This window comes from Adiantum capillus-veneris, chromosome 15 (genome assembly GCF_014529385.1).
Source record: "Adiantum capillus-veneris isolate H3 chromosome 15, ASM1452938v2, whole genome shotgun sequence".
Lineage (NCBI taxonomy): Eukaryota > Viridiplantae > Streptophyta > Polypodiopsida > Polypodiales > Pteridaceae > Adiantum > Adiantum capillus-veneris.
Genome location: NC_140945.1, coordinates 60904649 through 61048827, shown reverse-complemented (window position 1 = coordinate 61048827; position 144179 = coordinate 60904649). Strand labels below are relative to the sequence as shown.

Here is a 144179-nt window from a genome sequence, read left to right as displayed (position 1 = left end):
TCAACCTTCTGGACATGCATTGTTTTTTGTTTTATTTCCTCATCTCAGGGACTATGGCTTGAGTGACAAGGCTAAGAGGTTGTTTCTGCGTTGTGACACTCCATGTCCCCCAATCAATAGTGCATTTGGTCGCTATCATCCACGTACATCCTAGGTTTAGATGACCTTCCGTAGTTCCAACAAGCATGAACAAAAAATTTTGACCCACAACCCCGTTGTCATAACTGACAGAAGTGTGCCAGATACCAAAAATTACAGTTTTTTTCTTGTTGACACCCTTGACTTGGATAGTACTCTCAGATAGGGATGGCTTTCCCAACTGACACCACACTCCGTATGACAATGGATTATATTTAGCACCCGTGTCTAACAAGGCATTATATAGCACTTTCCCATAGGTTCTATTTAGTTCAATAGGGTATATTAGAGGTGTGTCAAAGTCCAACCAATCATCCTCTGTTTCAACGTGGAATGCATGTGTAACTCCAAGGTTGGCCTCTCATTGGCGTCTTATGCATTGTTGTTGCTCCTTAGCCTCAGCTTGAGCTTGTATCTTTTTCAATGTTGTTTGTGACTTGGCTACCTTTTTTTATGGATGGCACGTAGCCCCTCTTGGCTTAAAGGATCATAGTATCTTTTAAATTTTCTCCCATTAAGGAATCTAATGGTTTCAACTCCATCACAACTCTCCACACGAATGGTACCCTATGGGGTGATTTCACATACTCTATAAGGTCCTTTTCCCACATATTTTAACTTTTTCTTCTTGTTTTGCACTCCATACATAAGGACTTTATCACCAACATTGATATCTTTGTTCTTTAGTTGACGGTCAAACCATTTCTTGCTCCTATCTTTCTCCACAAGTGCGTTTTTCACAGCCAATTGTCTTTCTTCATCTAATCTCTCAAGGATATATAAGCGTTCAACTAAAGGGTTACCATCCCAACCTTCTTGTGAAGCTACACGCAAACTAAGAATTACAAACTCCCATGGCATAACTGCTTCTTGGCCATATACCATTTTGAATGGTGTACGATTAATAACAACTTTGTAAGAAGTACAGTAAGCCCATAGAGCTAATGTCAGCTTCAAATCCCAATCTGTGCAATGAGCTTCAACTGTTTTGGTCAAGATAGAAATTAAGGTCTTGTTAGTGCTCTAAGCTTGGCCATTTTCTTGTGGATAATAAGGTGTGGACTTATGGTGGGCTATCATGAAGTTTGTCGTGAGTTCCTTTATCACTCCATTTATAAAATGAGTACCATTGTCACATCGCAAAGGGACAATAATATTCTCAAAGAGAAACTTGGCAGTTGACCTTGCATCAGTGTTACGTGTCGCCCTGGCTTCCGCCCACTTTGTCACATAGTCAGTGGCAATGATAATATATCAAGATTGAGTGCTACGAGATGCCGGACCAATTGGGCCTACAAAGTCTAAACCCCATTATTCAAATGGTTGAGTCACTTTAACAGGATGTAAGGGCATCTTATCCTTTCGTTATGTGATCTTGTAACATTGGCATTCATCACATCCTTTTGCAAAAAATGATGCATCCTTGAATAAGGTAGGCCACCAATAGCTTGATTGCAACACCTTTCTAGTAGTTAGTTCCCTTGAGAAATGTCCGCCGGGTATTCCCATGTGGGCTTCTTACAATATGTATAAATACTCATCCTCATGGGCCACAACATTTAAGAATATCGTCCTTCCCTAGCTTGTAGAGAGTTCCTGCAATGAGAGATTAAGGTTCATATTCTTTTAACAGTTTTGAAGCTATATCCTTTACGAAGCTCCTTGGGTGGAAAACCATTAACTAGAAAGTTCACAATCTTCTCACTCCATTCAGGCATAGTCTCGACGACTAGAAATAAGGAAATATCGGCCAATTCATCATCAACTCCAGTAAGGGCTTCAAATGATCCACCATTGGGTATGCAAGACAAATGATCCACCATGACATGTCTTTTACCAGGTCTCACCACATTGGTGAAATCAAACTCGAGAAGAATTAACTTACTATCCTATAATTCTTCCCGTGGAACAAGGTTTATTTACTAGATACAACAAGGCTTGATGATCAACGTTCTCTTACTCTTCTTGTCTAATTTTTTATTATGGCCGATCTCTAGTGAAGAGTCACTAGATGAATTGCTACTTGTGCCTTCTACTCTTGTGGATAGATTGTCATCTAGGGTACCACTAGGCCTTGAATGGTTTGTCCCCAAATTGGCATTAAGATTTAACTCAGATTCTTCGTCCTCAGGGTCAATTTCAATTGATGATTCTGACTCCGAATCATGTGGGCTATAGTCTTGTGAGACGCTACTGGTTCCAATGTCAGTCAAGCCTTCATCTTATAGGTCCTCAGAAGCTATATGCATTGCTTCTATCATATTTAAGGGTACGAGTTGTGTAATTTTATCCCCGTCAAGTGTTACCTAGGTCGTTCCCCTTTTTTCCCAAGTGTCTATGGTTGCTACTAGGTGGACCCAATCCACATTGTCAGACTCAGTCATCCCAGGTAGAACATCCATATAAGAAGAATCTTCCCCAACATCAGTGTCCACTTTATATGTGTAACAATATTACAATGGGGCCGAGTGAACTGTGGTGTCAGATCTATGATCAATTATAAACCCGTTTCCCAGTGGATGTGCTCGACCAGTTATAAGATCTAGCTGAATGACAGAATCTTGGAACTGCAAGTAGACATGGGTTTTAGACCAGTCATGCACCATTTTTTCTTCCCTCATGAAAGGACGTCCTAAGATCATCTCAGATGACATAGTGTGCTTGGAGAAATCCATAACAATGAAGGTATTCCTTTTTTTTGTGTCCAAAGACCTTGATCTTGAGATCTTCTAGCATCCCCATAGGTTAAACAATAGTCCCATTGGCCATCTTTACTACTATGTTTGTGGTCCCAAGGTGAGGTCTTCCCATAATTTCCTAGAAATTTTAGTCAAAATGCTAACCCCGGCGCCACCATCAAGGATTCCCTTCACAGTTAATCCCTTAGTAGTGATTGATATGGTCTCATTGGATTCATTGCCTTCAAAGTATTGTCCCAACTTGTTAACAGGTATTTCTACATCAAAGTTCTCATCTAGGTTGGGTTGTGGATCTAAGTGTTCCTCCTCTATTGGCATCTCCCTAGCCTCATCCATCTGTGAAAATTGTGGTAGCCCTACTTTCAGTTCTCCATTGAGGAAAGCTCGAAGAGCTAAGAATAGCTAGGGGTCTCCATATAGTTTGGACATGATGGTGGTTCTAACTTCTGAAGCCATGAAATCCATCAATTTGGTAATATTTAATGGCACCTTTGGGCTTCAGTCACTTGACGTGGGGAAGATGGGATCTCCATTTCTTTGATATGGTCAGGTAGTCCCTCTGTAAACATTCTTTCCAACAAGAAGTGAGTACACCCACTTTCACATGACTTTAAGTCGCTTTCTTCTTGGATGACACTAGGTATGGCTAGGGGTCTATGGACTTTGTGAGGTTGTTGTTGCGTAGGGAACATTGTGTCTGTAATCTGGATCTGTCTAGGTGCTGGCTCTAGATCCCTTTGGGTCTCTTCTACCAAACTCCTTATTCACTTGACTCGCTCGATCTCCTTTGTAGGGTTTGGGTAAATTATTATCTTCTTCTTGGGTCCTGGCCATTGTGGCTCATGAAGATCTTCCTTGTTGGTTTCTTTCCTAGTGGTCCTTTTGCTCTCCATGGTCTCACCTGAATCAGAATCCTCTTCAACGTCGTTCATATATACGGGGTCTTCACCAGTTCCTATGTTGTTCTTTGAACTGGGATCTGACTTCGCTGCTTTTTGCGATCTCTTCCTTCGTGTTTTCTTCTTCTTCTAAGATTGGGCAATTGATACTGTGCTTCTTTCTTCAAGAATATAATTTTGTTTTTGGAGCATCGATCGTGTGAGTACATTTATTGGACCACAAGTGTACTTTGTGTTGGCTCCTTGGTAACCTCAATCAAGTTTAATGGTGTGATCTTTGGTGCATTTGGATTATTCAAACATTGGGAAATCAATGATCTATGCCACATCAATTACACGAGTATCGGCATTGTAGATGTGCTCGCTTGATTGGTTTGCATTAGTGTAGCATTCTTTTGTAGCCTAATAGGACACCCGGCTACACGATGTGGACCTCCACACTCATAACATTAAAGAGATGGTCTCTTGGCAGTGTAATTGATATTTTGACCTCTTGCAGCAAGAGCAGCTACTTGATAAACATGTTTGACTTGTCCCCAATAGTCCTCCATGTAGTATTGTGGGCTTTCTTCAAGTGCATCAATCCCATAGGCAATATTAGGGTCTATATCTTCCTCACAACCTTCCAAACAAGCAATAGATGACTCAACCCACTTGATTCACAAAAGTGATTCTCGGATGTGGTGGTTGCGGTCCTAGCACTGGAGGTGGTAATGGTGTTGTTTGAACAACATTTTGGGCCCTAGGGACCATGTGTTGTGACGTTTGTTAAGAGGTGGGGTCGACATCAATGCAGGCACTCGAGGTGTGTCCATCCATGCTGAGGTTGGTCTATTGGCCATCACGCGCTTAAATACTATGCAATCCTTAGCTTGATGACCATACCGGGCCACAGGCATTGCAACTCTCATTAACTTTTACTCTAAAAGTAGGGAAATCACTAGTACTATGAGGACCATAGCAAACTGAGCACCATTGTTGCTCCCTTCTCGGATACATATGATTTTTTTGCGAAGCACGATTGTCTCTAAGACTCTCTTGAATGGCCTTGGTGAGATATGATAAAGTCATCTCAGATACCTTTGGCTCCTTAGCAATAGGCTTTAGGGTCATTAGTTGATGCCCCGATGCTTGCGAGCTAGTAGATTAAGGCTCAACAGACAGTCTTTCTCCTTGAATCATTAAATTATCCTCCAATTGGATCGCATTGGTGCTGACTGCTTCCTAAGTGGTGATACCTCTAATGACTAGGCCATTGTAGATATCCTAATGAATCTATCAAGCAATTGGTTATTATTGAAGAACTCATTTGGATTACAACGAGAATTTGAATGCTTCAAGCGACTAATAAAGTCTCTCACCGACTCTCCTTCCTCTCGTTGGGCTTTGTGGAGCTGAGATGCTACACCCCAAAGCACTCCCTCTTGTATGTATTCTTTTAAGAACAATCTCCTAAGCATAGGGTAAATCGTTTTTTCTTCCACCCTTAGGGTTCTATACCAATCCCCAGCCTTCCCACTTAAGGTTAGGCTTAAAGAATTACTCTTATGCAGGTCATTGTGTTCTCCTAGAGAATCGCATATTTGTTCAAACACTTCGATATGCTTTCTCACATCCCCATCTCCACTAAATTTTTGTGTGAGCTTGGCTATTTGTACTGCCTTACTTCTAGGCTCCCTGTCAGGCGTGTTATGCATATTCTCAACAATAGATTGACCAATAGCTTGAGAAAATGTTGCCAAGTCACCTAAGTAGGCACTGTGAGTGAAGGCGCTCCAGAGACTACATGTGGAGTAGGTATTGGCATTGGGGTTGGCGCATAGGAAGTCCTTGGGTTTCAAGTTTGGTACGGTGTTGTGCCATGTGGCGGTCCAAAGTTCATATGTGTGGCCCTAGGCATAGCAGATGTCGGATGTGACATGCTAATGCTAGCGGTATGGTCCCATTGAAATAAGAGCTTGGATGTTGTGGTTGTGGAGCATAGGTTGTTGAAACAATGGGAGGGGTAGGAGATACATGAGTATGAGGATCCATAGGTATATATGATTGGTACACACGTGTAGGTATTGTTGCAGGCATTGAGCTCCCATGTAGCGGTGCTTTACTAACAAAAGAGGTCCATGGCGTGTTTCTTGGCATGCCCATCACTGGGGTAGGCATGGTAGTCGTGGTGTCATCAAGGGAAAGATGAGCTAGACTTGGAAAGGTAAAGCTAGCACGTGTGGGCTCAGATTGCACTGACACCCCTAGCAAAACAACATATGGAGGATCCATCGGACTTATCGAGGGAGTCTCCATTTACGATAAGGTTGGTTGTTTAGCCTTCCCTGTATCCAAGAATCTCATGAGACTCGTTGAAGGCATGTGGATCCCCTTGTTTTGTCTCTCTAGCTCAATAACCATATGAATGACCTCACAAACTCTTTGTTGTTGATCCTCTACACTAGTAGCACCCATTGTGGATTGTACGACATCTAACCAACCCACGTGATAGGTGTGACCTGTGTATAGGTCAATTAGAGTTTTTGTTTGTAATTCGTACTCCCACTTATCATTTAGGAACGCTCCATCTAGGATTGAGGTGCTAGGGGTGTCCTTTGAACTAGATGCAATGTGGCTCTCTATGGATTGACCTTTAGTGGTCGCTAATTCATGAGCACTCGATTGCTTGCCTGGCATGGATGTTGACATAGGGGCTTTTACTTTGATCTTTCTCCTTTGCTCTGCCTTGCATAAGCTCTTGATTTCCTTTTCCCTAGGTGCAATGATATACCGCTCAACCTCTTGCACTTTGACAAGGCTTCTACCATCGGGTAATATAACCTCGGAGAGGAATAGCTCTGAAGAGTCAGGGGGTGTAGTGAATGGAGTATTCACATACACACTCTCCAGGAGCATGGGGTCTACGTTGGTCATGAATGGCGAATTTACTTCCCCATCCCCCCTCATTTACATCATTAGCCCCATGTTCGGAGCGAGTGCCTCTACTAAAGGTTTCATTCAAATTGCTAAGCACGCTCGGCCCAGAACGTGGGCCCATGGCATACATGTCTTGGCTTGAGCTATCAAGATTAGGCATCGAGTAACCTTCCATGACGTCGTAGTGAGAGGAAGAGTCACTAGACGCAATATGTAGGTCCTGAGTGGTACTTACTACCTTGGGTTCCCGCTTAGGGCCTAGAGCCTAAGGTAGAGGAATAATGAGTGCCCGTGTAAACAGAAACACTCTCGATGTACTCGTCCTCTAGCACCACGACCAGAGCGTAGGTGCATGTGACCTCAACACTCTAGAGGTGTTGGTGAGTGCCAGTGAACGCCGCTCACCTAGTTTTTTAGGTGTTTACAACCCAATTTTTTTGTTTTCTTGGTCCCTTTTGTTAACCGAGCCATGGAATATGGCATGTGACAGCTCAAAACGAGCATCTTGGCTAGGGGGACGTGTCGTGATTTATAGCCCCCGATTCGGTTACATACAACCCTCGGAATCCTAAAACTAGTCTTTTCCTAGGTGAGGAGAGGGGTAGAATTAGTAAGTCCAAAGGGTGAGTGTGAAGGGGATGGTGGAGGACTTGAGAAACTTGTCCCACATGCCCTCCCTTCAATTGAGGTCGTAGTCTTTATGTATGAAGTGGTGTGTATAGTATATCATAGGACTGAGGCATGAGGCCTGGGATCGATCCCGATCCCTTCCTTTTAAGATAAGGTTTTTTTAATTTTTGTTTTGAGTTTTCTTTTTAGTCCCAAATATACCGAGCATTTTTTTTATTTTTAATTTTTGATTTGAGTTTTCTTTTTAGTCCCAAATATCCCGAGTGTTTTTTATTATTATTTTTTAAACATTTTTTCTTTTTTCTTTTTTTCTTTTTCCAAGGATAACGTGACCGCGTGGACGTCAAGCTCCCACACGCACACATCAGCTCATGCGAGCTGTGTCTAACCTCTTTTCAACTAACAGAGCTAATTACAACTAATTATCGTTAACTACCTATGCTAACACACTGTCAAACACAGTACTCTACACACTCATAGACAATCAACTTTACTTCTCACCGTCTACATTCACTAACATATCTACTATAACCTGCTCATTACAGATCTTGCAAAACTAATAAAAACAGTACAATGCAACACTAATAGAGCTTATAGTCACTTAACAATAGCTAACAAAAACCTGCTAATGTGCCCATCGCAGCCACTTAACAGTTCTCACAAACACAACAAAAAACAAAAAACAAAAGGAAGGAAAGCTTCCAGAGGTAGCACTAAATGCTCCTCAAGCTTAATGCAAGTCTTTCCCCGACAACGGTGCCAAAAATGTACGCTTTGCCGTACGTGTCGAAGCTGGGAACTTGCCTGTGCATTGTGTGAGAGCCTCGAAAGGCTGCAAACACACAACTAGAAGAGCCTAGCAAGCAAAAGGGGCAAGGGTGTGTCACTCAATTCTCAATGCTTCTGTCGTGAAGGATCATGTGCTGCAAAGAAGAAGGAGCCATCGTCAATGCTACGCTCAACCGCCTCACCGCTGTCGATGTCGTCGCAATGCTCTCTCTCTCTCTCTCTCTCTCTCTCTCTCTCTCTCTCTCTCTCTCTCTCTCAAGCATACATACACACACACACCTACCTGTGAGCACACGAAGGAGAAGGAGGCAGAGATGGAGCAAGAGCACTTCTTAGCTTACACCTTAGAGAATGAGGATTTTTAGCTCAAATGGACCTTTTATAAGAGTTCGACCCATTCACACATGGGCGTCCACAGTGGTCGATCGTTGCAAAACTACTTTAAAAAAAAGATAAATGGTGCGTCTCTCATTGGGCAATCACCTACACACCTATTGGACCGATAAGCCCGGTCCATGACTCAATCAAATAAATAATACGCATCCGTCGAAGGTGATAGGGTGTCTGTGAGGGTTAACATTGTAGAGCAAGATTTCTTGAAACATCTACTATGGGATTATCATTGGTAGAGTTGAGAACTCCCACTGAATCAACGGCCTTCTAAATCTACTAACTTCGATTTGGGCAGTCACTCTGGGGATGTCCTAATTACGTACGTTTGGAGGTGGGGAGGGGTCTGCAGCTAGAGGAGCTTACATAGGCAAGGAGTTTCCACAGTAGCGCAAGTAGCTTCTCTGGTTGCAGGCCGCGATGGATTGTAACACCACTTGCCGCCTAGGAGTCATGACCCTACCACTCCTAGCTTAGTGTTAAAGCATGCAGGTTGCCTAGCCACCACAAAAATCACTTTGATGGCAAAGGTCGGGATTCAATGGCAAAGGTCAGAAGGAGAATTTGTGGGAGTCAGCTTGCATAGGTCGAATGATGATTGGGTGGTGAACAAGAGGGTGGATGAACAGAGCAGACATTGCGTACTTACTATTGATGGCAAAGGGAGTCTATGCTAGAGCTTCTTAGGGAGCACGGATATAGAAGATCCATGTGCGTTGAAAGTCGACGCCCACAGAAAAAGAGATAGAGCAAGAGAGGATGCACGGTCATGCACCTGTGCGCAGTGCATTCAAACTACTGGGAGAGCATCATGTTGTGGAAGAGTAGGTGGCACCCCCCCCCCCCCCCCCCCCCCCCCCCCTCTCTCTCTCTCTCTCACACACACACACACACACACACACACACACACCCGTTGTATCTAATATCACATGTCCTTGTGTCGCTGGACTGCAGAGATCATTGGTCGGATCCAGGAAATAACGCTATGTGGGGGGAGGGGGCTGTCGGAATCCCTTCCCCCTTTATATATAGTATAGACTCTACACTCTGCATGTGATTAGTGACCGGATTAGCTATGTACTCAAGCTCCGACGTGTAGGAAGTCATAGCAATCTCTTCTCCCTTTAACTCATAGTCCAAAGTCGGGCTAGACCTTGCACTAAGATTAAGTGGGAAACCACTATTGTAGAAGTCAATCACTAGCTTAGAAAACTGAGCCAACATGAGCTTGCCGATTGTTGTAAGAGCAAAGCGGATGTTTTCCATGGCCATGCCAATGGGGGTCCCTTGAAAGTCACCTCCGTGTAGAGCAAGATTTCTTGAAACATCGACTATGGAATTATCATTGACAGAGTTAAGATCTCCCACTGAATTAACGGCCTTCTAAATCAATTGACTTCTGTCTGAGCAGCCACTCTAGGGATGTCCTAATTGCATATGGTTGGAGGTGGGGAGGGGTCTACGGCTAGAGGAGCTTACAGGGGTGAGGAGTTTGCACACTAGTGGCGAGTAGCTTCTTTGGCAGGCCACGTCGGGTTGTAACACCACTTGCCGCCTAGAATTCATGACCGTGCCACTCCTATCTTGGTGTTAAAGCATGCAGGTTGCCTAGCCACCACAAAACTCACTTCGATGGCAAAGGTCAAGATTCGATGGCAAAGGTCAGAAGGGGAAATTGTGGGAGTAGAGCCGGGTGCTGCAGCTTGCACAGGTTGAATGATGATTGGGTGGTGAGAGAGAGGGTGGGTGAACAGAGAAGATGTCCGGTCCTTACTACTAATGGCGAAGGGAGTCTATGCTAGAGCTTCTTAGGGAGCACCGATATAGAAGAGCCATGTGCATTGAAAGTCGACGCCCACAAAAAAAGAGACAGAGCTAGAGAGGATGCACGGTGCATTCAAACTGTTGCGAGAGCATCAGGTTGTGGAAGATAGATCGTTTTAGGCCTGTGAGACGGGCCAGGCGACACCTCTCTCTCTATCTATCTATCTATCTACTATCGGGTGTCATTGTGTCGTTGGACTGCAGAGGTCACGGGCCGGATCCAGGAAATAACGCCACGTAGGGGGAGTGGGGGGGTCGGAATCCCTCCCCCTTTCATTATTACTAGTACAGTCGACGGGCGAACCCACCTCTGTGTGTGTGTGTGTGTGTGTGTGTGTCACCTTGCACCCGGAGGTGCAAGGCACACCTGCCGCTTGAAGGACATTCTGACGCGTGGCAGGGAGAGGGAACCAAAATTCCCTCCCCCTTTATCCTTAGTATAGAAATATACATATAGATATAGATAGATATAGGCTAAATTTCTCTTTATCTTCAAAAGATGCTTGCACTTCAAAATAAAGGAGGTTTCAATTAGTGTGCTCAAGTACTCTGATGAAGGCACAAAGAAGCACTAATGTGAAGACAGTGAAGGGCTCAACGGTTATCTGAGCCTGGGAAGAAGCCTTAATTTTGGTGTGACTCGTGAGGGGATGTGAAAGCAATTACCTTTGAGAAAGAGAAGAGGGTCATGCAAAGCACACAGAGCTTCCTCCGCCCACACACGCACACACACATACAAGCAAGCTTCTTTGAAAATACAAGCCTCCCCTATTACTGTGTAGGCATACACACATCAAAAGAAAATGGGTGCTTTCTCTATCAAATGACACACACAAGCTTCCTCTTTTCCATGATCTAGGGTGCTCTCTCTCTCTCTCTCTCTCTCTCTCTCTCACTCACACACACACACACACACGCACGCACACAAGCTTCCTCTTTTCTATCAATGCTCTCTCTCTCTCTCTCTCTCTCTCTCTCTCTCTCTCACACACACACACACACACACACACGCACACAAGCTTCCTCTTTTCTATCAATGGAGACATACATCCATCAGGTGCTCTCTACATTAAGTGATACCATGACTCAAAGAGCAGGACACAGAGTTGGGTGTGCATTTTCTCATGATTGTTTGCATGGATTATCATTCCCTTTTCCTTCCTTGAAGCCATGAGTTTATGGCTTGCCTCTGGACAAGCTCTATACAAGAGTACTCCATTCAAGCTTCAATGGTACACCATCATCGTAGCTCTGGCTTTTGTTTAGCTCATCTGTATCATGCGTCTTAACGGTAGCTAGCAGATGGATGGCTCTCTTGGATCGACTAGGCAGCCCCTGGCAGATTGTATATGCACCTGCTGCTGCTAGCTATGGAGAGCTCAAAATTTCGATGTTACCGCCATGCTTCCCACAACTCTGTCGGCATTTGTCCCGTTTGCCTGACGAAAAGATTGCTTCAACTCATGCTTGAGAAGGATGAGTACATCGAGTCTGCACTACTATGTCACTCTGCCTGCTTCGATCATGTCAAATCCGTGCCCTCGACGACGAAATTACAAGGGAGGGTCAACTCCAATGCTATTGCTCACCATGAACAAACCTTCAAGTCTACAGCTCAGCATGATCAAAACAGACAATTTTCAAGGAAAGAGTTTAAGGTGAAGGGTGATATTGATGACCTCTGCAGGCATTGTGGTTTGTTTGCACCCTCTCGTAATTCGGCGCAATGCGAGCAACATAACTTCTCGCTCCCGCCTTCCCCTTTGCATGATTCTTGTCATAGAAGAGAATCCTGCTGCTATCTCCGGGCCATCGATGACAATCTTAACACAGGGGGATGTCCACCGTTGCATAATGGTTTCTGCAAGCACCCCCTTTCAAATGGTAATGTTGCTGCCCAAGGTTACAAGATCAACTACACCTTTGACAGTGATCAGATCAAGAGAAATAAATCATCTCTATGGACTTTTTTGACAAACAGAAGAGCTCAGCTGCATGTCAAGGGAAATGGAAGCAAGAAAAAAGATAAGGATGCTTTTCTTTCCAGCAGAATAGAGCAAGACTATGGAAATGCACAACACCAAGGTCAAAATCCGGCCAGACCGCCAACCACAACAGGTTTCTGGCTTTCTTCATTTCTCCCAAGGAAAGGGAAAAACAAGATGCCAGTGCAGAGATTGGGCCGACGAGCAGACTATTATACATCAGTCAAATGTGAGCATGCATACGAAGATGAGGAATGGCTATACGGGAGACATTCGCTGGATCAATATGCTCCGCATTGTCCGCTGGGTGCAGCACCTTGTATTGCTAAGGGCGACATTAGAGCCATGGCTGGCCATGTGGAAAGGCAGAGATGCAGACGGCTGGACACAGACCAGCATACCCTAAAGTACATGCAACATGAAGATATCAACCCTGACATCAAGCTGCTGATGAATGCTCGGCACTCTATCGATCACTGTGATAGTTCTAATGCGGTTATACGATGCGAACCGCGGCTTTCTTTGGATGGATGCTCAGGCAGTCAATGTGCAAAGAATCCCAACAAATTAGCTGAGAGGTTCAGCAGTAAGGGATTGAAGGTAAAGGGAGCAGCTATGAGCCCTGCAAGAATGCAGACAAGTCCAATGAATCAATGTTGAAGCAACCAATGGCCATGATTGGATTGGGAGCACATTGAGGCAGCAGAATGGGACATGCATATTTGATCTTAGATATGTGTTTTTATGGTTAAGCATGCATGGGTCTTGTTGTAGATTCTATGCCTCCCTTATTGTAGCCCAAGCCTCAACTGGCCATTGGCCGGAACCTCGTAAAGATGAGAGACCGGTCGGCAATCCCCGCGCAGGGCCGATGGTAAACTTTCTAGCTTCCATGGATGCTCGAAACCCTTGAACTTAGAATAATCTTTGCTCTGCATGGCCCATTGATATTGAAACTTATCATTTTGTTTTGTGTAATGCAAGTGCATGTGTTATAACAATTGGTTCTCTCAATATTCTTTAAGGGGAGTTTCACTAATCAACAAAATCAGTTTAATGGTACCTTAAGGCTTTGTTAGTCATATATACTTGAAGGTTGTGAGCTCAAGTCCCCTTCACAATAAAATGGACACCTAAATTCACTTGCAACACCAGGGCTCGCCCTTCAATACTTGAGTAATTTATCCTCCTTGGGTAGAGATGAGCTCCAAGGTGAGCCTCTTAACCGCAAGCAGTGCGCTCAGCTTTTGTCCTCCATGGTGGGTAAGAAACACTCTTTTCAGAGTGTCTTGATGTGCTAAGAGAAACTTCCCATTGAAGCTTTCACATCTGCGGCATGACGGTTTGGCAAGGTGGTTGTTGGTGCGCTTCATTTAGAACAACGCACAACGCCAAACAACAATCGGATTGCAATGTACTTCATACATCATGTTTTTGTACAAGATATCTTTGGACGACTAAGCAGACAAACCACACAATGCAGGTGTGGGCTTGGGAAGGTCGAAGGAAAGGGGTCCCAACAGCAAAGAGAAGAGGCGACCCCTCCACGAAGAAAGAGGCATATTGTTCTCTTGCTAGAGGAACATGACCAAATGTTGGAGATGGCCACCCAAGGGACCACATTGGAAAGTCAAGGGGAGAATGCAGCTTCTCTAGAGGCCAAGCTTACAGAGAAAGGGCCACAGATAGTAGAGCTTGAGTCTACCATGGCACGATACGAAGCCAAATACGACATCAAAGAGCAATGTCTTTGGCATCAATGAGGTACTGGCTAATGAGTATGAGGCCAAATATGAGCCTCTTTCCCCAACAACTACATCCGAGAACAATGTCTTTGGCATTGATGAGCAACTACCTAATGAGTATGAGCGCCAAGACATATAAACCACCGTATGTTGTAATGTAAATGAATCATGACTACCATTGAGTCCTTGTTTTTAATTGTAAGTGTTTATATAAATAGACAAATCAATTTGACAGGTCTCGGTTCTTTCTATCAATTTGTACATGTGTGCACTAATTGATTTGAAGATTTAACAAGTCAAAGAGTTCTCAACATTTCTATTTAAAAACCAGGAGCATGCCATTACAAAGTTTTCTCGACACCCATCTATCACAAGCACTAGATCATTGATCTCATCTTAGTAGGAATTCTTTGTTGTCCCTTCCCAATCCATTTCATCGTGTTGCCTAACGCATATTGTAAAAAACAAACACGATATCTTTGGCTCGCTCAAGATGAGGAAAATTTCTACGCTTGGAGTAAATGAAATCATAGGCATACCAATTACATTCGCAATTGTCACTAGAGGCAGCAACCAATAACACTTGAGTGGCACATGCTAGAGTTTCGCATTGTCTTGCCCATATTCTTCCCACTTTGTCTCCCCCCATATTCTTTCCATTACACTAGAGTTGAATGCTTCTTGACTACTTCAATGTACTATGGATCTCCAAAGCGACCTTCTTTATTAGCATAATCAACACATACATCAAAAGCCTATCAACCCTCGTCACCTGGGAGCAACTCTTCACATGCCTTTTGGAAGTCTCCCATGACTTCTCTATTAGAGCTATGACCATGTAGTTGAAATTTGGGGTCAAAAAATGTCGTCCCATGCAAACGTGTATGCATTCGAGGCCAACATCTTTCTGCAGCCCCTAGTACTTGTGCCTTTTCTCCTACGTGGTACCCTTAACTTTATCAACATATTCTGTACGCATTTTGTTATAGTCGGGTAAGATAAACCCTTTTTTGTAGTGGACATCAAAGCATCCTTAAAAAGTGAATTTCTAATGACCTTGAATGAAATTTCACATGCCATGAAAGCCTTCGCCCCCTTTAGGTGCAATGTGTGCAGGTCTTGCTTTTGGAAAGTTACTTGCATAGTTTGCAGGGTTGTGTGTTCACTCCCTGCACTTGGGATCACTTGTGTTGATGCATACTTATGTTGTCGTCTTCAGCATCCTCACATACTTTCCTCGTTGCTTGGTTAGAGGGTCCAATAGTTTCTGACCCAACCTTGCATTTCTTAGAAAGACATTCTTTCTCTCTTCACTGCTTCACGTAGACTGCAAAGTGAACCCAAGTATCGGTTGGCGGTGCTCCATAATCTGACGCATTTGTGTCAACATCAAACAAGTTCTCTTTGATGCGAGTTGCATTACCGTTGAAGACATGGTCATAGGTGTTGCATTGAAGCCTAGAGACAAATTTACCACAATGAAGCTTTTGCACATATCCACACTCCTTTTCTCGCACCATATTCTTGAAACTTTACTACTACTTTAAGCTTTGCTACTGCTTCCTACAATGTTCATGGACCGTAGGTTTAGTTTTTCCATCCATAAAAGTGTTATAACTAAGTGCATGTAAATCTTGCAAAAGTATAATGTAATTTAGGGATACTGGAGTTTCAAGTATTGAAAACATTCACCAATGGATATTGATATATGAGGCTATTGGAGATAGAACAACCAACAAGCACCCGTTGGCAATCCACTATCTATGTCTCTTGGAAGTATGAGTGTAAGTTTATAACACCAAGAGACCCTAAAAGCATAACTCTATGTGAACACGGAAAAGTTCAAACACAACCAAGCTACGATTAATTTCTCAAATCATGACCTTTTCTTCCCTAAGAGGTAAGAGAAATTGGTTCAAATACATTATTGAATTCTGAGTAAGATACCATTTATGCTCACTTACCAGTAAGAGCGTTTCTCAAAAACAACTAAGCAAACCCTATTGTATGTCCTAACTAAAAATAGAGCTTACTTGGAGGTAAAAGTACCATGCATAACAACCAAGAGGTTTTTTTGTTGCATTGCTCTTGCCCACTTGGAAATAAGAACGAAGGTTCAAAACAACCAAGAGAACTCCTTGAACAAACCAACCTTAGAAGTAAGAGTAAGCATTCAAACAACCAAAAGGACAATTAGTACATCATTGTTATTCAAAAATCATTCTCAAGGGGCTAACTAACTTACTATCATAATCCACAAAAATAACTGAATTACTATCTTAATCCCTATCACCCTAAACCTACATAATGTGTTAACTTTAAAACCTAGCACATGACCTTAATGCTTTAATTACTAGCAAACAAAGATTTTCCATGCCACATTAAAGAGAGCAATTGAAAAGAGATGGAGCTAAGATTTTCAAAAGCTCATCTATTTTCAAAACTAGAGTATCCTATATTCAGGCCACATTTAAGCAACCAATTTAGGGATTCCTTTCTAAAGATCGATTTAATGAATTTTTTTTAGTAATTCTCTATACCTTTCATTGCTTGGGTTAACCTTGCAGCTTACAAAAGGTGAGAGACGCTAAAGCGGTTAGATTTTAAAGCTTTTATACTCACATATACTTGATTGATATAGTATCGATCGATCGATATGTACAAAAATATTTGAAATTTTGAAAAACAATGATGTGTCATCATATATTACCTTTGAATGTGGGATATTTCCAGGCGAGCAATTTTTGGTGAGCGCTTTTTAGGAATCAGGTGAGCAGATTTCTAAAAAGATTCTCTCTTCCTCCTTGTTGACTCTTTCGCCTTTTTCATATCTCTATCTCTGAGAGAGAGAGAGAGAGAGAGAGAGAGAGAGAGAGAGAGAGGGAGTTATTAGGGAGGTTGAGACATAGACAAAGATATGCGAGCTAAGGGTACTTAAAACAATAACATCCATTAATAATAGAAAGTTACATTTTATTGCACTTGCATTACATAGGCCACAAGCATTCATCTTCTAGAAGGCCCGGTTTTAGGAGTAGATATACTACCTTCGAGTGGCAAAAGAAGATTCACCGCGTTCCCTAGCTGCTGCGTCATTTCCTCCTCATCGTCCTCTGTGATGAGCCCAATCTTCTTCCAGCAAGAGAAAGCGAATTGTCCCTTCTCGACCAAGCTAAGTAAGGTCCGCATATTGAGTTCCGTGCGACAATGATAGAGGCAATACACATTGACTGTTGCCTTTAGAGCCTCCCTAAACCAATCGACTCCATGCAACGCCTCTCTGTTGGGAATGGCTTCCATGGCATCCCACGCATACTTAATTTTATTCTCAAGATCGTCGATCATCGTGAAAAGTAATAGAGGTGTGCAACGGAAGCTACTGGACGCTTTTCCATAAATAGATTCAAACAATGGTAATTTATAGCCATTGTGCAAATATTATATTACTTTATTCACGATTTGTTAAATAAACAACCATTTCCCAAATTTTAAAAAATCTGCAAATCAATGTACCAAAATGTGGCCATCATAAGATAAAATTAGAAATTGGTACGTTGTCCATTTTGTGAAGCATATAAACAAAAAGTGAGAAACGACAAATACTATGCATCCATGCCTGGATAGGTCCAGCTTCGGCTCAGTGCCGTGAAGATATCAACATCTGCCAGAATTGGTTGATGAATAAACATGTTCTCATTTTGACTTAACCCTAGCACACGTAGATAAATAAAATACACATGTAAGATATGGTTTTTGCTTTGACACCCGTTCCATGAAGTCTGGACATGTGCACGATGGCTGGTTGCAAATACAAACTTTGTATATCCCGACATGACCATCTTCAAATTTGGTCTCTACTTTGAAGACCTCATTAACACCATCTGCTGCACATATCTCTTCTATGACCTTTGCTCTCAGGACTAGTGCTAAACTGATCTTGTGAGCAACATCCTCAGAAATGGAAGACCAATACCGTACACGCACACCATCTCGCACTGTGGCTCTTGCACTGCCTTCAGGAGTGGATGTATCTTTTGACTTGAAAGGAGAGTTCGTCATATTTTGTGCAGGAACAACCGGCGTTTCATTAGATATTCCTTCTTTGCTAAGCTCCACTTGATACCCCCCTTCATGCAATATTTACACCTCATCCTCCGATAGGTTGGTGCCCACATGCACAGGCCAAGTGTGTGGTGGATGCTGAGGCTGCGGGTCAATGTTCTGGTCTACTATATGGCAATGCAAGACATGATCTAGACAAAACCAAAACCATTGATGCACCACACCATTTGGATGCTTTCGATATCCTTCAAAAGATGGGGCCGATATACCAAGGCTAGAACCTGCAATACTGCATCCACACCTTCGTCCTCCTCTTGGTGTGCCGCTACATGTGACCCTACTACCTTGTGGATTTCGGTGTATGACCCACATTGCCTCATTGACCTTGCGCTCAACTACATACTGCCCACCAGAACCTATACTTCGTTTTGAGGTTTATGATATCCCTTCTTCTGCAAAGTTGATCTTACGTGGTCTTCCACACTTCTTGCGATCTTTGGTGACCGAGTTGTACTCAGGCCTATGTGATGCATCATCTTCCACGTTGATAACCTTATTTGGCTTGAGTTTTTTCCTTGATGTCTCCTTATCTCCTGTCAATGGAGTTGGTTGTTTATACATTGGAGTGCCCTCAGTAGCCTCATTCACTACTCTTATCACTTAGCTGGGACGTTTTTCATGGCGTTCCACAAGATTTTGTATTGATGGACCCTTCCCAATGTGTTTTCCATGGCTGTATGAAATGGCCTTTGTGCTCTGTAAGATGGAATTTGCAAGGTCGGTTGTACATGCATCATATAATGAAATGCGTTTACGAAAACCCTCCCCTGCTAGCCAGCTGCCATGCTTGCTCTCTGCAAGGTTTATGCGTGGAGTGTTTGGTCCATCAGAGCTACTTTCTACGCAGGTCATAATGCCACCCCAATGTGCAATACGAATTTCCCACCAACTAAGCCATGAATCCATGTTGGAATGTTACGGTCTATGCAATGATCGTGATGCCACCATTGGTGTATCAGACGAGCCTCTGCTGCTGCAGCCTCTTTTGTTGGTGTTTGCCTCCACTTCTCATGCATTTCTTTGTGTGTGTGTTGAGAAGCTTGCACCACATACTTCATTGTGTGTTGATTCAAGATTTGCTTCCAATGGAAAAGACAAGAACGCTCTCGATCGCTTATTGTATTGGTCTTGTCACCACCATTGAAAACAATTCGAACTGCATTCCAATTTGCTTGAGCTTCATCCGCCATGAAGCCAAAGAAATTAGCTCTGTCACACCCACATGATATCATTACATCATTGAGGTACTCCCAAAACAAACATTGCGTTTCCATGTCTTCCTGTTTCATTTCACAAGTTGCAATAGTCAAAAGGTCCTGCATGCTGCAAACAAATTGTTTTAGAGAGAGTCAAAGGCAACCCACAAGCTATTAAGGTGCGCCATGTACCTTGGATCATAGACATGACAGGCCATAGTCACCCATTCGTTAACACGTATGGTGTGATCAAACTAGATCGACGCACGTCGAAGATCGCCATCCCGATCTTGTCTCATTCGGTTCACCAGGTCCACACCAGATGCTGGACCAATTGTGGACATTTTGAAGACATAACATTTCTTCCCCTCCGTACCTTGACCAGGAAACCGGCTTCCATGGAGAAAGTCATATGTGCAGTCTCGCTTCAGCTTTAGGAGTGCATCAATGCCAAAAGATTCTTTGTCAACCCCTCTACGTAAAATAGATACTGACCTTCGAAACCTAACAACGTTCAAAGTGTTTAGATAAAAAATAATTTAGCATAGAGTTTTGCATCGAAATAAGAATCTAGGAAATGCTCATACCAATTATCTTGCACCAATGGCCCCAACTCCTCAGCGATTGCAAATAGCTGTTGCTCGCCTAAAATTCCTTCACTGGTGTTGTTGCAAAGAAGTGTTGTACGTATAATTTCTTTTGCCAAACACATTTGAACCTTCCTGGCTCCTGCGTGTGGGTCAACAGTCAAAATCCTTTGCACCATTACCTTGGTGTTGTCCGTTAGTGTTTTGGATGTGAGGCTGCGTACATCATGTCGATGTGTGCCACGATGAATCATGACTCTAGTGGCAGTCTCATCGGATGGCATGACATAGTATCCTACACAATCACATGTTGCAATACAGAAAGAAATTGCCTTACAAAAGTGGCATGTAAGGCTCTTATCTCCAATCTTACAATATTTTCTAGGTGCAGTTGCCTTTTGTATGTACCCATTGAAATGACTTGTATTGGGAATATGATAATTAACCAAGCAGACACATTGTTCATTCATGCACGTGAGAGATCCTATGCAATGACTAAGACGCACTACACCTGGAAAAACTATATTGGACGTTTGTGGCTTCGACCACAAATGAGGATCATACGTATGCTCCATTGCATCCATATGGTGCAACTTCCCCATGGTAGGTGGAAATTCTAAAACAAGATCACCATTGTAAGACCTTGGAATCTCTCTAACTTGTTTCACTTGTTGTATTTGCATTAAAAGCTTTGTCAATGTGCCCTTCTTTTCGGCCTGTAAGAGTTTTTGTCTTGTACTCCTTTTGAAGCTATTTGAGAGCAAAACTCGAGGCGGAGTGCATAGATCTATTAACTCCTTTTGAGAGAATTTCACCTGTGAGACGGACTATCCACAATGGCAATGGGAGTCGTGCTAGGTGAGCTTGCATATTGTGTTTAATGGGATACGTTGACTTTGTATTTACGTGAAAGTTGTTCATCTAGTACATAGATGAATTCACCCAAATTGTTGAGCGTCCTTTCAAGAGGCAAATTCATTTCAATATCACCAACTTCGATGACTACATGTAAAGTTCTAAATTGCATTGGAGAAATTAATTCTAAAAGAAATGATTCTGATATTATAAATTTACCATTGTAAAAAGGATAAGAAAGCTCTTTACACAGGAAAAATAAAGAGCAAGCCATAATAATATGCTAAACAAATAATTAAGCACAAAATAACATTGTATAAACTAACAAATTGTTTATATACTCACGTCTAATAATATGGCCATTATAAATTTAAATTTAGTAATATTTTATTATTTTATTAAATTTATGTAAAAAATATACAAAATATTTAATTAAAAAATATTCGTGTGTGACTGTGTGACTGTGTGAGCACGTGAATATTAGTCTAGTGCAATAAATAAAAGGAAAAATTTCGTCCAAATAATTATTTAAAATTTTTATTTTCAATGTTTGTGTGTATGGGGGATGTGTGAGCGGTCGGGTATGCTAACGCGAGGGGGCAAGAAGCTGTAAGTCGAAGGGTTGGGGAGGCGGGGGCATGTAGAACGGACTACCGGGGAACGGGGCATGAACGGGGATAGTACAGGCGGCCAGAACGGTGGGAGGGGGGTGGGGGGGGGGGGGGGGGGGGGGGGGGGGGGGGGGGTGGGGGGGGGGGGGGGGCACTGAGGGGGGGGGGAGGGGGGGGGGGGGGGGGGGGGGGGGGGGGGGGGGGGGGGGGGGGGGGGGACGTGTGCACTAGCACTACTGGGGGCGTGTGTGCAGGCGCGGGCGCTACCGAGGGCAGGGGCCTGTGTATGGGGCCCGGACACGGGGGGGGGGGGGGGGGGGGGGGGGGGGGGGGGGGGGCTCCTTTCTATGCGGGCTGTCATGGACGGCAGCCACGCGCCCCTGGCTAGCGCGTTGGCCATGGGTGGCCACACGCCCCCATGCGGAGGCGTGTGTCCGTCCCGGGCCGACACGTGGCCAGCAGCAGTCCACACACACATGCATGCACGCCAGCGCGCGTGTGTGTGTGGACACACGCGGCAGTCCACTTGGCCACAGAGCGACCACGCAGGCTGCCTCATGGCCACGTGGATTTGCCACATGTACTTCGTCAACCGACAGTACATGTGGCCACGAGGCGGCCTACGTGGCCGCTCCGTGGCCACGTGGACTGCCACGTGTGTGTGTCCACACACACACACACACACACGAGTTGGCAAGTCCACGGGTGTGTATGTGTAAACACACACACATGTTGGCGTTGTGTGTACACGCATATACACACACATCAACGCGTGTGTGCATGTTGTGTGAGACTTCTTTCAAACCCCGCCATCCGTATGCATGATGACCATGTGATGGATTTGCAACTCTCCATTGCAAACAAAAGCTACCAACGAACCATGGAAAGATTTATTGTTAGTGACCGGATTCCTAGGGAGGATCATAAGCAATTTTCTCGTCGTGGTCACACTTCGAGAGATCTTGCAATGTCATATGATTTGGATGAGGAGCTTCGTCAAATCTCCGAGGTTAGTCACATGGTCGAGAGGTACTTTGTGGTTTGGGATGGTAATCACAAATTGGAGGCATGGATGCAGTGGATGAACGAGAATGCCATCCCAATTGAAAAGGCACCAAAGGTGGAGTGCGTTCTTGTTGATTTTCAACCCCATGAGACAGCGAAGTTTCTATTGGTTTTGGGAATGATCAATAGGTAAGCCCAACTGTTTTTTTGCGAATGTAAATGCATCTTATTTTTTTGTCAATGTAAATTACAATCGAGTGTTAAACAGGGCCACAAGGGTTTCAGTGCCTCACACAACTGCTCATGATATTTTCATGATGAGAAAGCTAGGATTGGCGGACCCTACTTCACTTTTGTAGAAATTTCCTGAAAGAGCGCGTCTGGCAGCAGAAAGGGCTTTGAATTTTAGGGGTCCAAACAAATCAAAGTGGCTAAAATTGCCAATGGCTGTCCTTGCGCAACTCATTTGGAAGGTATGCTTGAAACCAATGCTAAATGAGAATATATTTTGATTGCGAAATCTTATTATGTGTATTTTAATTGCGTCCTTGGAAAATGATAGGAAGAGTTCAATGCTATGTATAGTAGTAAAACAGAAGGGCTGCCATCAAAAGGGATTTTTGACTCTACGAGTTGGCACCTGACACATACGAGGAAAGCATCAATCTAGCGCTATCTCAAACAAAGCAATATTTCACCGCAAAGGGCTTGAGATAGCAACCATTGCAAATCCAGAGAATGACAACGATTTTTTCGAGAAATGTATATCATTTATAGATTGGGGCGAGAAGACCAACAAAATGACACCCTCGAGAGTGACAGGTTGCGCGTGCACGCATTAGCCCGAAAGAGTAAGTAAATGTTATTTAAATCATTCGATATCTTTCTCTTTTTATTATGTAGCAATGAAAAATAAGTCTCGTTTTTCCTTTTCTAGGAAGTGCCGCTTGATTGATTTGCTCCAAGGTGGTGATGCATCCTTGAAGGAGAATGGCATAGGGTTGACGGAGAAGGCCTGGATCCAGTGGCTTCGATATCACGTGTATTGGTGGGAATTAGAAAGGTTAGATTTAGTGATTATGTGCACCAACTAGCAATTTGTTGATAATCTAACTTGTGACCTATTATTTGTTGTAGGAGAGTGCTTGAGATGGCCGAGAAAATGGAGGGCGAGAATCATAATGTTGCTATGCAACACAAGAAGGCTGAAGGGAGGCATGGTTGCAAACTTGCCCACACATTACTAGCATACAGACGGAAGCACTTTGACAAGGCCTTCAAGAAGTGGAGTGCTCGGATCAAGTCCACACAAGATCCCGAAGAGCAACCCCACTTTGCTTGCATGGCACGACGCTTGTTGTACAGGTTTGACATCTTTAATTGACAAATTAAGAATGTAGTAGGATACACTAATCTTGTTCTCGGTGGCTCAAAACATTGTGGTCTGTCTTGTAGATGGTGGAGAGATGCTCTTTTCTTCCCCATTCCCGAGCACCCCAGTGATGCATGGTGCATGTTAGAGAGAGAGAAGATGGGCTTATATCCTGACGTGAGGATAGATGACTTGCAGCCAAAGGGAGCGTGGCTCAAGTGTCCTTGGTGGCTGGACTACCCGGACATAGGTATCATACTATATCGTTTTTACCTTTGCCATGCAGCAATACAACATGGGCTCAATAATTGTTCTTTTTTAATTAATAGCGGAGCATACTGCGTCACGGAAGAAAGCCATTGTGATAGAGAATGCTCTATCTCCAAACACATCAAAGAAACCGGACAAAAAGAAACAGGCCTCAAAGAAAGACCCGCAAGCACCATTGGCTGACCGGCAACGTGGGAAGAGAAAGAAGAGGGCTGTTGTTTCTAGTGATAGTGAGAGCGAGCATGTGGTTGAGGAGTATTCTGTAGAAGTCAGCGATAGTGCTCATAGCCTTGGTGCTATGAGCCACAATGTACCGACACTTTCCTTCACTCCAAGACCAGTAGGGGGCATCCAGGAGTCCCCTCCATGTTCACCATCACATGGCAGGGCTGTAGAGGACCTATCAGACATGGCCAGAGTTATGGGAGAAAACCCTCCAGGTACGTGAAAATGGTTAATGTTGTGTTGTTCTCTTTAGCATTGCTTGAAAGATATATTTGATCTTATGTTGCTACATACAGACATGCATGTAGAGCCACGCCACCTTGCAGTGCATGCTAGTGTCAAGTGCTTGGAAAAAGCTATTCCAGATGTGTTGTGCAATGACAAGTAAGCCACGCTAATTTACAATCAAAGTTATGTCCACAATTTTAGTGCTAACAAAGATTGCATGCAGTTCTATGCAGTCACTACGTAGATTCTTGGGCTCTCTATCAAGAACACGGCAGATGAACCCCAACTTGAGATTGGGTGGCGTACGTTTGATGTACATGGCCTTTCCCTTACACACTAGGCCACATGCAGCTAGCGCGGGTGGGGTTCCTTTATGGAACCAATGGGATAGTGAGCTCGTGGATGCTGCATTCCTTCTGGCAACCGAGTTTCTTTTGGTTGATGGCATGGTTGTGGCGACATGTTGTGTAGAACATCTGTCCATTGTCACTTTGAAGGCAGAGGGAGCTCATTTCCAGTTGTTGAGGATATTGTACATACGGCTGTCGGAGTCTAGTTGCACGACTGTTCAGGACTATGTAGAGGGGGTATGTTATTGTTTGTTTTGATATTGAATAGTAACTTCGATGTTTGCATTTCAAAATAACAACGTTTTACTGTTATTTGTAGGTTGGTACTTTGTTGCTTGTCATTTTTTCAGCCCCTAGAACCGGTGGGTGTCGTCTTCCGAGGTATGATCGAGCGGATGGAGAGATTGCAGCAAATGTACGTGGCTTCTCTGTAGATGACGATATGTTGTGGGAGAAGCTACCAGGTACAGATTCGACACAGTGGACGCTTTGATCGTATGGGCATGCCTTATCGTAGAGGTGTTGAGAGGAGTCCAACGTTTGCCAGGTGGTAGAAACTGTTTGGAAGTTTTTCTTCATGTTCTTATAAAATTATAGGTATAACAAATCTAAAGATTACTTTTTTTTTTGTAGATGGATACTAGGTACCTTCACAGACCTTCATAGACATGGGAGATGCTGTGTTGGATTTTTTTGCAGGAGTGGGGATATTAGCAGCATAATGTTTACTACTACGCAAGCATTGTATCAGTTGTGAGAAGGATTGGTCAGTTTTCAGTGCTTGTCTAGAGCCAGCTCAACGCCTGCCTTCTGATTTAGGCTCGACATGATGTTTCATAGGAGTGACAAAGCTTAGGTAACTGAGCACCGAAGCAGGTGACAGAGAAGCTTCATCCACTGGAGCCACCTTTCCCGACACCACTCATTAGTCAAGGCGGGGCAGTAGCAGCTCCGTATCCCACTTTCACGGTCCCAGATTTGGCATGGCGTGCAATTTGACCATCTCCCAGTGCATTCATTGCCTCCACATTTGAGGCCCCGCCTGGAGTTCATCCATTGCCTCTTTCACTACCTACACCCCCCCCCCATATAGTTCGTATCCTCTGCCATTTGGAGGAGTTCCCCCATCATTTGGTGCATTGCCCCCATTTGCACGACCTTTGTTTCCTCCCAAAGAATATGGCCCCCCACCACCCTTCTTTCATCCACCTCACCCATGATGTATCCCCCCCCATATGTATTTACTTTTGATGCAATGGAACACATAGATTTGGGGTTTGCTATATGAAATAGACCATAATTGTGTGTAAGGAACTTCTGTTTGTCTTCTTAATAGTGTATTGAATGCATCCATGGTGTTTTTTGTTTGAATGTAAGTTGGTGGTGAACCGACAATCAAATTTTAGTTGAAAAGATAGAGAGAGAGAGAGAGAGAGAGAGAGAGAGAGAGAGAGAGAGAGAGAGAGAGATGGGTAGATCATCCCTTCTTTTGGGAATCCACTCGCCCAATTCTTAAAAAGCGCTCGCCAGAAATTGCTCGCCCAAAATTGTGTCCCGTTTGAATTATATTGTTGAACTTATTATACGGTAATTCTTCACGCTTCAAACGTTTTACGAATAACATATCATGCAACTTATACATGTAGATTCAATGGAGAATAGTCTGAAAGAACCCAAATACAATCACCTATATCAGCCTAAGATATGGCATGTAAAAGGCAAAGAAACTTGACAAGGCTCTTACCATCCCAACTCAAGTGGAGATAGGGGATGCACCTCATATCCCCTTGCCTACACCCGCATGATAGATGGCTTGTTAAAGGCAAAGTTAGACTACAAGGCTATTCCCATACTAGCTCAGATAGAGAAGTAGGAAAGTATGCCAACTATAATAGCATGTTAGATTGCTTACTAAAGGCCAATATGGCTCTTGAAGCTTACACCAAGGCAAGGGTTGGCATATGTAAAACCACGAGACAAGATGTGCACCTTTGTAGGAAACACATGATGGGTTTCTAAAAGAATGGTTAGTTCTGGAGGAATGGAATTCTTGTAACACTATGTGCTTCAATCCTTTGAAATGACGTGATTTTCATGATCTAAATGTGAGAATAAATCTTTGTCTAGAGAAACACCAATGCTCAAAGTTATAAACTAAGAGAAATTTATCCAGATCACATGAAGTTTTTTGTATTTGTCTTCTTTATGGAGGTTCTTCTTCTTTGCACACTCCTAGAGCATCAAAAGTACAAGATAAGAAGAGGGTTTGCAAGCCAAAGGTCTCCATATTAAAAAAAGGTGCAAGGAGGATGTAGATGACGATGATGAGGAATTGTGGGAAGACAAGGAGCAAATGGATAATATGAATGGACGTGATGTCCAGTGAATGGGGACATGACCAATATAAGAGTACACTACAACTTGACCATTCACTCACAACAATGAGGAATTCATGAATCCGTGTGTAGTTACAGCTACAAGTTTCCTTTTGGGGCAATTCTACTTCTTCAAATAAAAGAAACATTGGTGGAGAAAAGTAGGATGTAGATAACAATGACGACCCGGACCCGAATGAGTGGATGGTTACCTTAGTGCCTATGACGTGTGATGAATGGACATATGGAGGATAAGCTACAACATAGTATCCATATCAATGGGAATCTCACAAGTCTAAGCAAGTTAAACGTAATTTTTCATTCCATATGCATGTACAAATGTTTTTTATAAGAAATCCCCTTCAACATTGGAGCGCAATCATAAGTCCCCTTTCAATAATGGAGGGGATAAAATCAATGGGTAAAAGGTACATTCCCTATGGTACTATTATAAATGTGGAGAATGGTGCCAACTCCACACATACATACACCATACACATGTATGTTTCTATTTTTTGAATGGGCACAAGTGTCCCAATACACAAAATGAATCTCCAAAGATTAGAATGTGCAAATTTTCTCCTCCAAACATCAGTTGTTGCCAAATTTGATTTGTGTTGCAAGGTCATAGAGCTTTTGGCAAAAGATTCAAGGAGAGATGCAACAAAACCTAGAGCATAAGCAATGATATGAGGTGAAAGGTACAAGACTATTCTGAATTTTTATTTTTTTCATATTTCCATCATTTCCACAGTGAAGCAATCAAGGCAAACTATTTGTTTACCTTCTCATTACTTTTCTTTTCTTTTTTACACATAAAGCAATCCTTCTAGATGTGACCTTTCTTGCAAAAATGGTAGCATTCAATGTTTTTCCTTCGCACTTGCTATGCGATGGAAAAGCCTGATCATCGCCATGGAGGGACTCCAATGTAGGACCCTTGCTTGACATCGTAGAGAACCATACAAAGGTTTCTTTCGCTAGGCTAGAGATGAAAGCAAACCTTACCACTTAGGTGGACCATGTTTTGGAAAACCTCACTCATTGACAAACTATCACCACATATCCAAAATATAGGGATGTTTGGAAATTGTTGTAGAGATGCCTTCTTTTAGAGACCATTAAAGTTATTGATATGAAAATCCTAGGCCATTCACGCTTATTGGATAGAATGTATGAAGAGCCGACACTACATGGTGACAGGGAGATCGTGCAGCAAAAGAAGAGAGGGACAAGCAATGTCGTTAGTTCCCATCGCCCAAAATATGTAATGGAAAGAAAACAGCATGAACTTCAAGGTCATCCACGACAAATTAGATTTGAAACTATGGACTCAAGTAGTAGTAAAGAAAGAGATTGTTTACCCGAAAATGAGCATTTGACATGCAATGCAGTCAGCTCAATGTACACAGATGAAGCTGAAGTTCCCCACGAATAATGGGCCTTACGCAAGATGCCTACTCATTGTGTTAAAATATGCTTTGGTGTTGTGAGCTAGAAAAATTTGTGACAACACTTCTAAAAGTCATGCCACATGTTTGTCTGTACCATTCTTTTGGTCAAAAAAATCCTACAAAGACAAAACCATAGTGAAATGGCTACGGTTCTGCAATCATGATCTGGAACACAAAAAAGCTATATAAAAACAAGTGGAGGCATACGTTGCCCCTATATTATGGCCTATTGCAAAGGGGACCTTACAATGGTGGGGTTTCAAGTTGCCAGTAATGCTACACCAGATTACAAGGAAAAAAAGGGTTCTATTGCAACATGAAAAAGGAGGTTCAAGTAGTAGATGACGAAAGTGGCGACACGGTATTTCCAAAGAAGCACAAAAAGGGATTGAGGCAACTGTTGAGATGGATGCACCTTCCTAAAGGAAATCCTTATGATTTCTAAACAACATGTCATGTTCCGTATACTCATTGCAAATTGTTATGATGTCCACATCAAAGGAGAGCCAAATTGCACACGTCTAGATTTCCAAAAAAATATGGTAGCCCAAACATCATTCGTTGCTTGTAAGCACATGTATTACGTGTGTGTGCACACTGAGCTATAGCCCAAAGAACACATGGTAATCCATCAACCTACACTAACCCCTATGGATGTTACCTTCATACTTAGCCAACCTCGTATTGCCCCCCCTATTTTGTGAACCCGTGGCCTCAAGTTTCTTATCATACAATGTAGATTTAGTGTGGTTTATATGTTGAACAGTGTAGCAAGAATGTTTTGTGTTTTTCTTGTTCATGGCATTTAATGCACTGACAATATCCTCGTCCATTCACATACTACAAGCAGTTGCTTTTGGTCCCATTGTTTCGAACAAGCATGGTTGCTATGCAAATAGGATTTCTTGTACTTCCTAGAATTTGACATGCTAGAAAACGGCTCACAAAAGCTCGAATGAGCCACTATATTTTAAAAGTGCACAAAAGTTAAATCTCATAAGAAAAATGCACTCATGAGTTTGTTGTTGAGCCCCAATGTAAGCGAGTGTCAGTCTTATCAACCCTATCGATCCAAGGTCAATTCACTAACTTAGCAATCATACTGATTTTGTAGATTCAATATAACCTTTGGTTTAACCTCATGAGCCAAACTTCTTTACGTACAAGCATCATTCTGGACGTCAAGTATGTTCAAGTGGAGAAATAGGCTTGAAGAGGATTTCCTTTAATATCCTATCGACAAATTTGTGGGTGAGCAACTTCGTCAGGTCATTTGGCAAATCACACCCACATCTAATGGGCATGATCTACCCACTAGATAAAGCATACCCACTTCTTATGGAGGTAGCATGTGCCATCTCCCAATCCTCTCACTTCATTGTTATTTTGATCTTTAGAATGGCAATTCAAAGTTCTATAGGATCTTTAGCTAACCTAATAAATGGGGATCCTTGAATGTATCCACTAGTTGGGTTGGCTCTGTGATTTGATTGAAATTTTTTTTCAGAAAAACACAAGTGATGAAATTATGCAGTCAATAGTTACAACTAAGGCCTCAAAGGTCGGAAAAGTGATTTGATACTTTTGTACCATAGACAGCTCCCCGAAAGTTGTTCCCAAAACTTCCGTAGTTGAGCCTCCTCTTCACGGAGTTTCTCACCATTACCATCATTGTAACTAGCTAGAACATGGGAATATAACAAAGCACAGCCAACATCTTCAAAGAGCTCATACGCATCGCGAGCATGTGGTCAGCTATCAACTACTAATTGATAAGTTGCATCCGAGACCACCTTCTGCAGTTGCCTCAGGATTGCAAAGAAGGGCTCAAGGTAAATAGCTGACCACATGCTCATACTCATTGCAAGCATGTGGTCAGCTATCAACTACTAACTGATAAGTTGCACCCAAGACCACCTTGTGTGGTTGCCTAAGGATTGCAAAGAAGGGCTCAAGGTAAGAAAAAACCATAGTCTAGCATCAGGCTCTCCCATATTTGAGGGAAGAACAGCTTATATGAGGCCATGAGAGAGAGAAATCCAAAACTGACCACAGGGCAGTGGTAGCTATGCTAGTGAAAAGAAAAAATTAAGGGACCCAGAGTACAGAGGAATCGAGGGAAAGAGTAAGAAAGAACACTTACACTGGTCAAAATGGAGGTTAGTGACCGCAAACCAACCTTGAGATAGATGAAGGTTAGAGCTCTCCTACACAAAGGTGTTGCAAACCAAAGTGTCTAGTAGGAAATCCTTGGCTAGCCTAGTAGCTAACATAACAGGCCAAAAGTAGAGTTCACCGAGCTATTCATCATGAGGATTTAGTCAAATTATCTTTTCACCACCAAAAGATGAAGAGTAAGCTTTCTGTTAAACGTAAGTTATGCTCTTACGTATTCGCCAGTTTGCAAGATGAGTATGAAAACTCACACACAAAAAAGACCGAGAGACGATTACTAAAGAAACAGAATAAGATACACATTACATTAGCACAGTACACATAGTTTTTGCCTCTCATTGTTGTCCTCCATAATTCCACTGTGTTAGCATGTTTTTAATCCTCCAAGGTTTCTGGACCCTTCAAAAACAACATTCCCATTTTCAATTGTCCATGAGTTATGAGAACTTTTTTGTTTCCCTGTATATACCGAGCGGGATTGACAACGTATTTAAACTAAACTTCCCTGATACAAAACGATTGAAATAACTCCCCTGATACAAACAATTGAAATTGCTCCAGCAAAGAAGCTGATTAATGGGCGAAGCTAGAGCAGCTAATGAAAACATTAACGTGCTTATGTGTAAAGGTAGGATTCAATGCCTACCTGAATCACCAGTAAGGGTGAGGTGAAACAAATGTAGTCCACATTGATCACATTTTTCATGGCTAGACCACCAAATAACTTGTTCTTTCTCTTCCCTGGAATGGCATCTCAGAGGTTTCTAAAACATTTGTCCAAAGCAAGCGTGCTGCAATTCTGATGCCCTTGATTTGGCCCTGCATCTTCTGGTTGAAAACAATCAAATGGGCTCACCCTAGAATTGAGCGGCAATGGCCGTTTCACCACTGCAGAGTATGCCAAGGTAATTTTTGATGGAATATTCCCAGCTTCAGCAACATTTTACAACTTGACCTGCAGCACTCATGGCAATTGAGACTTCAATTTAGAATTCTGGTAAGCAGAGAACAGCATAGCTCTCAATTAATCACCATTCATTACATCAAGGCAAGCTGTGATCCACTCTTTTTTGACCTGTGCTACAGCAACAACAGCCAAGTTTTCATCTTCTGGGTAGTATGCTATTGGGTCGGACAGAGTAGGCGTAGGAAGATGTAAAACACCCTCTATAGTTGCATGCAGACAATAGGCTGAATATGTTATATGATATCCACCCTCTTGTACAAGCAGCACTCGACCATCACTATACAACTCTGCCTGATCACGAACAAGTTGCCCCAGTCGACAATACCCTGCCATTGTTAGGCATTGTCTTCCATTTGGATCAAACTGTTCACATGAATCAACAAAAAAACCACATTACGTAAGTATTTATCAAACAATATCTTCAATTTGACACCAATATTTGCATGGCAAGCAAGCCTAACAGCCTGCCAGCATTGTATTCCTGACATTGATCGAAAACTCAGTTCTGTATTTATTGAAATCTATGATAGAAATAGAAACTAAAAATCCCAACACAAAACCCCTTTGAAACAATGACAAAGAAAAATCAAGTTTTTGAACATTCTAGCCCACAGAAAAACATCAAAGCAAGTTTAAGAGACAAGCTTGAACGTACTGCACTTGAATCCTGACCAACAACCATCACTATGATCTCTGGTCTGAATTTAGCCACAACAGGAATAGCCATTTCTTGCATTGCATATTCATAGCCTTTGTCTCCGCACCCGTTTGGCAAAGGAATGTTCAGATTGAAACCTGCTCCTTTCCCTTTTCCAACCTCATTGGGCAATCCAGTTTGAGGATGTGAGGGTCCCCAAGAGCCATGATTCATGTGCAAAGATATGGTCAAAACGTCATCTCTGTCATAGAAGCCCTCTGCCGTTCCATTTCCGTAATGCACATCAATATCTACAACTGCTACTCTCTTGATGCCAGATGCTATGGCAAGCTGGACAGCAAGCCCTGCATTATTGAGAAAGCAATATCCATCAGCCTGGGTAGGCTGGGCATGATGTCCAGGCGGACGTATAAGGGCATATGCTAGCCGGTTCCGTCCTTCAAGGATGCTTTTCATGGCCTCAAGTGTAGTGCCAGCAGCAAGAAGAGCTGCATTCAATGACCCTTGAACCAATTTAGTCCCCGTGCTGAACACTCTACCTCCGTGCGCATCTGCATCCAGCAACTCCTGAATGTAGTCTGCAAATACAATGCAGAAACTCCCATGATTCAACACAGAATACAATTACAATCAAAGGGAAATATTAACTTGCAATGTAAACTGCGGCCTGGAACTTGTAACAAGCTCCTAATACCGTTCTTGACCCAAGGCCGAAACACTGCTCAGACACACCGAAACGCGTTTTATGGTGACCGTGCTGCTGACACACATGAAGGGCTCCGAACACACAAAATAGATTTGAAGGAATTCTAAAGAGTATGAACCTTGGGAAAAACAATTTTATATTCTCCTAAGTAGGACCTCCGAGTGTGTTTACCCCTGACCCAATCAGTATCAATATAGCTAATAATGGTATCATCTCCAACATAATTGCACTATGATCGATAGTGCCATGACTATAACCAAGTACTCTCAATGCTGTTTGCCAAAGAGAGTGAAGAAAATTGGTGTGGACACGTATTGACCAAATAAAGTAGAAAGACAAAAAGCTGCTGATACTTATGTAGGAGATATCATCATTCTTGGCCAACATGATATTAGGATCCATAGGACAAGAAAGAGAAGCACAATGTTCCATTGCATGCTTCTCACGTATCTTAATCATGAGATAGAAACATGTCAATAGGGAATCGACATACTTTCAAGCCTACTTCTGACATGGCAAACTTGATTCTAACACTACTTTGATAGTGTTAGCAATCACCTTGCCACCCTACATAGGATGTGTTCAAGTTTAGGTCTGCACCCCACTCTCGGTGGTTCAGGCATTTCCTTCTTTAGTACCCTTTTTCCAATTCTTTCTCATGACTTGTGATTCATAAAGGGGATGTTGCATGCACCTGGGCTCTACGTGCCACATGGACATGCTATGTCTAAACCTCCTCCTAGGGCCAAACTATGTCCAAAGAGTTTGATGGGTTTCATACCAACATGTTGAATTGTAAAGAAGCACTCTGCTGTACAGGGCACTTACAGCTTGTAGTTGCTTTAGAAAAAGGCAGAAGGCCTATAAATAAGAGGCAAGGCCTCAATTATTTTAGGCAGCTAAGCATCAACTGTCACGTGACACATCCCAATCCTATGTGTCCGTGGAAAAGCTACACCACAGCAGGGTTCAATCAGTTCAGTCAAGTCTAGATTAGCTGTGATCTGGCACTTTTGTGAGTCTATTCGTAGACCGTGCATGTCCAATCACTTAGCATAGACGCATATCCTCCGGTTGCGCACAGCATGATCATCGGAATTCCCATCAGAATCCATTAGCATCAGTTAGGGGAATTTTCCAGTGCATTTAGCCTATTTTCCTATTTTTGGTTATTTTCACTTATTATTTTTAAGTGACTTTCCAACAAAAGTAGGTAGGGCAATTTTGCTAAGTTAATATATAAGCAAACCCAAGTTAGCACTTTCTGGCAGAAGAGGCAGCAAGAGCTTCCCGCTCAACAGGCAACTTCTCAGCAGTACCCCCTCAGACCATCTAGCGTTTTTTGCATCTCCACCCCAGCCCTGGCGTTTTCCTTCCACAGCAAGCCTTCGCCATCAACATCAGTACCCTAGCGACTGCAGGTTCTCATTGTTGCCAGCAGATCCAACTTTGCTAGCGTTTTTCCCAGATCAGCCTTAGCGTTTTGCTAGCATTTTTGCTCTGCTGCAGCGCTTTGTTTTCAGCCTTCATCTACAGCAGATACACAGCGATTTCAGCCTATGACACCGTAGCAGATCAGCACCCAATCGGTTGCAGAAGTCCCCCCAACTTTAGCCATAAAAACGCAGCCAAAACAGTCATTTTCAGCCACCGAAACAGTATCGAAATTCAGCAATTAGAAGATCCCAGATTTCAGCCATCAAGTCGTCGTCGTCACCACCGTCGTCGTCATCGGCATAGTCCAAGCTGCATCAATCCATTGCATTCGCATTGTACACCTTTGTGCAATCAAAGTAGACCACTCTCGCCGACGAGAGTGGGGCCTTCGGAGGAGGGTTTTACAACCTCTCGGGTATCGTATCTCTTCTCTCTCCTTCTCTCAGTCTCATTCACTTGCACGCACAATATCCACTCACTTTGTTCGTGATCATAGCACTCTCCATAAGACGGAAAGCTCTCTCTTTCCCTAAGAACTAAAAGGAACCTTGAGCAATAAAGATCACTAATCTTGAGAAAATACAACATTCATTCCGCTGCACATAACATTGGTATCAGAGCTTTGGAAGTGTTCTGCATTACTCAAGGACAGAACCACAAGAACCACAAGAATTTTTTTTGTTTGTTGTGATCGCACGAACCCAAGTTTACTTGGGCGTGGCGATTCCTAATCGTGTTTTGTTGAAGAGTGACAGGAATCCCAAGAAAGAAGGGCTTGTCCAACCTCCCCTTGTATCTCTTTTCACTCATTGAGAGCGGACCATGCACTTAGCGGCCGGCCAATCAACGTGAGGGGGGAAAAAGCAACCTTGGTGTGAGCGCAAGGCCGCCAAGGGGGGCGCCCACAGAAAAGGGTAGAACTCGGGTGAAGAGAAGATCCTTCTCCACCATGATTTGCAAGCGAAAGAAAACCTCAATAACCTCAAGATCCTCAAGAACCCAAGAACCAAGACCCTCAAGAACCCAAGTTCCTCGCAAGCTTAAGACCCCAAGATCATAGTGCATGGTCGTCACCCGAAGCGGCATGGATACTTCGCATTCAGGTGATGAGCATGAGAGAGGCGACGAAGGATTCTCCCCACCCGGAGATTTTTCCAACCCTCCCCCTTCGCCATCTACGCCAAACCCTATGGAGGCAATGGTCAAGCAGATGATGGCCATGATGGATAGACAGGAAGACAAGCGCCTTGCTTTAGAACGCGAGCGCCTTGCTTAGGAGCGTGAGCGCATTGCTCTTGCCGCAAAACAAGAAGAAAATCGCCTTGCTCAGGACCGTGAGCGTGACGACAGAATTGCAAGAATGGCCGCAGATCAAGCAGCCAAGGACCGCGAGCGCGACGAAAGAAACGTAAGATTTGCCGCACAACAAGAAGAAAATCGACTTGCTCTCGAACGCGAGCGCGCTAAACGAAATGAACGAAAAGCAGAAAAGGAGGCCGAGCCTGAAGCTCAAAGGGAGCTTCGCAATCAAGAATTTATTGCCCAAATCCTAGCCTCGAAGACCGAACCACCCAAAGATCGTGAGAGTTCGTCAAGTGGCGCAAGCCACGATGCGGATTCACACAATCCAGTCACAGAGAAGTTGACTTTCAGTAAGTATGACGGTAAGATGGATGCTACTGTTATTCATTCTTGGTTTCATCAATTTAATGCTTATTTTGCAACAACTAAGAAAACAGGCAATAGCAAAGTTTTGACAGCAGCTATGTACCTTGCCGGTGATGCCATAAATTGGTACCAGGCATGGCAAGAGGCACAGCTAGCCGCGCACCTAGAGGCAGCCGACGATCTCACGCCCCTGTCTTTTAGTTGGGTTGATTTCCAAGACAAGCTCAAGGCGCGGTTTATGCACCTCGGTACCTTGCATGATTGAAGGACGATTGGCGAGCTCTCAAGCAAAACAGTATGTCAATTATGTCTTTCTCTAATCGTGTTTTGCAGCTTGGCACTCAATTACGCAAATCGGATACGAAGCGCAAGGAGGCATTTCTTTACGGATTGGACAAGTATATCAAGTATGATGTGGAGGTACTCGATCCAATAGATCTCAACAAAGCGGTAGCAATTGCTCTCGCCCACGAGATGAAGCACAACAAAGGAAAGCCTAAGGAGAACAAGACTTCCACAAGTACCTCGCAGACTTCGCAGACTACTCAGAACGGTAAGAACGGTAAGAATGGTAAGAACGATAACTCTTCTAACCAATCTTCCAACATTATCTCAACAAAGAATTCTTCCAATGAATCTAAGGGTAAGGCTAACACAATTGCTAAACCTAAGCTTACTCCAGATGAAAAGGTAGCACAAGGAATTGTAGGAGGTTACATCACGTCGGAAGAACAAAGCACTTATTCTAAGGAAGGTCGTTGTTTTCATTGTCACATTAAGGGTCACATAAAACGAACATGTCCTAAGGTTGAATCGAATGAATCTAAAGAGCCCACAGCACCCACTACATCTGTCAATGCAATGAATGATAACACGATTGTGCCCAAAGTTTCTCAGGACCCTCCCATTGATGATTCACTCATTAAACGTTATGGTCATACGTCGAGGCACCGTTTTGTCATATTGTTTGGCCCAGGTAGTATGCATGATGTGATCAGCCTCTCTCTTGTTGAGAGAGCCCGCCTCGAACTTAGTCCGAGATCTCCTATCGAGGTCTCTGGCTTTCGTCCTGGTATGGACGCTCTCATCACGAAGGAGTGCCTTGATGTGTTGTTTGCAATTCAACAGACTGCCTTCACTAGAAGATTTGTTGTTTCTCCTCTCTCAGGATGTGATATGATTTTAGGCATGAAATGGTTTCGTGAAATAAACCCTCTCGTTGATTGGGAGGCTAGCACTTTAACTCTCAATGCCAAAAGTGATTCTCCTACTGTCTTTCATGGAGTGGATACTTCTCCTTCTCCATCTCTCATTGCTAATATACAAAACAAGGTTGAAAGGATTCGAGATAAGGAGACTTTCTCAGTCTCTTTTTCTCCACAGCATGACACACAGAACTTACATGAGTATGAGAAGCATGATGATTTGAAGGATAATGATTTGCATGATGATTTGGATGCTAAAGACAAGTATGATGAATTGCATGAACAAGATGTGATTGTTCACAAGGAAGATGTGTTAGTTGATGCTTTTTCTAGCGACGCTAACCTCATTGTAGATTCGATCAATCACCACGAATCGATCTTGGCTTTCGAGTCGAGGTCCACAGATCCCCCACAAGAAGATTCGATAGATCCCGAAGAACCGATCTTGGCTCTTGAGCCTTGCTCCAAGGAACCCTCACAGGAAGTATTATGTGTTCACATGCTTGATACGCACGCATTCTTCGAGTGTTTCATTCGTGAAGGTTTCCTGTATTTTAGTCAGCATCATTATGTGATCCCTTTTACTAGGCATGACATATTGTATGTTGAGCACGTTTCTCTCATGGATGAGCACGAATGTATGCGGATTGTTCATGAAAAGATGAAAAGTTTGTATGTCAGAAAGTCACATTCCATGTCTCTTCCTTGGCATGACAGTTTCCGAAAGAGCACATGATTGTATGAGCACCAAGCATGGGCATTTCCATTGTGATTTGCCACAGTTGATTGATTTTGATCAAACAGGAAAGATTCGATCGCATTGTTTGCATGTGTTTGATGAACGGGTGGTCACTCCGTCTATTTGTTCATCTACATTGCATGCACAGTCTTTAGAGATGACAAGAATTTTTTCCTTCACTTTACATGGAATGGGTATGTTCATGGTTTTGTGTTGGAGATGGTTTCAGGAATTTTCAGCCATGTAGATTCTTGAAGATGAAAGAAGCAGGACTCTACACGAAGTAGAAGCAAGAAAGGAGATTCAGAAGATTTTGTGTCGCTTTCGACGCGGCCCAAAGAAGCAAGCGTTGCAGACCTTTATGAAGTTCAAGTACCGCGCGACCCACACAGCAGAGTGGGCCGGTAAAGAGTCCCTTCCAAGATTCCAGATGCTGTTGGCGATCTCCCTCGACGCCATACAGTTCGGTACCAATACCTCACTTTGAAAAGGAGGGGATGTCACGTGACACATCCCAACCCTATGTATCCGTGGACAAGCTACACCACAGCAGGGTTCACTCAGTTCAGTCAAGTCTAGATTAGCAGTGATTTGGCACTTTTGTGAATCTATTCGTAGACCCTACATGTCCAGTCACTTAGCATAGATGCATATCCTCCGCTTGCACACAGCATGATCATCGGAATTCCCATCAGAATCCATAGCATTAGTTAGGGGAATTTTCCAGTGCATTTAGCCTATTTTCCTATTTTTGGTTATTTTCACTTATTATTTTTAAGTGACTTTCCAACAAAAGTAGGTAGGGCAATTTTGCTAAGTTAATATATAAGCAAACCCAAGTTAGCACTTTCTGGCAGAAGAGGCAACAGGAGCTTCCCGCTCAACAGGCAACTTCTCAGCAGTACCCCCTCAGACCATCTAGCGTTTTTGCATCTTCACCCCATCCCTGGCGTGTTTTGCATCTCCACCCCAGCCCTGGCATTTTCCTTCCACAGCAGGCTTCGTCATCAACATCAGCACCCTAGCGACTGCAAGTTCTCATTGTCACCAGCAGATCCAACTTTGCTAGCGTTTTTCCCACAGCAGCCCTAGCGTTTTGCTAGCATTTTTGCTATGCTGCAGCGCTTTGTTTTCAGCCTTCATCTACAGCAGATACACAGCGATTTCAGCCTATGACACTGTAGCAGATCAGCACCCAATCGGTTGCAGAAGTCCCCCCAACTTTAGCCATAAAAACGCAGCCAAAACAGTCATTTTCAGCCACCGAAACAGTCCCGAAATTCAGCAATTAGAAGATCCCAGATTTCAGCCATCAAGTCGTCGTCGTCATCAGCATAGTCCAAGTTGCATCAGTCCATTGCATTCGCATTGTACACCTTTGTGCAATCAAAGTAGACCACTCTCGCCAACGAGAGTGGGGCCTTCGGAGGAGGGTTTTACAACCTCTCGGGTGTCATATCTCTTCTCTCTCCTTCTCTCAGTCTCATTCACTTGCACGCACAATATCCACTCACTTTGTTCGTGATCATAGCACTCTCCATAAGACGGAAATCTCTCTCTTTCCCTAAGAACTAAAAGGAACCTGGAGCAGTAAAGATCACTAATCTTGAGAAAATACAACATTCATTCCACTGCACATAACATCAACCCACACATTTACATGGGTAGCAGAGTAGCCCAGAGCCATCTCAAAGCTCACCCACTGGTAAAACATGGTGGGTTTTCGGCCGGAAAAGATAGAAACATATGGACAAGTCTGATGTAGGAAAAGCATACGGGCAGGCAACAATGTACTGCAAGATTTTTTAATGTGGGTTGATCTTTGGTGCTGGGAAACCTTGGGGATAAAGTTTTGAAAGCAATCGATTATTGTGGCTTTTTCGTAAAAGCTTTTTATTGTGCCTGTAAAAAAAACTAAATAAGAGGCAAGGCCTGGATTGTAAAAACAAATTAGTGTGTGGTCACAGAACAGTTGTGAATGCTCTATTGATAATTAATAAAGAAATACCACAAGGGGCACTCCATTTAAGGGTCAAAACTCTTCATGTCCACTACAAAGTGCAAGCAAGATCTTTCCATTTCAATTCAAGTATTTTAGTTACAATTCTACGTCTTCGAGTGGATCATTGGTCCAGTGGGTGATTCTAGTGGCGTTAGAGAATCAGTCTTCGTATTCTCACAAGAAGAATGATCACTTCCAATGGAGGCTAACACTCACCCCACCCCGACTTTGGCAGAGGCAACCAAGGGAACTTGACGGAAACCTCCTACTTCCGAGACTCTCATAATGATTCCCTTTGATTGTGAATATTTTGGTGAGCTTTGTTCAAGGATTGCATATGATTATTACTTCTAAGCTGTATGCACCTTATGTGGAAGGTAAAGGTTTCCACAATCTTTATGAGATTTTGGAATTACTTTACCTTGGTCGATAATTTCTTCTAAGCCTCAATCATCTGTTGTGACATCTCTCCCCCATGTTCCTCTTAAACCACCAATGTTTATGGGATCTTTGCCTCCTCACATGCCCTATTATACAATTCCAGCCCAGAATTTTATTGTCCTCCAGTTTCTACTCCTCTTACTCCTCCTCCAGTCTTATTTGATTGGAGGTGTTTTCTGTACAATGGCCAACGAGAATCCTACTTTGTAGATCCTTCTTAACTCTTCGGTTTCTTCTTCTTTACCATCACCATTCCCACCACCACCTTAACCCTCGTATCCTCCTATACCAAGACCTTAATCAATGTATCTGTGCTATTTTCCCTATTATCCTTCCTCATGTTTCCAAGTCCCAAACCATTCAAAGATGGTGGTTCTACGGTGAACTTTTACACATTCAGTGGAGTTCACAATAGACCAAAATCTTTACAATTTCTCCAAGAATTCGAGATTGTCTTTAATAATGAGAATTATACAAAAGACTGCAAGCTTGCTAGAGTCACCAGATTTCTTAAAGGCCCTAACTACGAGCCCTTGGGGTATTTTTTTATATTATTGATCTTCACATATACAACTGCCAGTGCGAGTCTGCTCCAACCGGATGACTAGAACTCACACAAGGCTTCTCTTCTATAGGCCCTTTGCCTTGCTTTTACAAGAGCTAAAAGCTCCGAAATCAATTGTTATTCAAAAGCTGGCACTCGTCAAATGCTTTGAAACTGGCTCCCAAAAGCTCCAAGTTCACAATGTAACACCATCACCCATCCATACAAGTGCCACCTTACCTCCTAGAAAACATGTCGTGAATCGCACTAGATTTTCCACCACATTTCTCGCTAGGCTCTGATTTGGGTCCACCTTCCGGGTCTAATTGAGCTCTTTCTTCCCACTTCCAATTGGGTCGGATGGCACGTCACCAAGTTGTGACATACCCCCTCCCTTTGAGAAAAGTAATCGCCCCCCATTACAACTAGAAAAAGCAAGGCAAACTGTAATGTGCAGAGGAAGTGATTGATGGTGAATGCCTCAAGATGAGTGCTCAGTCGTACTCAAGGTTCCTTATGCTTCATGAGAGAGTTTACTTCATGAGAGATGTACAGAGACTAGAGAGAAAACAGAGAATGATACTGTGAAAGAAGGTTTTGTGAGTGATAGAGAGGTATTTGCTTTAGATTGCATAAATGTTGATACAATGGTCCTAAATGCTAAGATGCTGACGGGATCTTGTTGCCGGTACTTGGATCTGCAAGTTTAAGGGCTGAAAATGCAAAGCGCTAGGGGTGTTGAATGGGATCTGCAACTACGACGAGGCTATGGGCTCATCTGTTGTCGCCGAGGTCAGCAATGGGCTGAAAACTGAAAAACGCTGCCTAATCTGAGGGCTGAATTTGAGAACGCTTGTTGATCTGCTGTCTTCGGCAGAAAACTGAAAATGCTAGTACTAATGGCTGGATCTGCGACAGTGCGACGAGGTTATGGCTGATAATTGAAAGCACTGGTGTTGATGGGCTGATCTGGTGCAAAAACGCCAAAGATGTTGAGGTACTGCAGGTACTTGCTACTGTACTAAAGGTACTTACTCATGCTTGAGAAGTGACTCCTAGGGTCATTTATACATTGGAGTAAAGCTAGGTCGAGCAGTGCCTGTTTGTTGAATGGACTATTTTCTTATTTTTTTGAGTAATTTCTTTTTATTGAACTTAGGATATTTAAATGTGTGCACTTGAACCGTAAGGTTAGGAACTGTAAATCTATTGGAATTATTAAAAGCCATCAAGAACGGACAACTCTAATGTGTCATATGATGGGTGACATTAAGCATCGCGAAGGGGTTGTACCACTAGTTCGATAGGAGAGACCGGGGAACGAATATTCTTGATGCGTCATGTGATGGGTGACGAGAGCATCAGAAAGGGAATATTCCATTGGTCTAGCAGGAAACCCGAACTGGAAAAAGGAATATGTGTAAAAACGCAAGCACAAGAATAAAGATGGGTTCTGAGAAGCTAATTCTAAAAAGCGGAATATTCTGAAGTGTTTTCGTGGAAGAGAAAATGCTTTCCCGCGAGAAATCTGTGTATGCATTGCATTGCATCCGGGGACGCCTGGAATGTGATTGTATAGCATCAAATTTCAACTCACTAAGTTTCATTGAGTTTTGTCCAGGTTCGCATTTTTTTTAAAGTGACCGGCCGCCCACTTAATAAGTGGATACTCCACTTAAAAATAAGCCAAACCTCAATCAAAAAAGGCCATCGCTAAATTCATACGGCTGAGAATAAACAGCAACAATCTCTCTTCCTTGCGCTAAAAACTCAACCGCCTGTCACAAACTGTTGACGTATCAAAGCCCTGAAGAATGGAGCCAAGTTACAGATGTCGGCCGAGGGGCCTAAACCCTAAGAAGAACAAGTAACAGAAGAAGAAGTCCTAGCAACTTTTAGGGACCCCGTCCGATGGGGCCCCAAGTGACATAAAGAAAATAAAGCACGACCCACACAAACACACAAGGAAATTGCATAGAGTTTGATGGCGTGGCAGCTGTACGGAAAACCCTGATTTTTCACTGACTGATGATGTGGCAAGCTGTACGGAATTCCGCATTTTGCGTTGACTGCTAACGTGACAGCTGTACAGATTTCCATAAATTACGCTGGCAGCTTTTTGGCATTGCTTTTGGACCAGAAGCTTTTGAGTTTGAAGGCTTTTCATGTAAACTGCTTTTCATAGGCCAAGGGCCTTTAAATATGTGTTGAGGGCTCATTCTCTGGCATGGTTCCTAGAGAAGGTGCAGAGTCTGTAGTTTCGGCTTGTACTGTGTTGATGCAATATAAAGAAATACCAAAAGGGGCGCCAAGGTTTGGGGCCAATACTCTCTGGGGTGGAATTCCGCCACTCCGTGTCGAGTGTGGTCACTCTCTTTCAGTTCAGTTGTTATTTGAAGTGCTTAAAGTTGTTCAGTCTATTCTTTTCTATTAGCAAGTGGTGCCCGTCTTGTGACACCGCCAACCTCCTCCTCCTTCCAGCCCTACCTGGCTACCCCTATTCCAACCGGCTCCGCACCGGCTATTCCTGCCGGGTGCGAGCAGGGAGCCTATAAAAGCAGCCCACGCTCTCTCTCAGTCTTCCAGGTGGTGCCAGCGCTAGTAGCAAGAGTCCATCCGGCGAAGAATTTGCAAGCGATCAAGAGCAAGCCAATACACGGAGTTTGCTTTCCCGTACTCGGAGCAACAAGTATCCATTGTGAATTCGCCACATAAGAGTTGTTGTTTCGTGTTTGTGCTACTCCATCACGAAGAAGGAGCAACGAGGCCTCGGCCTATGCTCAAAGATTCAGAGAACAGAATCAGGAACGGTCTGTAGGGCTTCACGCTCTAGGAGCAAACAAATACAGAATTGAGAGCTCGTCTCTCAGGAATTTCCCACACGGGAAGGAATTGACCATCGAGTCTGAGAATTAGAACGGAGGAGTTACTTCGGTTCTTGTGCTTGTAAAAAGATTCTCCCTAATAAAGATTTTCTTTAAGGAGGGGGGACCAGCCCATCTTCTGATCCCAAATACTGTCAATCTTCTCCCTCATCTCTTTTGAGTTGAACGATGATTTATTTTCAGCTTGTTGATTATTCATGTGCGCTCCCATTTGTGACAGTGGTATTAGAGCTCGGATTCCTCTCTTTCTCTGCAAAGGAAAAAATTCCGAGAAGGAAAGGGAAAGAACAATGACGAACCACGGAAGAACCGCTAAAGACAACTTCAGCAAGTTCGAGTTCAACTCGCGCAATTACAACAGCTGCTGACACTGCCGACTGTCCAAAAGGCTTTGGAAGGAATCAAAACCCGCAAGGAACAGATGCCGATGGGTGTCAGGAAAAACCTATCGGCGGTAGCAAACAGTAGGAGGAAGATGCGCAAAGAGGTGTCGAAGTGCACAAGGGATCTCCGAATCGGGACAAACGGCCTTCCAAGAGCAAGGGCCAAGAAAAAGAACTTTCTCTGCTTAATGAGAGCAAGGATATCTCTATCTCTTCTCCATCATACTCTCTTCATTATACTACTACATCTACTTCTCATACAATATCTAAATCTTCTCCGAAGAAGAAAACTCCTACTACTACCCTACGTAATACTAAAGAGAAGCCCAAGTTCAAGAAGGATAACCACAAGCGTCACCGCAAGATGGGGATTTTCAAATCCGGTGACAAGGATGTCAAGTTTGACAACTATACGAGACAGAAAGACATCTCCAAGGCATTGTCTTTCATCAGGCAATTTGAGGTTGCTTTTGCCAATGGGAACTTCACGGAGAAATCCAGGTTGTGTCATGTTGGGATGCATCCCAAGGAGATAGCAAGCGACTGATGGTTAGCCAAGATCTGGAAGGTACACAAGCCTGAACATGGACTCAATTCAAAACTGAATCTTATGAACAATTTCTTCCGCCCGACTTCGAGAAGGACATTCAGAAGGAATGGGACTGACTCGCCCAGAAGGAACATGAGAAAGTCATGGCTTATGTTGACAAGTATTGGTCAGTTCTTCTGAAAGTTACGCCTTTCATGAAGATTTTCGATGAGGAAAAGATGCAGACGTTTGAAGCAGGCCTTCAAACCGCCGCATCGGAAGAGTATGAAGGTGTACCCCCACAACACCCTATAGCGGATGAGGGAGTCGGCAATCATCGCCGAGGATCTACATTCCACTAGTACCCCAAGACAGATGGAACATAGCACATACCTTGCAAGGCAAAGAGCGTTTTATGGTGACCATGGCGACCAAGGCAAAAAGCATCCCCCAGAGGACACGGATTAACCTAAGAAACCAGAGGGTACCGGCAAACGGTTCAAGTATCTCACGCGAAATCAAGTACAAACCTTCAAAGAGAAAGGAAGCTGCTTCTACTGTGATGAGAAAGGACACATGAAGACCGATTGCCCGGTTCGGTAGCAACAGCACGAACAAGCATCGTTGAAGAAGGAACAATCAAAGAACCTCTCTCTCTCTCGCTTCCGCACATGCACAGTCTCACAATAATATTTATCAATTACTCAATCAATCACGTACATGCATCAATGGCACAGACCACATGGCATGCATCACATGTATTTATCTTGAACAAGTCCCAGTTCAATCTCGAACACTCAGATGCTCCGTATGCACTAGAATCAATCAAATTTCTATCCAACAATCTCATCCTCATCAGAACTTTCAATATCCTGGAGTAGCAATATTAGCCATCACATCCAAATCTGATCGATCTCTGGCGAATGTCTTGATGCACTAAAACCACATACCCAGTTCATCTCATCCAAATTGAAACTGTGATACACTAGATTTATCCATACTAATCATCACATCCGGTTCTAACTCGAACTCCACGGATGTCTCTAATGAATTAGTACATCATCAAGATAGAATGCTTCAGTCATTCCATCCAATCATACTCAATCAAATAGTAAGACATTAATCAAAATGAGAGAGTAAATCATTCTTGTTACAAATTTCGTCAAAATACATAGTGACGACAAAATGTCGTCAGCTCAACATCCCTGAAAGGATAACAACTGATCAATAAAAAACACTATCAATCATTTGTGTTGATCTGTGACAAGAGAGTGGAGTAGCGCTCCTCTATGAAGTAGGCCCTGCACCAGACTCAATCGTCGAACCATCCTAAACTCTTGGTGCAAGGTAGAAGACAATCCAAAAGCCACAAGGTAAAGCTCTAATAATTGAGAAGTATCTTCCAAGTCGTCCTCCATCCATTTGGCATCCAAAACCGGATCACTCCGAAACTTGACCAAATATTTCCGGATTAGCTTTTCTTTTATGTTTACTTTCTTGTGTGCCAGTATCTGTTCATGTTGAAGGATTCCTATGTTCCTCAACTTCAAATTGCTCATCCACAATCATATCCTCTGGCACTTGTTCTTTAAAAGGACGTAGAAGACTCACATGAAAAGCATTGTGAATCTTCCAATGATCTAGCAGCTTCAATCTGAAAGCAACATCATTGATTTGCTCCCTAACCTGGAAAGGACCATAGTATTGCTCAGCTCTGGATAAAGCCTCTCTTCGCCCTTTTTCTTTCTGTGACGTGCTTTCTCAAACTTGAGTAGCACCAAATCATTCTCTCTAAGCTACATGTCTCTGCGATACTTATTCACTACCTTTTTGTGTTTTTCTTGAGACTTCTGCAAAACCTCCTTAATCTTGGAAAATGCGGTATGAAGATCCTCCACAAAGCGCTTTGCCTCAAATAACTTATTTTTCGTGCACAAGATAGGCGGCACTTTCTTGCCACCTTCAACAATCTCAAATGGGGCCTTCCCTGTCGATGTATAGACTGTGTTGTTTTAGACGAACAACACCAATGACAAATATCTGTCCCACAACGATTTGTGATCCGAAACATAACACTTTAACACATCAAGCACAACTGAATTTGTGATCTTTGATTCAAGGTGGAAAGGTACGTAGTGTACGGTACATAATCAGTACGTAAGGTACGTACTTCTGTATGGATCGGCCTTTAAGGTACGGGACCAGTACGTAACACTGAGAACTTGGTAGAACGGAGAGTCTCGCGAGAAGAACGCAGAGTCACGCGAGAGAACATGAAAGAGGGAACAGGAATACCTTGGAGAGAGTGGGCACAAACTCTGGAGTCTGCAGAAGCTGAGACTCGAGAGCTCTGAACTAATAAATTTGAAACGCACTGCGCAGATGTCTGCAAAACGCACGCAAGGCTGATTCGCGAGAAATCACTGATTTTTTATGCTTGAGACCCCTAAGGTAAGTGCCCCCTTATCTACTAACTCTCAGCGCTGTCCTACCTGTGAGTCGATTTTTCGCCAGGGAGTCGATTTTTTAAAAAGGTGAAAATTTGCCATACAGTACCTACCAGTACGTAAAAATTCGTACCGTACGGTTGTACCGTACGGATCCGTACAGTACGTACCGTACGGTTGTACCGTACGGATCCGTACAGTACGTACGTACGGATGCAACCTTGCAAGTTTGATTGCCCATCTATTTGAGGATGAAAAGAAGAAGAGAACTTCAATGTAGTCCCCAAATTCTCACTTAAAGCTCACCAAAACCAATTGGTCATCCTAGAAACTCTATCTAAAACAATAGAAGAAGGCATCCCATGGTACCTAAAGATATAAACAATGAGAAACTCTACTTTAATCGTCTTCTTTACAAGGATAAAATGAGCCTGCTTACTGAACCTGTCTACAATAGTCCATATGCCATCATGCCCACCCTATGTCTTTGGAAGATCAAAAATAAAGTAAATAGCAAAACTCTCCCATGGTCGATTTGGAATTGGCAAAGGTAGCAGTAGCATACTACTATCGCCTGTCATCCAACTCATCTCTGAAAATCGAGATCTGTAGCATACTACTGTCGCATGTCATCCAACTCATGATAAAAACTAGCAATGACTACAAAAATTTGCGGTTTGCCAGATAAAGCATCTGCAACCACATTCTTCTTCCCCTCTATATAAACAATTTGAATTTTGAAAATAAAAGAGAGACAAAAGATTTACCCATCTCATTTGTCTGTCAGATAGCTTCGATTGTGACAAGAAGTATCTCCAACTCTAATGATCAGTATGAACTGTAAATCAGCTCCAAGAAGGTAATGTTTTTTAGCAGATAATGTATGAATTACTACAAGAAATTCCTTCTGTGCAACTCTCTCAGCCTTAGAGAATAATCTGTTGTCATAGGCTATCACATGACCACGATTGAAACCGGCCCCGTAGGGCGGTAGACTTTGGCTTTCACCCGAAACTTACTTTAGACTTTAGGACAGAGAAACTTTGCAAATAAAACCTATAACTAGAATTAACAGTTTGAACACACAAGGCTTGGAAGCTAGAGCGCTCCAAGCAAACGCCGACAACTTGTTGGCCCCAAAGACTGGCGCCCCTTTCGGTATTTCTTTATTCTTATCAAGAAGGGAATAAGACCTACGATTTCCTACAAGCTGTCCCGCACAATCCGGGCTGAAAAAGACATGTTCTGGCCCGATTTCGGCAGCATAAATGTACTAGGAAACTTCACAGACAAAATCCCCACGCAATGAATGACTTTCCCGGCGCATACGGGCACTTTCCCAATTCTGGCGAGAATGTGCAGCACGCTGAATTCTCTGTTTTCTGCCCCGAAAATGCACCAGATCGCATGTACAACGGTCCCCTCATTTCCCTGGACCTCCTAGGGGTATTAGAGACCTATTAGGGCCGAAACCCTAAACCTGAAAATTTACACAGCAGGCTGTAATTTCCTGTTTTGAGCTCCGTTTCGCATGCCGATCGCATCCATAGCAAGCCCTCGAGCTCTCGCACATGTAGGGCTACTTGCCTTTGAATCAGACGAGATTTCTCGCGAGAAATCTCTCCAAATTCACATGTACCTGTGGGGGATTAGCAACTAGCTAATCCTGTACCTGTGCAAGAGGCTCTTGCCTACGGCAATCGCGCATGAACCCACACAACTGTACATATAGATGAAAAGCCCTCGCGCGGGGCATCACGTTTCTATATTCAAAGGGGGAGAGAGATGCACGAGAGTGGAATCATCGCGCTACATAAGACAAGGGAGAAGGCAAGCTTTCCATTAAAGCTATGAGACCTGCACCCACTACTCACCCACACTCTGTAGTAACTCTATGAGCCGAATTCAGCTCCTCTCTCAAAAATGGGCGCCCCCTCTTCCAGCTAGACTGGGAAACTACATGAGAAGCCGCCAAGTGTCCACTTAGCCTCTTTTGAATTAATTCCTAGTACCCACAGACTCATAAGTGTAGCGAGGGGGCCTAAGTGACTTTGAACTAAGCCTAGACATACTTTTACTACTCGAATTCCAGTGCCGGTCGGCCCACCAGCTCGTGGCTGCAAGGCCTTCCCATGGTCGTAACACATAGATACAAATGACTTAATGAGACCTTCATCCTTTTGTCATTTCCATCTATGATAGAAGTGAGCATAACTCCTTTAACACTTGAAGAGCGATGCACACTTCTATTGCACTGAATCCGTATGTACATTTGATGTGCTAGCTCCGTCATTACCCCTCTTTTGAGCACGTTGAGTTGGGGCATACGTAGGCAGTAACCCAAAGGCCTCAACGTAGAGCTGCAATACATTTGGTGATTTCAAAAGTTCACTCTCTTCCATCCACTTTGCATCCTTAGGTGGATAGTTCTTGAGCTTCCGCAAATAGCGTCGTGCAACTTTTCCCTTAACTTTTCTTTCCTTATGTGCCAAAATCTACTCAGGTACCAAGATCTCATCAAGTTCCTCAACTTTTGGCTGATCTTCATTTGGCATATCTTCTGGCACATCACCCACAAAGGGTCTTAGAAGACTCACGTGAAACGCATTATGAATCTTCCAAGTGTCAAGCAATTTGAATGTATACGCAACATCGTTGATCTTCTCAAGCACTTGAAAAGGCCCAGAGTAACACATACTGAGCTTAGGAAACAACCGTTCCTTGCCCTTCATCTCTTTAACCTTGCGTTTTCAAACCTCGATAGAATCCAATCACCAGGTGAAAACAACAGTTCATGTCGATGACGATCAGGAGCCCTTTTCTGCTTTGCCTGAGTCTTCTCCAAGGAAACTTTGATTATCTTATACATTTCATCCATATTCTCAGCTGCCTCAAAGATCTTGTCCTTTGCATGCAAAATGGGAGGAACCTTTTTGCCACCTTCAACAATCTTAAATAGTGCCTTGCGTGTGGACGAATGCACCGTATTGTTGTACGCATACTCAAGCATAGGCAAATATTGTTCCCACTTGCCCTTATTATCTGACATTTCAGCAGATCCAAGACGGTAGAATTAGCCTCTTCTAATTGTCCATCAGTTTGTGGATGAAACGAGGACGAGAACTTGAGCGTAGTGCCCATGTTCTCAAACAATCCTCTCCAAAACAAACTCGTCATGCACGGATCACGATCACCGACAATCAACTGTGGCATACCATGGTACTTAAACACACCCTTGTACATGAACAACCGTGCCATCTGATCAGATTTTATCTTCTTCCTGACAGGGAATGAAATGGGTCTGCTTGCTGAACCTGCAAATAATGGTCCATATACCATCATTCCATGTCGACGTTCTTGAAAGATCAAAGATAAAATCCATAGCAATGCTTTCCCATGGCTTATCCGGAATTGGCAGTGGCTGTAATAACCCTAGTGCCTTTTTGTTAAAGTTTTGGCATCTCAAGTGAACTGCCCAATGTGATCCCATTATTTAGTTTGGCTTTTAGGTATTTAGTTTACTTATTTGTCAAAGTCTTGGGTAGGGCAATTTACTGGGATTGCTATATAAGCAACCCCTTGCCTCCATTGTATACACATTCAGTTATTCATTGCCAAGGTTGATTGGTTCGGGAGACTCTCTCTCTCTCTCTCTCTCTCTCTCTCTCTCTCTCTCTCTCTCTCTCTCTCTCTCTCTCTCTCTCTCTCTACGCTTTCGCATCGTCGACTTTGACATGGTATCAAAGCTTGGTGTAGCTCGTGTGTGAAGAGCCTTGGCGTGACGAAGCTGCTCTAGGGAAGAGCTCGTTAAGGACAATGAAACCGGCCAGTAGGCGTTGGCTTTCACCCGAAATTCTTTACTTAAAACACACACGCAGAGCACTTTGCAAAGGAGACCTGTAACGGGAATTAACACTTGATCACACACACGGCTCGGAAGCTAGAATGCTCCGAGCAAACGCCGACAACCTGTAGGCCCCAAAATTGGCGCCCCTTTCGGTATTTCTTTATTCTTTAGGAGGGTAAATTACAAGGTAAGGTCCTGGGAATCCTTCACGTGCATCCACCTAGATACCATTTGATTTGGCCAAATTTCGGCAGCATAACAGCCCCAAAACTTGCGCGAAACCAATTCCCCTGATGGAACTCGCTTGCACTGGCGTATACCCTCTGATTCCTGTCCAAAAACAGTAAATTCAGCATGCTGTATTTACTGGTTTTTGCCCTGTTTTCAGCCCCAAACAGTCCCCTAACTGTCCTTTGCCAGTGGGGCACAATTCCCAATGATCCTGGCGTCCGTACGGCTGAAAAACAGTGAATTTACAGCGCATACACAGCGCTGATTTTGCACCTGTACGGTGAGGTTATGACCCTCACCAGTGCCTGCTTTGGAGCAGCAGTTAGCTACCCCTGTTCTTGCTCAAGGAGGCTCTTGCCTCAAGACAAAAGCATGAACCCACACAACTGTACATCAGTCAAATGAGTAGCCCTCTTGTGGGGCATCACATAACTGCACGTAGGGGAGAGAGAGAGCAGTGTGTAGTGTGCAGGGCATCACTACACACTGCAGAGCAGTGTGTAGTGTGCAGGGCATCACTACACACTGCAGAGCAGTGTGTAGTGTGCAGGGCATAACTGCACGTAGGGGAGAGAGAAAGCAGTGTGTAGTGTACAGGGCATCACTCCTAGCACCACACTGTACATGAGAGGGAAAGGAAGCACTCCATAGCTCTTAACCTGTGACAAAAGCTGAAATGAGGCCTCTCCCAGCATAAAATTCAGCGCCACTTCTTCTGCAAGAGGAAAGTGCATGAAAATTCGACACTTGGCGCATTTACAAGCATTTGCCCGTTTCGGGCTCGCCGCTTAAAAATATCCTGACCGGTTGCCCAGTTGACTTCGTGGCAGAGTTGTAAAATGTTCCCCTAGTCATACCAGAGGTAATGACGCGAACACATTTCACGGCCCAAAATAGCAGTTCCCTAAATTTTAGGAGATGCTTCCGTTGGGCTCCCACTGGTCTTCTGACCATCTATCCTCATTGGAGCCGCATCCAAAAGTGCAATGTGGCCCAACTGTCGGATACTTTTTGTTGGTAGTCCCACCTTGACTTTACGCCTTAATTGAGTTCACTTCCTAGTATCCACCAACTTGCTAAGTGCGACGGGGGGACCTATATGATCTTGCTCTGAGCCTAGACATCCTCTTACCATACGAATTCCAGTGCCGACCACTTCCCGTCTACGGGTGAATCTACCGTTCACATTGGCCATGCAATGTCCGACCGTTTGCTACTTCAACAAGAGGGTCTTAAACAAATAAAAAAAAACCCCATTGGAAAGAAACCAACAACCAAGGTTAGCAGTTGCCACATCTCTGTGACATGGTTAATAACTGCCACGTCCTCGTGACATACCCCCCTCTTGAAATCGCAAACGTCCTCGATTGCATACCATAAAGACACGCCACTGATGATCTTGTGCTATTAACACTCTTTTATCATCGCATGTATCCGCAAGAAAGGTCATAACATACATAGATACAAATGACTTAATGAGGCCTTCATACTTTTGCCATTTCCATCTATGGCACTGAATTCATATGTACATTTGATGTACTAGCTGTATCATTACCCCTCCTTTGCACACGTTGGGTTGGGGCATAAGTAGGCTATAACCCAAAGGCTTCAAGGTAGAGCTGCAATACATTTGGTGACTCTGACAGTTCATGCTCTTCCATCCACTTTGCATCCATAGGTGGATAGTTCTTGAACTTCACCAAATAACAACTTGCAACTTGTCCGTTAACTTTTTTGTCCTTATGTGCCAAAACTTGCTCAGGTACCAGGATCTCATCAAGTTCCTCAACTTCTGGCTGATCCTCAACTGGCATATCTTCTCGCACATCACCCACGAAGGGTCTTAGAAGACTCACGTGAAACGCATTATGAATCTTCCACGCATCAGGCAATTTCAGCCTGTAAGCCACGTCGCTGATCTTGTCAAGCACTTGAAAAGGCCCATAGTAACGCATGCTAAGCTTAGGAAACAGCCGTTCCTTGCCCTTCATCTTCTTTAACCTTGCCTTTTCGAACCTTAAGAGAACCCAATCACCAGGTGATAGTAGCAATTCACGACGGTGACGATCAGCAGCCTTTTTCTGTTTTGCCTAAGTCTTCTCCAAGGCAACTTTAATCTTCTTATACATCTCATCCATGTTCTCAACATATCGATGTGCCTCAAAGATCCTGTCCTTTGTGTGCAAAATGGGAGGAACCTTTTTGCCGCCTTCAACAATTTCAAAAGGTGCTTTGCCAGTAGACGAATGCACCGTATTATTGTACGCATACTCAAGCATAGGCAAATACTGTTCCCACTTGCCCTTATTATCAGACACATAGCATTTCAGCAGATCTAAGACAGTAGAATTGGCCTCTTCTGACTGTCCATCAATTTGTGGATGAAACGAAGACGAGAACTTGAGCGTAGTACCCATGTTCTCAAACAATCCTCTCCAGAACAAACTGGTCATGCGAGGATCACGATCACTGATAATCGATTGTGGCATACCATGGTACTTAAACACATTGTACATGAACAAGCGTGCCATCTGATCAGATTTTATCTCTTTCCTGACAAGGATAAAATGGGCTTGCTTGCTGAACCTGCAGATAATGGTCCATATACCATCATTCCTTGTTGGCGTCCTTGGAAGATCAAAGATAAAGTCCATAGCAATGCTTTCCCATGGCTTATCCGGAATCGGCAGTGGTTGTAACAACCCTGCTGCCTTTTGCCTGTCAAACTTGACCTTTTGGCAAACTATGCATGCTCGCACAAAGGCATCCACATCTCTCCTCAAGGTAGGCCAATAGAAGAACGTCTCTACCGCTTTAACTGTTGCATCTATGCCACGATGCCCTGCATACGGTGGGACATGACTCTCTTCCATGACCTTATGTCGCAGTGGCCTAGTGACACAAAGTCTGCCATGCATCATCATAAAACCATCTCTGAGGAGGTAGTGCTCGTGATGTTGCCCCTCTTGTAACTGTTCAAAGATCCTTGCAAAATCTTCATCAGCAGTATACTGTTCCTTCATGTCATCTAACTCATGATGATAAGGAATTGACACAGCTGAAATTTGTGGCTTTCTTGATAACGCATCAGCCACAACATTCTTCTTACCTTCCACATGCATAATCTGGAAGTGGAACATGGAAAGAATGTTTGCCCATCGCATATGCTTTTCGGATAACTTTGACTGTGTCAAGAAGTATCGCAAGGTCTGATGATCTGTTTGGACAACAAAATCAGCACCTAAGAGGTAGTGCTTCCAGCTAGAAAGCGCATGAATCACGGCCAAGAGCTCTTTCTCATAGACTTGCATAGTCCTCTCTGGCCCTTGCAAAATTCGGCTTTCATAAGCTACTACCCGTCCATCTTGCATTAGCACTGCTCCGATGCTACTGCCACACGCGTCACACTGGACCACAAATGACTTCCTACGATCTGGCAAAACAATAACTGGATCTGAAGTCAACTTTTCCTTTAAGAGGCTAAAAGCTGAAATCTCTTTTTGGGTCCATCTGAAAGTGACCTCTTTCTTTTGCAATGCGTGAAGAGGCGATGCTATCTCTGCAAAATTTCTGATAAACCTTCTATAGTAGGAACACAATCCCAAGAAGCTTCTGACATCGTGCACGGTCTTCAAGTTTGGCCATGTCTTGATAGCTTCGACCTTTGCGGGATCCATTCTAACACCATCCTTTGAGAATATGTGGCCCAGAAAGTGGATCTCTTCGAGAAAGAATTCACTTTTCTTAGGATTGACAAGTAACCTGTGACTGCGCAGCTCTTCGAACACAATGGTCAAGTGACGCCTATGCTCCTCTTCATTCTTCGAATACACAATCATGTCATTGAAGAATGTTCCAACAAAATGTTGATGCGAGCGGAAAATCCAGTCCATCATTCTGTTGAACGTGGCAGGAGCATTTGTTAGCCCAAACGGCATCACTAGAAACTCATAAAGACCAAATGTCGTTCTAAACGCAATCTTGTGCACATCCTCTGGGCTTATACGAATCTGATGGTACCCACTCTTCAGGTCTATCCTGCTGAAAATTGCAGCACCCTCTAAACGATCGAGAATATCATCAATGCGAGGAATAGGAAACCTATTCTTGATGGTATTCTTATTCAACGCACGGTAATCAATACACATGCGCCATGAGCCATCCTTCTTCTGCACTAGGAGCACTGGGGAGCAAAAGGGTGAAGAACTAGGCTGAATCAACCCCTTCTCTAATAACTCCTCAACCTGGCCCATAATCTCTTTCTGCTGCGCCGCACTAACCCTGTAGGGAGGTCTATTTGGTGGGCTATACCCTCGCACCAAATCTATCCGATGGTCCTCAGGTCTCTCTGGCGGCAATTGCGACGGTAATGAATCAGAAAAACAGTCACTAAACTTTTGCAAAAATGCTCACCTTTCTTTATCTAACACAAATAAATTTGATTGATCATTATCTGAGACATCACGTGCAAAAATCAGGTACACAGAAAGATGATTCTTTATTACAGAAGTGATAGCAGAAGCAGATACAATAGGGACTGACTCTCCTTTAAGTTTAACATCCAGGATGTGAGTTTTGCCCCTATGCTGTACAGTGATCTTTTTGTTGTAGGCATCCAAGACTCCATGCACTCGGAACATCCACGGGATCCCCAACAAGGCGTCACAACCTTCCAGCGGCATGATGTAAAACTCTTCAGTGTCCACATACGACTGAATATGCAGACGCAGTTTTCCAATGATGGGAGTAACACACTCTGAGTGGCCAAGACATGCCAACCCTGCCTCTGCTGTGTACCCCATCTTACCCCATCTCTTCAGCTCTGATGCCAAGCTTCATAGCTAACTCTGGTGAGATAAAGTTGGCTTTGGCACCTGGATCAAAGAAGATGAGTGCCGTCTGATCCCTAACTTTACCCCATCCCCTGCATAACTCACTGGCATCTATGCTGGACCTGTCACCCACCATGTCTGGCACTAAACCTGCCGTGGGTTTAGGCTTCTTGCCTTTCTGGTCTTCTTTATCCTCTGAGTCAGCTTGCCTTTTCCTTTGTGGACAATTGATAGAAATATGACCAAGCTGCTCGCATATATAAAGCATTTGTTCTAAACCATTAGGACCTTCTTTTCCTCGAGCGACTTGCGCACAAAAGGCTTCCTTTTCTGTTTCTTTGCCTGCGCTCCAGAAGTCCCAGCTGAATCCTTGTCTTTGGTGGCCTGTTCTGACCCCTGTGACGCATCAGGAGCCGTTTTCACAAAGGGCTTCTTCGCTGAATTTTTCTTTTGCTGCCCTCCTTTATCACTGCTCGGAAATCCACTGTCCTCTCCTTTCAACAGGGCAAGACCAGTGTTCGCAACTTCCATAAGCTGAGTAAGGGTAGCCACTCTGTTCTTTGTACAGTAATCACGAAGCCCTTTAGGCAGCCCACAACAATACTTCTCTATCTGCTTTGTCAGTGGCACAAATCTGTAGGAGGTCACTGAGAGTAACGCTTTACAAAACCTCCTATTGTACTCCAGCAAGCTCTTGCACGAAGCTGCAGTAAGCTGGTGCCAATCTGTCAGGACATCAGCTTCAAATTCATTTGATAGCCAAGCAGATGCAAACATTTGCTTGAAGTAAACCCAAGTGGCGGGTGCCTGTCCTTGCATTAACAATGTCGTCCACCATGTAAGCGCATTGTCCTTTAAGAAAGTGGCAGCTTTCCTGACCTTCGAGGCCTCTGTAAAATTCCCTCCCGCATAAGCTGTATCAAACTGCTGGAGGAAAGTGAGTGCCTTTGTCTTATCCTCGAAACCACTGAAGGTACTGAACTTTACTGCTGCACCACCTTCTTTGTAAGCCTTCGGCTTCTCTAGTGCCCCCAAGTTGTCATACGGGATGGTCTGCAACATGGGCACTGTACTAGGCATGATCGGCACGTGTTGGCCATTCACATTTTGCGTCAGAGGTGCGATATCTGGCTGCTGTCCAGAAAAACTAGCCATGCCAAAATGACCCTGTGGCACCCCAAACTGACCCTGGTTGCAGTGGAAACCTTGTTGCATGCCGATAGTACCATACATGGGGTTTGGCATGATGCCTTGCATACCCCCCAACACTGTTCCTGGCATGTACGGCTGACTTCCAGACGCATAACCAGCCATACTTTGGAACACTGATCCACCCCCGAAATACCCAGGATGTACCGTGGGTGGTGGAAAAACTGAGTGCATAGCCTGGTATCCAACTCCTTGTCCATTCAAGACAGCATGCTGGCTCTGAAAGGTGGCGGGCTGAACTGGCATAACCTGTGGAATAGGCGTTCTAGCCACCTGTTGAAGCACGGGAGGAACCTGCTTTGGAGTCCCCGACTCCGCAACATGCGAGTGTTCCCTTTCCTCCTGCGCCTCATGAAGTACCTGGGCTTGAGCTTCAACAAGCTCTGTACGCGGCGTAGGTTGCCTATTTTGCTGTTGCACTGGTGGCGCTTGCAAGAATTCCATAAACCTCGGATTCTGCACCAGCTGCGAAAAGACATTCACCGCGGCAACTAACTAAGTTTTAAACGCATCATCCTCAAGTTGCCCTGTCATAAAGCCCTATACTACTGGAGGGACATTCACGTTGACAGGAGGTACAGACTGACGTGGCCGTAAGCTCTCGCCAATCTCAAAAACCATAGGAATCTCCTGCCTGTCCTTTGAAGAGAAACCCTCTTCCATAATTCCCTTCCCCTTGTCGGCCATAGTGTAATCCCCGTGTTCTTGCACTGTGTGTCTTTACCTTGAACAATCCAGGCTCACTCTTTGAGGAAAAAGTGATTGATGTCCCGGCAACGGAACCATGAAACCGGCCAGTAGGGCGGTAGGCGTTGGCTTTCACCCGAAATTCTTTACTTAAAACACACACGCAGAGCACTTTGCAAAGGAGACCTGTAACGGGAATTAACACTTGATCACACACACGGCTCGGAAGCTAGAATGCTCCGAGCAAACGCCGACAACCTGTAGGCCCCAAAATTGGCGCCCCTTTCGATATTTCTTTATTCTTTAGGAGGGTAAATTACAAGGTAAGGTCCTGGGAATCCTTCACGTGTATCTACCTAGATACCATTTGATTTGGCCAAATTTCGGCAACATAAGAGCCCCAAAACTTGCGCGAAACCAATTCCCCTGCTAGAACTCGCTTGCACTGGCGTATACCCTCTGATTCCTGTCCAAAAACAGTAAATTCAGCACTCTGTATTTACTGGTTTTTGCCCTGTTTTCAACCCCAAACAGTCCCCTAACTGTCCTTTGCCAGTGGGGCACGATTCCCAATGATCCTGGCGTCCGTACGGCTGAAAAACAGTGAATTTACAGCGCATACACAGCGCTGATTTTGCACCTGTACGGTGAGGTTATGACCCTCACCAATATTGGCCTGCTTTGGAGCAGCAGTTAGCTACCCCTGTTCTTGCTCAAGGAGGCTCTTGCCTCAGCACAAAAGCATGAACCCACACAACTGTACATCAGTCAAATGAGTAGCCCTCTTGTGGGGCATCACATAACTGCACGTAGGGGAGAGAGAGAGCAGTGTGTAGTGTGCAGGGCATCACTCCTAGCACCACACTGTACATGAGAGGGAAAGGAAGCACTCCATAGCTCTTAACCTGTGACAAAAGCTGAAATGAGGCCTCTCCCGGCATAAAATTCAGCGCCACTTCTTCTGCAAGAGGAAAGTGCATGAAAATTCGACACTTGGCGCATTTACAAGCATTTGCCCGTTTCGGGCTCGCCGCTTAAAAATATCCTGACCGGTTGCCCAGTTGACTTCGTGGCAGAGTTGTAAAATGTTCCCCTAGTCATACCAGAGGTAATGACGCGAACACATTTCACGGCCCAAAATAGCAGTTCCCTAAATTTTAGGAGATGCTTCCGTTGGGCTCCCAATGGTCTTCTGACCATCTATCCTCATTGGAGCCGCATCCAAAAGTGCAATGTGGCCCAACTGTCGGATACTTTTTGTTGGTAGTCCCACCTTGACTTTACGCCTTAATTGAGTTCACTTCCTAGTATCCACCAACTTGCTAAGTGCGACGGGGGGACCTATATGATCTTGCTCTGAGCCTAGACATCCTCTTACCATACGAATTCCAGTGCCGACCACTTCCCGTCTACGGGTGAATCTACCGTTCACATTGGCCATACAATGTCCGACCGTTTGCTACTTCAAAAAGAGGGTCTTAAACAAATAAAATAAACCCCATTGGAAAGAAACCAACAACCAAGGTTAGCAGTTGCCACATCTCTGTGACATGGTTAATAACTGCAACGTCCTCGTGACAGACAAACCCGCTTGTCGTTGTCGTAACCCTCCCTCTCCTGCCTCTGCGTTTTAAAATGCAACCACTTTCCGCCGGTGTTCACCACCCCATGCATGCCTTGGCGCCACTTAGTGTTTCCCCCCGCCTTGCGACAGCGTTTTAAAATGTTGTCGAAACCTTCCCCTCTACTGTCGACGACGCACTCCCCCTCCCATCTGCGTTTTGATACGCGTTGCAGAGGCTACCCTATGTGGCGCCACCTTCCCTCTCTAGCCCGCCTGCGTTTTGAGACGCCGGCAGCACCTGCTCCCTCCACTGCCCACCGGTTCTGAAGGCGTTGTGGCCAGTGTTTTGAAAAGCTAGGCCAGTGGCCGCTTGGCGACACCTTCCCTATTTGCAGTACCTGACCCTCCCTTTCCCCAAAATGCAGCTAGCATTTTAAAACGCTGCTGGCTAGTGTTGGTGGATAAGGAGTTTTGCGGCCTAGTCTTGGACGGACTTGGGGATTGGGTCATTGGAGCATTTTGGTACTGTTGGAGATCATGAGAGGGAGTAAAGGTGCGACTTGGGAGACGAAGAGGCGGTTTGCATGCTCGCACTAAGGCGTCCACATCTCTCCTCAAAGTAGGCAAATAAAAGAATGTCTCGACCGCTTTCATTGTCGCATCTATGCCACGATGCCTTTCATACGGTGGGACATGACTTTCTACCATAACCTTATGTCGCAATGGGCTAGTGACACATAGTCTTCCATGCATCATCATAAAACCATTCCTGAGGAGATAGTGTTCATGGTGTTGCCCATCTAACAACTGCTCGAAGATCCTTGCAAAATCTTCATCATTAGCATATTGTTCCTTTATATCATCAAGCTCGTGATGATAAGGAATTGACACCGCTAAAATTTGTGGCTTTCTCGACAATGCATTAGCCACAACATTCTTTTTTCCTTCAACATGCACAATCTGAAAGTGGAACATAGACAAAATGTTTCCCCATCGCATATGCAAATAACTTGGACTGTGTCAAGAAGTATCGCAAGGTCTGATGATCTATTTGGACAACAAAATCAACACGTAGCAAGGATTGTTTCTGTCACAAAATGGGAGCGCAGACGAATAATCAACAAGCTAAAAATAGATATACTTTCAATCAAAAGAGACGAGGGAGAAGTTCGACATAGTATTTGGGACCAAAAGATAGGTTGGTCCCCCCCCCCCCCCCTCCCTTAAAGAGAATCTTTATTAGGGAGAATCTTTAACAAGCACAAGAACTAGAGTAACCCCTCCGTTCTAAATTATCGAACTCGATGGTCGATTCCTTTCCGTGCGGAAAATTCCTGAGAGACAAGCTCTCAATACTATTTCCATCTGTACCTAGAGCATGAGGCCCTACAGACCATTCTTGATTCCGTTTTGAATCTCTGAGCATAGGCCTCGGTCTCCTTGCTCCTCCTCTGTAATAATGTACCTGCAAAAGCAGAAACACAAAACAACTCCTCGTGTTGCGAATTCACAATCGGTACCTGTCGCTACGAGTCGATAAAGCGAACTTTGCGTGCTGACTTCGCTCGATCACTTACAGATTCCCGACAGAGGTGCTCCTTGCTGCCAGTGAAACTGGGTAGCTGAGAGAGAGCGTGGGTTGCTTTTATAGGCACCCGCACCCACACCCGATAGGAATAGGGTGTGGGAAACTTGCAGGAATAGGGTGTCGAGGTAGCGCTAGGAGAGGGAGGAGGCTGGCGGTGCTTTTGGCGTGAGGAAGGAGAGAGAGATCTCAAGGCTTATTTCACCCAGAGGCCAGCGTTAATGTTTTTATTTTTGTGGCCTTGCTTTATTTCAAGTATGGACTGCCCACTTATTAAGTAGGCGGCCGGTCAACGTTTTAAAACAAGTGTCTATTCGAAGAATGAAGAGGAGCATAGGCGTCACTTGACCATCGTGTTCGAAGAGTTGCGCAGCCATAGGTTACTTGTCAATCCTAAAAAAAGTGAATTCTTCTTGGAAGAGATCCACTTTCTTGGCCACATAGTGTCATAGGATGGTGTCTGAATGGGTCCCGCAAAGGTTGAGGCTATTAAGACATGGCCAGACTTGAAGATTGTGCACAATGTCTGAAGCTTCTTGGGACTGTGCTTCATCTCTTCATGTGTTGCAAAAGAAAGAGGTCACTTTCAGATGGACCCAAAAAGTGATTTCAGCTTTTAGTCTCTTAGAGGGAAAGTTGACTTCAGATCCCGGGATTGTTTTACTAGATCTTAGGATGTTATTTGTGGTCCAGTGTGATGCGTGTGGCAATAGTATTGGGGCAGTGCTAATGCAAGATGGTCGGGTAGTAGCTTTAGCTTACGAGAGCAGAATCTTGCAAGGGCCAAAAAAATTGTGCAAATCTATGAGAAAGAGCTACTGGCCGTCGTTCATGCGCTCTCTAGCTGGAAGCACTACCTGTTAGGTGCTGATTTTGTTGTCCACACAGATCATCAGACCTTGCGATACTTCTTGACACAGTCAAAGTTATCCAAAAAGCATATGCGATGGGCAAACATTCTTTCTATGTTCCACTTCTAGATTATGCATGTGGAAGGCTAGAAGAATGTGGTGGCTGATGCGTTATCAAGGAAGCCACAAATTTCAGCTGTGTCAATTCCTTATCATCATGGGTTTGATGACATGAACGAACAATATGCTATTGATGAAGATTTTACAAGGATCTTTGAACAGTTGCAAGATGGGCAACACCATGAGCACTACCTCCTCAAGGACGGTTTTATGATGATGCATGGCAGACTATGCGTCACTAGGCCATTGCGACATAAGGTTATGGTAGAAAGCCATGTCCCACCATATGCAGGGCATCGTGGTATAGATGCGACACTGAAAGCGGTGGAGACATTCTTTTATTGGCCTACTTTGAGGAGAGATGTGAATGCCTTTGTTCGAGCATGTGGGATTTGCCAAAAGGTCAAGTTTGACAATCAAAAGTGTCAAAGTCGACGATGCGGAAGCCTAGAGACCAAGGGGAGAGAGCACGAGAGAGAGAGAGAGAGAGAGAGAGAGAGAGAGAGAGACTCCTGAACCAATCAACCTTGACAATGAATAATTGAATGTGTATACAATGGAGCAAGGGGTTGCTTATATAGCAATCCCAGTAAATTGCCCTACGCAAGACTTTGACAAATAAGTAAAATAAATACCTAAAATCCAAACTAAATAAAGGGATCACATTGGGCAGTTCACTTGAGATGCCAAAACTTTAACACCCTCTCTGCAGCTCATAGTGGACATCAATAGTGAGACCAAGTCGATGAAGAAGCTACCATGGACAGACACCCCAATAGAAGGCCTTGGACTAATGGATACACCTCGGTGTTGCTCTCCTCAACTTTGTACCTGAAAGTAACGCCATCTTGAGCATCGGTTGCCTTCGTAAAAACTTTGAACTGTAGACCATACTACGTCCAATTGACAATAATCCCCATTCGTGAACTATGAACACATCACGTCCAAAATATAAAACTCCAAGATAATGAAATGTGGAACACATCCTGTCCATGATCCGACCAACAACAATGAATTGGCGCGCCCATCCATAGTGTTTCAGACATATGATTGGTTCCCTGCCAGATGCATGTGCATTGAACTCTGACCTACAGGTCCAAACACCAATAACTTGAACTCCAACACAAAGGTCCAAATTAATTATAGGAAGCTTTACATTTAAAAAAAGTAAAGCTCTCTCTTTCTTCCTCTCGCGTAGAATAAAGCAATAGGCCAAAAAGCTAGCCTTGCTTTTTTTCCCGTACAACTGCCGCAAAACACGGGTGTCCGTACACTGCCACGTGGCTGGCTGTCCGCAACATGCACCGCAATTTCCGGACCTGTCCGTATAGGCCTACCACGTCATTATTTCTGCAGGGCTTTCCACAAGAGAGGGTGTGTGTGTGTGTGAATGTACCATGTCACCAATTTGTGACATACCCCCCCCCTCTTGAAAGCATTGTAATCGCCATCGATTACACCTGCAAAACAGATAGAAGCCATAAACTGTCTTAGCAGACACTGACTGTTAGTACCGACGCACTAGGAACACACATCTAGCACATGTACCAAATCAACAGTCACATCACACGACATCACTTGACATCACAGGACATCACATGACAAATCACATTCAACATTCATTCGGATCTCAGACCGTGATTTATCGGCAATGCAATTAGCAATCGCATCTAGATCTACTCAAGCCTTCATAGATGCCCGATTGACTAATTCCTATTGCAACCATGTCTATCGAGATCATTCAGACCAAAAATGTTGTAGTCATTTAGTCTATCAGTTCCTGCACTTCAACAAGTCAAGAACAAGTCAGTATCATGTTCGGGAATTCCAGTTCATAAAGTCATTACAGCAAAATACTGTCAACTCACAGTATCCCTGAAACTCAAAGAGACATCAGTGACTTTAATATCAAAAATCGAGGCAATCTTTTGACAAAAGGAGCAGAGCAACTCCCGTCTTGTGCATACCCGTTGCACCAGATTCCGCCCAAGCTGAATACGGGATTCTATTTTGAATAGACTATGCTAAACCAAACGCTGCGAGGTAAAGATTCACAATCCGAGGAGTATCTGCCAGGTCCTCCTCCTCCATTCACTTCGCATCCAATGCGGAGTAGGTCTTGAATTGAACCAAGAACCGTCTTATCGCTTTACCTTTTATCTTTCTATCTTTTTGTGCCAATCTCTTTTCTCGAACAAGTATCTGCTCGTTTTCTTCCACTTCGGATTGGTGATTAGGCTCCCCATCATCAGGCACATCGCCTTCAAAGAGGGTTCAAGAGACTCACATGAAAAATATTGTGAATTCTCCAAGTTTCGGGTAGCTTCAGTCTAAAGGAGACATCATTTATCTTTTCGGAGATCTTGAAAGGTCCGTAGTATCCCATACTAAGCTTTGGAAAAAGCTTCTCCTTTCCCTTTTCCTTCTCAAGCGTGCCTTCTCAAAACGTGAGAGCACCCAATCGTTCTCCTTCAATTTCAAATCGCGATGATGGCCAACTGCTGCCTTTTTCCGAGATTTCTCCAAAGCCTTCCGGACCAAGTCCAAGTCCCTCATGAACTGGTCGGCTTCAAAGAAAAATCTTATCTTTCGTGCTAAGGAAGGGTGAAACCTTTGTAGCAAATTCAATAATGGCACCTTCCCCATCAAGGAGTTAATCATGTTTTTGTAGGCATATTCCACCAAAGGTAAAAACCTTTCCCACGTAGTCTTCTAATCCAAGATGTAAGACTTCAATAATCCATTACCACTGAATTAGCAATCTCTGCTTGCCCGTCAGTTTGCGGGTGGAATGATGACGAGAACTGCAACCGCGTGGTAATGTTCTCCCAAATAGCCGTCCAAAACAAACTCGTGAACCTGGGGTCCCTGTCCGAGACAATCGTCTCAGGCATGCCATGTAATCTGAAGATCTGGGCAATAAACAATCGTGCCCACATTGTGTTTTCGGGAGATCAAAAATGAAATCCGTTGCAATACTTTTCCAGGGCGGTTGGGTATGGGTAAAGGCTGTAACAATCCCTGTGCTTTATGCCTGTCAAAATTTGACCTTCTGGCATACCAAGCAACTGCGTACAAAATCGTCTACGTCCTTCTTGAGTCTCGGCCAAACAAAAGTATGTCTCCACACCATTCAAGGTGGTAACAATGCCGCGGTGACCCGTAAAAGGTGGACAATGGCCTTCGGTTAAAACCTTTTCCCACAACGGCTGTGTAATGCACTGTCATAATAATCAATATCTAATTCTCCTAAATGATTTTCTCATATTAAACTGATCATTTAATGTGGGGAAAGCCAGGGGAGAAAAAGCTAGAATATTGGTTAAGCTAGCAGACCGGCCACAATAGGGATCCAAAGGAGGGAAAATAGGGATCCAAAGGGGGGGCCATCTGCAAAAGAGCCATGTGCAACAATGGGCTAAAAAGACCCTAAGGTTCAGCCCATTAAGACTTCCAAAATGCTAAGGTTCCAAAATTCAAAGGTTGTGTCCAAAGGTCAACCCTAGGGAAAATTGGATGCTTTGTGTGTGCCCTAAAAGTCTTTGCACATCCCTACATGGGAGGGGGCGAGCCCTAAAGGTAGGGGATGAGAGAGAAAGCCACACACACACACACAGGCTCCCTTTACACAAAGGGAATGAGGGACACATGTCAGCTCCCTAGGCCAGATGCCCACAAGGTGTGCCCAATTTCTATTGGATGACCCTTGAAGTGGACCAATGAAAATTAAGCTAGAGTAAATCTAGTTTAATTAATTTAAAAACATTTAATAAAAGAAACCAATGAGAATTAAGTCTCCTAGAAGACTATTGGGCAGTCTCCCAAGGGTCCAATGAGCATTCAGGAGCCCCATGGCTTGCCTGATTCCTATTGGCCAGGAGGCAAAGGGGTCCAATGAGAGTTTAGTTTAATTATTTAATTACCTAAAGCTCTCACAAAAGGGGAAAGGGGGACACATGTCAGAAGGCTATCACTTATGCTGCTTAATTGTAATTGGCTTGACTTGGGGAGGGCCAATGAGGCTTCAGGAAGAGCATTTAGCAAGAGGGCTCACCCAAGAGAGAGAGGGGGCTGATTTTTGCAAGGCATTATCACACACACACTCACACAAGCTCATGTGTGAAGAAAGAGAAGACTATCTCTTCCCAAGCTTTAATGGAGAACTCATCACCTACTCCAAGCTTGTGAGATAGAAGCCTACATCAACACTCTCTTGGCATGTGGATGCAAATCCAACCAAGAGCCAAGCTTCAATGCATGCTCATCTCCTCTACCAAGCTAATTACTAAGCTAAGCTATGCTACATATGAGTGATTATGTGAGGAGATGTACATCTTTCTCGTAAGATACTCCTTCCTCTCAATCTACTCTCATACCCTGCTAGCTCTCACCATCTTCGAAGGTGTGTGAGGTCTTGGGTCTGAGAACGGGGATAATTCAAGTTGTGTTTGTTAAGTGTTTTGCTTAGTGCATGAAGTTTCCATCTTCATTGCACTAGCTAGTCTTGAAGGAACACAAAGAATTGTATTGTACAATGTCTCTCTTGATGGGAGAAACCATAATACAAAGCCTTTTGGAGGGGGGACCGGCTCCATGAAAATCCGGTCCTCAACTGTTGTCAATAGCTTAATTGCTCTCTCTTTTGAAAGTATTGTCGATGCTATCTAACTAGGTGTTATGCTTTTTGTTGCTCTCTCCACCCAAGCACTCTTGTAATTCTCATTAGGAATCTATTCTAATGAAATGCCCACTATGTTCATGCTAATTTCCGCTACACATAAGTTATTAGGCCATTAAAATGTTACATGCACAACATCGTTTTCTTCATCAAGTAGCCATTCCGAATGGAATATTCCGCTACTATCTCCCCATTTTGTATTCAACTGAATACATCTGCAAAAATTTGTATCTGTGGCGTATTGACCGACCATATCCTCGAAGCTTCTATGATGTATCGCGGAAACAGCCAGAACCAATGGCTTCCGAGACGAAGTATCTTTCTTCTGTCCCTGCACATGGACAATCCGGAAGTAATAATGTGACCAGATGTTTATCCACCGCATCTGCTTTTCCGAAAGACGCTTCTGTGACAAGAAGTAGCGTAAACTCCAACCATCTATGAAAACCGTAAAGTCGGCTCCAAGTAGGTAATGTCGCCACTGAGTAAGAGCATGGATAAACGGCAAAAGCTCTTTCTCACATATCTGTACTGTCAATTTCGGCCTTGAAAACAATCAACTCTCATAGGCAATGACATGGCCTTCATGTATTAAGACCGCATCCGGACTACGACCACAAGTATCACAATATACTTCAAACGACTTCTGCAAATCCGGCAAAGTCAAAACTGGTCCTGTAGTCAAATTCCGTTTCAATTTCTGAAAGGCAGTCACCTCTGTGGGTCCCCATGAGAAAAGAACTCCTTTCTAAGTCAACAAGTGCAAAGGGGTGAGCAACCTCTGCAAACTTTCTGATGAACCGCCGGTAGTAAGAATATAAGCCCAAGAAGCTTCGAACTTCATGGACATTCTTCAAATCGGGCCAATCACGAATAGTCTCTATCTTGGCCGGGTCCATCTGCACTCCTGCTGCTGAGACAGTGTGTCCCAAACAGTGTATCTCTGGGCTCGGCTCACACGGTAAGGTGGCCGGTTTGGTGGTGTATTTCCAAGATATCAGATCAATGGTATGATCCTCAGGACGAGCTGGTGGCAACTCGCCTAGTAGGCCCTCTCAAAAGCAATCGGCATGAGTGTGGAGAAAATCTTGGCGTTCTTTTTCGAGGTCAAAACATATTCGACCTTCAATCATCAATTCAGTTTTTTCCAGAAAGTAAAGAAACTGAATTTCATCAATACAATGTCCGTGCCCTTCATTTGTCAAAGTCATTTTCTCGGCTCGGTAGTCAACCACGACGTTGTTCTTGTGGTACCAAGGGATTTTGAGTAGGACGTCACAACCTCCCAAGGGAATTACGTAGAAATCCTCGTGCCCTAAACACCCCTGACATTGCAAATGAAGATTGCCAATGATCGGTGTAATGGGAACATCCCGTCCGGGTGCCGCTAGAACTACCTCCGCCTGTGGCCTCAACCTGTCGGGCGTAATCCCAAATCGAGCTGCCAATTCAAGTGAAAAAAAGTTGGCCTTGGCTCCTCCATCAAAGAAAATGAGGGCTTCCTGTTCTTTCACTTTGCCCTAGAAGCGGCAAAGTTTTATACTTTCATTCATTTGATTCGGTTCGGGCCCGACGCAATGTGATGCCAGTTCTGCTTTTATCTGCCTTTTTTGCCACGTTCCTCAGCTGCTTTCGAACTCTCTGACCTTTCTTCATCCTGTTCATTCAGTGCCTTTTTAGGACACTTTGCGGAGATGTGCCGAGTTTCCCCGCATCCAAAGCACTTCCCCTCTTTTATATAGCTGACCCTCTCTCGAAGAGTGAGCTGGGGTTGTGCATCCTTTTCTTTCTGTTCTGCGTTACTCTTCTTCTTTCTACTTTCATTGTTAGAAGTCTGTTCGGTTCTCTGCGTCATGATTTCATTTGTGGGGTAAGTCAAACTACCTGAATGAATGGCAAAACCCCATTTCGCATGACTCATCAATTCCTGAATGGAATCTGACTTTTGCTCTAAGCAGTGATCTCGGATCTTTGTAGGAAGTCCAAAGGTAAACCGCTCAATCTGTTCTTTGAACGAGATCTTCTTAAATGAAGAGGCTGGTAGAAAAGAGCTCCAGAATCTCTCGCAATATGCGTCCAATGAATCTGTCTTCGTCATCCGAAGATGGTTCCAAGCAGTTCGTATGTCACGTTCGTACTCTCCAGTCAACCAGGAAGAAATAAAAAGCCTTTTAAATTTCAGCCATTTAATTGGCGCTTTCTTGTTCAATAGAAGCGTGGACCACCAAGTTTGAGCATTTCCCTTGAAGTAAGAAGTAACCCTCCGGATCTTGGAGTGCTCTGACTTTCTTGCTTTTATCTTCCAGAAAGTCATACAGGCTGGCTTTGTAAAAACTCTTCTTCCTTGCATAAAATCTGCGGTCATTGGAGTCCGAACTATCCGAAGACGAGTCCTTTGTACAACTGTCCGAAACTAGGCGAGATTTAGACTTCTTTGCCTTTTTCTTGCCCTTTTGCTTTTTGCTTCGCTTTTTGCCTTTTCTGTCTTCTTCGCTCAAATCGGAAGAGCTAGAAGAACTCTCAAAAGAAGAAGAAGAAGAAGAACTAGGTAATCCTTCAAACCGCACACGCTTCTTCTGCTTTCTTGCCGAGGCAAAAGTAGATTGACGACCCAAATAACCCGGGAAGTCAATTCCTTTCTTTTGCTTTTTGACGTGCTTTTCTACTTTGTTCTGCGCGTCAAAAAGCTGAGAAATCCGTGCATCAACCACCTCTTCTAATTCTTGCTCAGTAAACATCCTTGGAGTAGGAGGTTTCTTGAGTACTAGTTTGGGGGTGGTTCTGTGGTTTGCTGCCACTATGCATACATCTCGTCGAAGGAGGTCTGGGTCATAAATTTTGCAAATTTCGGGTCCTTCGCAAAATTTAACATCATCTTTCCTGCGTCGTCGATCAATCGTCGACGCTCCATCTCTTCAAGCTCCACCAGAGTAGGCCGAGGCGGGCCGTACTCCTCACGTAAATCTTCTTTGTGATCTCTTCTCGCATCTCCGGATGCAAAGCAAGTCGACTGATCTCTGTCTGAATCCATAAGTGCCGCGTAAAAAGGATCGGATTTCCCAATAGAAGAGAAATCGGCCACGTCCGATGCCACTGTAACAGACTTGGACACTCCAAGTCAAGATTCTACCACGACACCACAAGAATTCACTTCAAAACAATTAACAGTTCACAATTGATTCGACGCTGGCCTGACAGAGTTGCGTACCTAGAGATATTGGCCCCAAAGACTCTCGCCCCTTTTGGTATTTCTTTTTGTATTAATCCGCAACTTAAAGTACAAGGGAGTGGTCGGAACTCTTAGACTCTGCATCCAGATGCTCTGAGAAGTGAGAGCCCAAGCCACTATTATATATGTTTACAAAGGATGCTAAAAGCAGAGCCCAAAAGCTTCAAAATCAAAAGCCTTGTCACGTGATACATCCCAACCCTATGTGTCCGTGGACAAGCTATACCACAGCAGGGTTCCCGTCAATCAAGTCAGTTTAGATTAGCAGTGATCTCGCACTTTTGTGAGTCTATTCGTAGACCGTGCATGCCCAGTCACTTAGTTTAGATGCATATCCTCCGGTTGCACACAGCATGATCATCGGAATTCCCATCAGAATCCATTAGCATCAATTAGGGGAATTTTCCAGTGCATTTAGCCTATTTTCCTATTTATTGATTATTTTTACTTATTATTTTTAAGTGACTTTCCAACAAAAGTAGATAGGGCAATTTTGCTAAGTTAATATATAAGCAAACCCAAGTTAGCACTTTCTGGCAGAAGAGGCAGCAGACGCTTCCCACTCAACGGGCAACTTCTCAGCAGTACCCCCCCCTCCCTCAGCACCCCTAGCGTTTGCAAGCCTAGGCCGACCCCCACTTCCTTTGGCGTTTCCTCCCAGCAAGCCATCGCCGACAAGTCCTCTTGCCTGGCGTTTCCAACCTCAGCAGATACATCCCAGCCAGCGTTTTTCAGCCCTTGACAAAAACGCCAGCATCATTGCAGAATCAGCGTTTTTTCAGCCCTGTCAAAAACGCCAGCTCAGCAGTAGCAAAAACGCAGAATTCAGCAGTTGGATTCTCGCAGTTTTCAGCCTATGACGCAGTAGCAGATCAGCCCCTAGATGGTTGCAGATGTTCCCCCCATTTTCAGCCAAGAAACGCAGCAAAAACAGTCATTTTCAACCACCGAAACAGTCCCAAAATTCAGGGATTAGAAGATCTCAGATTTCAGCCATCAAGTCGTCGTCCTCACCATCGTCGTCATCATCCGCATAGTCCCATTGCATCAGTCCATTGCATTCGCATTGTACACCTTTGTGCAATCAAAGTAGACTACTCTCGTCGACGAGAGTGGGGCCTTCGGAGGAGGGTTTTACAACCTCTCGGGTGTCGTATCTCTTCTCTCTCCTTCTCTCAGCCTCATTCACTTGCACGCACAATATCTGAAACCGGCCCGTGGGGCATTAGGCGTTGGCTTTCACCCGAAATTCTTTACTTTGGACACACACACAGAGCACTTTGCAAAGGAGACCTGTGACGGGAATTAACACTTAATCACACACACAGCTCGGAAGCTAGAATGCTCCGAGCAGACGCCGACAATCTGTAGGCCCCAAAATTGGCGCCCCTTTCGGTATTTCTTTATTCTTTAGGCGGGTAAAGTACAATGAAGAGTCCTTGGAATCCTTTGACTGTATCCCACTAGATACCGCCTGTTTTGGCCAAATTTCCGCAACATAACAGCCCCTAAACTTGCGCGAAACCAATTCCCTTGCTAGAACTCGCTTCTACTGGCGTATACCCTCTGATTCCTGCCCAAAACCAGTAAATTCAGCACGCTGTATTTACTGGTTTTTTCCCTGTTTTCAGCCCCAAACAATCCCCTAACTGTCCTCTGCCAGTGGGGCACGATTCCCAAAGGTTCTCGCGTCCGTATGGCTGAAAAACAGTAAAATTACAGCGCATACACAGCGCTGATTTTGCACCTGTATGGTGAGGTTATGACCCTCACCACTGCCTGCTTTGGAGTAGCAGCTAGCTACCCTTGTTCCTGCTCAAGGAGGCTCTTGCCTCAGCACAAAAGCATGAACCCACACAGCTGTACATCAATCAAATGAGGAGCCCTCTTGTGGGGCATCACATAACTGCACGTAGGGGGGGGAGAGAGAGCAGTGTAGTCTGCAGGGCATCACTCCTAGCACCACAGTGTACATGAGAGGGAAAGGAAGCACTCCATAGCTCTTAACATGTGACAAAAGCTGAAATGAGGCCTCTCCCAGCTTAAAAATCAGCGCCCATTTTTCTGCAAGGGGAAAGTTCATGAAAAATCGACACTTGGCGCATTTACAAACATTTGCCCATTTCGGGTTCGTCGCTTAAAAATATCCTGACCGGTTGCCCAGTTGACTTCGCGGGGTAGAGTTGTAAAATGTTCCCCTAGTCATACCGGAGGTAATGACGCGAACACATTTCACAGCCCAAAATAGCAGTTCCCTAAATTTTAGGAGAGGCTTCAGTTGGGCTCCCACTGGTCTTCTGACCATCTATCCTCATTGGGACCGCATCCAAAAGTGCAATGCGGCCCAACTGTCGAATACTTTTTGTTGGTAGTCCTACCTTGACTTTACGCCTTAATTGAGTTCACTTCCTAGTATCCACCAACTTGCTAAGTGCGACGGGGGGGACCTATATGATCTTGCTCTGAGCCTAGACATCCTCTTACCATACGAATTCCAGTGCCGACCACTACCCATCTTCGGGTGAAACTACCGTTCACATTGGCCATGCAATGTCCGACCGTTTGCTACTTCAAGAAGAGGGTCTCAAAAACAAAACAAAACCCCTTGGAAAGAAACCAACAACTAAAGTTAGCAGTTGGCACGTCCTCGTGACATAGTTAACAGTTGCCACGTCCCCGTGACATACCCCCCTCTTGAAATCGCAAACGTCCTCGATTGTATACCATAAATACACGCCACTGATGATATTGTGCTATTAACACTCTTTTATTATCGCATGTATCTGCAAGAAAGGTCATAACATATAGATACAAATGACTTAATGAGCCCTTCATACTTTTGTCATTTCCATCTATTACACTGAATTCATATGTACATTTGATGTACTAGCTCTATAATTACCCCTCCTTTGCACACGTTGGGTTTGGGCATAAGTAGGCTGTAACCCAAAGGCTTCAAGGTAAAGCTGCAATACATTTGGTGACTCTGACAGTTCATGCTCTTCCATGCACTTTGCATCCATAGGTGGATAGTTCTTGAACTTCAGCAAATAGCGTCTTGCAACTTGTCCTTAAACTTTTCTGTCCTTATGTGCCAAAACTTGCTCAGGTACCAGGATCTCGTCGAGTTCCTCAACTTCTAGCTGATCCTCATCTGGCGTATCTTCTGGCACATCACCCACGAAGGGTCTTAGAAGACTCACGTGAAATGCATTATGAATCTTCCATGCATCAAGCAATTTCAGCCTGTAAGACACATCGTTGATCTTGTCAAGCACTTAAAAAGGCCCATAGTAACGCATGCTAAGCTTAGGAAACAGCCGTTCCTTGCCCTTCATCTTCTTTCACCTTGCCTTTTCGAACCTTAACAGAACCCAATCACTAGATGATAGTAGCAATTCACGACGGTGACGATCAGCAACCTTTTTCTGCTTTGCCTAAGTCTTCTCCAAGGCAACTTTAATCTTCTTATACATCTCATCCATGTTCTCAACATATCGATCTGCCTCAAAGATCTTGTCCTTTGTATGCAAAATAGGAGGAACCTTTTTGCCACCTTCAACAATCTCAAAAGGTGCTTTGCCAGTAGACGAATGCACCGTATTATTGTACGCATACTCAAGCATAGGCAAATACTGTTCCCACTTGCCCTTATTATCAGACACATAGCATTTCAGCAGATCTAAGACAGTAGAATTGGCCTCTTCTGACTGTCCATCAGTTTGTGGATGAAACGAAGACGAGAACTTGAGCGTAGTACCCATGTTCTCAAACAATCCTCTCCAGAACAAACTGGTCATGCGAGGATCACGATCACTGATAATCGATTGTGGCATACCATGGTACTTAAACACATTGTACATGAACAAGCATGCCATCTGATCAGATTTTATCTTCTTCCTGACAGGGATAAAATGGGCCTGCTTGCTGAACCTGCAAATAATGATCCATATACCATCACTCCTTGTTGGCGTCCTTGGAAGATCAAAGATAAAGTCCATAGCAATGCTTTCCCATGGCTTATCCGGAATCAGCAGTGGTTGTAACAACCCTGGTGCCTTTTGCCTGTCAAACTTGACCTTTTGGCAAACTATGCATGCTCGCACAAAGGAATCCACATCTCTCCTCAAGGTAGGCCAATAGAAGAATGTCTCTACCGCTTTAACTGTTGCACCAATGCCACGATGCCCTGCATAAGGTCGGACATGACTCTCTTCCATGACCTTATGTCGTAGTGGCCTAGTGACACAAAGTCTGCCATGCATCATCATAAAACCATCTCTGAGGAGGTAGTGCTCGTGATGTTGCCTCTCTTGTAACTGTTCAAAGATCCTTGCAAAATCTTCATCAGTATACTGTTCCTTCATGTCATCTAACTCATTATAATAAGGAATTGACACAGTTGAAATTTGTGGCTTTATTGATAACGCATCAACCACAACATTCTTCTTGCCTTCCACATGCATAATCTGGAAGTAAAACATGGAAAGAATGTTTGCCCATCGCACATGCTTTTCGGATAACTTTGACTGTGTCAAGAAGTATCGCAAGGTCTGATGATCTGTTTGGACAACAAAATCAGCACCTAAGAGGTAGTGCTTCCAGCTAGGAAGCGCATGAATCACGGCCAAGAGCTCTTTCTCATAGACTTGCATAGTCCTCTCTGGCCCTTGCAAAATTCGGCTTTCATAAGCTACTACCCGTCCATCTTGCATTAGCACTGCTCCGATGCTACTGCCACACGCGTCACACTGGACCACAAATGACTTCCTGAGATCTGGCAAAACAATAACTGGATCTGAAGTCAACTTTTCCTTTAAGAGACTAAAAGCTGAAATCTTTTTTTGGGTCCATCTGAAAGTGACCTCTTTCTTTTGCAATGCGTGAAGAGGCGATGCTATCTCTGCAAAATTTCTGATAAACCTTCTATAGTAGGAACACAATCCCAAGAAGCTTCTAACATCGTGCACAGTCTTCAAGTCTGACCATGTCTTGATAGCTTCGATCTTTGCGGAATCCATTCTAACACCATCCTTTGAGACTATGTGGCCCAGAAAGTGGATCTCTTCGAGGAAGAATTCACTTTTCTTAGGATTGACAAGTAACTTGTGACTGTGCAGCTCTTCCAACACAATGGTCAAGTGACACCTATGCTCCTCTTCATTCTTCGAATACACTATCATGTCATCGAAGAACGTTCCAACAAACTGTTGATGCGAACAGAAAATCCGGTCCATCATTCTGTTGAACCTGGCAGGAGCATTTGTTAGCCCAAACGGCATCACTAGAAACTCATAAAGACCAAATGTCGTTCTAAACGCAGTCTTGTGCACATCCTCTGGCCTTATACGAATCTGATGATACCCACTCTTAAGGTCTATCCTGCTGAAAATTGCAGCACCCTCTAAACGATCGAGAATATCATCAATTCTAGGAATAGGGAACCTATTCTTGATGGTATTATTATTCAACGCACGGTAATCAATACACATGCGCCATGAGCCATCCTTCTTCTGCACTAGGAGCACTGGGGAGCAACAGGGTGAAGAACTAGGCTGAATCAGTCCCTTCTCTAATAACTCCTCAACCTGGCCCATAATCTCTTTCTGCTGCGCCGCACTAACCCTGTAGGGAGGTCTATTTGGTGGGCTACACCCTCGCACCAAATCTATCCGATGGTCCTCAGGTCTCTCTGGCGGCAATTGCGACGGTAATGAATCAGAAAAACAATCACTAAACTTTTGCAAAAATGCGGACCTTTCTTTATCAAACACAGATAAATTTGATTGATCACTATCTGAGACATCACGTGCAAAAATCAAGTACACAAAAAGATGATTCTTTATTACAGAAGTGATAGCCGAAGCAGATACAATAGGGACTGACTTTCCTTTAAGCTTTACATCCAAGATGTGAGTTTTGCCCCTATGCTGTACAGTGATCTTTTTGTTGTAGGCATCCAAGACTCCATGCACTCGAAACATCCACAGGTCCCCAACAAGGCGTCACAACCTTCCAGCGGCATGATGTAAAACTCTTTTGTGTCCACATACGACTGAATATGCAGATGCAGCTTTCCAATGATGGGAGTAACACACTCTGAGTGGCCAGGACATGCCAACCCTGCCTCTGCTGTGTACCCCATCTCTTCAGCTCTGATGCCCAGCTTCATAGCTAACTCTGGTGAGATAAAGTTGGCTTTGGCACCTGGATCAAAGAAGATGAGTGCCGTCTGATCCCTAACTTTACCCCATCCCCTGCATTACTCACTGGCATCTGTGTTGGGCCTGTCACCCACCATGTCTGGCACTAAACCTGCCGTGGGTTTAGGCTTCTTGCCTTTCTGGTCTTCTTTATCCTCTGAATCAGCTGGCCTTTTCCTTTGTGGACAATTGATAGAAAAGTGACCAGGTTGCTCGCACATAAAGCATTTGTTCTCAGTCATTAGGACCTTCTTTTCCTCGAGCGACTTGCGCACAAAAGGCTTCCTTTTCTATTTCTTTGCCTGCGCTCCAGAAGTCCCGGCTGAATCCTTGTCTTTGGTGGCCTTTTCTGACCCTTGTGACACATTAGGAGCCGTTTTCACAAAGGGCTTCTTAGCTGAATTTTTCTTTTGCTGCCCTCCTTTGTCACTACTCGGAAATCCACTATCCTCTCCTTTCAACAAGGCAAGACCAGTGTTCGCAACTTCCATAAGCTAAGTAAGGGTAGCCACTTTGTTCTTTGTACAGTAATCGCGAAGCCCTTTAGGCAGCCCACAATAGTACTTTTCTGTCAGTGCCACAAATATGTAGGAGGTCACGGACAGTAACGCTTTACAAACCTCCTATTGTACTCCAGCAAGCTCTTGCACGAAGCTGAAGTAAGCTGGTGCCAATCTGTTAGGACGTCGGTTCAAATTCATTTGATAGCCAAGCAGATGCAAACATTTGCTTGAAGTAAACCCAAGTGGCGGGTGCCTGTCCTTGCATTACCAATGTCGTCCACCATGTAAGCGCATTGTCCTTTAAGAAAGTGACAGCTTTCCTGACCTTCGAAGCCTCTATAAAATTCCCTCCCACATAAGCTGTATCAAACTGCTGGAGGAAAGTGAGGGCCTTTGTATTATCCTCGAAACCACTGAAGGTACTGAACTTTACTGCTGCACCACCTTCTTTGTTAGCCTTCGACTTCTCTAGTGTCCCCAAGTTGTCATACGGAATGGTCTGCAACATGGACACTGTAGTAGGCATGATCGGCACATCTTGGCCATTCACATTTTGCGTCAGAGGTGCGATATCTAGCTACTGTCCAGAAAAACCAGCCATGCCAAAATGACCCTGTGGCACCCCAAACTGGCCCTGGTTGCAGTGGAAACCTTGCTGCATGCCGATACTACCATACATGGGGTTTGGCATGATGCCTTGCATACCCCCGAACACTGTTCCTGGCAGGTACGGCTGACTTCCAGGCGCATAACCAGCCATACTTTGGAACACTGATCCACCCCCGAAATACCCAGGATGTACCGTGGGTGGTGGAAGAACTAAGTGCATAGCTTGGTATCCAGCTCCCTGTCCGTTCAAGACAACATGCTCGTTCTGAAAGGTGGCGGGCTGAACTGGCATAACCTGTGGAATAGGCGTTCTAGCCACCTATTCAAGCACGGGAGGAACCTGCTTTGGAGCCCCCAACTCCGCAACATGCGAGTGTTCCCTTTCCTCGCGCGCCACATGAAGTACCTGGGCTTGAGCATCAACAAGCTCCGTACGCGGCGTAGGTTGCCTATTCTGCTGTTGCACTGGTGGCGCTTGCAAGAACTCCATAAACCTCGGATTCTGCACCAACTGTGAAAAGACATTCACCGCGGCAACTAACTGAGTCTTGAACGCACCATCCTCAAGTTGCCCAGTCATAAAGCCCTGTACTACTCGAGGGACATTCACGTTGACAGGAGGTACAGACTGACGTGGCCGTGAGCTCTCGCCAATCTCAAAAACCATAGGGATCTCCTGCCTGTCCTTTGAAGAGGAACCCTCTTCCATAATTCCCTTCCCCTTGTCGGCCATAGTGTAATCCCGCGTTCCTGCACTCTGTGTCTTTATATACCTAGATGAATCCAGGATAAGCCCAGATTCACCCTTGAAGGAAAGTGCAAGGTATAGACCCATGGTAGTCACCCACAAGACCCTTCCCTTGTCGGCCATAGTGTAATCCCGCGTTCCTGCACTCTGTGTCTTTATCCAAAACAATCCAGGCTCACTCTTTAAGGAAAAAGTAATTGATGTCCCGGCAATGGAACCATGAAACCGGCCCGTGGGGCAGTAGGCGTTGGCTTTCACCCGAAATTCTTTACTTTAGACACACACACGGAGCACTTTGCAAAGGAGACCTGTAACGGGAATTAACACTTAATCACACACACGGCTCGGAAGCTAGAATGCTCCTAGCAGACGCCGACAACCTGTAGGCCCCAAAATTGGCGCCCCTTTCGGTATTTCTTTATTCTTTAAGAGGGTAAAGTACAAAGAAGAGTCCTGGGAATCCTTTGACTGACTCCCACTAGATGCCGCCTGTTTTGGCCAAATTTCGACAGCATAACCCCTAAACTTGCGCAAAACCAATTCCCTTGCTGGAACTCGCTTCTACTGGCATATACCCTCTGATTCCTGCCCAAAAACAGTAAATTCAGCACGCTGTATTTACTGGTTTTTGCCCTGTTTTCAGCCCCAAACAATCCCCTAACTGTCCTCTGCCAGTGGGGCACGATTCCCAAAGGTTCTCGCGTCCGTATGGCTGAAAAACAGTAAAATTACAGCGCATACACAATGCTGATTTTGCACCTGTATGGTGAGGTTATGACCCTCACCACTGCCTGCTTTGGAGTAGCAGCTAGCTACCCCTATTCCTGCTCAAGGAGGCTCTTGCCTCAGCACAAAAGCATGAACCCACACAGCTGTACATCAGTCAAATGAGTAGCCCTCTTGTGGGGCATCACATAACTGCACGTAGGGGAGAGAGAGAGCAGTGTGTAGTGTGCAGGGCATCACTCCTAGCACCACACTGTACATGAGAGGGAAAGGAAGCACTCCATAGCTCTTAACCTGTGACAAAAGCTGAAATGAGGCCTCTCCCAGCTTAAAAATCAACGCCCATTTTTCTGCAAGGGGAAAGTTCATGAAAAATCGACACTTGGCGCATTTACAAGCATTTACCCGTTTCGGGTTCGCCGCTTAAAAATATCCTAATCGGTTGCCCAGTTGACTTCGCGGCAGAGTTGTAAAATGTTCCCCTAGTCATACCGGAGGTAATGACGCGAACACATTTCACAGCCCAAAATAGCAGTTCCCTAAATTTTAGGAGATGCTTCCGTTGGGCTCCCACTGGTCTTCTGACCATCTATCCTCATCGGGACCGCATCCAAAAGTGCAATGTGGCCCAACTGTCGGATACTTTTTGTTGGTAGTCCCACCTTGACTTTACGCCTTAATTGAGTTCACTTCCTAGTATCCACCAACTTGCTAAGTGCGACGGGGGGACCTATATGATCTTGCTCTGAGCCTAGACATCCTCTTACCATACGAATTCCAGTGCCGACCACTACCCATCTTCGGGTGAAACTACCGTTCACATTGGCAATGCAATGTCCGACCGTTTGCTACTTCAAGAAGAGGGTCTCAAAAACAAAACAAAACCCCTTGGAAAGAAACCAACAACTAAAGTTAGTAGCTGCCACGTCCTCGTGACATAGTTAACAGTTGCCACGTCCCCGTGACAATATCCACTCACTTTGTTCGTGATCATAGCACTCTCCATAAGACGGAAGGCTCTCTCCTTCCCTAAGAACTAAAAGGAACCTTGAGCAAATAAAGATCACTAATCTTGAGAAAATACAACATTCATTCCGCTGCACCTTACAAAAATAAAGCAAAAGCTCTCTGTCTCTCACAAGCTCTCTATTGAGTAAATAAAACAGAGCTTTTAAAAAAAAGTAAAGCTCTCTCTTTCTTCCTCTTGCGTAGAATAAAGTAGTAGCCCAAAAAGCTGGCCCTGCTTTTTTTTGTACAGCTGCTGCCGCCAAACCCGCCGCAAAATGTGGGCGTATACTGCCACGTGGCTGGCTGTCCGCAACCTGCGCCGCAATTTCCGGACCCGTCCGTACAAGCCTGCCACGTCACTGCCTGCCACATCATTATTTCTCTAGGGCTTTCCACAAGTGAGGGTGTGTGTGTGTGTGTGTGAATGTACCGGGCAACCATGTCACCAATTTGTGACATATCAACACGACTTCCTCCTCAATGAGAAAAGAGCTAAGATCATCAAATTCAGCTTTTCCTTCGTGACTTGTAGCCGAAGTGTCCTAGCCACTGTTTCATACTCTTTAGGCAACTTCGTGAGAACCAAAGCAGTTAATTGGGTACTCGTCAATGCACTCTTCATAGCCGATAGTTGATCATGAATAACTTTAGTCTTCATAAGGAATGATTGCACGGAACTTCCTCGGGGAAAGTGGATTGCAAACAACTGTCCAAGAAGGGTGACTGCTCGCATAGTAGAATCCCGATCAAACATATTGAAACCGGCCCGTAGGGCAGTGGACTTTGGCTTTCACCCGAAATTCTTTACTTTACTTTAGATTTTCACACACACAGAGAACTTTGCAAAGATATCTTGCGACGGGAATTATCACTTAAAGCACACACACGGCTCGGAAGCTAGAATGCTCTGAGCAGACGCCAACAACCTGTAGGCCCCAAAATTTGCGCCCCTTTTGGTATTTCTTTATTCTTTAAGAGGGTGAAGAGTCTTGGGAATACTTTACCTGTATCCAACTACATACCACCTATTCTGGCAAAATTTCGGTAGCATAACAACCCCAAAACTTGCCCGAAACCAATTCCCCTACTCGAACTGACTTCCATTGACATAAACCCTCTGTTTTCTGCCCAAAAACAGTAAATTCAGCACGCTGTATTTACTGGTTTTTGCCATGTTTTCAGCCCAAAACAGTCCTTGAACTGTCCTCTAACAGTGGGGCACTGTTTCCAATGGTTTTGGCATCCGTATGGCCGAAAAACAGTCCAAATTCAGCACATAACCAGTGCTGAAAACGCACCTGTACGGTGAGGTTATCACCCTCACCAGTGCCTGTTTTTGGAGCAACAGTTAGCTACTCCTGTTCCTGCTCAGAGAGACTCTTGCCTCGGCAAAAACGCATGACCACACAACTGTACATGAGTGAAATGAAGAGCCCTCTTGAGGGGCATCACATTACTGCACGTAGGGGGGAGAGAGAAAGCAATGTAAGGTGTGCAAGACATGACTTCTTGCACTACATTGTACATGAGAGGGAAAGCTTGCAGTCAATAGCTCTTAACCTGTGACAGGTTCTCAATGAAGCATCCCCCCAGCATAAATCGAGAGCCCCCTCTTCTGCGCTTGACCTGTAATGCATCTGTGAACAAATGGATGCAAAAGGGAAAGAGTTTCATGGCTGCCAAAACCTGTGTATCACTGAAAACACAGCAAAACAGCTCCGTAAACAAGCATTTGATGCCTTCCAAGCATTGGGCTTCCCGCTTAAAAATCTCTCAACTGGCGCATCAATTGACTTTGCAGCAAAGTAATAAAATATTCCCCTTGTCATTCTAAAGCCAATGACGCGAACAGATTTTGTGGCCCAAAACAACAGTTCCCTAAATTTTAGGAAATGCTTCCATTGGACTCTCACTGGTCATGTTACCATCTTTCACCACTAGGACCACGTCCAAAATTGCAATGTAGCCCAGTTCTCGGGTGATTTTCTCTGGGTGACCCCACCTTGTCACTGTGCCTCCATTGAGTTAGTTTCCTAGTATCCACCAACTTATCAAGTGCGGCGAAGGGACCTAAATGACTTTCTAGACACCCTTTCACTACTGGAATTCCAGTGCCGACCAACTTCCCATCTGCGGGTGAAATTATTGTTTCACACTGGCCATACAAAGTCCGACCATTTGCAACTTCAAAAAGAGGGTCTCAAAACTTAAACAAAAATCATCGAAAAGAAACCAATAACTCGAGTTAGCAATTGCCACGTCCTCGTGACATACCGCCCTCTTAAAATCGCAAACGTCCTCAATTGCGTGCCGTATATACATGCCATAGATGATTTAGTGTGGTAAGCACCCTTTTATCATCGCATGTATACGCAAGAAAGACTGTCAAAACATGTGTACAAATGACTTAATGGACCTTCATACTTTTGTCAAACAATGTACTCCGCTACTGCACTGAATCCTCATACATTTGATGTGCTAGTTCTATCATTACCCCTCCTTTGCGGACGTTGGGTTGGGGCATATGTAGGCTGTAACCCAAGGGCCTCAAGGTAAAGCTGCAATACATTTGGTGACTGACAATTCATGCTCTTCCATCCACTTTGCATCCATAGGTGGATAGTTCTTGGAACTTCACCACATAGCATCTTGCAACCTGTCGCTTAACTTTTTAAATATACAAGAGGCTCTTGCCTCTGCAAACGAGCATAATTTAACAATATTGTAGCGTACTACCCACGACCAAGTAAGCTCAAATTTCAAGATGATTTACCAATGCGTCAAAGAATCCAAGCAATCGCCTCAAAGAATCGGCGAGCAGTGTGCCACCTGGCAGACCCACATCACTCCCGTAGAAGATCTAGTGGCCAGTCTACCACCGTGAGACCTCTCATATCTCATCTTGGTTCATACTTACAAACCCTAAAAACGAAGTAGAAAATCAGCCCTAATTTGATGACTTTTTGGCACGGGTACGCTGAAAAGGTTATGTAGGAACAAGCGGAATTTCCAGTCTATCCTATGAAGAGGAACCCTCTTCCATAATGCCCTTTCCTTTGTCGGCCATAGTGTAATCCCGCGTTCCTATACTCTGTCTCTTCACCAAATCAACCGAGGCTCACTTCTTGAGGAAAAAGTGATTCTGCTCCACTGATGGAACCATTAAACCGGCCCGAAGGGCGGTAGAATTTGGCTTTCACCCGAAACATTACTTTACTTTAATACACAAGGAAACTTTGCAAAAGAAACCTGTAACGGGAATTAACACTTCAAAGCACACACAGCTTGGAAGCTAGAATGCTCTGAGCATACGCCGACAACCTGTAGCCCAAAATTGGCGCCCCTTTCGGTATTTCTTTATTCTTTAAGAGGGTAAATAGGCCCTCATTTCTCAGAGCATCTGGATGCAGAGTCTGAGAGTGAGAACCCTCCCACTCTTTTGTACTTTGAACTCAGATTAATACAAAAAGAAATACCGAAAGGGGCGCCAGTCTTTGGGGCCAATATATCTAGGCACGGAACTCCGTCAGGCCGTGTCGCGGTAGAATCTTGACTTGGAGTGTCCAAGTTTGTTACAGTGGTATCAGAGCACAGAAAGATTCTTCTTCTACGGAGGATCGAACCCTTTTTACAGCGCACACAGCTTTTGCGGGAAAGAATCTTCTAGTCCCGACCCCGGAATTAATCTTCGTGTCCAAGTTTGTTATAGTGGTATCAGAGCACAGAAAGATTCTTCTTCTACGGAGGATCCGATCCTTTTTGGAGCGCACAGCTTTTGAGGGAAAGAATCTTCGTGGCCCGACCCCGGACTTAATCTTCGTGTCAAAGTTTGTTACAGTGGTATCAGAGCACAAAAAGATTCTTCTTCTACAAAGGATACGATCCTTTTTGCAGCGCACACAGCTTTTGGGGAAAGAATCTTCGTGTCCCAACCCCGGACTTGATCTTCATGTCAAAGTTTGTTACACTGGTATCATAGCACAGAAAGATTCTTCTTCTACGGAGGATCCAATCCTTTTTCAAGCGTGCACAGCTTTTGGGGGAAAGAATCTTCGTGTTTCGACCCGGACTTAATCTTCATGTCCAAGTTTGTTACAGTGGTATCAGAGCACAGAAAGATTCTTCTTCTACGGAGGATCGGATCCTTTTTGCAACGCACACAGCTTTTGGGGGAAAGAATCTCCGTGTCCTGACCCGGGACTTAATCTTCGTGTCCAAGTTTGTTACAGTGGTATAAGAGCACAGAAAGATTCTTCTTCTACGAAGGATCCGATCCTTTTTGCAGCGCACACAGCTATTGAGGGAAACAATCTTCGTGTCCCGACCCCCGACTTAATCTTCGTGTCCAAGTTCGTTAGAGTGGTATCGGAGCACAGAAAGATTCTTGTTCTATGGAGGATCTGATCCTTTTTGCAGCACACACATTTTTTGGGGGAAGAATCTTCGTGTCCCGACCCGGACTTAATTTTCGTGTCCAAGTTTGTTACAGTGGTCTCAGAGCACAGAAAGTTCTTCTTCTACGGAGGATCTGACCCTTTTTGCAGCGCACACAGCTTTTGGGGGAAAGAATCTTCGTGTCCCGACCCCGGACTTAATCTTCGTGTCCAAGTTCGTTACTGTGCTATTAGAGCACACAAAGATTCTTCTTCTACGGAGGATCCGATCCTTTTTGCGCACGCACAGCTTTTGGGGGAAAGAATCTTCGTGTCCCGACCTTGGACTTAATCTTCGTGTCCAAGTTTGTTACAATGGTATCAGAGCACAGAAAGATTCTTCTTCTATGGAGGATCCGATCCTTTTTGCAGCGCACACAGCTATTGGGGGAAAGAATCTGTGGCCCGACCCTGGACTTAATCTTGGTATCCAAGTCTGTTACAGTGGTATCAGAGCACAAAAAGATTCTTCTTCTACGCAGGATCTGATCCTTTTTGCAACGCCCACAGCTTTTGGGGGAAAGAATCTTCATGTCCCAACCCCGGACTTAATCTTCGTGTCCAAGTTTGTTACAGAGCTATCAAAGCAAAGAAAGATTATTCTTCGACAGAGGATCCGATCCTTTTTGCAGCGCACACAGCTTTGGGGGGGAGAATCTTCGTGTCCAGACCACGGACTTAATCTTCATGTCCAAGTTTGTTACAGTGGTATCAGAGCACAGAAAGATTCTTCTTCTATGGAGGATCCGATACTTTTTGCAACGCACACAGCTTTTGGGGGAAAGAATCTTCGTGTCTCGACCCCGGACTTAATCTTCGTGTCCAAGTTTGTTACAGTGGTATCAGAGCATAGAAAGATTCTTCTTCTGCGGAGGATCCGATCCTTTTTACAATGCAGACAGCTCTTGGGGGAAAGAATCTTCGTGTCCCGACCCCGGACTTAATCTTCGTGTCCAAATTTGTTACAGTGGTATCAGAGCACAGAAAGATTCTTCTTCTATGAAGGATCCGATCCTTTTTACAACGTACACAGCTTTTGGAAGAAAGAATCTTCGAGTCCCAACACCGAACTTAATCTTCGTGTCCAAGTTCGTTACAGTGGTATCAGAGCACAGAAAGATTCTTCTTCTACGGAGGATCCGATCCTTTTTGCAACGCTCACAGCTTTTGGGGAAAAGAATCTTCGTGTCCGGACCTCAGACTTAATCTTTGTGTCCAAGTTGGTTACAGTGGTTTCAGAGCACATAAAGATTCTTTTTCTGCCGAGGATCCAATCCTTTTTGCAACGCACACAGCTTTTGGGGAAAGAATCTTCGTGTCCCAACCCCGGACTTAATCTTCGTGTCCAAGTTCGTTACAGTGGTATCAAAGCACAAAAAGATTCTTCTTCTACGGAGGATCCGATCCTTTTTGCAGCACGCACAGCTTTTGGAGGAAAGAATCTTCGTGTCCCGACCCCGAACTTAATCTTCGTGTCCAAGTTTGTTACAGTGGTATCAGAGCACAGAAAGATTCTTCCTCTACGGAGGATACGATCCTTTTGCAGCGCGCACAACTTTTGGGGGAAAGAATCTTCGTGGCCCGACCCCAGACTTAATCTTCGTGTCCAAGTTTGTTACAGTGGTATCACAGCACAAAAAGATTCTTCTTCTACGGAGGATCCGATCCTTTTTGCAACACGCTCAGCTTTTGGGGAAAAGAATCTTCGTGTCCCGACCCCGGACTTAATCTTCGTGTCCAAGTTTGTTACAGTGGTATCAGAGCACAGAAAGATTCTTCTTTTACGGAGGATCCGATACTTTTTGCAGCGTACACAGCTATTGGGGGAAAGAATCTTTGTGTCTCCACCTCGGACTTAATCTTCGTGTCCAAAATTGTTACAGTGGTATTAGAGCACAAAAAGATTCTTCTCCTACGGATGATCCGATCCTTTTTGCAACGCAGACAGCTCTTGGGGGAAAGAATCTTCGTGTCCCGACCCCGGACTTAATCTTCGTGTCCAAGTTTGTTACAGTGGTATCACAGCACAAAAAGATTCCACTTAAGGAGGATCCGATCCTTTATGGAGCGCACACAACTTTTGGGGGAAAGAATCTTCGTGTCCCGACCCCGGACTTAATCTTCGTGTCCAAGTTGGTTACAGTGGTATCAAAGCACAGAAAGATTCTTCTTCTACGGAGGATCCGATCCTTTTTGCAACTCACACAGCTTTTGGAAGAAAGAATCTTCGTGTCCCGACCCCAGACTTAATCTTCGTGTCCAAGTTGGTTACAGTGGTTTCAGAGCACAGAAAGATTCTTTTTCTACCGAGGATCCAATCCTTTTTGCAGCGCACACAACTTTTGGGGAAAGAATCTTCGTGTCCCAACCCCGAACTTAATCTTCGTGTCCAAGTTCATTACAGTGGTATCAAAGCACAGAAAGATTCTTCTTCTACGGAGGATCCGATCCTTTTTGCAGCACGCACAGCTTTTGGAGGAAAGAATCTTCGTGTCCCGACCCCGAACTTAATCTTCGTGTCCAAGTTTGTTACAGTGGTATCAGAGCACAAAAAGATTCTTCCTTTACGGAGGATACGATCCTTTTGCAGCGCGCACAACTTTTGGGGGAAAGAATCTTCGTGGCCCGACCCCGGTCTTAATCTTCGTGTCCAAGTTTGTTACAGTGGTATCACAGCACAAAAAGATTCTTCTTCTACGGAGGATCCGATCCTTTTTGCAACACGCTCAGCTTTTGGGGAAAAGAATCTTCGTGTCCCGACCCCGGACTTAATCTTCGTGTCCAAGTTTGTTACAGTGGTATCAGAGCACAGAAAGATTCTTCTTTTACGGAGGATCCGATACTTTTTGCAGCGCACACAGCTATTGGGGGAAAGAATCTTCGTGTCTCCACCTCGGACTTAATCTTCGTGTCCAAGTTTGTTACAGTGGTATTAGAGCACAAAAAGATTCTTCTCCTACGGAGGATCCGATCCTTTTTGCAACGCAGACAGCTCTTGGGGGAAAGAATCTTCGTGTCCCGACCCCGGACTTAATCTTCGTGTCCAAGTTTGTTACAGTGGTATCAGAGCACAAAAAGATTCCACTTAAGGAGGATCCGATCCTTTATGGAGCGCACACAACTTTTGGGGGAAAGAATCTTCGTGTCCCGACCCCGGACTTAATCTTCGTGTCCAAGTTGGTTACAGTGGTATCAAAGCACAGAAAGATTCTTCTTCTACGGAGGATCCGATCCTTTTTGCAACTCACACAGCTTTTGGAAGAAAGAATCTTCGTATCCCGACCCCAGACTTAATCTTCGTGTCCAAGTTGGTTACAGTGGTTTCAGAGCACAGAAAGATTCTTTTTCTACCGAGAATCCAATCCTTTTTGCAGCGCACACAACTTTTGGGGAAAGAATCTTCGTTTCCCAACCCCGGACTTAATCTTCGTGTCCAAGTTCATTACAGTGGTATCAAAGCACAGAAAGATTCTTCTTCTACGGAGGATCCGATCCTTTTTGCAGCACGCACAGCTTTTGGAGGAAAGAATCTTTGTGTCCCGACCCCGAACTTAATCTTCGTGTCCAAGTTTGTTACAGTGGTATCAGAGCACAGAAAGATTCTTCCTCTACGAAGGATACGATCCATCATCCTTTTGCAGCGCGCACAACTTTTGGGGGAAAGAATCTTCGTGGCCCGACCCCGAACTTAATCTTCATGTCCAAGTTTGTTACAGTGGTATCACAGCACAGAAAGATTCTTCTTCTGCAGAGGATCCGATCCTTTTTGCAACGCGCTCAGCTTTTGGGGAAAAGAATCTTCGTGTCCCGACCCCGGACTTAATCTTCGCGTCCAAGTTTGTTACAGTGGTATCAGAGCACAGAAAGATTCTTCTTTTACGGAGGATCCGATACTTTTTGCAGCGCACACAGCTATTGGGGGAAAGCATCTTCGTGTCTCCACCTCGGACTTAATCTTCGTGTCCAAGTTTGTTACAGTGGTATTAGAGCACAAAAAGATTCTTCTTCTACGGAGGATCCGATCCTTTTTGCAGTGCGGACAGCTCTTGAGGGAAAGAATCTTTGTGTCCCGACCCCGGACTTAATCTTCGTGTCCAAGTTTGTTATAGTGGTATCAGAGCACAAAAAGATTCCACTTACGGAGGATCCAATCCTTTATGGAGCACACACAACTTTTGGGGGAAAGAATCTTCGTGTCCCGACCCCGGACTTAATCTTCATGTCCAAGTTGGTTACAATGGTATCAAAGCACAGAAAGATTCTTCTTCTACGGAGGATCCGATCCTTTTTGCAACTCACACAGCTTTTGGAAGAAAGAATCTTCGTGTCCCGACCCCAGACTTAATCTTCGTGTCCAAGTTCGTTACAATGGTATTAGAGCACAGAAAGATTCTTCTTCTACGGAGGATCCGATCCTTTTTGCAGCGCGCACAGCTTTTGGGGGAAAGAATCTTCGTGTCCCGACCCGCACTTAATCTTCTTCTACGGAGGATTCGATCCTTTTTGCAACGCACAGCTTTTGGGGGAAAGAATCTTTGTGTCCCGACCCGGGACTTAATCTTCGTGTCCAAGTTCGTTACAGTGGTATCAGAGCACAGAAAGATTCTTCCTCTACGGAGGATCCGATCCTTTTTGCAGCGCACGCAGCTTTTGGGGCAAAGAATCTTCGTGGCCGGACCCAAGACTTACTAGGCACTCCCACCCTTCATACATCACGCATCGGGCGCGCTCGCGTCTTCATCGCTCTGTCTTACAGGACATAAAGCCATTAAGGATCCCAGATTACACATGGGTTCTTGTGAAGAATATGACGGAGATGACACCTCTCAGTGGGAAGGCAAAGAAAAGTTGAAAATCCAACGCGGGAACTGAAGAAAAAAGAATGAAGATTAGGGCAAATTTTTTTCGCACAAGTTTGCCAGAACGAAGTACAATGTCAACTACAGATTGACATATGAACAGATTGATTAAGTACTCCAGGGAGCCGAGATTGGCGAAAACACCTGAAGAATTACCCGATTGATAAAATTTACTAGAGGTAGCGTGTGGCCATTGCTTTCTCCTCTCAGGTAGGGAGCAAAGCCGAAAAGACAGACGAGTGCAAAAAAGTGGAACGTGTATTCGCAGAAAGACATGGATAAGCACTCTTGAAAAGAAGCACTTCTACAGAGCCAACCAATATGACTTCCTTGAAGATAAAAGCAAGAAAGTAAAAGAATTAAAAGATTGTGGACAGTCGATTTGAATCCTTTTCTAGGTTTCGAGATGCTCGAACATGGTGGTCCACTCTTCTGCTGAGCAGGGAGGCTCCAGTTAAATGGCTGAAATTTAAAAGGCTTTATATGTCTTCTTCGCTGACTCGGGAGTACGAACGAGATATACGAACTGCTTGGAATCATCTTCAGATGACCAAGAGAGATTTTTTGGACGCATATTGCGCGAGATTTTGGAGCTCTTTTCTATCGGCTTCTTCATTTAAGAAGATCTCATTTAAAGAACAGATTGAGTGGTTTTACTGCGGACTTCCCACAGAGATCCGGAATCACTGCTTAGAACAAAAGTCAGATTCTATTCAAGAATTGATGGGTCATGCAAAACAGGGTTTCGCTATACACTCGAGCAATTTGACTTACCCAACTGATGAGATCTTGACTCAAAGAACCCAACAGACTTCTAATAATGAAAGTAGAAAGAGCAAGAGTTCCAAAGAAAAGAAAAGAAAGATACACGTCCTCGACAGACTCTTAGAGAAAGGGCTATCTATCTCAAAGAGGGAAAGTGTTTTGGTTGAGGGGAATTTGAACAATCTCCGCAAAGTGCCCCAAAAAGGCACAGCAACAACAGACTGAAGACAGGCCAGAGAGTTCTAGAGCAGCAGAGGAATGTGGCAGAAAAGGCAAATAAAAACAAAACTGGTACCACATTGCGTGGGGCCCGAACCGAATCAGTTGGAAAGTACAAAACTTTGCCGCACTTAGGGCAAAGTGAAAGATCAGGAAGCCCTCATTTTCTTTGATGGAGGAGCCAAGGCCAATGTCACAAGACGAGCACCACGTGCCAATAGAAAAGAACAGACTGAACAAACTTTTAGCACTTCAATAACAATTGAACTGAGAGAGACGACACACGACACGAAGTGGCGGAATTCCACCCCAGAGAGTATTGGCCCCAAACCTTGGCGCCCCTTTCGGTATTTCTTTATATTGCATCAACACAGTACAAGCCGGTACTCCAGACTCTGCACCTTCTCCAGGAAGCATGCCAAAGAATGAGCCCTCTTCTGGTCCAAAAAGCAAAGCCAAAAGCTGCCAACGTAAATCACAAAAATCCGTACAACTGCCACATCATCAGTCAGTGCAAAACGCGGAAATCCGTACAACCTGCCACGTCATCATGTCAGCGCAATTTTTGAAAATCTGCCACGTCATCAGTTTTTGCGTGTGTGCGGGTCCTGCTTTATTTTAATCCCTTTATGTCACTGGGCCCCCATCGGACAGGGTCCCCATAAGTTGGTAGGACTTTGTCTTCTTCTGCTACTTGTTCTTCTTAGGGTTTAGGCCCCTCGGCCAGCATCTGCAAGTTGGCTCCATTCTTTAGGCTTTGGCACGTCAGCAGTTTGTTACATCTCCCCTTCTTGAAAGGGAGTAATCGTCCGCGATTACAGCATATCTGCAAAACAACTCAAGTTGGCTCAAAAATTTCTGAGGGACAATCAATTTACTCTTTTTGTTAAGGAGTTAGCTTCTCCTTTCTGCTCTTTTGATCAAGGAGTTAGCTTCTCCTTTCGGCTGTTTTGATCAAGGAGTTAGCTTCTCCTTTCTGCTCTTTTGATCAAAGAGTTAGCTTCTCCTTTCGTCTAGATCGGAACTCTTGATATTCCGGCGCACTAAAATTAGCCATCACACCCAGACCGTACTGATCTTCCTCGGGTGTTTTGATGCACATAAAAAAATTACATACCCTGGCAATCTCATCCAATTAGGAATATTCAATAATTGGCACATCACAATGCAACACAAATGCTTACATATGCATGTTACAAGACACAACAAACAGCGCCGTTGAGCACTCCCCCGAGACAAACGGTCTGCGGTATGAAGCTACTCAACGACTACCTCGTCACTTCTCCCACAAATAACCTAAAAAGATCCGGGCCATGAGCTCAGAGGACTGTACAACCAAACGCTCCCCAGACCGCAGTCTGGGTCGCTTGGAGGTTCAAGCATACAACCAAACGCTCCCCAGGCATCGGCCTACGTCGTTCCGAGGTTCAAACAATACCAAAACAGTATTTCTCAATTCTCCACCCGAGAGTAAAATCACCAATCATTGAAACCAGTATTAAAATCAGAGTCAAACAATTCAAATCGACACCAAGACAGGTTCAAAACAGATACCATCCATTTCAAACAAATTTCAAACAAGATCACCAAACAAGTTCTCAAACAGATTTCAAACTTAAAAGCAATCTCGATATCAATCGAGCTCGAAAAGTCAATTGACTTTCCATCCTGAAACCTGCACCAAAAATTAGGGTTAGGTTTCTTTCATAAGGTCGTAGCCGAGCACAGCATGGTCCATCAGCTCTTGGACAAACTGTAAGGTGCAACGGAATGAATGTTTGGCTTTGCTCAAGATGAGTGCTCCGAACTGTGCTCAAGGTTCCTTTTGTTCTTATGGAAGGTAGAGCCTTCCGTTCTTAGTGAGAGAATGCTATGATCACAAACAAAGTGAATGGACAATGTGCGTGCAAGTGTATGAGACTGAGAGATAGAGAGAGAAGAGATACGACACTAGAGACGTTGTAAAAACCTCCTCCGAAGGCCCCACTCTCGTCGGCGAGAGTGGTCTACTATTGGTTGCACAAAGTGGTACAATGATGATGCATGGAAACTGATGCAACTCGTGACTATGTCGGTGACGACGACGGGGATGGCGACGACGACTTAAGGCTGAAATCTGCGGTCTTCTATCTGTTGTCCGTAAAAACGCTATGGCTGAAAATCTGGGACTGATTCGGGCTGCTGAAAACACTGGCTTTGGCTGCGCTTTGAGAGGTTGAAAATGACGATCTTCTGCGAGTATCTTGGGCTGAATCTGCTGCTGTCTTGAATGCTGAAAATGCTGCCTTGTCTGCTTCACTGAAGGCTGAAAATCAAAAACGCTGGCAGCCCTTGTAGCGTTAGTGAAAACGCTAGCTATCTGGGAATGTTGGCGATGATTGCAAGGCTGAAAACGCTAGCTTGGGGGAGGTGATGGCGATGACCAAAACGCTAGGCTGTAGGGGATGGAAAACACCAAGGCTATGGTGCTCTTAATGGTTCTTGCTGAGAAGGTGCCTGTTGACCAGTGGAGCTCCTGCTGCCTCTTCTACCATCGAGTGCTAACTTGGGTTTGCTTATATACAAACTTAGCAAAATTGCCCTACCTACTTTTGTTGGAAAGTCACTTAGATTAATAAGTGAAAAATGTCAAAAATAGGGAAAATAGGCTAAAATCACTGGAAAATTCCCCTAACTGATTCTAATGGATTCGATGGGAATACTGATGATCATACTGTGTGCAACCAGAGGATATGCATCTACACTCAGTGACTGGGCATGCACGGTCTACGAATAGACTCACAAAAAGTGCCAGATCACTTATAATCTAAACTAATGGGACTGACTGAACCCTGATCATGTTGTAGCTTGTCCACGGACACATAGGGTTGGATGTGTCACGTGACACAAACAGTGTTTATTTGGCGGCGATGGTAGTCTCAAGATAGCAATCACACTGGATCTCACGCTCGTGAAGAGACATCTACTGGGAGATATCGAGAAATTTCAAGTTATAATCTGCTAGGGTTTCCAAGGCAAGCATTTCAGGATACCCCACTCTACCAGAAGTTGCACTCCGAAGGAAGATGTCAGAAACCATACAACTTCAAGCAAATTTTTTTTTTTCGTGAAAGCTTGCCAAGTACTTGGAGTATGCTGCTTGGTAGCTGTAGACATCAACATCTGCATGGCACTGCTTCTGAGAAAAACAGTGACTTGAAATAAATCTAGATCCTTCCCTTGCAAGTGATCTTAATTGGCTTATGCCCTGTAAGACATGAGCGGTGAAGACGGGAGCGCGCCCGATGTGCGATGAAGTAAGGGTGGGAGTGGCTAATAAGTCCAGGTTGGAGGGCGAAGATACCTCGCATAAAATCTGTCTGCTCTTTTGTAGGACCGGTATGCTTTCAGAAAAGCACACACCTGATGCTCTGATACCACTGTCACAAGACGGGCACCACGTGCAGATAGAAAAGAACAAATTGAACAAACTTTTAGCACTTCAATAACAATTGAACCGAGAGACTCGAGAGAGACGACACGCGACACGTAGTGGCGGAATTCCACCCCAGAGAGTATTGGCCCCAAACCTTGGCACCCCTTTCGGTATTTCTTTATATTGCATCAACACAGTACAAGCCAGTACTCCAAACTCTGCACCTTCTCCAGGAAGCATGCCAGAGAATGAGCCCTAACCTCATATTTAAAGGCCCTTGGCCTGAAAAGCACTTACAATGAAAAGCCTTCAAAACTCAAAAGCTTGTGGTCCAAAAAGCAAAGCCAAAAGCTACCAACGTAAATCACGGAAATCCGTTCAACTACCACGTCATCAACCAACGAAAAACGTGAATCCATACAGCCTGCTACGTCATCATGTCATCGCAATTTTCAAAAATCTGCCACGTCATCAGTTTTTGCATGTGTGCGGTCCTGCTTTATTTTAATCCCTTTATGTCACTGGGGCCCCATCGGACGGGGTCCCCATAAGTTGGTAGGACTTCGTCTTCTTCTGCTACTTGTTCTTTTTAGGGTTTAGGCCCCTCGGCCAGCATCTGCAAGTTGGCTCCATTCTTTAGGCTTTGACACGTCAGCAGTTTGTTACAGCCAACTTCTTTTCACTTGAATTAGCAGCTCGATTTGGAATTACACCCGACAGACTGAGGCCATAGGCGGAGGCAGTTCTAGCGGCACCCGGACGGGATGTTGCCATTACACCGATCATTGGCAAACTTCGTTTGTAATGTCAGGGGTGTTTAGGGCACGAGGACTTTTACGTAATGCCCTTAGGAGGTTGTGGCGTCCTCCTCGAAATCCCTCGGTACCATAAGAACAACGCCGTGGTTGACTATCGGGCTCAGGAAGCGACTTTGACAAATGAAGGGCACAGAGATTGTACTTGATGAAATTCAAAGAATTGAATGATGATTGAAGGTAGAATATGTTTTGACCTCGAAAAAGAACGCCAAGATTTTCTCCACACTCATGCCGATTGCTTTTCTGAGGGCCTGCCAGGCGAGTTGCCACCAGCTCGTCCTGAGGATCATACTATTGATTTGATACTTGGAAGCACACCATCGAACCGGCCACCTTACCGTGTGAGCCGAGCCCAGAATGAAGCGATTATGAACCAAGTGAAAGACCTCTTGGGAAAAGGGTCTTATCCAACCGAGTACTTCACCCTATTAGTCTCTGGTGTTGTTGGTTTTGAAGAAAGATGGATCTTGGAGAATGTGCATTGATTATAGAACTCTCAATAAAATTACCATCAAAAACAAATTTCCGATTCCGAGGATCGGTGATATCCTTGATAGACTCTAGCAATCCTCTTGTTTCAGCAGGATCGATTTGAAAAGTGGATATCATCAGATCCGAATCACGTGGGGAGATGTCTACAAGACAGTTTTTCGGACCATCTTCGGTTTATACAATTTTTTGGTGATGCCTTTTGGCCTTACCAATGCTCCAGCGACTTTTAACCGAATGATGGACAGAATTTTCAAAGAGTACAGATCTTTTGTTGGCACTTTCTTTGATGACATTATTGTCTTCACTAAGGATGAGGCAAAACATAGACATCATCTGATACAGGTCTTTCAAGCATTGCGGGATCACAAGTTGGTGATGAATGCAAACAAGAGTGAATTTTTCTTATAAGAGATACACTTCTTGGGACACATCATCTCAGCAGAGCAGGAGTGCAGATGGACCCAACCAAGATTAACACTATACGTGATTGGCCCGATTTGAAGAATTTCCATGACGTAAGAAGCTTCTTGGGCTTATGTTCTTACTACCGGCAGTTCATTAGAAAGTTTGCAAAGGTTGCTTCCCCTCTGCATATCTTGACACAGAAAGGAGTCCCTTTCTCGTGGGGACCCACAGAGGTGACTGCCTTTCAGATTTCTAAAGAGAAATTGACTACAGGACCAGTTTTGACTTTGCCGGATTTGCAAAAGTCATTTAAAGTATATTGTGATGCTTGTGGTGGTAGTCTGGGTGCGGTCTTAATGCAAGAAGGCCATGTCATTGCCTATAAGAGCCGATTGTTTTCAAGGCCGGAATTGACAGCATTGATATATGAGAGAGAGCTTTGGTTATCCATGCTCTTACTTAGTGGCGACATTACCTACTCGGAGCCGATTTTACGGTCTTCACAGATCGTCAGAGTTTACGCTACTTCTTGTCACAGAAGCAGCTATCGGAAAAGCAGATGCGGTGGACAAACATTTTGTCACAATTTCACTACCAGATTGTCCATGTGCAAGGACATAAGAACTTGGTGGCAAAAGATGCTTTGTCCCGGAAGCCGTTGGTTATGGCTATTTCCGCGATACACCATAGAAGCTTCGAGGATATGGTCGATCAGTATGCCACAGATACAGATTTTGTAGATATATTCAGTCGAATACATAATGCGGAGGTAGTAGCGGGATATTCCATTCGGGATGGCTACTTGATGAAGAAAACGATGTCTGTCTCCTTTAGACTGAAGCTGCCCAATACCTGGAGGATTCAAAATGCTTTTCATGTGAGTCTCCTGAAGCCTTTTAACGGCGATGTGCCCGATGATGGGGAGCCAGATGAGCAACCCGAAGTGGAGGAAAGCAAGAAGATACTTGTTCCAGAACAGATATTGGCACATAAAGATAGAAAGATAAAAGGTAAAGCGATAAGACGGTTCTTGGTTAAATTCAAGAACTATCCCGCATTGGATGCAAAGTGGATGGAGGAGGAGGACCTAGCAGATACTCCTTAGATTGTGAATCTTTACCTTGAAGCATTCGGTTTAGCATAGTCTACTCGAATAGAACCCCGATTTCAGCTTGGGCGGAATTTGGTGTAGCGGGCTTGCACAAGAGGGGAGTCACTCCGCTCCTTTGTCAACAGATTGCTCCGATTTTTTATAATAGAGTCACTGATGTCCCTACTAGGTTTCAGGGATATTGTGAGCTGACAGTATTCTGTTGTAATGACTTAAGATTTGGAATTCCCGATAATATGATATTGATTTGTACTTGACTTGTATAAGTGCAGGAACTGACAGACGAAATGACTGCAACATTTCAATCTGATAAAATCTCTATAGACATGATTGCAAAAAGGATTAGTTAATCGGGCATCTGTGAGGTCCCGACTGGATCTAGATGCGATTGCTAAATACGTTGCCAAATTATTAATGGTCTGAGATTTGGAATGATTTTTGAATGTGATTTGTCATGTGATGTCCCGTGATGTGACTGTCGATTGGTACATGTGCTAGAAGTGTTGTTCCTAGTGCATCGGTACTAATAGTCAATGTTTGCTAAGACAGTTTATGGCCTCTGTCTGCTTTGCAGGTGCAATCGACAATGCTTTCAAAAGGGGGGTATGTCACAAATGGGTGACGTAGCATGGCCTTGGACACACTCAAAGAGTCGGGCAGCAGACCCAGAGACACACTCTGGCCGGCAACACACGTGACAGCCTGTACGGCATTTTCGGAATTTCCAGCGCGAAATCCGTTGACCTGCATGGCACAGTGTACGGAATTCTTGCTTTTGCGTAGATGATGATGTTGTGGCAGCGTATGGAGATGCTGATTTACGCTGGCTGAGTTTTAGCAAAGCTTTTGGGCCAGTTGCTTTATTTTTGAAAGCTTTTAAGCTTACTGCTTTTGGGGCTCTGCTTTTGGGCATCCCTTGTAACCAATAAATAAGTGGTTAGGCCCTCACTTCTCAGAGCATCTGGACGCACAGTCTGAGAGTGAGAACCCTCCCACTCTCTTGTACTTTGAACTCGGATTAATACAAAAAAGAAATACCGAAAGGGGTGCCAATCTTTGGGGCCAATATCTCTAGGCACGGAACTCCGCCAGGCCGTGTCGAATCAATTGTGAATTGTGAACTGTTTTAAAGTGAATCTCTATTGTGTCGCGGTAGAATCTTGACTTGGAGTGTCCAAGTTTGTTGCATCGACCTTGGTAAAACCGGACCAGGAGATCAGCACCCGCATTCACATACGGCCATCAGACAGTGGAGTATATAGATGCTTACACCTACCTTGGGGTGGTCTTTAGCGGACCAGCATTTTCATTGAGGAGAGCAACAGAGACTAGACTGACCAGAGCACATGCAGCATTGAGTGGATTGGAGAGGATGTGTTCGCAGATACAGTTTCAAGAGCCTCGGACGAAGCTTTGGCTTTTGACACTCTAGTTGCTTCCACAAATCTATGGAGTTCATATATGGGGGCCTTCATTGGATCATCACAGGAGGTCGGGTCACATTGATGGATGGGGAGACATGGAGAAGCCTCTAGTCTCTATGATCTCGCGGCTTATTAGAGCCAAGGCTTCAATACCACATGACATTATTCGAGCAGAGTTAGCTGCCCCCCCACTAGTGGTTGAGGCCCTTACCAGATCAATCTCCTTTATACACCGCTTGTAAGACCTCCGCAAAGACATATATGCCCGCCTAGCACTTGAGTCCTCTCGACAGTTAGCTATGCAAGGAAACAAAACATGCTGGTATGGGGAGATGACATCCTGGTTTCAGGTACATGGGTTCATCATGGACAAATTGCCCCCCTTCTAGTACTCATTGGATGCACCCTCTCTGACTCTTACTCAGTCCGAGATCACCAGGCTCATCCGCCAAGATCTGACTCAACTAGATACCAGGAGGACTTGGATCCAGCCGGCACAGGAGTTGGGCACGAAGATGGCTTTCTATAGAGAGCATCTTCTCCAACTTATTGAGGATGGTTTTGTGACGAGGCCCAGATACATGGACACCCACTTATCTCATGGGATACAATGTGCTATTGACCAGATACGCACATCTTCACACCAACTTCGGATAGAGACTCGTAGATACAACGGAGTACCAATAGAGGCCAAGACATGCCCCCTGTGTCACATGGAGCCTGAGACAGAGTTGCAATACACATGTCCCTGCCCAATTTACTATGAGATACGAGGCCACTCTCACTGCTCTGTTCAGAGAGGGCTTTGGACCACTCTTTAGAGTCATGGGTTATGAGGACCAGAGATATTTGGGCCTGTTTTTGCTCGAGCTGCGCAGACACATAGAGTCTTATGAGAGGAGAGGCTAGCGAATCTCAGAGAGAGATCAAAGACTTCTTTAGAGCAGACACTGGGCAGTCGGAGGAGCAGCTACCACAAAGAGCTCGCATTCTCCTCACACCAGAGGCGCAATGATCGATCGAGCGACCTAGCTAGGGAGATCCAGACACCCATGACTATGGAGGACTACATAGCATCAACGGAGGTTGCATCGGAGGATTCGGATCACTTTGGCCCGTCATGCACGACGCCCGGTCAAACTATTGACCATGAAGGAGATTGATGAGATCCGCCAGCGGACCGATGATGGATCTCCTATGATGTGGCTCTTTTGAGTACACCCTGCGCATCTTGTACCAACCTTTGTATCAGCTCTCACCCATTATGTCCCAACACGCACACCCACATTGTGTTCTATTTGCCCCCAGTCACTACATTCACCCCCCTACTCATATCCTACACAGTTCAAGCTCGTTGCTTAGTTCACACCTAGCAGTTACGATTTTAGTCTTTTACTTCACTTCATTTTATTTTTGTACCCAGACATTGTATTAGATCCACCAAGATTGTATCAATTTGGTCTCATAGGTCATTTTAAACTTTTGAAGACATTTAATATAACATTTCATTCCTCTCTCTCTCTCTCTCTCATGGATTCTAGTGGGAGTCTCTCATGGATTCCAGTGGGAGTCTCTACATCGGATTCCAGTGGGAGTCCAGTGGGATTCTCTACATCGGGGATTTATGCGCCAGCACACCACTCGCGGCTCAGGAGGAGTGGCCATACTCTTTAGACAGGGGCTTCACAGCAGACTACAGATTGTTGCCCGGGACCCACAGGCCCGCTACATGTGGATTCGCCTCGAGCTCTCACGAGACAGGATCGTCTACATTGCCCTTTGCTACTTTGCTCCCACAGGCTCCAGATTCGCCCCTATTGAGCAGGAGTCACCGTACGCATGCCTCACGGAGGAGATTATGGAGTACTCCACACTGGGTGAAGTCTTCCTTATGGGAGACTTCAATGCTCGTACGCGCAGTGAGCAATGTGAGGCATATGACCACGAGGACCCAGAGGCACTACACACTCTAGATGAGGAGGCTACTATGAGAGATACAGCAGACAGAGCTCCAGTCACAGCCTACGGACGACATCTACTTCGACTTGGCTCCCAGCACCGTCTCGTTATTTATAACAGGATGGTCCAGTGGCCCACCTCAGGGGGCCTGACTTGTATGCCACATGGAGTTGCAGAGGGAGGGGGGAGTACAGTCGACTATATTCTGGGACCCACGGAGGCTACACACCTTATCACATCCTTCACCATTCCACCCATACCCATCGGAGCCGACCACACATACCTCTCTTTCTCCATCACCGGAGATACCATCCCACACAGCTCCACAGCACACACTCCACACACCACCATCCATTTCACACATGAGCTAGCCTCTCTTTACTCGGCCGAGGTCGAGCATGGCCTATGCCTCCTCCACCCATCCACACCACTCTCAGTTCTCACATCACATATCTCTTCCGTTCTCCACACTTCAGCTATTAGCTCTTTTCCACACACCACTCACACAGGACGCACTCCCCTCCCCCGGGACTATGCCTCAGAACCGCTGGTATGATGATGAGTGCAGAGAGCTATACCGACGCCTCCGTGCACGGCGAGCCTTAGGAGAGATCACAGAGAGAGAGGCCAGACGGCATATGAAGACGCTGACACGCCAAAAGCGGCGAGCATTCGAAGAGGCACAGGAGCTTGAGCTATACCGCCTATTCATGAGCATGGATAGCGCGACGGCATGGCACACCCTGCGCGAGCCACGTCCGACTACAGCTATTGAGGATCCACAGATATGGCATGATTATGCAGAGCGACTTTATGAGGTGCCAGGGCAGCCTCCTATCCCACAGCCACACGAGCCACGCCCCACGTGCTCCTCCTTTACAACAGAGATGGTAGAGAGGGCCATACGCCGCATGCAGCACAGACGATCAGCTGACCATACTGGATTACAGAGTGAGCACATCATTTATGCGGCCTCCACTATAGCCCCGTTGATTGCACATGTCTTCAACCGGGCTATAGGGGAGGGCTTCCCAGAGGAGTGGACACAGCACACCATAGTGCCTATCCACAAATCTGGCGACACCCTGGACCCAGGGAACTACAAGACTATCATGATTGGCCACACGATGGCCAAGCTATATGGAGCAGTACTTGAGGCACAGCTCAACTGCTACGCAGAGATCGAGGGTTTACGGGCTCCAGGCCAGGCAGGTTTCAGACGAGCTTTCTCCACCACTAATCACATCTTCGTTCTGCGCTGCCTCATCGATGGGGCAAAGGCGCGGAAGAAGAGGCTTTACTGCTGCTTTGTGGATTTCCGCAAGGCCTTTGACACAGTCCCACGCGAGAGACTCTTCCAGCGCCTTCACAGCATTGGGGTACCAACAGAGATGATTTGGGCAATATATGCTCTCTACGAGAGGGTGACGGGTCGAGTTCGTTGCCCAGGCGGTTTTTCAGAGACCATTGCTAGCACCATTGGTGTTAAGCAAGGATGCCCACTCTCCCCGACACTCTGTGGGCTCTACATCGACGAGATCTCCAACTACATACTGCGAGCACGAGGAGAGGGGAGCGACTTGGCAGGTACTCCGGTCCACATCATGTTATATGCTGATGATATTGTGTTGATTTCAGAGTCACCCGAGGGCTTGCAACGCCATCTTGAGGCCTTGGACGAATTCAGCACACACAGGGGGTTGATTGTGAACCTTGGCAAAACCAAGGTTATGATCTTTCACACATCCAGTGCAGTGAGGAGCGCTGCCACCTTCACAGCAGCAGGAGGACAGGTTGATGTAGTCACCTCCTATGTCTACCTTGGCATCACATTCACCAGCCTACCAGGACCCTTCACTATGAGGCAGGCTGCTGCTGACAGGCTCACCCGAGGATATGCAGCTCTGACCATGCTAGAGCGGAGATGCCACCAGGCACACTTTCAGGAGCCCCGCACGAAGGGGTGGCTTTTCGACACCTTAGTCACCCCGGCCTTGATGTACTCGGCGGCAGTATGGGCACCAGGATTGACAGCTGACCAGTGGACACAGCTTGAGAGGCCACAGGTATGTATGATCTCACGCTTGCTCCGCAGCAAGAAGACAGTGCCACATGACATTATTAGAGCCGAGCTCGCCACACCACCTATGGTTGTAGAGGCACTATTCCAGACAGTCTGCTTCATCCAGAGGATGAGAGAGCTACCTCCTGACAGACTTACTCATAGAGCATTTGAGGCAGCTATACAGCTATCAGAGAGTGGGCATGAGAGAGCATGTTACTCACAGGTCAGAGCATGGTTTGAGGGACACAGTCTTGACATGGAGAGCCTACCACCATTCCAGTACGACCCCCACTCACCATATGTTCACCTCTCTCGCAGTGAGAGGAACTTGGTATTGAGACAGGATCTGTGGCAGCTATACACTAGGAGAGTCTGGGAGTCACCTGGCTTGGGGACGAGGATGTCAGATTACAGAGACCAGTTTCTCACCATATTGTCCGGGGGGTTCATACAGAGACCACGCTACATGGACACATATATGCCACATAGCTCACGGGTGGCGATTGGTCAGCTGAGAGTGGCTTCACACAGGTTAGAGATTGAGATCGGGAGACATACTGGTGTTCCCAGGGAGGAGCGAGTCTGCAGAGCCTGCACAGAGGAGGTGGAGAGTGAGGAGCACTTTGTAGATGCAGAGCATACACTGAGATCAGAGGCAGGTATGAGGCCTTATTCAGAGGACAGCCCACTCTCCGAGAGATCATGGACTCTCGAGATCAAAGACAGCTCGGACGTTTCTTACTAGAGATACAGAGCCATCGGGACACACTACTACAGCCACACACAGCTACACAGACAGAGGGGAGACAGTCGCAGCTCACAGACTTCTTTCAGAGGATTGCCGCCCCTCCCTCACCAGACACTCAGAGGGGAGTGACACTCCCACAGGCAGAGGTGAGCCGAGCTAGACGACGACCACGAGTCACAGGCTACAGGGGCGCGAGCTCCCACCACCGACAGATCGAGATCCGAGCCCGGGAGCGCCGTGCCACTGAGGAGCGAGTGGCTCAGATGAGGGCCTACCCGACAGCTTTCATCCGGGTAGCCTTGGCACCAGACCCGCCCATGTACCACATCTTACATCCCCCCATTAGTACAGGATGGAGCTCGATAGCTTGATGCATTCTCATGATTGTACTACCTTGAGCATATAGACATGCATATACCCCTAGGGATAGAGCTCCATCCCTCCTCAGATACTCCACTACCTACATTCAGTTCAGTTTTGTATCAGTTTTGTTTCATTTGTCTTTCCGATAGACGGATGACATACACACCATGTACATTTGATTTGTCTCATAGGCCGATTTCGGCTTGACATAGACGTTAAAAATCTTTCTTTCTTTCTTTCTTTTCTCTCTCTCTCTCTCTCTCTCTCTCTCTCTCTCTCTCTCTCTCTCTCTCTCTCTCTCTCTCTCTCTCTCTCTCTCTCTCTCTCTCTCTCTCTCTCTCTCTCTGTGCGCGAGAAAAGGGGCTATATTCTGTGCACATAAGAGACCTTTGGAGATGCACGATGGCCTATCACCCAGAGGAAGTACAAAACTGGGCTAACAAGGTGTGAGCTATATAAACATCAAGGTAGCCTATATGATGAATGTAAAAGAAACCATTGTGGGGGTGCATAATGCAATGTGATTCTCTCGTAAGCACACATACCCAACGTACTTACCAGGAGAATGGAAGGAGAGGAGCTCAGAGGTAGAAGCAGGTCGCCCTAGATACCAAGAGAGATGAGGGGAGAGGGGGCCCCTGCGAAGAATGGAGAGCATGTTGCGGAGACGGTCTGCATTCTCAGGATGGGGCTCCAGCACGTCCAAGAAACCAGGGTCGGATAACGTGTCAAACACTCCCCTTCCCAAGTCATGCTTTGTCAGCATGTCCTCGTGCCAGAAAACGCCTACCCTCGCCATCGCCATCTGTGCGAAATGAAGCTACCAAAATGGGCAAAGGTAACACTCGATGGACGGTCTAGTATGAAATGGTTGAAGGCAGCCATGAGCCAGGTCATGTCCAATTTAGTTGATTTTTCTGTGGGTGCCCAACTCTCGCCCAAGGTGCAAGCATGTAATAGAAACCTTGCTCATTCGTTGAAGAAACAAAATTTAGAACGATGATGGATGGTTTCCATAGCCACTTGGTGTGATAGCATGAGCGTCAAGCAGCAACGTACTCTGGTTGTGTTTTCTACATCACTATGGAGATAGGCTTGACATTTCATACATGGCCTCCAATCTAACTTGGGCCTTATAGTGTATACATTGCCACAAATTACGCTCACTACATTTTGTTGACACTGCCCTACCAAAGGGGAGTGCAATGTTTCTAGAAGAGTCTAAGGTCCCAAGAAAGAGACAAAACAGAAAGCAAAAAATGAGGTGTTAAGACCATAGAACCCAAGAAAAGGGGCTAAAAAGGAGTAGCCCAACATTTTGAATTTGGAAGCTAAGAGATACTACCACCAATGCAAGGCTACCCTACAGAGAGCCTTATTTTCTCGAGTAATGAGAACACACCTAAATTTTCTTCAATATGTACTACTACGGTGACATCACTTGGCACCACGCACCTCCCAAGTGGTTCACGTTACACTCTACTCACATGCCCCCAATTATGTACATAGAGATAGAGAAGGAGAGAGCTTGAGCTCGCACACAAACACAAACACAAGCAAGAGAGCACACAATGGAGTTGGAGGCACAAAGTTGGTTCTTCTTCTTCACTACACAAAATAATGATAAGGTCTATAAAACATAATTGAGAAATATGACATAATGAGAACTACATACAACGATCAATGTGAAACCTTTAGTGAGTGAGTTGGCAAGGTAAGTGGCCATCACTCTTGGTCGATAGACCATGTCCATGAAGTCTGGTTGTATTACCACTCTTGATGATCCTCGTGTCCACTCTCCCATGCCAATGATACGTAGGTGAGAAGTCATCTAGGCATACCATGTGTTGAGCTTGATATCTCGACATTCTCACTCAAGCTCAATGCCATCTCTCATACTCCAAGCATAGCTCAAAATTGTCTCAACTTGTGTGCTCCTAAGGTCTTCGTGAAAATGTATGTAACCTACTCGTATGTCCTCATGTACCTGAGGTTGATGTCACCAACAAGGACCCTATCTTTGATGAAGTGGTAAAGCACTACATTGTGCTTCATCCTTGCATGGAACATTGGGTTCCGTGTAAACTGTACGGTGTTAAGGTTGTCACAATAGATAATAACCGACATGTGAACTTGTATGCTCAACTCTGTACTCGACAAAGCAAATGTGGGTTGCTCTTGCTGGTCCATGTGATAATAGCACCCCCAAGTGAAAACATAACCGGCCTATGATCAAATAGAATACCATCCCAACCTGTAGATGTGTACCCATAGCATTGCACCTCCATGTCGACATCATAAAAGAGTGCACAACCAAGGTAGCACTCACACAGTGCAATGTGCATCTGATTGCATCCAAGTGTGGATTCTTGGGAAGCTGTATAAGCTGACTCTCAATGCACATTGCACTTGTCTAATCTCAGTGCCCAAAAAGTAACGTAGATCTCCCAAATTCTTCATAGCAAACTCCTGCTTTAAGAGGCTCTTTACACGCTCAACCTTAGCTTCATGATTGCCACCAACAACCAAACCATCTACACATGTGCCCATAAGTGCACACACGCAATGGGCACGCAACATGTATGCCAAAGCCATGGAGTAGCTGCTAAAGAAGTTAAAAAATGGAAGTCATGGGCTAAAGGGGATGCAAAAGTCCAAAGATGGACACCAACTTTGTATTATTTTGCAGGCACGCCACTACATGGTTGTAACTATCCAAGCCCATTTATCTAAATATTTTTAAAGATAGCTATGCAAAAGCCCAAGGTTTGGTATAGAGAATCGTAGAAGTTGGTCATGAAGCTTGGGGAATTGTCTTGTATCTATCTGAAACTCTCAGAGCCCAAAAATCAAGAAATATAACTATAATTAACCAGATTTGGCCGATCAAATGTGAACCTTAGTTTCTAAGCTTTATTTTGATAAATTGCCACTTTTAGCTTATTTTGAGGGTTCCAAAGTTTAAGAGTTAATCACATCAAGCTCACTTTGTGAAAATCAAAGAGCTTCTTCATCCACTCCAAGGAGTTGTCGGCTTGTATTCTTTGGCTCCCACATATTTCCTTATGCATGATGATTGAAATTATGAATTGTACCAATATTTTTCCTCTATGAGAATAGCGAACTGTGAAGAAGACCAAAATGTGATCTCAAAGGGGATAACTACCTTTGAGGGGGGCATTTTGGGAATTTTTGACAAAATATTGGGGGTATTTTGGAAAGTTCCACAAACTAGAGAGAGAAAGCTCAAGGCTTGTATGAATTACCAATTTTGGAGCCTGAAGGGTCCAATGAAATTCACCTTGTTTAGTGCATGTATATTTGAAGAATCTAATCAAATGTGCTTCATCATTCGAGTGTTAAATCATTGCTTTTTGTGTGAATGACGATGCCCTAGGTTGTGCGTAAAATAGAAAAGGCTAGGTGGCACGCTTGTTTTCTCACTTATGCACATACATAGCATGATTGATGCTTGTATGGCGTAGCTACATCACTTCATTTTGCATTGGTCAGGTTTCATTGTGCATTTGATGGTGTGAGCATTGCATAAGCAAGAAAGGGTAAGCATACAGTTCCAGATGTGTACGTCTAAGGGTAGATTTGGTTGAGCTAACAATGTGGATGGCACATCTCTCGAGACCACCAATGTAGTGGCGTGTGTAGATAGTTTCACACTCTAGGATAAGGTTAACTTTCATCGGATTGACATTTAAGTCAGTCAGTGTGATGCTATACTATCATGGCCGCACAACCCTATTTTGGCACTACTATCAGGAAGTGAAAGAAGAACAAAGATTAAGATGATGCATTGTTGCTTTCATTTCACACTTCTCGGTTGCATCTTCATTAATTAGATTAGAATTATATTAGGATTTAGGATTAATCACCATATTCGAGTTGTAGGAGGCTCACAAACCCTCAAAAAAATGACCGTTGCGGTTGAGATTTCCTCCCGACGATTAGAAGTAGGTTAGGAACGGATGTCTTAAGTTTGAAAGTAGATAGGGTTTTGATTCAACAAGTGCATAGGAAGTAGTGTATTAAAAATTGCTTTTTACCTTTTTAACAAAGAGTTTTTTCAAGAAAATGACAAAAGCACTAAAATTTTCTTGTTTTTGCATCCCAAAATCCAAAGGTGGTTACATGTCTTCCATCAATACTAAGATCAGCCCTAGAGAGTATTTTTTTCACCAAAAAGTAGGATAATATCACCAAAATCAACTCTATTGCTCAAATCGTTTTGGGCTACTCATATCATTTTTGAGCACTCAGATCTTTTTTTACAGCAAGGGGGATTTTGGATCAAAAGTAGGCTAGTGTGGTCTTTGACCCCTAGCGACACATAAAGCCTCATTTGGACATCAGTTGTGCAAAACATCTGGGTAAAATATCAAGTCAAAATTCAGATTTTGCTAGTGAATTGGTACATCCAAGGTGCCCAATCTTGCGTTATTTTGCCAAAATTCTTAGCCTCCTGCAAAGAACAATATGGGCTCATATTATTTTGGATAACTGAGGTTTTTGGCAATACTTTTCTTTGACTCTTTTGGGCTCTCCTTTCAAGGCTTGGGACCTGTTGGTGATGAAAAAATTGACATGTGCACAAAACGATATGAGCTACCAAAAATGACATGAGCATTTGGCTGGCAATTCAAAACAATCTAAGTCTTAAAAAAACACATCTAATCTCTAACCAAGGACTCTAACAAGCATATTCAAACCCCCAAAGTACACATCCACCTATTTGCATCCACAAACCCCCCCCCCCCCCCCCAAAAAAAAGTACCCAAAATATTTTTTTAAAAAGAATCATGCTAGGGAAAGAGAAGAGTAGGGTTCCTTGAAGCACTTCATGCATCTTAGGTCCGATGGGACACCACACTGGCTTCTGGATCTACAATGACACCTTGTACCTCTACACACAATAGTCGGTAAGGGCCTTCCAAGGATCTTCCAAGGACCATCCTTGAGGACGAGGTGGTGTCCGATTCAAAGAAAACTACCTCTTGTGACATGTTATCTATGGCTTCAACAATTGATAGCTTGGATGAGAATAGAAACATCCGTTATTAATGCATTTTATTTTCTTATACTAGTGTTTTGGCAGAGACATCTATACAATGGATGACTAGACTCAATTAGCAAGAATAGTGGAAGGACACCATTCTCTATCTCCACCCTTGGTGGTAGTGGAAGATAAAGGCAACCATCTAATCAAACATGGAAAAGATACCATCTTTTTCAAGACTCGAGTGCCCAAAGCCATGGACCCATGTGGCTAGCTTTTCCATAAGGATGCTCATACTCAAAGTGAGCCTCCACCAAGGGCCATCAACTCTTTTGCCAACCCAGATGAAACCTATGCACGAAGGATGGCACCATTGGCCCCTTATGGGGACCCAAGGGGGTTTAGTGCTCCCACTACTAGGGTCGTATCGATGGAGAACCAAAGTTAGACCCTGAAGTCACTTATATGCCACCTCCTCCACATAGACCCTTCCTCTCAACCTTGATTGGGGAGATGCTAGTAAGGAGGGTATATGTCTATTTTTGAGGACAAGTCATAAAGGGTCTACAAGACACATAATCACAAACACAATTACCGATCAAAAATGTAGTCTCTCTATTCATTCCACAAGGTCTTCCATACTAAAATTTTATGTGACCAATGGGGAGGTGAGTACTTTAAGTTTAACCCCCTCAAAATATCAAGTAGCATACTTGGCGTGGAGTTCCAATTTTCCAAGGGAAGCAAGGGGGGGAAGGGCCAATGGCTTCATGTTTGAGGAATGGACCCCCACGACTAGATCACAAGAACCCTAGTACACGTCAAAGAGTCTAATACTTACTTTAAATTCAACAAAAATTATTTTATGAAAGGAGAGAGTTTTCCTTAAGAGAATTCTTTAGAGGAGACTAGAGGCTATGCCAGACTGATTTCATTGCACATTCACACATTAGAACAGTATAACCATGCACATAATTCAAAGAGGATACCACAATTAATATTGACAACTTGATGATGAGGACCGGATTTCTTGGAGCCGATCCCGCCTCCAAAAGGTCTTTGTATTATGATTCTCTCTCAATGAGAGCTTTGATTACAATACAACTTGCCTTTGCAGAGCTTTCCTTGAACCAAGGACATGGTGTTCTTCAAGATCCCATGGTGTAACTCTCCTTCACAAGCTCTAAACACCCCAATCGAGAGAGAGGGAGAGAGAGAGAGAGGGAGAGTTCTTGGCCACTCTTGCACTTGAGATTGTGTGAATGAGGAAGAAGAGAGAGAAAAATCCAACAAGCCCCTCCTTTTGAATCCATGCAATTGCCACTAGTCTTCTAGTGAAATGCCTACAACTTGACCAATGAGAAGTGAACACTCCATAGTGCAACTCATGCATGCTCATACGCATATCCACACTTGCTAAGGTTGAAAAACTCCCACCTCCCCTGCCCCTTTTCTTAGCAAGTGTACACACCACACACACTCACACTCTTGCTAACTTCAGAGGAAATCCATATGCCGAGCCAAAAAAACCGAGCGTGACTTTTTCTTGAGTGAAATTTTTGAGAACTATAGCACAAAATGCTTACTTGATTAGGTTGGGTAAGCTAAAAAAATGAAGCAAGTATAAAAGGCAGCCCTACTGTAATGGCAAATGTAAGCAATGCAACAAAACGGTCAATGCATAGAGGACTAAAAACTTTAGCTCATGAAGTCAATGATGCGTTGAAACTCTAGCTCCAACCAGTTCTTGAAATAGCTCTACTTTTGTTAATGCAACTTGCTGCACAAACTCATGAACTGTAGAGTCCAAGCTGAGGACAAAAAGGTAGGCATAGTACATGTGTTTGCATGGCACATACGTGAGGCATTGGCTGAATCTCTCGTTTGGAAATCCTCACAAGTACATCGAGGAAAGTCCCTAATGGTCACAAAATAAGTCCTCCCCTTTTGAACCGGACCAAGAGTGCTATCATGGAAAATGTGCGACACATTTGGTGCCAATATAACTTCTCTCACTAGAATTTTTGCATGCTTTTACCCAATGCTACCCTCTTATTGAAGTCCTTGGTTAATTTTGACCTCTAATTACATGCTTTCCATTTCTAAAGTTTTGCAATAAAAGAACTAGTCTATGTTCCACATTGCCCACTAGGGCCGATATCCACATGTGATGCCTCATTGTTGCCTTTCTTGTAGCACAAATCCATTTTTTGGTAGTATCTCAATCTCCCATGGTAGAAAATAGGTTCTCTAATATTCCAAGCATGAGTGTTGCTATTGTTACAAAACCATGCAAATCCCTCCACAATTCTCCTGGTCTTGTGTAACGCTAAGTGGGCACCGACAGCTATGGCCATACAAATCCCTCCACAATTCTCTTGTTCTTGTGCCCACGATCGAATATTTTCTCCTTCCCTATAATCAAGGTGCAGGAATGCCATTTTGCACATTACTTGAATTTTTGTGGACCTATCACAACATACTTTGTCTCCATGGAGCACACCAAAACATATCACATACTTTGTCCAAACATGTCCATAAAATCTCTACTCCATCCCATACATAGCTTAGTTAGATTTTTGCAAAGGAAGTTCATAAGCAATATAGCCATCATATAAAGTAGGCATTTCTAACACGTGTAATACATTTTGGATAGATGAAGTGCAACATATAGATTTGTTTGCAAAGAAAGAGACCAAATGACTTCGAGCACACTTTTGATGCTTATGGACTTGTATGTTTGCATGCATCTTCAATACTGATCGCATATCTTTTTGTGTCAACAAATGTTGTTGATTGATGGTTCTATGAGTCGTATTTCTTTTAGAAGGTCTTTACTAAATATTTTTCTATTAGCTTTATGAATCTTTTCTCTTTAGGATCTATGTTAGGCCCGTGGGATGTCATTTTTGTAGAATTGTTAATATTCATTATCTAATAGGTAACACAACTCATGTGCTTCATTGCAAGTAGGCTCAAGGTTCACCTGGTCACCAAGCAATGTAAGTGGGTGCAATGGATATCGATTATCAAAGATAAGCACAGATTCTACCTACGCTCATGACCAAAGAGAGAGATATACTGACCCTTCAAAGAGAGTGCAAGAGAGCAAAAGACAACAGTTTTTGGCAGAAGAGGAGAATTCTTCTTGGAAAAAAAAAGTAACAGTTTCATTTAACACTTTTTTTTTGCATTAGGGCATAAATCTAAGGGCATTAAACAAAAGTTTGATTTAGCTGTCATTTTGTTTGTCTAACATTTTGAAATTGACGGCCTTAACTTGGGAACATAAAATTTTAATATATATAAAAATTAGGGCATAAAATTTATGTTGGTTTATCTCCTCAAACTTAGGGCATACAATCCTTTAAGGGTTCATCTCCCCAAACTTGTCGAGCAAAAAAAAAAAATCTCTCAAATTTTTTATTTGCATGCTTTTATCTCCGCTTTGGGTTTGCATGCTCATAACCTACCTTGCAAAGCCCTCATCACCTTCTTCCTCACCGATACCATCGTCATGGATCCCAAAAGACATCCACTATCAAGGGGATGCCACCTTGAAGTGCCTCACTATGGCATTGTTGCCTCTAATCAAACTCCTTGAGGCTCTGTCCGAAACTGACGCGAGACATTTTCATGCTCTATCTAAGATGTTGGAAGCAAGATGGTGAGTTGTGGTTAGTTTATGCTTTCGCTCAGCCTTCATCTCCCTCTTGATGCGAGACATTGCTCAAAACAGTCTCGCATTGACGCACGAGTGTTTCAAGCAATGTCATGCATCCGTAGGGAGATGAAGGTTGAGGGACTAAGGGAGATGTAGCTTTAAGTTTTATTCCATGATGTGGTAGTTTTGGAAGTCATCCAATAGTTGCTTTGTTGTTTTGTACACCCACATTTCAGTATCCAGTGTGTTCCAATTATAGGCTCATACAGACTCTCCCCCTCTACCTGCATCTCCCTCTTGGAGCCGGCCACTACCTGAAATTGTCCCACGCTAATGCACGACTATTTCAAGTAGAGGCCATCACCAAGTGCTACAGATGGAGGTGTAGAGTGCCCTACAATATATCAAAAACAACATAATACAGGCCATAAAACAACGAATTTGCATACCTGACAGCCATACTTGCACATACTTGAAGCTATACGCGATAAGATAGAGACAAAGAGCGAGAGAGTATGTGCGGATGCACCTCCTAGAGCAGAGTGCTACACCGGCACATGAAGAGAGATGAGAGGAGAGGAGAGAAGAATAGACACAGGCACTGAGTGCAATCTTCGCCCGTGCAAGAGCAGCATTTTCCTCTTGCATGTATTTATTTATAGATTCTGTTCATAGCTCATAAAGAGCACTTGAATAATAAAATGTACATGAAATGTATATCCTTTCACATAGTCCATTAACTGCTAATGCTTTTGCCACAAATTAGTTCCATTACATACCTCTCCATTGGAAAGTAATTGTCCTTAGTTTTGAAGATAAGAATCTACAAACCATACCTGTCAATGGCTTAATTTTTCCAAGTAATCTACATAGAGAAAGTCATCGATATCCATACCATGTATAAGGATTTGGTCACGTAAAAGGCAACTCTCTTGCTTGGTTCCAAACTTTACAAATGCTAGTTTTTTATGACTTTGAAGTTAACGTCAAGGCATTTCTAGAAGAAATACCAATACCGATATCAAACACAACACACTGACTCAAATTTTGAACTTCATGTTGAAATTGAAGGAAAGTGTGTACGCAATTGACAGACTGAAGCGATATATTTGAGGTGTCCAACTTCAGAGAAGCTGTTGGAGGAATGATTGATCTCTTGCTTCTTGGAGGGGTTAAAGAACAAGACCTTATATATATCCATATTTGGCAAGCATCACCCTACCTTGAATGAATGCTATCAATATTTGTTACCTTTTATAGGCAATTTCATCCTGGAGGAAACAGAAGAACCGATAGACAAACACCTCCAAATTGACCTCTCAACATATCAGCTTAGAAGCCATTGTGGACCAAGTGCTGCAAAGAATGCAGCATGAAACCAGACCACCAAGCCACTACATGAAAAATTAGGCCTCCTACCCAAGAGCATAAGTTTGTGGAGTATATGTAGGTAACCACTTACTCCGAGTAGCAAGTATGAATGTTGCTCAAGGTGCTAGTGGAATGTTGTGGTGTGAGATATGTAGGAAAATGGGCAACCATGATGCACGAAATTGTTTTTTAAGGGCTATAGCTCTTAATGACAGAAGAATAACTGATCAACCCACTGTCCCAAAGGTGTAATGACCAACAAGTAAGGGGGAGCTCAATAGCTTAACCTACCCCAGTTTTAGGGGCACAACTACCTCTACCTAAAGTTACTGCCTTAAGGTATGTAGATGTAGTGTTGGGATTTCAAGCCATCTAGGCCGAACACCAATTAACCCATCATTAATATAATTCAGTTATAGGTTTGATTAAACAATAAGGATTGGATAAGTATTCTTATCATTTTGTTCTCCACCACATGCTGTGTGTGTCTTCTCCTTCCCATACTCACCGCACGCTTGCTCCACATGCACTCACACGTGGTATCAGAGCTATGGTGATGGCGACTCTTTCCTCTCCCACATTTGAGTGAGCTCCCTCTACCCGGCAAACAAAGTCTTGGGTGGATTAATGTTGTGTACATAGATAATTAAAACTCCGTGTGAGTTCGATAGCACACATTGATCAGAGTAGAGAGAGGAGAGGGCTCGTAGAGAGCTTAAAGTGTGTGTGTGTGTGTGTGTGTATGTGTGTGTGTGTGTGTGTGTGTGTGTGTGTGTGTGTGAGAGAGAGAGAGAGAGAGAGAGAGAGAGAGAGAGAGAGAGAGCTAAAATTCTCGTCCTTGCCACACACACAACTTTAGGCTAGATATTGATTCCAGTTGTTGCGGCAGCTTCCTCGTCATACCGAGAGTATTTGCATCAAGTGTCCTACATTTTTACCCCTCTTTTGAAGCTGTTTTTGCTTTCAAATTCTCCATTTGAGTAGCACAGTACAAGGAAATTTTCAACTTGTATTTTTGGCATCATAATTGACTCTCACTTCTTGGATTACGACGTCCAAGTGATTTTTTACAATCAACCTCCGAACATCCTATTGATCTTCGAAATCCCTAGTGCCCTTGCCATCCACTAGCTACTTCCGACCATCATCATATAACATCAACATCACACTTGTAGTGGGAGTGTATTTTCGCTCTCATAGTGTCTCTCGAGGGACTGTTTTCTCAAGCACATTGCTTGTAAGTACACTTTTTTGCATCGGTATCACAGATGGTGCTAGCATTGAAGTTTTGACCAATGTCTCCATTCTAGTCGAGACAGATTTGCTGACAACTCTACAGGTGGACTTTATTTTCCAGGACAACTACCTTTGCATACACAGGTGCATTGTGCTCTCTATGCATGTTGAGAGCGGTTTAAATTGCCATATGCCTCTATTGACACTCATGTATAAACTCATTGAGAGATCATAGATCTTGATTTCCTCCAAATTGTTAGCCACTTTGGGCATAGGGATTATAAGTTTTCTAGATATAGGTACAATGCTCTCAAAGGCACTTTTGGTAGTGCCTCTAAGAACACTACACCTACATCTTAGAGGCACTTTTGAAAGTGTCTTTTAGTAGAGGTACTTTTGACAATGCTTTTGGCATAGTTTCACAGTGGGATGTTATAAGTTGATAGATGTGTTTTTTTAGCACTTAGAGTGCCATTGAGCTCTTTGAGAGAAAATATACCCACAAGGATTTGGTATGTAGCTTTCTTCAGTTTTTGGTGCCTGTTTGTGTGTGATTGTTTACTCATGTACATTGAGTTGCAGACATTGCCTATATGTATACCGAGTGGAGTCATTTTTTGGCAGAGGACCTTGTTTGTTGATACAATGTAGGTGGGAGAAAGGGAATGAGTTTTCTTGGTGTGCCAATGGGAGGTGGTAGTAGTAGAGCGGGCGGAGCGTGGTTGGTGCCACAATGGAGATAGGAGAAGGTGGATGACCCTTGCTTGAAGTGGCAATGGGAGGTGGGAGGGGAGGAGAGAGGAGCTTCCTTATCTCCATTGGTGCTACAATGGAGATGTTAGTAGAGAGATAGTGTTGGAGTAGAGGGTGAGTATGATGGTTGCAACCAAGGAGGGCTTGGAAAAGGGGTTCTAGAGAGAGAAAATCACTTTTTAGGTATGGAATAGTTTTGGGGGAGCTTTGAAGAGTAGAAAATGATGTTTCAAAAGTTAATGAAAAAAATTGAATTTTATGATTTTTTGGTGCACGTTTTGACTTTTGGAGGTCAAAAAATGCGTTTTTGATCATGAAATGGGTTTAGGCGGGTTTTAAGAAGATAAAGTTTAAGGAGGGAAACTTGGAGGTTCCTGTTACCATATACATGTGGTAGTGATGTGTGTGAACACACTAGGACCGCCGGGGCATTTTTTCCCTCTTTAGGAGGTTTTTTCCCCCGTGCATTGTATATACGCCCATCACTCTAGGGCTATCTATCTTTCCATTGCACACTAAGTAACACACTCTCTATTGTGTGCCTTGAGCTTCCTTCGTCTTCTCCAAGCTGTGTGTGTTTCTCTGCAACCCTAATTCCAACAATTGGTATCAGAGCAGGTCACGTCCTCCCGGGCTTAGTCGCCAGCTGCTCCAGCACACGCCTGCTCACTTTCTCCGATTTCAGTGAGCTTTGGCGAGCGTTCGCAGGTCGACAAATATTTCGGGAGAGCTCGAAGCGCTCGGTCTGCTCAGAATTTTGATTTGGGCTCATTTCGGCCTCCGTTTCCACTACGGGCAGTACTGCACAGGCTATTTCGTCATTTTGTGCAGATTTTTTGTCAGTGCCGTTTTCTGCATAACAGGTACCTTATAGTCTTCTACGGTTTGTGCTATATAGCACAAGTTGTTCCCGCTCCATTTCTCCTATTTTCGGGCAGTTTTCACATCAGGTACAGCATTTACCATGGCTGACAACAACAACACAGATGTGTTCAAGATGTTTGCTGCTGAGGACAGGTTGGATGGGGACAACTACCCTATGTGGGCTTATATGATGCAACACGTTCTTGTGTCAAAAGGTGTCTGGAACATTGTGCAGGGCATTGATGTACGTCCTGGTTCTGAAGATGTAGGCGATATTGAGGATGTTGCAGGTCTTGCTGGAAGGATTGCAGCTGTTAGAGTTGTTTTGCCTACAGCAGAACAAGCTCGTTGGGATGTTAAGGATGCGCAGGCTCATGCATTGATTGCGTTGTCTGTGAAGCGCACCATTATTCCTCACATCCGTTCAGCAAAATCTGCAAAACAGGCTTGGGATATTCTAGCAGGTCTTTATGCAAGCCGCAATGAGGCTAAAATTGCTTTGCTGCGTAAAGAGCTAGAGTCGAAGATTATGCATGAGGAAGATGATATGGACACTTTCCTTGCTAGTGTCAAGGATATCAATGAGCAACTCATTTCTGTAGGTGAAGTCATTTCTGACAGTTCCCTTGTGCAGACTGTTCTTGATGCCTTACCAGATTCCTACCAGACTTTTGCTAGTACTTGGAGACTGATGACCCAAGGAAATCCTGAAGTTGTCAAGTTTGATGCATTATGCACATTGCTGTTGCAAGAGTCACTTTCTAGAAAAAACAGGACTAGGCAGCGTGCAGTTGAACAGGCTTTTATTGCTTCTCAAAGAAAGGGTGGTAACAGTAATGCAGCCACTTCTTATGGTTCTGCTGCGAGTGGCAAAAATTTTGTTCCTAATGCTTCTGCTGGCAGCACTTCGTCTGGCAATTCTGGTGATAAGGGCAAAAAGAAGATGCGTTGCCATTATTGTAAAGCCAATGATCACTTGATCAAGTCGTGTCCTAAGTTGAAGGCCAAAGAGGCTAAGAAGAAAGAGGGTGGTTCCACTGCAAATGCTGGTTCCACTACAAATGCAGCCATTGTTGAGTCTTCTGTGAAAGGAGATTGTGATGCTGATGTTGATGCAGAATGGGCTTTTAGCGCAGAGTGCACTTACAATCCTGCTGTCCATGATGCATGCTTGTCAGTTGCTGCAGATTCACATGTGTGGTATTTCGACAGTGGTGCTACAAAGCACATTACCTCACATCGTGAATTGTTTACCTCTCTCGAGTCTGTCCCTCATGGGAATTCAGTCACTTGTGCCAACAACGCCTCTTATCCAGTTCAGGGAGTTGGAAAGATTGTGCTCACTGCTGCTAATGGCAGTTCCTTCACACTTGTTGATGCACTTTATGTACCTGGGATCAAGAAGAATCTCTTGTCTGTATCCGCACTTGCTAGACTTGGACTTGTAGTCAAATTTGTGGATGACAGATGTACAGTTCATGATCTCAGTTTTGGTGATGAAATTGTTGCATCTGGGCTTTTGTGCCGTGGGCTGTATAAGCTCACTTTGTATGACAAGTGTGGACAAAATTTTGCAAATGCTGTTGCAGATTCAAGGGCTATTTCAGATGCAAAACTTTGGCATGCACGTTTTGGTCATCTGAATTTTGCCAGTTTGCTGCGTTTGCAGAAATCTGATATGGTTGCTTCTTTGCCGCCTCTTGAAGCACCTATCAAACATGTTTGTGAAGGCTGTATTCTGGGTAAAATGCAGCGTTCTAAGTTTCCAAAGGATGGTTCAGTTAGGGCCACATGCAGGTTGCAGCTTGTGCATATTGACGTTTGTGGGCCCATGCAAACTCCGTCCTTGGGCAATTACCTGTACTTCGTGACTTTCATTGATGATTACTCCAGGCATGCGTGGGTATTTCCGCTTAAAGCGAAGTCCGAAGTTTTTATGTGCTTCAAACAATTTTTGGCTATGGCTGAAAATGTCTCAAAATGTACTATGGGCACCCTCCGTTCCGATCGAGGGGGGGAGTATATGTCTCATGAATTTAATGCATTTCTGGCTAGTCGTGGGATAAAACACCAATGTACAGTGCCTTATACACCTCAGCAAAATGGTGTTGCTGAGAGGAAAAACAGGTCACTAACGGAAATGGCACGATGTATGGTCAAAAGTCAAGCTTTGCCGCATTCTTTTTGGCTTGAGGCCATCATGTGTGCCACTTATGTACTTAACAGGTGTCCTACGAAAGCTTTGCAGTCTATTACTCCATATGAAGCATGGCATGATAGAAAACCTTCTATTGAGCACATGCGTGTTTTTGGCTGTTTGGCATATGCTTTGGTGCCACAAGTGCAGCGCAGAAAATTGCATGATAAGGCTGTCAAATGTATTTTTGTTGGTTATAGTGCTGAAAGCAAAGGTTACAGGTTGTATCATCCGCAAACAAAACGTATTTTGGTTTCACGGGATGTAGTGTTTGTGGAAGATTCTGTTCAACCCTTGCTGTCATGTACTAGAGACAGTAATGTAAGCTCACAGGACATTTATGACACTTTGTTGCCTCTTTTCAGTGGTGGAAATACGAATGTAAGTTCCAATGAGGCAAATGTACAGCCTATGGGGGTTTCTGAAAATGTTTTAGAACAGCCTATTACTGATGCAGATGTACATGATGTACTTGATGAGGAAAGGGCTGAAAATGAGCAGGCTAGAAGTATGCCAAAATGGCTGGTGCACACTTTGCGTGACAGTAAATTGGATGCACCTTTATCTAGTCGTACTCGTTCAGGCTCTCGCCATGCATCTTATGCATCAGATTGTTATGCTTTGGCTGTGTCTAGTTTACATGATGTTGAGGAGCCTCTGTCTTTTGATGAAGCACAGAATTCAGAAAATTGGATTGCTGCCATGAAATCAGAATATGATGCACTTATAGAGAATGACACATGGACTTTATGTGATTTGCCTCCTGGCAAAAAGGCCATTGGTACGAAGTGGGTTTACAAGTTGAAACGCAAGCCGGATGGTGAGATCGATCGCCATAAGGCTCGACTTGTTGCAAAGGGTTATGCACACCAAAAAGGCATAGATTATGAAGAGACTTTTGCTCCCACTTGTCGTATGACTACTGTGCGTTTTCTATGTGCATTGGCAGCTCATTTTGGTTGGGATGTACATCAATCAGACATTGTTACTGCTTTCTTGAATGGTGACATATTTGAGGAAGTTTATGTAACGCAGCCTCGCGGTTTTGTCATAAAAGGACAAGAGGACAAAGTGTGCAAATGTAAGAAGGCTTTGTATGGGTTGAAGCAATCTCCTCGTGCTTGGTATGAGAAAGCTGACACTCATTTGGTTAAACGAGGCTTTCGTAACAGTCCAACAGAAAGCACATTGTATGTAAAGCGTGAGGATGATGTATTTCTCATTGTGGTTCTTTATGTTGATGATTTGCTGATCACTGGACCAAATGAGAGACATATTGCTGAATTTAAGGCTGATTTGAATGCTACTTTCAAGATGAAAGATTTGGGGCTGTTGCATCATTACTTGGGTATACAGTTTAAGCAGTGTGATGGTGGTATTGCCTTGTGTCAGAAAAGTTACATAGAGACATTGCTATGTAAGTTTGGACTTGAGGATTGCAAACCTATTGCCACTCCCATGGAAACAGGTTTGAAGTTGAGTCTACATGATGCTGGCGATCCTGCTGATGTCACTCTTTACCAAACTGCTGTTGGCTGCCTCATTTATGTATGCAACACGAGGCCAGATATTCAGTTTGCAGTCTCGCAGGTCAGCAGATTTATGCATAGCCCAGGGTCTAAGCATTGGCAGGCTGTCAAGAGGATTTTCCGCTACCTTAGTGGCACTTTACATCTTGGCTTGTTTTATCCCAAGGGGGGATCATTGCCGCCAGACTTACATGCTTTTTCGGACTCAGATTGGGCTGGTTGTTTTGACACGCGAGTGTCCACAAGTGGTTTTTGTTTCATGCTTGGCAGTTCATGTATATCATGGTTGAGCAAGAAGCAACCTACTGTGGCCACTTCGAGTTGTGAGGCTGAGTACAGGGCAGTCTTCACAGCTACGGTTGAGTGTGTATGGCTCAGACGCCTTATGGCTGACTTGGGTGTTGGACAGGACACTGCCAACACTATCTTCACTGACAGTCAGAGCGCATTGGCAGTTGCGAGGAACCCAGTTTTTCATGCTCGCACAAAGCACATTGAGGTGCATTACCACTATGTCAGGGAAAGGCTCTCAGCAGGAGAGATCAGCTTGGCTTATGTGCCAACACAGGACAACCTTGCAGATCTTTTCACAAAGGCATTGTCTCGTGAGAAGCTTGAAGCTTTCCGCAAAGCTTTGGGCTTACTCCCCTTTGTGGACTGATCCTGTCCTCAGGGCATGGCACTTCCCTTTACTCATGTGCCAGCTCTCGTTCACCGCATCACTCCAGGGGGGATTTGTTACCATATACATGTGGTAGTGATGTGTGTGAACACACTAGGACCGCCGGGGCATTTTTTCCCTCTTTAGGAGGTTTTTTCCCCCGTGCATTGTATATACGCCCATCACTCTAGGGCTATCTATCTTTCCATTGCACACTAAGTAACACACTCTCTATTGTGTGCCTTGAGCTTCCTTCGTCTTCTCCAAGCTGTGTGTGTTTCTCTGCAACCCTAATTCCAACAGTTCCAAGAGCCCCCCCTCTTCCCCCCCCCACCTTCTCACTAGGTAAGAGGCCATTAAGAAGTGTAAGACTACTTTGTCCCCCTACTTTTTTGAGGGCATAGAGTGTGTCCACCACCCTCTTCTCATTAACTCGCCTCTAATTAACTTTAATCCCAAAGGCCTACTAGAGGGTTCATATTTTTTCTAATGCTCATCAAAAAGCATAACAAAATGATACACCAGAAGCATGATGAAAACCCAAAGGAGTATGACTAAAGAGAGGTGCATCCACTTTACTGTCTTGCGAAGTATGCACCAACCATTTTGGTATACCTCTAGCTTCCTCATTTTGAGTCCTTTCCTCATCAAGTGCATCATTTACATCTACATTAGAAATAAAGTGATGTGTCACATCACTTGAAACCTATGTAGTCTAAATATTTGCCTCGACTAACGTTTGTATTCCCACCATTGAAAAGAGGCAAAAAGATATCAAAATTATCATGTGAGCTTACAGCTATCTCTTTAGTACATGATAACAAGGGTTGAACTATATCTTCCACAAAAACGCTACATCTTCCAAAAAACAACATCTTGAGAAGTCAAGATATTAGTTTTGGCTATGGATTATATAACTTGCAACCCTTACTTTTAGAAATGTAACAAACAAAGATGCATTTGATAGTCTTATCATCCACTGCCTTGCAATGTTGTTGTGGCACTAGAGCATAAGCCAAAGAACTAAAAACATGCAAGCATCCAATGGATGGCTTCTTCATGCCATGCCACATATTGAGTCATAGACTACAAAGCTTTTGTGGGACACCTATTAAGTATGTAGGTAGTACACATGAGATCCTCTAGCCAAAAAACCATGGAGCAAAGCTGGGTTTTTGACCATACATCATGCCATCTCCATAAGTGATTTGTTTTTCCTCTCAGCAACACCATTTTGTTGAGGTGTATAAGGCACTGTACATTGGTGTTTTATTTTGCGACCAGCCAGGAGTGCATCAAAATCTTTTGACATATACTCCTCCCCTCGATCAAAACAAAGAGTGCACACAATACAACTAGAAACATTTTTAGTCAATAGCAAAAATTGTTTGAAGCACATAAACACTTTGAAATTTGCCTTAAGTGGATATACCCATGTCTGCCATGAGTAATCATCAATAAAAGTGATGAAGTACAAACTATTAGTGAAAGGAGTGTGCATTGGGCCACAAAAATCACTATGAACAAGATATAACTTGTGCATAGCCTCCAATGAATTAGAACACTACATTTTTTTGCACTCATAAACATGCCTAGATGGTGCCTGCAAAGGGGGAAATGAGGTAGCCATATTAGATTCATGCAAACGCATCAAAACAACAAAATTTAGATGCCCAAACCATGCATGCCATAGTTTAGCAAACAACTTTAGAATCTGTATCTGCATTTGCAAAGTTTTCCACACACTTGTTAAAAGAATTGAGCTTGTACAACCCATGAGACAAGGTACCTGATGCCACAATAGTATCACGTGAAGTGAGATAGTGAACAATGCATTCGTCATCCATTAACTTTACAACAAGATTTAAGTAATGCCAATGTAAAAATAGAAAATAGATTCTTCTTGATCCTAGGCACAAAATTTACATCAAAAAGTTTAAGAAACTACCATTATTAATTGGAGTGCACAATCTTTCCAACTCCTTGAACTAGATAAGAGGAATTGTTGGCACAGATGCCAATAGTCCCATTGGCAACATCATCAAGAGAAGTGAACATGTCACAATGAGATGTAATGTGCTTTGTACGACCACTGCCAAAATACAACACATGTGAATTTGTAGCCTCAATCATGCATGCATCATGCATAAGAAGCTCATATTGACATTGTGCGCTAAAATCCCATTCTACATCAACAACAAAATTTGTAGATTCTGCAATGATTGTATTTAAAGACGATTCACTTTCTTTCTTACTTGTTGCCTCTTTAGCCTTTTAGGACATTGCTTTATCAAATGATCAGTAGCTCTTCAATAGTAGCAGTGCAAACTTTCTTTCCTCTTTAGCAAATTTTTCAGATGCATTGTTGCTATGGAATGCATGTCTCACATATAGTTTGCTACTTGAAGTAGGAACATTGGAAGTAGCAACATTGTTATTGCTACCTCTTCTTTGTGAAACAACAAAGGCCTGATCAATAACACATTGTTCAGCCTTGTCTTATCTTGGCATAGCCTCTTGTAACAACAAACCAACCAACCCATCAACATTATCATTGCCCTATGCAACAAGCCTCAAAGTTGAAGAAAAAGTATGATACAAATGTGGTAATGCATCTAGGATAGTTTGCACAAGTGAATGGTCAAAATGACCACTTGTATTGGGATAACTTTTTGGACTCTTGTGCAACTCACCATGCCATGTGTGCTAAGCCAGGTGCCCTCACATGCTATTGGGCCCAGGGAGGTCGCCTACTAAAAATGTAACCTATCACGTGAGTTCAACAGAAGGGTATTTAAAGTTCTTGAAACTTACATAAATATATATACAAAAGGGCATTATTTTTTCAAATTTGGAAAAAACTTACAGATTTTAAAAGAAAAGGGTGCATTATATTCTTAACAAAATTCACAGATAAGGGGTTTTACAAACACATCTTGAACACACGTGATATGGTAGTTTTACACATAGTGAACACCCCGAGCTATTGGGTGACTAGCTAATGATTGTACACGACATCCTGCCCATAGTATTTGAGAGGTCTAGGCCAAAGGTCATACTCCCAAGAATCCTCCCCTTGAAATTCGGACTCTATTGAAGTATGTTGAATCAAGACTCAATGCCACGCAGGCTAGTAGTCACACAAATTGAAGTATTCATGCACTCGGGTAGTCACATTGACTATAGTTGCATAGATTGTTTGAAAATGAAAGAAATCCACTAAGAATTGGTTGGTATAGACTTGCAAAGAGGTCGTGGCTTGCATGTAGGCACAATTGGGTGTGGTAGCACGAAATTCTAGGCCAGGAGTGGTGAGCTGACGTTGACAATGAGCATGCACAAGGTTGTAGGGTATGACCCGATTGGGCATGCATGCACGTTGGCTTGCGATGGACCCGAGATGGGAAATTTGCGAGCTTAGTGCGTAGTGAAAGCTGGCAAGCTAGTAGCGTGCAAGCGGGGTTGGTTTCATGCAAGCTTTAGCATTTGCTCAAGATGCATGCGCTACAGATTCTAGGATGCTTGGCAAGAAGAGCTCATGTTGTTGCACACGCCATTGGCTTGCCAAAAAAAATCTTTGTAGTATATGGTTCCCACCAAAGTGTATATACACATACACACAAGAGTAAAAAGTCAAATTGATCAATGTGTAAAACTCTGATGTCTCTCTGGCTGGTCTACACACATAGGAAGTTCACACACAGTGATCCTCAAAGAGCATAATAATCCTATCAAATAAGCACCAAAGTGATCCACATTGGACTCAATTGAAAACTTTTAAAAAGAAGTTTTTCCACACAAACCCAATGCATGATATAGACATACATAGGGTAAAGTGAAGAAAAATCAAGCATTAGGGAGCTTAATTGAAGGATTGAAAAGACACACTGATGAAAGAATCTCAAATTGTGCTCATATTGAGAGCTTATTTGAGATGCGAATGCAATAATCCGACAATTACTAAGCCTTGATTAACTAGGAAGGTAGTGGCCCAAGAGATAAACTCAAGAACATGACCACACTAGCTAATTGGCCATTAATTAGGGATTGGAAAGGGATAATAGAGGGAGATATTAGAAACTTGGATCAATTGCACCCGAATAACCAAAAGAGCATCTCACTTCAAAGAATTGAGAAGGCAACCCGAAGGCTCCAAGCTTCACAAAAAAGAAATCAATTCTCAAGACAAGCTCAAGCTTCTCTTAAATTGAGCTTCAAGACAAGGATAATTCTCTCTCTCGCTCTCTCTCTCTCTCTCTCTCTCTCTCTCTCTCTCTCTCTCTCTCTCTATAATAAAGACCACCCCTCTACCCAGCACTATGGGAGAACAGAGAATCAAAAAATTCAATGGGGAGGGTTTCCATACATGGAAGAACAAACTAATGAGGTTACCTTATGCACAAGGACTTGTGGTCTATTCTTAAACCACGGGCTGCTAAACAAACTCTAAGCAAATGTGGTCTGTTCTTAAACCATGGTCTGCTCTTAAACAAACTATGAGGTTACCTTATGCACACACAATTGTGGTTTGTTCACTAGAGCCTAGATTGCAAAAGTTCAAGCCAAAGATGAACAGGCTCTTGGCATAATTATCACTTCATTGCAAGATAATTATGTGCACTTCAATGACAATTGCACCAGGGACATCCAAGCATGGACCATCTTAGAGGAAAATTTTGGGTGCTAAGCAAAAAATGAGTAAGATAAGCCAAACTCACAATGCTTCAAGGAGAGGATATTTCAAGCCTCATGAATAGGTTGATGAGTATCATCACTCAATTAATCTACATTGAGTGTCAACTTCTCGAAGAAGATAAGGTCGTTGTGCTTTCAAGTGCCATCCCCAAAAAATTTGACAACATTGTCACAATGCTAGAATAAAAGGACCCTACACCAACTTTGGAACATGTGATCAGTGCATTAATTGAAGAAGAGAAAAAGCAAGTGAAGAAGGCTTTAACAATTGAAGGGGCTTACATCGCATCTTCAACAACTAGGAACAATAATCAGAAGCTTTATAAATGTGGCAAATCAAGGAATTTTTCTAAAGATTGCTAGAAAAGAAAATTCTATAGAAAATGCAACAAAGATCATCCACCGACAAAATGCCATAGTGGCAATACTAGAGACAAAGGAGAAATCAACCTTGTAGAGAATGTGGGCGAAGACAAAGATCAAGAGGAGGAGAATTGCCTTCATGTCTGTGCTGCCACTGATTACTTTTGTGAATATATTGATGTACTGTAGATATGGATGGATTCTTTAGTCTGTGTGACACCATATTAGTTGATACCTATTTTAATTTGTGTAACTACCCTAGCCTGCATGCTAGGCCATGTGGCCTAACATGCTCATAGGGTGACTAGACTGTTGACTGTACACGAGGTCATGCCCATAATATTGGAGAGGTTTAGGCCAAAGGCCATAATCCCAACACTGCTATGCAAAAATTTACAGTGGGAAAGAAATTTTGCACAAAAAGGGCAAAATTGCTTGCGTAATACTTGTAGTAGTGGAAATAGGGGCCAAAATGAGCCCACATCAAACTTTTGAGTGCACCATGTGCTACAAGATTTCCCAAAGTATATATGGACTTCCTGAAGCTCACCAAAGCTCACCCAAATTGGAGAAAATTAATAAGGGGTTTTGACGACACACTGACGACTATGCCTAGGAGGACACTACCTGCTGTAATACCAATTATTGGAGTTAAGAATGTAGGAATGCACACACAACTTGGAGATAAGGAAGAAGCTCAAGGCACACAACGGAGAATATATTACTAAGTGTGTGAATACAAAATAAGATAGCCCTAGAGTGATGGACATATATACAAAGCATGGGGGGAAAAACCTTCTAGTAGTGAGAGAAAAAAGTGCCGCAATGGTCCTAAGTGTGTTCACAAACATCACTACCATATACATGGGTAACGATCATACTATCTAGTTCTCAGTGACACTCTCTCTCTTTTTGAGCTACTCTTGATCTCTAGATAGGTGTATCCCATTCCACACTATTATGACTAAGGGAACACTATTAGTAGTGAGGGGAAAAAGTGCCGCAGTGGTCCTAAAAGTGTTCACAAACATCGCTACCATATACATGGGTAACAATCATACTGATCATATTATCTAGTTCTCTATGATACTCTCTCTCTCTTTTTGAGCTACTCTTGCTCTCTAGATAGGTGTATCCCATTCCACACTAAGGGAACACAATTAGCATGTTTTAATTGCTGATTAAGTTAGTAAAGAAAATTCCCTTTAAACTTCGGGGTTTTGTGCGCTCCTTGCCACACTGTCGAAGCAAGGGACTTGCCAATACACCGTATGCGAGCCACAAACGGCTCCAAGCACACAACAAGCCTAAACTAGCAAGCTCAAGAAAACAAAGGGTGTGTCACTCACCGCTCTACGCTCGCCTTCGTGGTGGATTCCTCGCCGCGATGAAGAAGAAGCTGCAGTCGTGCCGCGCTCAACCGCTTCGCCGCCGTCGTGCCTTCGTAATGCTCGATCGCACACACACTCTCCCTCTCTCTCTCTCTCACACACACACACACAAGGAGGTGAAGAAGAAGAAGATGGAGATGGAGCAAGAGCACTCTTCAATTGCACAAATGAGAGAATGAGTAAAAATTAGGTTTAGTTGGCTTTTATAGGAGCTCACCCCATTCACACTTGGGCGCCCATGCTTAACCAACTAATCCCTTGAATGTCCAAGTTAAAGTGCGCCTCTCATCGACGATCACTCTACCTTTCCCTATTGGACCGACAAGCCCGGTACCTGACTCTACCAAATACATTATACACGTCCATCGTAGGTGATGGGTGTCCGTGAGCCGTGAGGGTTAACATGCCCCCCTTCCTGATGTAGATTCCGTCCTCGGAAGCTATTGAGTTGAAGCTGGTTTGTCGAGGTGGAAGAGCATTTGAGATGAATGTCCTTAGCCTTCTTCAGTCACTGCAAAATCAAACAACATTGGCACAATAATGGCATTCTCTTAAAAAGCATATGCAGTTTTAGATAGAAAAATTGATTGGTCAAAGAATTTCAAACAATTTGGTAGCAATGAACATTAAATTGCAATGTAATCAAATGCATAAACAGATGTAAAGGTAAAAAATTAAACAAGTCTGGGGTCGCTAATTTGACGGTCGAAAAGCACTAGAGATCGAATATTAATACCATGGGTAAGCTTCTTAATTTTCTGTGGTCAATTAAGTTGTTTAATCGCGAGAGCCAAGTATTCATGTTCGAGGGCTGACTAGAGGCTATATCTAGAAAACCTTGTAGTTAAGCTACCATAAAAGGAATTTCTCATGAAATCATCGCCTGACTGATTACTTTTTCTTTGACCCCCCAAGGTCTTTTCACATTGATTCAATTATGATGTGTGTGCTTATTTTGTATGCCTTGGGTTTTTTGCTTTTCAAGGAAAAGCGCCCACACTGGGAACCTCTAGGGCTCTAGTACCATAGGCGATACATGTGAGTGAAGTACCAATTCAAGCCAGGATTTCTCTTCCAGCATAAGATTTTTCATTTGTGGCACTTATGTTTTTTTTGTTTGTTCATTTTCAGCATTTAAATTTTGTAACTTTGGGGGGTCATATAACACTGTTACCCTCCCCAGGCTCATCACATTAGTAAACTCCCTTTATAATACTTAAGCTAAAGGTCAATAGGGTTAAGCCCACTAGAAAGCCCTAGTACATTTCATACAATGCTGCCTAAATCGGATTAAGAACCTAAGTAACCATTGTTTATTAGGAAGGCATTCCCCATGGTATTAAGAGAAGATTTCTAATACCTAGCTTGGTCAAACTAGCTTAGTCGGACTGCTTGATTTTTACACCTAAACAAGTGATTATGACAAAAGATTGCATTGAATTAAATGTTTGATACTAAGCCAATGCGCTGAATATTATGCTACCAATCACAATCAAAGCAGACAAACATGCATGCACAAAAGATAAGGGCAATGCTAATGGACAAGAAACACCTGTTTGTGTCGATGGTCGCGCTTGATTTGAAGGTTCCATGAAGGTCCAAATCCTATCAATAGCAACACGTTCCTGTACACACTATGAAACACAAACAATACCTCTAGGAGGCACATCAGTGGGAAAAGAGAACTTTGTTAATCACTCAACTCTAAAACAGAAACACTCCTATCGTACTAATCTTACCTACCCTCCATCACTCAAGTGATGAGGATCAAAGGTGTTTTATGGCATAGGTTTCTGTTTCACTGTACCAGATGTGACATGTGTAGGTCTGAGTCAATGTTTTGACTTTAATGTGCATACTCGTTTGCTAATTGCTCTTGCTCTTTTTTTTTTTTTTTTTGTGAGTATAAAGCTTTATATGTACATTCCCTAAGATCGGAGATTAAGAGGTCAGGGAGAAAGGTTGAGAGGGAAACAAATGAATGATGATTGTCAGCAAACACTCCCCCCTTCCTTGGGTAGATCATACCGTTTGAAATGAGCTTGCCACCCTTTGAAACCAATTGTTCCAGTTGGTAATAGGTGAGGATTTTTGCCAGTAGTGCCTTGTCAAGCTGCAACGGTGGTAAGGTACTCTCCCAGGATCGAACTTGAAGTGGTTCATTAGGTGATTCTTGAACACTGGGAGGTGTGGATTCTTTTGTAGCTTCATGGAGGTCCACTACTATAGATGGAGGTTGTGTAGAAGCTTTTACCTCTATGGATGTATTACATGAGGAGCTAGAATCTTCATGGGACTCCCCCCCTCCTGAGCTAGGTGGAACAAATCGTTCTTTCTTTGGTACCCAAACTAGCTCGGGAGCGGGTGTGTAGCATTCTGTGATTTTTTCCTTTCCACGATTTTCAATTTGTTTTGGAGCCACAGGATTGGGTTTACATGGGCCAGGTGATAGGTAAGAGTACAATCTACGTTTTGGCACCCAGATTTGATCATTTCCTTGATAGTAGCCTTGGGCTTCCAATAGTCGTTTAGGGATCTATCGCAACATTTTCTTACTTTTCTTGGAGCGAGTGGTACGTTTCTTACAAGGCTTCTGTTTTTTAGCACTAGCTATGGTCACTAAAGAAGCTTTAGGGACCCACTTGTATGTTTTCTTTGTTACCTTAGGATGAGTCTTGTCGGAAGCGATATGCATTGCTTGTAGCATATTTAAGGGTATAGGCATTTCATCCCCCTCAGGTGTTACCCAGGTCGTCCCCCTATTTCCCCAAGTGTCTATGGTTGATGCTAGGTGGACCCAATCCACATTGTCTGATTCCGTCATACCCGGTAACACATCCATGTAAGGAGAATCTTGGCCAATGTCTGTATCCTTCTTACAAGTGTAACAATATTGTAGTGGGGCCGAGTGAACTGTGGTGTCAGAGCGATGATCAATAATGGTTTTACTCCCTAAGGGGTGTACCTTACCAGTCACCAAATCCACTCTAAGGACAGAGTCTTGGAATTGCAAATAGACATGATTTTTAGACCAATCGTGAACCATTTGTGCTTCCCTCATGAATGGTCGTCCTAAAATCATTTCATATGACATAAGGTGTTTAGAGAAATCCATTACAATGAACGTATGTCGTACCTTGTGTCCTAGAACTTTGATCTTAAGATCCTTGAGCATCCCCATAGGTTTGGCTATGGTACCATTTGCCATCTTTACCACAATGTTAGTAACACTGAGGCGGGGTTTTCCCATGGATTCCCAACAATCTTTTGTAACGATGCTAACTCCCGCACCACCATCAAGAATTTCCTTTATAGTTAATCCCTTGGTAGTGATGGGTAGGGTCGCATTAGACTCGTCGCCTTCAAAATACTGCCCTAATTCGTTAATGGGTACCTCGATCACAGACTCGTGTCCATCTAAGTCAAGTGATTGCACATGATTTTCCTCATCAATCATAATCGAGTCAGGCCTATTTGGTTGCGCAAACTGCGGTAATCCCGTTCGTAGCTCTCCGTTAAGGAATGCTCGAAGTGCAAGGAATAACTCAGGATCTCCATACAACTTTGCTATGATCGTGGTTCGGACCTCAGAAGACATGAAGTCCACTAGTTTGGCAACATTCATTGGCGTTTTGCAGGGTGTAGGTCCTTGACTAGGAACTGGTGAGGATGGAATCTCATATTCCTCAATGGGATCAGGTATTCCTTCGTTAAACATCCTTTCCAACAAGAAAGGTGTATGCTCACTTTCTGATGTCCCGTCCTCACTCCCTTCTTGGATGATACTAGATATGGCTAACGGTCTATGGTTCATGTGGGGTGGATGAACTTGCGTGGGAAACACTGTGTCATGAATTTTGACCTGCATGGGTTCTGGTTCTAGTTTCCTTTGAGTCCCCTCCACTAAACCTCTTAGATGTTTCACCTGCTTAATCTCGTCTACAGGGTTTGGGTACGTCCCAATCTTCTTTTTACGATTCTTCCCTTTTTGCCCCTGCGGTTTATCTTGGGGGTCTTGGATTGGATTTGGAAACACTTGTGGTGTTTTCAGAGGCTCTTTATGGTTTTCTCTTATTCGGTTTTCATTTGGTTCCATGTTACGGTTTTCTTTGTCGGTCTTTCCCTTTGTGGTATTGGTTCTAGTCTCCATTGTCTCGACTGAATCTGAATCATCCTCGAGGTCCTTCATATACACGGGGTCATCTCCTGTTCCTATGTTTGTTTTGGAACTTGGCTTTGAATTTTCCGTATTCTGCGACTTCTTCCTTCGTGTCTTCTTTTTCTTTGCTTGGATAATTGACGCGGTATCTCTCTCTTCGAGGATATGTCCTGGCCCTTGAAGCATGGACCGTGTAATCGCATAAGCGGGTGCGACAGGTGGTATTGGCGATGTCACACTAGCAATTTCGACCAAATTTAGGGGTGTGATTTTAGGTGCATTTGGGTTATAGGGGCATTGGGCAATCAAGTGATCTATGCCACAACGATTACATGTGAGTATTGGCATTGCAGACGTGCTCCCTTGATTCATTTGCATCTGTGCAGCATTCTTTTGCAGCCTAATAGGGCACTCCGCTGCTCGATGTGGTCCACCACACTCGTAGCATTGAAGAGGTGGCCTCCTAGCCTGGGTGTTGATATTTTGACCTCTGGATGCGAGAGCAGCAGCTTGATAAACCGGCTTGACTTGTCCCCAACAATCTTCCATATAGTATATAGGAAACTCTTCCAATGTATCAAGTCCGTAGGCAATACTAGTGTCTATTTCCTCCTCACAGCCATCTGCATAAGCGTTTGATGGCTCGCAACCCACTTGGTTCATAGGGGCGACTCTTGGATGCGGGGGCTGCGGTCCTAGCACAGGAGGTGGTAGCGGTGTAGCTTGTACAACATTTTGAGATCTAGGGACCATGTGTTGCGGTAGTTGCTCAACAGGTGGAGCAGGCATCAATACAGGAGCTCGAGGTGCATCCGTCCAGGCTACAGGTGGTCTATTTGCCATCATACGTTTGATCATTAAACAATCCTTAGCTTGGTGACCATACCTACCACATGCGTTGCAAGTTCCATTAAATTTTACTCTAAACGTAGGGCACTCACTAGTGCTATGTGGACCTAAGCAAATGGAACACCATTGTTGCTCCCTTCTTGGATACATGTGACTATTTTGAGGGGGTCGATTATCCTTAAGAGACTCTTGGATTGCCTTGGTGAGGTCTGTCAAGAATGTCTCAAATACCTTTGGCTCATTGGCAATGGGCTTTGCAGTCATGGGTTCATACTCAATGGCTTGTGAGCTAGTGGATCTCGTGTCAGTAGACACCCTCATGCCTGCTATCATCAAGTTGTCCTCTAATTGGATTGCATTGGCAGTGACATCTTCCCAGGTTGTGATACCTCTAATCACTAGTCCATTATAGATTCCTTCATTCCTCAACCCGCGGATGAATCGATCAAGCAGTTGGTTATTGTTGAAGCGCTCATTTACAGGGCAGCGAGAGTTTAAGTGCTTTATACGACTAATGAAGTCCCTTACTGACTCTCCTTCCTTACGTTCAGCCTTCTGTAGCTGAGATGCTACACCCCAAAGCACACCTTCTCGTATGTACTCCTTTAGAAACAACCTTCGAAGGGTAGGGTAGATTGTTTTCTCGTCCACCCTTAGGGTCCTATACCAATCTCCAGCCTTCCCACTTAATGTCAAGCTTAAGGCATTGCACTTATGTAGTTCGTTGTGTTCCCCTAAGGAATCACATACTTGTTCAAACACTTCAATGTGTTTCCTAGCATCTTCGTCCCCATTGAATTTTTGCGTGAGTTTGGCAATTTGTACTGCCTTACTTCTAGGCTCTCTATCAGATGCGTGACGCATATTTTCCGCGATAGATCGACCTATGGTTTGAGCAAACGCTGCCAAGTCACCTATGTGAGGAGGTAGGGCCGGTGGAGGTACTCTTGGAATCATATGTGGGAGAGGAACGGGTACCGGTCTTGGCATATATGTGGATGATGCAGGATATGGAACATAACCGGGCATAGGTCCACTCGGATAAGAGCTAGGGAGCGGCACTCGAGGAGCATAAGCAAGTGGTACAATTGGAGGTGTGGGGGCCATGTGTGCATAAGGGGCTAGAGGCACATATGGTCGAGGCCCCATATTAGGTACTACGACACTAGGTAGTGGCACTGCGCTAACCGTAGATGTCATCGGTACATTCTCTGTCAGGCTTATCCCTGGAGTGAGCACTGTGTTTTCCTTAATAGAGGGTTGAGCCAAGTTAGGGAAGCTAAAGTTTTCGCTCGGAGGCTCAGATTGCATAGAGACCCCAGGTGAAATGACGTAAGATGGGTCCATGGGGCTCATTAGAGGAGTCTCCATTTGTGATAGAGTAGGCTGTTGAGCCTTGCTCGTATCCAGAAATCTCATGGGGCCAGTTGAGAGTATATTTACCCCTCGGTTTTGCCTTTCTGATTGAATAATGCCATGGATAACATTACAGATCATTTTCTGTTGATCTTCGATGCTCGTGGCACTAGAGGTGGATTGTACAATCTCTATCCATCCTACATGGTAGGCGTGGCCAGAGTGTAGATCCGTCAACACCTCAGTGTGGAGGTCGTATGTCCAATGATCATTAATGAACAATCCTTCTAGAGTCGACGTGTTAACGGTTTCTTGTGAGGTAGAAGCAATGTTGCTCCCCGTGGTTTTACTTGTCACCAACGGTACTCTAGAGGGAACTTCTGAAGGAGGCAGCTCAACAGGGCCTTCTTGGTAAGAAGTTGGTAGGATATCCACATGGACACTCTTTGGGGGTGTGGGGTCCACTTGCGATGTGAAAGGAGAGTCCACTTTCCCACCCCCTTCGTGTGCTTCATTTGCATCAGGTTCCGAGCGAGTAGCTCTACCTAATGTTTCCATGAAACGGCTAAACATACTAGTACTAGGCTGTGGAGCTTCGGGAGGTGCATGGCCTTCTCTCTCAGTGTTTTGGTTAGGGTATGCTTCCATGATTTCTGAGTCGGAGGAGGAATCACTAGCGGCTATTTTAGGGTCTTGGGTGGTGCTACCTTGTGTCCCCGCTGAGGGTCTAGAGCTTATCGTGGATGGATAATGGGTGTCCGTATGAACAGAGGCACTCTCAATATGCTCGTGTTCTAGCACCCGCCCAGAGCGTAAGTGCATGTGCTTTTGATACCCTAAGGTGTCAAAAAGCTGCTCTAGGAGGCCTTGTGACTAGTTTTTAGCGTGTTTTTTGTTTGTTTTTTTGCTAGATTTTTTAGAGCGTGTCGTGGAATGGACCGTGTGATAGCTCGAAACGAGCGTATCGGTCAGAGGGTCGTGCCGTGCTTTACAGCCCTCCGTTTGGTCACTCTATGCTCTCGAAATCCCTAAAACTGTCAATTTCCAGTAGGGAACTAGGCCCAAACTAGAAAGTCTAAGGGTGCAAGTGGGAAGAGAAAGGAGGAGAGTGGAGGACTTGTCCCACATGCTCTCATTCTCTCTTGAGGGAGTAGGGTATATATATAAGAGTGAGTCTAGTATATATCATAAGACTGAGGACTGAGGCTAGGGCTTGGGCTTGGGCTTGGGCTTGGGCTTGGGAAAATGATCCCGATCTATCTTTTATACAAACCAACCCCTCAGTCTGAGGCTAGGGCTTGGGCTTGGGCTTGGGCTTGGGAAAATGATCCCGATCTATCTTTTATACAAACCAACCCGTCCGTTTTAAGAGTCACGTTTTTTATTTTCAAAAAATTTAGCCGCCCGCTCGCTCGCGTTTTTGATTTCCGATTTTATTTTTTTATTTTTTATTTTTTTTTTGGGAGAAAAAATAAAATTATTATTATTATTTTTTTTTTGGCTGCAGAAAATACAGAAATTGAAAACGCAGATATGCAGAAATTGAAAAAACGCAGATATGCAGAAAATTGAAAAACGCAAAAATGCAGAAATTGCAGAAAATTGCAGAAATTGCAGAAAAAAACGCAGAAATTGCAGAAAATGCAGAAATTGAAAATGCCGAACTTGAAAATGCAGAAATTACAGAAATTGAAAAAACGCAGACAGTAGCAGAAATTGAAACTTGACAGCAAATGCAGAAAACGCAAAAAACAGAAATCTCCACACACTCCTTCCCTGCCTTTCCTATGATAGAAATTGCACCACAAGGAAGCGTAAAGTGCTAACCGAGCTTAGTGTAGGGCATATCCCCGGCAGCGGCGCCAAAAATGTGCGCTCCTTGCCGCACTGTCGAAGCAAGGGACTTGCCAATACACCGTATGCGAGCCACAAACGGCTCCAAGCACACAACAAGCCTAAACTAGCAAGCTCAAGAAAACAAAGGGTGTATCACTCACCGCTCTACGCTCGCCTTCGTGGTGGATTCCTCGCCGCGATGAAGAAGAAGCTGCAGTCGTGCCGCGCTCAACCGCTTCGCCGCCGTCGTGCCTTCGTAATGCTCGATCGCACACACACTCTCCCTCTCTCTCTCTCTCTCTCACACACACACACAAGGAGGTGAAGAAGAAGAAGATGGAGATGGAGCAAGAGCACTCTTCAATTGCACAAATGAGAGAATGAGTAAAAATTAGGTTTAGTTGGCTTTTATAGGAGCTCACCCCATTCACACTTGGGCGCCCATGCTTAACCAACTAATCCCTTGAATGTCCAAGTTAAAGTGCGCCTCTCATCGACGATCACTCTACCTTTCCCTATTGGACCGACAAGCCCGGTACCTGACTCTACCAAATACATTATACACGTCCATCGTAGGTGATGGGTGTCCATGAGCCGTGAGGGTTAACAGGTTTGTTATGAAATTGAAAATTAATTGATAGTTTTTATTTTCAATTAGGATATTCCATTGGTGAGAAATATCAAAATATTCTCTTGGTTTTTTATATTTAATTAGGATATTCTAATGGTGAGAAATACGATCTAATGTGAGATTGTTGTGTGTTGGGATATAAGGTGTGGATATAAAGGCTCCTTTACTTGTGACTGCCTTTTGGGGGCAAAGTGGCTATATGTAAAGCCTTTTATCATGTGCGTTCAAGGGGTGTTTTAAAAACCCCTCTACCTATAGATTATTTTTTGTTTTGAAAACCCCTCTTGTGTCAGATTTTTTACTATTGCAAGCTTGTGAGGTGGCTCAAAACTTTAGAGTACGATCAAGAAATTCTATTGTGTCTACAATAGCGACATTAAAGAATCACAAGGGTAAGAACACACATTAGCTTTGAAGAAGACTTCTTTTTTGGCTTTGCAAAACTCACAATGGTGAGAATATTATATTGATCAACCCAAAAGTTTATAAATTCTTGTCATTCTCACATCGAGCCATGACATCACAAGGAGACCATAGATACATCGACTGACAGGGGAGTCACCTCGGAAGGACCACGTCTTAAACCTTGCTAGCCGGTTACCACGATGTTCTTCAACTTGATCCACTCGTCCAAGTTCTTCCATTTCCCTAGGGTTAGAATCATCCTCTTCCTTTCTTGAATTATTTCCATAAACTTGGTTGTTTCCGTGTTGAAGAAGACATCTTGAGTGCACCCGAATATTTATTTGTTTTAGTGTTGCTTGAAAGGTGGGATTTTATCAGTCCAACTTATCTTCAATATGAAAGTGTTCATGAAGCTCAACAATACTTAATGCATATTAGCAATATAGGTGGACTACTCCTAAAAAAATTTCAAAAGTAATTCAAACCATCAACTTTGCAATTATTAAAGTATATTGTGATCTATGCTCTTGTGGCTTATGTTTTGTTTGCTACAAACTTTAGTGAAATGCCGGCATAAGAGATAAAATAAGACATAAACAAAAGGGTTTTACCTAAGATGGTTCAAGATGATGCATTGCATGTTTGACATGTTGCCTTCTTTCAATAGGTTTTCCTCTTTATTGGGTGAAATAATAGTATTAGACATCACATGAGGGGGTGTTGGGGGGGGGGGGGGGGGGAAGAGCATCACCGTAAAAAAATGTTTATCACATGGGTTCAATAGCAGGGATTATTTTATTCTATATTTTTTCACATTTTCACATACAAAAGGTTTTGGAAAAATGATCTTATTTTTTTTATACAAATGGAATAGGAAAATGCTCCCTATGGTGAAAAATTCATGACTATTAGGACTATATTAGTAATAGGACACTTTTATGTCCTTGGACGCTTTTGTGTCCTCTTAACTCAACAACTTCCTAGAAATTATTGCTTGAGCTGCCAATGAGGTTTTAAAGTGCTCAATATCCATAAAGCTAGCTTATGACATGAAAAAACCTGAAATTTTTTGGGGCTACTAATTCCACCTTTAGATGTGGGTTTGAGTAACATTTTTGAACCTAACTCGAGCCAAAAAAACGTGTGTTATTTTTTGCCAATTTTATGAAATTGGCATTAGATCACCCTAAAACACAACTTAGTGACCTCTAAAGTGCTATATAAGTAGCGTAGATAGTTCTAAAGGTGTTTTGGTGCTTCTAAAAAATGGAAAGCCTATGTATTGGAAGCTATGGCCCATTTACAAAAAAAATATTTTTGCTGATTTGCTAGTAAAATTCACATTTAGATGAGTATTTTGGAAGTGTCTTTATGATCAAAAGACAATTTTGATTGTGTTTATGGAGTTTTCACTTCTTCCTTGAGTTTTGGGGGGCACTTAATACCCTTAATAGGAAACAACATAAAGGCGGAAGTGATTTTCCATCTCGCCAAAATCGGACTCATTTTGAGTTAATACTATGTTTCTCCAAATGCTAAATTTCACTCAACCAACATGGTACCTTTCAAGCTTATGCCATATAGAAGGCTCCATTGTGGAAGCCAATTTTTTCATCCGTGCAATTTTTGTACTTTATAGGCGTGTTTCAAGTTGTCTTAGGAAGACATGTTTTGATGCTTTTCATGATTTCTATGCTTGAACATGAAAGCAAAGAACCAATTGTGTAAAGTGAAATCATTTTTAAAGATAATAATAGGTGTAGACATAGAAAAATTATTAATAGATCAATAGAATGCAAAAAATGCACCTTTTTTATATGTAACTCTACGTTCACAATAAATTTTTTGGGTCTACAAAAACCATAGACTTTGGTCAAGAAATCATTGATGTTTATGGGAAAAATAGTCTTTTTGTCTAGAGGAATTTTTACCTTTTGTAAAATGGGATTTACCTAGCAAATATGCTATTTTTTGTCAAATTGAGTACATTTTTTTGCTTTGAGAGCTGCTCATGACCATACCTTCAAGAGTTGTGAGTGTTTATTATTTTTCACATAAATTGCATTGTTAGCTTTGAGCTAAAGTAAGGACATCTACAAACACATACATAAGATAAGACTGTATGATTTTTTTCCAAAACTCTAAAAGGACACTTTCATGTCTTGTTAGGTTACCAAACTAGTGCCAAGGGGTATATAAATAGTCCTTGAGCACACACAATTTATAGGTTTTATATAATGATTGTTTGGGGTAAAGCACCATGTGGCTTTGCAAGATTCTTTTGTCATTTTTTTGTTGTTTATCAATGAATATATGAGGTGTGACCTTCCTGGTACATTTGGTCAAAGGGTTGCAAATTCTACATGCTATCAATGTCATTATTATAGTTGATATTTATGGTTTGCAACACAAATCCAATAAAAGCATCAATATCACAGTTAAAATTGTAGTCATTACATGCCAATGCTTCTCGATGTTAACAATAATCATATCAATTATTACCAAGGATGAAAATTGTGTGGCTTTTGCTTGTCAATATCCTTTATATTTCATGTTGTGGTGTAGGTTTTGTTGTATCGCATGTGTGAACCTCTTCTCCATGTCATATGCCTATGTGTCAAGCAATGCAATCAAACCCAAGCGTATGGATGATGTGGATTCCCGGGGGATTCACTATTATCTATGAGGGGACGTCACATGCAAGCAACCCTCAAGCAAAAATTCCCCTATATAATACAAAACCATGCATACTGACCTAACCCCTATCTACAGGGATCATATAATTTGCATAAACCCCTACATACGGGCTTTTGAGTATTTCCAAAAGCCCCCCTATCTACGTATACTAACCCTATTATGTTATGAATGAAAAATAAGCAGTCCTTGACTAAAATTTTCCCGTAAGAAATCTCATACTCTAGACACCATATTTGGCCTTTCCTCTTTTAAGAGCATTTAAAGATTTAAAAAGGCTTTTCAAGTGATTTATGTAATGTAAATCTATTTATCCCGTACACTAAAAAAACCATGTGAAACTCAAATAGTACATCCTCCCTAGAGGAACATTGAAATCTTTTCATATTCACAAATACGTGAACTACTCAATTCTCAGCATTTCAGTTAGTCCATTCAAGAGTACTAACTGTGCACTAATTGCCTCTTGAAATTTGTCAAACCCTCTCATAAATGCAATATAGTGAAACCCTTCCTCCAGTGTGTTAAAAACAAAGCATTATATGTGATTATGGAGATCATAGGCACTATGATCGATAATCAAGAGCATCAAGGATATTTTCCTCCTAATCATGGCACATTCCAAATTGAGAAAGTAAGGCCATCTCTATAATTACTCATTTTACAAAGGAGTATTAAATAACTTTCAAATACACAATATCCCGATCTCACACAAACAATGACACGCATGACATGGATGCAAATCTTGATGGATGGTTACAAGAGTAATGAAGAGAAACCTCGTGAGAAACATTTTCAATAAGCAAGCAAGTTTTGATCCTACATGCTACACAAATACAAACATGCTTGGGTAAAGGCAGTGTGCCCCAGATGTGTCCGACTGCCCATCACTTTTACACACCTTATTCTTTACTAGATAGAAGAATAAGGGGATCTCTCACACACATTGTGGTGAGCTTCTCCACCCACATCCTGTGTTCTCTCTCTCTCTCTCTCTCTCTCTCTCTCTCTCTCTCTCTCTCTCTCTCTCTCTCTCTCTCTCTCTCTCTCTCTCTCTCTCTGTCTCTGTGCACATGCACCGTATGTGTGGACTCACAATTGGTATCAGAGCGCATGGCGATGGCGGAGAGCATGGCACTATCAAGAGCTTCGAGGAAATAGCTTGCTCGCTTTCAATGATGGTGGAGAGATCAAGAAAGCTTGGAAGCTTTATGAGAATGCAATGGGAGCTTGTGAGATCAGCCGAGACTGATGTATGCTCTTGTGGAAGCGAATGTGGAAGACAGTGTATAGGTAAAGGTCTTGCCTTAAGAACTATGTGCACAACATCACTATTTTCCAACAAAAATTTGACTGAGCAAAAAGGCATTTTTTAGCTTGGTTTCTACATTTCCAATCAAAAACGTCGTGGAATACAACTTTCCAATCGAAAGTTTTTCCAAATTCAGCACTGATTTTGCTGTATGTTTGATAGGCTGCCTAAAGGCGAGGGTAGACAGTTGCAAATTTTTGTAGATCAGTTTTGAGCTATAAGAATAGCCCACCATTCCAATGATTCCTGACCATTTTCCCAAGATCTATAGATTTTTTCAGAAGGAAGTTTCTACAAATTTTGAATGGTTTGAGAGATATCAATTGACTAGCTGTAGGATATTTTTAAAGTTGCAGATCATGTATACTTATTGTGTGATTTGCTACATCTAATGAGATCAGTTAAGCTTGGTTGTTCTCCTGTTCTATGAATTTATGGTTTTCTATCAATGAAGAGAGTGTGAGCTCTTATGTGCATAAGTTGAGAACATTTGGTGGATGTATTGACTTTTGTGGACTCTCAGAATTTGAGAGCGGATTCATCACATAGGTTGCTCGGATTGCAAGATGTTGGTACATATCATGTATGCTTGAGTGCAAATTTTGCGCATGATTTGCTTATGGTTTTGAACATGTTTATGGCATGTATGGTTATTATGGTCAAATAGCCGAATTACTGCCAAAACTTTGCTAGATTTTTTCACGATTTTGTGTGTTCATGCACATGGTTTGCAGTCGTGCTTTGATTGCATTTTGGAAATTAGGGATTGCTTTTTCATAGTGTTTTGGCATTGCATTGTGCGAGTGTTTGAATTGTAGTGGCTACAAGTTAGGTAGTTGATTTGAGCTTTGGTAGTGGTTATGTTGTTCTCCCATTTATTCCACAGATTCCATGTACTTTTGGCTTTTGAGACTTGCATCAATGTGATGATTGGAAAGCACTGTGTGTTTACACTATTGCGAGAGATCTTACACATTGATGCGTTAAGCCCTATGAGTGATCGTTAGTTGTTTTGAGAGTGTTTTCTCTACGCAGAGAGCTCCTTTCATTCCAAGTCCAGTGCACTTATCTTCAGCATTAGTTTATGCACATTGCCCTTATACATGTTGTAGAGCCATAACAACCATAGCTCTTGTGTATCCCATTTTGACAGCCATTGTTTTGGTGATAGTGGTTGAGTTATAGAGTATGCTCATTGTGGCTACAGGTTACGGGTTATGCACTATTTTTGATCGATGTTTATTCCGATCGTGTGTCTACTGCTTACACGTTACAAGTAGTCACAAGTTACTGTTGTATAGGGTTCTTTAGTAGAACTATGTTGAGCTAAAAGTTGCATATGCATTGATCATAGTTATAATTGTGTAGTGGTCGAGTTGAGATCCTACTTTTGGCATTCACTTATGATAGTTGATATGCGTGACAGTTTTGAGTCCACCACAATGACTCATGTGAAATAGCGATCTCGTTGGTGTCGACACTTGAGATGTTGGCATTGTGGTCACACATGACACATTCGATGTCGTTCCTTTAGACACATGTCATTAAATCTAATATCTAACCAACCCAAATGATTTTCTCATATTAAACTGATCATTTTATGTGGGATAATAAACGAGAACAAGGGTTAGAATATAGACATGTGCTTACGGATCTATCTCAACACAGGGCCAATGGTAAAGGGGCCCAAATGAGAGATGGTCTGTCAAAGAGCAAGGTTTAGGGTTGGAGCTTAAAATACCCTAGGGTTAGCTCCATTAAAGACCTCCAATGGTTAGTGTTAAAAGTCCTTTGACCTTAGGCAAGCTAGGGCTGAGCCTGAGGTGGGAACCCGACCTAAACTTGCCTTTGTCCTTAGGCAAGCTAGAGCTGAGCTTGAGGTGGGAACCTGACCTAAAATATCCTTTGACCTTAGGCAATCTAGGGTTGAGCTTGAGGTGGGAACTCCACCTAAGGCGCTTGTCATGCTTGATGACTAAGGTACTTGAGGTACTTGTCATACTTAATGAGGAAGGTGCTTGAGAAGCTTCCTATGCCTAAAAGTCCCAAAGTTATGGGAATCTTTGACCTAACCTTCCACTCACCCAAAGGGCACATGGGACATATGTCAGACTCTCCCTAAGCTTAACCACATGGTGTGCTTGAATGCTATTGGTTGGGCTAAAGAGAGGTCCAATGAGCTTCTAGTTCCATCCATCAAATATCTAGATATTTTCAAGCTCTCTCTCTCTCTCTCTAAGGGGTAAGGAGGACACTTGTCAAAACACTACCCATGTACTTGACTGCATGCTGCATGTGATTGGCTAGGGGGAGAGGGGTCCAATGAGCTTGACGCATGTGGAAAATCCACAACTCGCCCCAAGCAAGCAAGGGGGGTGCTAGGGGGACACACACACACACACACACACACACACACACTCATTTTGTGGATCATCCTCACTTGGTGAAAGTTGAGGAACTCCACCTCCTTCTCCAAGCTTGTGAGAAGTGAGAGCCTACACCAACACTCTTGGCTATGGAATGCAAATCCAACCAAGAGCCACACTTCAATGCTTAAGCTTGCCATCTTCTCCATCTACATTACTATGCGATTATGTATGCTAGCAAGAGGAGTAATGATAAGTGAGGAACTATTTCTTTCTCCTATGGAATGTTTCTTCTTCCTCTTCCCTATCCTCATTCCCCGCTAGCTCTCTCCACCTTCGAAGGTGTTTGAGGCCTTGGGGACTAAGGCTTGGGTTAGTTAATGCTTTCTATAAAGTTTAAGTTATGCTTGTGATGCATGAAGCTTTCCATCTTCATTGCATCACCTAGGTTACAAGTAACACAAAGATTGTATTTCACCAAGTCTCTATTGATGGGAGAAACTATAATAATTAGAGGGGGGACCGGCTCCGTATGAATTCGGTCCTCAACTATTGTCATGTTCTCTAAACTCTCTCTCTTGCAAAAGTATTGTTCATGCCAAGTTAACTAAGTATCATGTTTATGTTGCTACCATCAATTAAGTTCTCCCGCTATGCTCACAAAGTAACCTCACAAAAGTGCTTCATCTAATTTCCTAATTCCGCTACTCTCAAAATTCATAGGCCATTTTCATTACAACACATGAGATAGCGACACAGATATATGCGTGATGCAGAGACGATTTTGACACAGACTAGAGAGGTATCTTTGTATGCTAGTGACAGTGATGTCACATTTATCTCTAGTGTTCCTCTTGCTTTTATGTCTCATAGAGATACCACTTGCTTATAAAGGCTACTAGATGATATGCAGTGTTCCACATCACATCATGTTGTGAGTGGCTTAGCACTTTTGCTAGTGGGATCCTTGGTCGTGTGCATCTAGCGGTTGATTCATTATATGACATAGAGGGTGCATGAGATGTATGCTTGTCATTACCTAGAGGTTCATCCTATATGCTATGACTTGTATGCTATGTTCCTCAGCTGAGACAGAGTTTGATCTCAGTGAAATAGTTAGCAGATTGTGGGTGTTAGACACTACTTAGAGAACAGTCCTTCCAGATGTGTTGCGATTTGCTAGTCAATGCAAGAGGAGCCAATATTGTGGGTGTTAGACACTGCTCAGAGAGCAGTCCTTCCAGATGTGTTGCAGTTTGCTAGTCATTGCAAGAGGAGCCAAGATTGGCTACCCTATGCATGCATCTGAGGTGAAAATTGCAAAGTCTTAATTACATTGCACTTATGTTAGTGAGAGACTAGACACATATGTTTCACGGATAAGCTCCAAAGTGTTATGCACAACATGTTTGTAGATGTAGAGTTAAAGCGGCCATGCTCTAGCGAGACACAACAAATTGATCCTCTTAGGACAAAGATGCCTTCTACCGTGGAGATGAGCGATATGGAGTTCTTGATATGCTCATGCTAGAGGCTGATATGGTTCAAATTGTTAACCCTCACGGCTCACGGACACCCTATCACCTACGACGAACGTTGTACTATTTACTTGGTAGAGTCAGGTACCGGGCTTGTCGGTCCAATAGGAAAAGGGTAAGAGTGATTGCCGATGAGAGGTG

General features: G+C 43.8%; 1 protein-coding gene across 2 annotated transcripts; it reads right to left on the bottom strand.

The window, feature by feature from the left end:
• Positions 1-31247: 31247 nt before the first annotated feature.
• HDA08 (histone deacetylase 8) lies at positions 31248-104037 on the bottom strand. 2 transcript variants are annotated; one of them, XM_086482591.1, is made up of 4 exons: positions 103719-104037; positions 32466-33046; positions 31886-32173; positions 31248-31798 (listed from the first exon to the last, which is right to left on the bottom strand). In XM_086482591.1, the coding sequence occupies exons 1-4, from the start codon at positions 103963-103965 to the stop codon at positions 31787-31789; spliced, it is 1128 nt and encodes a 375-aa protein (XP_086338717.1). In that variant the 5' UTR covers positions 103966-104037; the 3' UTR covers positions 31248-31786. The 2 variants fall into 2 exon arrangements, with proteins under 2 accessions (XP_086338717.1, XP_086338716.1); XM_086482590.1 differs by having other exon boundaries at positions 31248-32173; positions 103719-104036.
• Positions 104038-144179: the final 40142 nt, after the last annotated feature.

Excerpts from the sequence above, each read along its gene's own strand:
- HDA08 (XM_086482590.1), bottom strand. The coding sequence starts at position 103,965 with ATGGCGATGGCGAGGGTAGGCGTTTTCTGGCACGAGGACATGCTGACA. Across the intron at positions 33,047-103,718 it reads CCTCTCCTTCCATTCTCCTG|ACTACATTCAGGAGTTGCTG; the intron begins GTAAGTACGTTG and ends TTGTATTTGCAG. Across the intron at positions 32,174-32,465 it reads TTGGTCAGGATTCAAGTGCA|TTTGATCCAAATGGAAGACA; the intron begins GTACGTTCAAGC and ends TCATGTGAACAG.